This window comes from Lampetra planeri, chromosome 15, assembly GCF_965212315.1.
Source record: "Lampetra planeri chromosome 15, kcLamPlan1.2.h2, whole genome shotgun sequence".
NCBI classification, from domain to species: Eukaryota; Metazoa; Chordata; class Hyperoartia; order Petromyzontiformes; family Petromyzontidae; genus Lampetra; species Lampetra planeri.
The window spans coordinates 252,331-396,509 of NC_136121.1; the positions used below are offsets into that span (position 1 = coordinate 252,331).

The window sequence follows — 144,179 nt, forward strand, 5'->3', positions numbered from 1 at the left end:
GCATCTTCCTATAATCCACGTTTTACAGATGTAACAATATATAACGATTTTACATGTATATGCACTTGCTTGAATGCCTCAGTAACTCAAAGCACCTTGCATGCCAGCTCACATATTTGAAGGGCACTTCCAGTGGCGGCTGACCCTGCAAGTGGGCGTTAGTCTGCTAATCGGGGGCGATGATTGCTGCCCTGTGTAATCCCAGGAAAGTAATTTGCGGATACTTTTTCAAATGAGGAAAATATTTTTTTAGATTCAACTTAATTTGTGGACACATTTGCAAGACTCGTCACTGAGAGGCAGGGAAGTTAAAGCTTTTTTGACGATTGCCATTTAGCAAACTCTGTTTAAGACCAGAAGCACGAAAACTTCCTCACAATTCCGGAAAGTCGCTTGATGAAGCTGGTTCTAATCACCAGCGAAACGTCGTACTCAAATGATAAATGTTGTGGGTTTAATCTCCAATACACCGTTGTGCTGAAGTAGTTTCTAATTGGCACGTTTGTTTACTGACAAACCTTACTGATTGGCTGTGTCGGGTGGTGGCAGGTTAACGACACATTTATATTTACGCGATCTAACCCAAAAATCTGTATTATGAAGAGTTGAGTGTTGGATTGATTGCAATAGGCTTTCATTCAACACTGCACTGATACTTGGGCTGCGTTATCATCATTCGTAGCAATGAGCCCTCCTAATAAACTCTCGTCTCACTCCCACACAATTCGCTCCGTCTGAATGAACGTACACACACGTTTTTGATTTATACCGTTGAGCGCAGCTGACGTAACCTGCTGTCGAGTTACCAAAAACCCACATAAATTATTATATAAGCTCTGTGGGCGGACATGTAAATTAACCTATATTGTTAGCGAGCATCCAATGGGTGCGCGCTGCCTGGTGCTACTTATACCAACAGCAGCAGCAGCAAGTAGCAAGCAGCAGCAGTAGTAGTCGCATGCCCCTAACACAGCTATCGCCTTGGGAGCGTGCACCAAGAGGGAACAGAGGCCGCTGTTGTTTCAGTGCAACGCTTCAAAACCAAAGGTAACGCTGTTGTGCTGATTCTATCATTTTCATAAAATACAAACATTTAAATTGTTCACGAACAAAAATCACACGCTGCACCACAGAGGCACTCTACCCTCTGTATTATAATTGTAAGTTTTCTCGAATTATTCATAATTTGTTTTATCTGGAACACTTTACATCAGTTGTACCTTATATCAGAAAATGCAATATGTGGAACTACATTTTACTGATTTTCCTGGCAACTTCATTGAAATTTTTAAATCGATTTAACGAATATTGCTTCCAAATATAGCCTCAAAAAAATATATATGCCTGATGGCAGTGGGGTGTCGCCAGCGTGGCCCGTTCCGCCCATCTCATCTCACGATCTCTGGTGAGCCGTTCTCTCTCTGTATGTGAAGGCACACGCAATGTTACCGTGCTGTGTGCATCGTTTCACAGCGTTATTCATTAATTATATGTATTGGGCTGGGTGCGATAGTCACCGTGTAAATTCACGCCATACGAGTTATGGATTTAACACGTTTGCCCGCGCGTTGTAACGTGTCAATATCTCATTTTTAGGCCTAAACGGGCTAAAAATGAGATATTCCTCCATCTCCAGGTGATTTCCCAGGTGAAAGTTTGTAATTAAGATTTAATTCTTACATGAGCCAGATGTAGTCCACACAAGTGCGTGGACGTTGCTGATGATGTTGGTCGATCCACTGCCGTGCGGAAAGACGGTGCGGACGCAACACGAGCACCCGCAATTGACATCTCATTTAGATGGGTGTTTTTTAGTTTTCATTGTTTTCAAGTCTTCACATGGAACATCCTTTGAGATGGAACATCTCATTTTGCCGGGCGGCGGTGGCTACGCACACCTCTAATCCAGCACGGTGGAAGCAGTGGCGAGGATTGGTGGATTGCATAAATGTTGTGAAACTCCCTTCCCCTGGGCGACGAGGAGGCGCCCTGCCTTGGCTCCCCATGAGAAGACGGTACTGCAAAAACGTGGACTCCACCTGTTCCATCCCTATGGGATAGAGTGTTTCTCCCTCGCATGCGTGGGTTTTCTACGGGTGTTCCGGTTTCCTCCTACATGGTAACACTCATTAATTGGCCGATAACACCGTGATATGTAGAGGACCGCAGAGCTTGAGCGATTATTGGTACCGTGGGCTCACCGCTCATCTGTGGCTTCTCTCGCGCCTCTGGGTCATCCTCTCTCTCTCTGCGAGTGAACGAACACTGCGGCTTGCGCATTACGAGTTGACATGATTATTATTGGCAAGGGTGTACAGGCTGTCAATTTACACACATCGCCAACACGTAACGATGCGTGTACAACATGTTAATTACACGGTCTGAATTAACAAAGTGACGATTGCACCCAGTCAAACACACAACAAACACACAACAAACACACATCAAACACACAGAAAACACACAACAAACACAAAACAAACACAACAAACGCACAACAGACACAACAAACACACAACAAACACAACAGACACATAACTAACGAAGTGGCGCACACCACCAGTTCGTACGGCATGTGCTCCAGAGAAGGCTGCTCTATGTACAGGGTATATGCCTCTGCATTTATAGTACATATTGTGCAATACACACGCAGTATACACACGCTACCATATACAGTCTATATATACTGTATTCGTTATACTGGTAGGAACCTCTGGTTACACCAGCCCACAGGGGGTTATTGTGTCCGTCCGTCCGTCGTGCAGGGAGGGGCTGGGTGGGGAGGGTGGGGAGGGGCTGGGTGGGGAGGGGCTGGGTGGGGAGGGGAGGGTGGGGAGGGGCTGGGTGGGGAGGGTGGGGAGGGGCTGGTCACCGCGTGGTGCCCTTATAAAACTCAACGTTTAACCTACTCACGCAGGCTTGTGCCCGCCCTCACAGTCGGGCATATTTGCGGAATACACCACGCCGACGTTGACCCTGGCCATGGACCGAGCAACCCATCGTTCCTACCAGCTCCCTCCGCAGGAATGTGTTACTACAATATACATCGTCAGTGTGCCGTATGAATTGCATATAATGTACACGTATTGATACACGCCGGGCGCTGGCGGTGGTGAGCGCTGCTCTTAGACCCACCAGAGTGGTGAGCGCTGCTCTTAGACCCACCAGGGTGGTGAGGGCTGCTCTTAGACCCACCAGGGTGGTGAGCCCTGCTCTTAGACCCACCAGGGTGGTGAGGGCTGCTCTTAGACCCACCAGAGTGGTGAGCGCTGCTCTTAGACCCACCAGGGTGGTGAGGGCTGCTCTTAGACCCACCAGGGTGGTGAGCCCTGCTCTTAGACCCACCAAGGTGGTGAGCCCTGCTCTTAGACCCACCAAGGTGGTGAGCCCTGCTCTTAGACCCCCCAGGGTGGTGAGGGCTGCTCTTAGACCCACCAGGGTGGTGAGCCCTGCTCTTAGACCCACCAGGGTGGTGAGCGCTGCTCTTAGACCCACCAGGGTGGTGAGCCCTGCTCTTAGACCCACCAGGGTAGTGAGCCCTGCTCTTAGACCCACCAGGGTGGTGAGGGCTGCTCTTAGACCCACCAGAGTGGTGAGCGCTGCTCTTAGACCCACCAGGGTGGTGAGGGCTGCTCTTAGACCCACCAGGGTAGTGAGCGCTGCTCTTAGACCCACCAGAGTGGTGAGCGCTGCTCTTAGACCCACCAGGGTGGTGAGGGCTGCTCTTAGACCCACCAGGGTAGTGAGCCCTGCTCTTAGACCCACCAGAGTGGTGAGGGCTGCTCTTAGACCCACCAGGGTGGTGAGCCCTGCTCTTAGACCCACCAGGGTGGTGAGGGCTGCTCTTAGACCCACCAGGGTGGTGAGCCCTGCTCTTAGACCCACCAAGGTGGTGAGGGCTGCTCTTAGACCCACCAGGGTGGTGAGCCCTGCTCTTAGACCCACCAGGGTGGTGAGGGCTGCTCTTAGACCCACCAGGGTGGTGAGCCCTGCTCTTAGACCCACCAGGGTGGTGAGGGCTGCTCTTAGACCCACCAGGGTGGTGAGCCCTGCTCTTAGACCCACCAGGGTGGTGAGCGCTGCTCTTAGACCCACCAGGGTGGTGAGCCCTGCTCTTAGACCCACCAGGGTAGTGAGCCCTGCTCTTAGACCCACCAGGGTGGTGAGGGCTGCTCTTAGACCCAACAGAGTGGTGAGCGCTGCTCTTAGACCCACCAGGGTGGTGAGGGCTGCTCTTAGACCCACCAGGGTAGTGAGCGCTGCTCTTAGACCCACCAGAGTGGTGAGCGCTGCTCTTAGACCCACCAGGGTGGTGAGGGCTGCTCTTAGACCCACCAGAGTGGTGAGGGCTGCTCTTAGACCCACCAGAGTGGTGAGGGCTGCTCTTAGACCCACCAGGGTGGTGAGCCCTGCTCTTAGACCCACCAGGGTGGTGAGGGCTGCTCTTAGACCCACCAGGGTGGTGAGCCCTGCTCTTAGACCCACCAGGGTGGTGAGCGCTGCTCTTAGACCCACCAGGGTGGTGAGGGCTGCTCTTAGACCCACCAGGGTGGTGAGGGCTGCTCTTAGACCCACAGGGTGGTGAGCGCTGCTCTTAGACCAGGGTGGTGAGCCCTGCTCTTAGACCCACCAGGGTGGTGAGCGCTGCTCTTAGACCCACCAGGGTGGTGAGCGCTGCTCTTAGACCCACCAGGGTGGTGAGCGCTGCTCTTAGACCCACCAGAGTGGTGAGCGCTGCTCTTAGACCCACCAGGGTGGCGAGCCCTGCTCTTAGACCCACCAGGGTGGTGAGCGCTGCTCTTAGACCCACCAGGGTGGTGAGCGCTGCTCTTAGACCCACCAGGGTGGTGAGCGCTGCTCTTAGACCAGGGTGGTGAGCCCTGCTCTTAGACCCACCAGGGTGGTGAGGGCTGCTCTTAGACCCACCAGGGTGGTGAGCCCTGCTCTTAATATTTAAAATGTATAATGCGCATTCCATCCTCGGATCCCAATCCCATTGCCCTGTGCTGCGTGCAGGAGACGATGCCGGTGCAAGAGGGGCGAATGAAGAGGCTGCAGCGGAGGCTGTTCATCCGAAATAGGCTGGTCTGCGAGGCGATGGCAGAGTTTGTGGGGACGTACATTCTGGTTGTAAGTGACTTGCGAGGAGTTCAAGACCTGTCATCAATAAGAATCATGTTCGATCATCAAATCTCCGACCCAAGTTGTAATTTATGCTTAGTTGTGAGTGGAGCGCCGTGTAAGAAACGATATCAGATCAACGTATTCGACTCCCCACATGGGTGCCTTTCTGTGTGGATCCTTATGTTCTCCCCCTGTTCTACAAGGGGTTTCCTCCAGGTTCTCCACTTTAATCGTATAGCTAAGACAACTCACATTGTAACTGGTATTGGCCAAACATCCCACTGCAATACATTACTTGCAAATGACTCAATTGGGATTACACACCACATAAAACAGGGTATTGAAACTCGATGAGGCTTTCCTGGGCAAACAAGTTGTATCGTAATGAATCGTTTGGATGTTTGCTCGTGCTTTTCTGACGCCAACTCGCCGCTCCTTCTCCGCCTTCGCTGCTCGGGCAGTTGTTTGGGTGTGGCTCGGTGGCGCAGGTTGAATTGAGTGGAGGACTCAAGGGGCAGTTCCTCACGATCAACCTCGCCTTTGGATTTGCGGTCACCATGGGACTCCACGCCGCTGCAGGCGTTTCAGGTACGCGCTCGATGCGCAAGAGCTAACTGCGCCGCATGCCACTTGACACCCCCACGTCATTTCAATCGCACGCCACACGAAACCCGTCCTCCGCTTCTCCGTCATGACAAGTGTAACTACAGAATTGGACGTCTGCTCGAGTGTCGCCGGGTGAATGCGAAACGTGTGTTAATGAGAGAGAGGCAGGGGGCTGTGGCACCCGTGCCTCACAGCATGACGGGCCTGGGTTCCAATGCGACTCGAGTCCCCTTCTGGTGTGGAGTTTGTTCATCCCTGTTCTGCACGGGATGCCTCCGTTACCTAAACAAACGAAAAACGCACTCAATGTAACTGGTGTTGGCCAAACTTCCAGTGCTGAATAATTACCTGGGAATAACTCAATTGCACAGAGAAACATCGCCTCTTAATGCACATACTTTGTCGGGCGGTGCTGGTTATGCACGTGGCCTGCGAATTCGGCGCTGCCAAGGCAGCGATGGTTTGTGAATCAAGCACAAATGTTGTGAAACTACCTTCACGTGGGCGTCGAGGAGGAGCTATACCCTGGCTTGCCAGGAGAATGCAGTACACGTAGAGCAAAGGTGTGGACTCCACTCGTTCCGTCTGTATGGGATAGGGCGTTTCCCCCCTCGCACGCGTGGGTGTTGTACGGATGTTCTGGTTTCCTCCCACACGTAAACACGCATAAGTTGATAAATAGAGGACCGCAGAGCTTGGGCAGTTGTTGGTGCTGGATCACCGCTTGGCTGCCTTGCCGCTTGTCTGTTGTCCCTCGCGCCTCTGACTCACTCTCTCCGCGAGATTGAGCGACTCGTGTGCGGCGACGGGTCACAGTTGAAAGTATTACTACTTGGCAGGGCCCTTTTGAAAGAGTCTTGAGAATCGGTGAGGCTCTGCTGGGTGAATATCGGACGGAATTTTAACTGTCTTCTTTAGCACTTCACTCGCACAGCGCTTGGGTTTTTACGACACCGTTGGCCAAACAAGTGATTGTGACAATAGTGAAGTCCACTGTTAAGCCAGACGTTGAAAGACTCGCCGTGTTCTCCCCCCCCTGCCCCCGTGTGCATTGCCAGGTGGACACCTGAACCCAGCCGTTACATTTGCGTTTGCCGTTCTGGGTCGCTTCGAATGGCACAAGTTACCTCTCTACATGCTGGCTCAGCTCCTCGGAGCTTTCATGGGCGCAGGCACCGTGTTCGGACTGTATTATGGTGAGATTACACCGCATTTCTTTACTTGCGTGGCAGGGTGGCAGCGCCTCACAATCCTGCGATAAAATAACACTGGTCTACAATGTTTTAGACGTCGTCTGCTTCAGAGATTAAATGTGCTGTTTATTATGGATTTTGATGTGCTGAATTCAAATATGATCATTAAAGCAACGGATTGGCTACTGTTCCAAAGATATTTAAGTGTTTTACATTTTATGTCTATGTATATTGTTGCAATATCCTGGTGACATCACTCGCCATGCTCGTCGCTCACTGCTCCGCAGTTCGGTGAGAAACAAATCTAGATGAGAGTGCAAACAATTTATTTTTAGTGACATATTGCAACCAAGGCTTTAGTATGTCTTGAGGTTTTCCAACAACTTCCTATAGTTGTCTGCCTTTTTGTTTCCGAGAAAATGTGTTGCCACTGAGTGGAAGGCTTTCCATGCCATCTTTTCCCTAACATCACCTGCCAGGAGATTCCACTGCTGCAGCCTGGAGCCCAACAGCTCTGCCTTACTCTTGGGTAGTTCCAAATCCCTGACAAGGTCTTTCAGTTGACCTTGTGTTATGAGGTGTGTAATTCTAGATTTGAAGCTTTCGTGACTGCAAGGATTCATACTCTCAGGTTTTTTCGGTAAAGTCACGTAGGTAAAAAATACAATGAAAAGTTAATAAAAGTAATAATGGAAATAAAATAAAATAATAAATCACGACGTTTCGGAGGCAACACAAGTCTCCGTCATCAGGTGGGACCGTCACAGCTAAAATTACTGCATCAAGTGAGGAAAATTCCAAAAGACCAGCCCTTAAATACAAGTTAAGGGGGGAGTGGCTAATCTGAATGTGGTAACCAGGGAATGAAACGTGGGGGTGGTGGGCGGGGCTACAAGAGAAATTGGTCAACGTCGTGTGCAAGAAAACGGAGCTACAAGAGAAATTGGTCAACGTCGTCATGTGCAAGAAAACAATCAGTGTACCTCAACCTAAACCGATGTTGGTTGAGAATCCAAATACAAAAAAGCAGTACTGTTAAATGCTGGGGATGTCAACACTCGGTAAAGTAGAAAGTACCTGTCAAATAAGATGGTACAGATATGTGTAGTTAAATATTTTTTACATTGTTAATAACATCTTTCCAATGATTACTCAGTTTGTACCCATCATCACGGTTGAAGTTATGTCTATGTGTGTATATCTGAATGGCTTCGTGTACAAACCTTTGATGGTAGCCAGAGGGTTTGCAGAGCACCTTGGTCTCAGAAAAAACAATATCATGAAGGCCCACAGCGTTGTAGCAATGATCGGCAACGGCGGAAGACTCAATTTTGCCGTGTTTCAGATCTGACTTGTGCTCGCGGACACGATCAGAGACATGACGTTTTGTTTCACCAATGTAACAATCACCACAGCTGCAACTCAGTTTATAGACTCCAGGGTATTGCAAGTCAGGGATGACATCCTTCACAGATGGAATTAGATCACGGATTTTATGTACTGTACTGAATCGGACTTGGATCTTATGTTTGTTTAGAATTTTGGAGATCTTTTTGGTCACACCTGCTATGTATGGCAACGTGATAGTTTTGATCGGAGTTTCAAGTGGCTGTTTCTGTATGGTGGGAGAAACAGCTTGGCGGATGGTACGGTCAGAGTATCCGTTCATCCTGAGGGCCCGATGTACATGTCTTAATTCACTGGCCAGGTGGTGTTGGTCAGAAATGCCATGAGCTCTGTGGTATAGCGTTTTGATGAGAGAATTATTTTGAGATGGGTGGTGGTGGGAATCAGGTTTCAAGTAGGAATCTGTGTGGGTGGCTTTTCTGTAGACAGAATGTCCCAAGGATCCGTCAGGTCTCCTCTCAAACAGAATATCTAAGAATGGTAGTTTGCCATCTTTCTCCACTTCCATGGTGAATCTGATGGATGGGTGTTTGGAATTGATTGAATTCGGATGTACCTGCGCTGGTTAGGCATTGCCTCACCAACACTTATTTTACCTGGAATGGCACCTTCTACAAACAGAATGAGGATACCCCTATGGGCTCCCCCTTGTCACCAGTGATAGCCAATATGTTCATGGAAAAGTTTGAATCAGACGCCATCCAGACATCCACCCTGCGTCCTTCCCTGTGGAAGAGGTATGTGGATGACACTTTCGTCATTTGGCCACATGGCCTCCCAACATTGAACCACTTCTTGGACCACATCAATTCCAGACACCCATCCATCAGATCCACCATGTAAGTGGAGAAAAATGGCAAACTAGCATATAAACTTCCATATGATTTATAGATCTGATATAGGACAATTTGTTCATCAGAGGGATGTAAGCCTAGTTATGATTACATTATCCATGACTTCTAGGAATAACATGATGCAATTCATGTCATGTATGATGCAATACCAGGTTCAGATTGCATCATTCATTGTTTTGCTAAAAAATCAAGCACTGTCCAAACTCAGCCAGAGATTTATTCATAGATCCAGTCAAAGATGTATTTTAGTCATTTCTGGTTGAAATTGAGATCCCTTCCCTTTATAACTCACTTATCCTCCACCATTCCCAAGTCAAGGGTCGTATATACTGACCCGTTAGCATATCTTGAAAACTAGAGCCAATCAACAATTTTAAGCATCATTTTCATTCTCAGTGACCCAGGATTAGTAGAGTTGGACTACATTTATTTCCGAAGCATTTTGGCTGTAGACCAGTGTAATCCACCGTGCACCCTCACACGAACTTATCTCATCACTCAATCTCCTCGGTAGTCATCCTCCTGAACGTGTTCCATTCCTTGGCTGCCACTCCATTATTATTCTTGACCATTGATCATCATCGCATGTGTGTCCTGGCAAATTCCAATCTTCACATTTTTGATGATGGCATTAACCTTCATATCTTAATTTTAGAACTTTCGTGACTGCAGGAATTATTATTTGGTTCTTTCGGTTAAATCACGTCTAAAGATAAAATAATACATTAAATTAAATAATAGAATACGACGTTTCGATTGCAACACAAGCAATCATCATCAGGTATAATGAAATAGCGACATAAAATCTAACCAGAAAACTATAGACAGACATATTAGCAGACAGGTATTACCAAGATACATAGCGAGAGCAACACAAGTAACAGAGAGGGGTGATCGTCTCTGTGTGGTGGCCTTAAATAGACAGAGGGGGGGCGGAGGCAGAGAGGGAGGGGGGTTAGAGAAAAAATTTGCATATCAATTGGTGCTGCTGATTTTCAGGCTTGCTTGCCGTGTAATCGTTCTTGCAGCACCAATTGATATGCAAATTTTTTCTCTAACCCCCCTCCCTCTCTGCCTCCGCCCCCCCTCTGTCTATTTAAGGCCACCACACAGAGACGATCACCCCTCTCTGTTACTTGTGTTGCTCTCGCTATGTATCTTGGTAATACCTGTCTGCTAATATGTCTGTCTATAGTTTTCTGGTTAGATTTTATGTCGCTATTTCATTATACCTGATGATGATTGCTTGTCTTGCAATCGAAACGTCGTATTCTATTATTTAATTTAATTTATTATTTTATCTTTAGACGTGACTTAACCGAAAGAACCAAATAATAACCTTCATATGTTCTCTAATTCACGTGCTCCTATCTGTCTGTCCACGTAATTCCAAACATGTATCTCCCCAGGCTTCTTTGTGCACTGTTTAGATTTTATTCCATTTTAGTCAATTACATTTTTTCTCAGCCATGTCACAGCAAGTAATATGCAATGATAGAAAGCTCCCTTCCCTAGCCGCATCGCTGTGTTGCTTTTCATTGTCAAGTTCAACTTCCAAAAGCATCTCACCATGCCCTCGTCCGCCTCTTTGTTTCATCGTTTCGATTTAATTCCGCCCGCAGTAACTGTCCCTGGTACACGCATTTTCTGTGTTGAATTTACGAAAAATATAGGAAAGTGAAAAGTGCGCAAATAAGCATGGAGAGATGCATGCTTGAAATTACATGGACAGATGCAAAGAGCAACACGTGAATTCTAGAGCATACACTGGTTAATGAAATCATCGGAACCGTTAAGAAAAGGGAGTAGGCTTGGGCTGGGCATGTTGATAGAAGGGACGATAACCGGTGGTCAAGAATAGTGATGGAGTGGCAGTCAAGGAATGGAAAACATCCCAAAACACGGTCCACTGGAGAGATGGAGCAAATAAATCAGTTCGTGTGCAGGCGCTGGGTTGTTACATTTGTAATAAAAGACTCGGACGCTTCTCTCTGTCCTGTGTCCTTTATTTGGGTTCGATCTCTTTCCCTCACGGTACTCCCCTATCTACTCTCCACCCTGCAGCCCCAGGCTGCTGTCACTCCCGTAGCCCACACCCTGCAGCCCCAGGCTGCTGTCGCTCCCGTAGCCCACGCTCTGCAGCCCCAGGCTGCTGTCACTCCCGTAGCCCACACTCTGCAGCCCCAGGCTGCTGTCGCGCCGTGCAGACCCCTGCTGCCGACTCCTCCCTTGCAGACCCGCTGCTCTCTGCAGCCTCCTCGCTGCTCCTCCTGCCCCAGGGTCGGTCACCGTTGGCCGACGGTGCCGATCCTCCTGGCTTGGGTGTGTGGCGACCTCGCCACTCTCTCTCACCCTTCGCCCTGCGTGGCCTCTCACTTCTCCCAGTTCCCGATCACTCCCGACTGCTTCTGGTTACCCCCCTTATAGACCGTTACCCTCTCCCCCACGTGACGTAACTCCTCCCCCCATGACGTCACTTCTGGAAGGTCGTTTACGCCCGCATTACACATTGCTGGATCCAGGAGATGGTGGCAGCTTGGGGAGGTATTCATCCAGCAGTGGATTGACCATGGCTGATGATGACCAAAATGATGATAAAGATATTCAATAGCTTTAACACATTTATTATTCGTGTAATTTGAAAAGGTCCAGAATGTATCAATAATTTCTAATATTTTACTTTCTGAATGCTTCCTGTAATCGGTGGAAATTTCCATCACACGAATATCGGGCCCCTATTGTTTAAAGGTTATTTAACAATAAACATATAATCAGTAGTGTCTGTCTAATAATCTTCTTCCTTATTCTAATCGATACCAATGAGCAACATTGGCTGTTAACATTGTCATTGTATTGCAGATGCCTTCCTGTACGCCGGCAATGGGAACTACACAATTCAGCTGGCTGGAGTTTTTGCCACTTACCCGTCAGAGCACCTGTCTCTGGGAAATGGATTTGTGGATCAGGTTTATTAATACATTTCAGCACACACACACACACACGTGCGTTTTGTTACTTCACTTCCAAACAGGCCATTCTACTTTCTGGGTTTTTCGGTAAAGTCACGTAGATAGAAAAATAAATAAATAAATAAAATCACGACGTTTTATCGCAACACGAGCAATCGCCTTCAGGCGAACTGCTGAGGCAGGAGACATGTAGCGAGATAACTACTGCAGCAAGAGGTTATAGGTTTGAGATGAGTACAAGCCAAGGGTAAGTGGGCGGGGCTAGAGATGGAATTTACAAGTAATATACCTAGGCCATTGTATTGCTCGAGATTAGAGATTAGCATGCCAATGTGAGACGGCTCCCGCAGCAGCAGCTGTGTTAATGAAACACATTCAACCTATTAAACAACGAGAGCCACCGCCACATCGAGGAAAATGGAAGCAGCGGCTATGTTAGTGAGACATTTAGCCTCTTAATGTCAAGACATGTACCAAGGTAATGTAACTCAGAGAGTCGGAAATAACTGTTAACATCGGCAGGTAGGAATGAAGTATCACAGTCAGTTATGACTTTACCTGGTTAATAACATCCTTCCAATGATTGCTCAGTTTGTACTCATCTTCTCAGTTGAAATTGTGTCTGTGTTAATAGATCTGGATGGCTTCATGGCCAAATCTTTGTTGATAGCCAGTGGGTTTGCAAAGTACCTTCGTCTTGGAGAAATCAATTTCATGTGTGCCCACAGTGTTAAAACAATGATCAGCCACGGCAGAGGTGTTGGTCCTACCGTGTTTCAGATCAACCTTGTGTTCACGAACACGGTCTGAGACATAGTTTCCCCAATGTAACTACTGCCGCAGGCACAGCTGAGTTTGTAGACGCCGGGGTTTTGCATGTCAGGGATCACATCCTTCACAGATGGGATCAGATCACGAATTGTATGTACTGTGTTAAATAGGACCTGGATCTTGTGTTTGCTCATTATTTCGGAAATCTTTTTGGTGACCCCTGCTATGTATGGCAAGGTGATGGTTTTGATTGAGTCCTCAGGTGGTTCTCTCCCAACGGTTGGGGTGATAGCTTTAAGGATTGTGTAGTCCGAATATTCATTCATCTTGAGGACTTGATGTACGTACTCCAGTTCACTGGCTAGGTGGTGGTGGTCGGAAATGGCATTCTATTCTAGTCTTGCACACGGCAGCAATACGTTCAGGAGCTAACTGTGAATGTCGAGGTCTGCTATCCACACGAAAGGGCCTCAGAAGAGAGTTTGTATAGTATCGCTCTTCCTCCATTGAAGAAGCGTAGACTACAGTTATTTACCACATGATCCATCGTGGTGGTTGCATGGCCACAATTGCACTATGGCTTTTCTCAAATTGTCCATGTATGAAGGAGATGTGCGCATCGGGCCATTGATGTTCAGTATCTTCGAGGAACGTCAAAGCCAGGAGGTGCGATGTTTTTGTCTCAGTTAGGGTGTTTATTCTGGATGGCCGCGTTGTTCCACTCAGTTAGCCAGCGTGCTTCCGGATCTGGGTTAAGATTATCGGATGGCGACAGCGCGATTCCAGAAGGGGGGCGTCGAGACACAGGGCACTGACAAGCAACCAAGTCAATCCACTGAGGGAGACTCGTTTTGGTTATGGGATTTCCAGGAGATATCCTCACCTCTCAAACATTTTTCGCTATTTGCATACTCTGCCTGAAACAATATTCTGAGCCTTTCCCAAGAATGTCAATCAAATTGGAGTTTAATATACGGATAAATGCACACATGAGTTTTTCCTGTACACACACACACACCAACCAACAGCAGGCATTAGCCACTAAATTACAGTGTTGTCACCAGAGTACTTGTGCCAGGCTAGATGCACTTTGCGGCTGTCACACGCAGTGTTGAAGGCTTGCTGACAGGAGGTTAAGGGACGGATCCAGGTGCTATGGGTCGACTGAGCAAATTGTCAGATGCACTCTGTGCCTGTGCCAATTTGCTGCGTTTTAGCCGCCTGGTGCTCCACTCGTTCATTGTTGTGAGCGTCCTGTACATATACACACGTGTATGCCTAATATAACGACAAAGATCCCCCTGTAGCCTTAACAGACTGTTGGGGTAAGTGCTGACAGCGATCACCTATTAAGGCCAATCCGAAACACGAAGGGGTGGTGTGGGCAACGCCACACTCGACTGCCTTTGTCTCCTCCGTGCTGATATTTAATCTCCACACAAGGATACTAATTTAAGGCCAAGTCGACCTAGAAGAGACTCAAGACTTGTTTCAGATTTGGCCGTGAGTGGGAATCGAACACAGGTCCCCAAATCATCCATCACCTTGCAACTGTTCAACTCCACATTTTCTCCTGGAATCCTCGTCGAAATTCGTGGACTTAAAAGCAACGTTCACACTCAGAGTTCACACCTCCTGCTCCTACTCAACCCACTCTTTTTACAAGCATGCCCCTTGTGTTTGCATTCCTACTTGTGTTTGATTCATATAAGCCAAAGATGTTTTGACATTATTCGTATCTTTAATATCCCATGCCTTGCTGGCCATCACATCGGCATATGTTCTTTACGTTTGTATATTTATTCGAAAAACGTCGTTCTCTGATTTTATTGTATTTAGAAAAATCTCCAAAAAAAGTCAGAGTGGTTTGCTACACAAACAACCGATAAGGCATTGGTACTTATCTCATGTGTACTGCCCTGAGCAAGGAGTGTAAGATCCATGTTGCTCTGGCAGGGGCGAGTCTATCCATTGGACAACCGCTGTTGACTTTCCCAGTGGATCTAATTGTATCGACCCTAGGAGGGATGATGAGTTCAAGTTAACCCCCAGCCAGGATTTGAAGTCGAGTCCTGCTGATTTTGAGCCACTCCCTCTACCACTGAGCCACCTGGCTGGGTAATCATTAAAACAAATTGTGAATATTCATATTTATCCAGGTGGCTAGACTCATTCAAGAGGGCTTCGCATTGGAATATTTGGCAAAAATGTGTTTTGTGGAGTAGTTAATGGGGAAATATTTCTAAATGTCCACAAACAAGAGAAACCACTGAATACTATGCAAATTTTATGTTCTGCCATCCCCCAGCCATCTCGTAGCCCTGTTGGAATTTCATGGCAATCTCTCCTCTGACGTGCTAGGTTACACGGCTGCACTCTTACATCTGTGTGTCAAGTCCCATAACAGAACCTTTCCATGTTACCGCTGTATAAAACCGACGAGTGCCGTTGCTTAACAGGAAACATTGTGTGTATTGTGTGAGCACAGCTGATTGGCACTGCAGCCCTGCTGGTGTGCATCATGGCGGTGATAGACAAGCGAAACAACCCAGCTCCAAAGGGCATGCAGCCCTACATAATAGGCCTCGTCGTCGTGCTCATTGGGCTCTCCATGGGCTTCAACGCGGGGTACGCCGTGAACCCGGCCCGTGACCTCGGCCCGCGTCTCTTCACGTCCATTGCTGGATGGGGTTGGAAAGTCTTTTCGTGAGTATATGAGGACGAGCACTTGCGTGATCTGTAACCAGAATGCTGGCTCAGGTTGCGATTGGAAGGGTTGCGAGTTCAAATCCTGATGGAGGTATGACTCAACTCATCACCCCTTAAGGGTTGATACATTAAGTACCGCTTTGTGGCGAAGTCAAATTGTAATCCACTGTCAGACTGACCCCCGCCATAGGAATGGGGAATTTTATAAATTGGGTGAGGACTGTAAACGGAAAATGAGCATAATAAAGGTGTTTTGGGTTAGATCGCGTAAATATAAATGTGTCATTAAACCCGGCACCACCCGACACAGCCAACACAGCCAATTAATTAGTAATGCTTGTCACGTAAGCAAAACATGGCAATTAGTTGCGTGTTCAGAACACCATTGTGTTGGAGAGTAAACCCACAACATTTACAAGTGTACTCTGCTCATGTGCCTAACTCGTAATGTGCTCCTGTGTGTGTTGCTGCAGGTCCGGTGGCTACTGGAGCTGGGTGCCTGTGGTGGCACCCATGATTGGTGGGGTGTTGGGTGCGTTTGTTTACGAGCTGTTCGTTGGATTTCATCTTGTGGAGGCGTCACTCCCGCCGGCGGTGGAGCCCCCACCGTCTCCACGAGAAAAAAAGGGGCTCCTCAAGCTCCAGCCAGAAAGCATGGCTGACGTCATGTGCTGAGTCGGCACACGATGGTCTGGGATTGAGCTGCGGGGCCAGTGATTCTCGATGCATTTGAATGAGGCTTATCCAGCTGCGTTTGTGTAACACATCCAACTAAGGGTTTAACATGCTATGTCTGCTAGAACTTTTAGTTTTACTCAAGCTTAATTTCCATGTTTTGGTACTAATGGCGTCAATCACGTCGATTTTAATAAAATATTTTCAAACCTGTGCTGGTTTTTTGTTTGTTTCAGTTTGACACCAAACCTCTTAAATGTCCAACATTTGCTCCCAATAGCAATGCACATACTTTTCACAAAAATAGTCTCTTATGTTTTATGAAGTGCCTCTCAAGATCAATACGTCATCATGGTCAAAGGTGTTGATGCCACCACCGCACCGAACCAACACGTTCTCCCCTCCACAGCAGATCCCGCATCTGCTGCGGGGTAGACATGCGGCGACTTCCCAGATGCGCCTTCACAGTCTCCCGCCGTCTGCTCTGAGGGCTTCTTACTCTCTTACTCTTGGTTGTCTGACTCTTGGTTGTCTGACTCGCAGAGTCGACACCAAGGCCCGTCTCGGGAATCGGCCCTCCCCCATCCTGCACAAGTCCCAGCGTCGCCCCCGTTTTAGGGGCCGTCCATAAATGACGTCACGCACCTAAGGGGGGGGGGGGAATCAGACATTTGTGACGATGTGTGACGAGGGGGGGGGGGGTTTGAGAAATGCGACGTCACGTAAAAATGTGCAAATTTAAATGAATATAGACAACACGTTCTACTTGATTAAATATACTTAAAAAATATTCTACAACATCAGAATGCAGCGCCACATTAAATACGCACTACAATAACAATAGTTTAAAGCGATTTGAAGCATGTTTTATTTTGGGGGGGGCGGGGGCAGAGCTTTGTGACGTCATTTGAGGGTGGGTCTGACTTTTTGTGACGTCGTGTGACGAATGGGGGGGGGTGTCAAAAATCGTCCAAAATCGCGTGACGTCATTTATGGACGGCCCCATAGCCGAATATATAGACACAGCTACCATATTCCCTTGCGGAATTCTGTCTTGCCATGAAATTCCTCGCACCGTAATTGCGTCACAGTTTAACATCATCATCAGCCATGGTAACTTCACTGTCGGATGAGGACCTTGACACCTCTGCCATTCCACATGGCTCCTTGACAGAGGTGTGGACTCGAGTCATGTGACTTGGACTCGAGTCAGACTCGAGTCATGAATTTGATGACTTGCGACTCGACTTGGACTTGCATAACAATGACTTTGTCCCACCTATGAGATGTGGACTCGAGTCATGTGACTTGGACTCGAGTCAGACTCGAGTCATGAATTTGATGACTTGCGACTCGACTTGGACTTGCATAACAATGACTTTGTCCCACCTCTGCTCCTTGATATCGCTCTTGCACGTACAACTAATCTCGTTGCCGGAATGTGGCATACAATGGTAAAGACAACATTCCCATGAAGCCTTCACCGACTGTTGGTGCAAGTGCCGCTAAAGTACTGTGCCGATGAAGGTCGGGACGGCACACGGAGCACATCTGGTCGATCTGCATCTCCCTTTGTCTCTCTGGGGCCGTCCATAAATGACGTCACTCACCCGGGGGGGGGGGGGTCAGACATTTGTGACGATGTGTGACATGGGGGGGGGGGGGGGGTTGAGAAATGTGACGTCACATCAAAATGCGAAACTTTCAATAAATATAGACAACACGTTCTACTTAATTAAATATACTTTTTAATAAATGTTTTCTCCAACATCAGAGTGCAGCGCCACATTGAATACGCACTACAATGACAATAGTTTAAAGCGATTTGAAGCATGGTTTATTTGGGGGCGGGGGCAGAGCTTTGTGATGTTATATTTGGGGGGGGGGGAGTCTGAATTTTTGTGACGCTGTCTGACGATGGGTGGGGGGGTCAAAAATCGTCCAAAATCGCGTGACGTCATTTATGGACGCCCCCTCTGCGTAGACATGTTTATGTTTGAATCTCTGTCTCTCTGAAATATTGTGAAGCCAGATACAGAGATGCGTGTTTGTCTGGCTTCATAAGAACGTCATCCCCGCCGCTGCACTTAAATATATATGACCATTTCCATCGTGGCGTCTCTGGAATTTTAGGAGCTACACAATTTCCAAAAGGTGAATATTTATCAATACCACGCACGACTGACTCTCAGGCGCTAGAACGTTAGGGGCCGTCCATAAATGACGTCACGCGATTTTGGACGATTTTTGACCCCCCCCCCCCATCGTCACACGATGTCACAAAAATTCAGACCCCCCCCCCCCCCAAATATGACGTCACAAAGCTCTGCCCCCCCCCAAATAAAACATGCTTCAAATCGCTTTAAACTATTGTCATTGTAGTGCGTATTCAATGTGGCGCTGCACTCTGATGTTGTAGGAGAAAACATGTATTGAAAAGTCTATTTAATTAAGTAGAACGTGTTGTCTATATTTATTTAAAGTTGCGTATTTTGATGTGACGTCACATTTCTCAACCCCCCCCCCTCGTCACACATTGTCACAAATGTCTGACCCCCCCCCCCCCAGGTGCGTTACGTCATTTATGAACGGCCCCTTAGGGGGGGGGGTGCCACAACCCGAATAATGTGTCCTCTAAAATTAATTCATCGCTCGTTAAGCGAGACGCGCCTGGAACTCCCACCACCACCACCAACCACGGAGTTCTGGGTCGTCCCCGGCCCAGTGCCCTCCCCTGGTGATGAGACGGCGGTGGGCGAGGGGCCCTTGCAGCGGCAGCAGAAGCAGCAGCAGCGCCCCGTAGCGGCGGCAGCAGCAGCAGGGCCGCTGTGTCCGTGGTGGGGCAGCATTGACAACTCGTCTCCTGCACAGGGCCTGGACCCGCTCGCGTGTTGGCAGCGAAGGCGCCGCTGTGGGGTGGCCCGTGGACTCGTCTCAGGTGACGTCCGTGGATAGGGGCCCTATGTGGTGTATGGGATAGGGGCCCTATGTGGTGTATGGGATAGGGGCCCTATGTGGTGTATGGGATAGGGGCCCTATGTGATGTATGGGATAGGGAGGGGCCCGTGTGTGATCTCTCAGGGTTATACCTAATAAATGAAACTGAAAATGAAATCTATGGGATAGGAGCCCTATGTGGTGTATAGCATAGGGGCCCGTGTGTGTTCTATGGGATAGGAGCCCTATGTGGTGTATAGCATAGGGGCCCGTGTGTGTTCTATGGGATAGGAGCCCGTGAGTGGTGTATGGGATAGGAGCCCGTGAGTGGTGTATGGGATAGGAGCCCGTGTGTGGTGTATGGGATAGGAGCCCGTGAGTGGTGTATGGGATAGGAGCCCGTGAGTGGTGTATGGGATAGGAGCCCGTGAGTGGTGTATGGGATAGGAGCCCGTGAGTGGTGTATGGGATAGGGGCCTGTGAGTGGTGTATGGGATAGGAGCCCGTGTGTGGTGTATGGGATAGGAGCCCGTGAGTGGTGTATGGGATAGGAGCCCGTGAGTGGTGTATGGGATAGGAGCCCGTGTGTGGTGTATGGGATAGGAGCCCGTGAGTGGTGTATGGGATAGGAGCCCGTGAGTGGTGTATGGGATAGGAGCCCGTGAGTGGTGTATGGGATAGGAGCCCGTGAGTGGTGTATGGGATAGGGGCCTGTGAGTGGTGTATGGGATAGGAGCCCGTGTGTGGTGTATGGGATAGGAGCCCGTGAGTGGTGTATGGGATAGGGGCCTGTGAGTGGTGTATGGGATAGGAGCCCGTGAGTGGTGTATGGGATAGGAGCCCGTGAGTGGTGTATGGGATAGGAGCCCGTGAGTGGTGTATGGGATAGGAGCCCGTGAGTGGTGTATGGGATAGGAGCCCGTGAGTGGTGTATGGGATAGGAGCCCGTGAGTGGTGTATGGGATAGGAGCCCGTGTGTGGTGTATGGGATAGGAGCCCGTGAGTGGTGTATGGGATAGGAGCCCGTGAGTGGTGTATGGGATAGGAGCCCGTGAGTGGTGTATGGGATAGGGGCCTGTGAGTGGTGTATGGGATAGGAGCCCGTGTGTGGTGTATGGGATAGGAGCCCGTGAGTGGTGTATGGGATAGGAGCCCGTGAGTGGTGTATGGGATAGGAGCCCGTGTGTGGTGTATGGGATAGGAGCCCGTGAGTGGTGTATGGGATAGGAGCCCGTGTGTGGTGTATGGGATAGGAGCCCGTGAGTGGTGTATGGGATAGGAGCCCGTGTGTGGTGTATGGGATAGGAGCCCGTGAGTGGTGTATGGGATAGGAGCCCGTGAGTGGTGTATGGGATAAGAGCCCGTGAGTGGTGTATGGGATAGGAGCCCGTGAGTGGTGTATGGGATAGGAGCCCGTGAGTGGTGTATGGGATAGGAGCCCGTGAGTGGTGTATGGGATAGGAGCCCGTGAGTGGTGTATGGGATAGGAGCCCGTGAGTGATGTATGGGATAGGAGCCCGTGAGTGGTGTATGGGATAGGAGCCCGTGAGTGGTGTATGGGATAGGAGCCCGTGAGTGGTGTATGGGATAGGAGCCCGTGAGTGGTGTATGGGATAGGAGCCCGTGTGTGGTGTATGGGATAGGAGCCCGTGAGTGGTGTATGGGATAGGAGCCCGTGAGTGGTGTATGGGATAGGAGCCCGTGTGTGGTGTATGGGATAGGAGCCCGTGAGTGGTGTATGGGATAGGAGCCCGTGAGTGGTGTATGGGATAGGAGCCCGTGTGTGGTGTATGGGATAGGAGCCCGTGAGTGGTGTATGGGATAGGAGCCCGTGTGTGGTGTATGGGATAGGAGCCCGTGAGTGGTGTATGGGATAGGAGCCCGTGTGTGGTGTATGGGATAGGAGCCCGTGAGTGGTGTATGGGATAGGAGCCCGTGAGTGGTGTATGGGATAGGAGCCCGTGAGTGGTGTATGGGATAGGAGCCCGTGAGTGGTGTATGGGATAGGAGCCCGTGTGTGGTGTATGGGATAGGAGCCCGTGTGTGGTGTATGGGATAGGAGCCCGTGAGTGGTGTATGGGATAGGAGCCCGTGAGTGATGTATGGGATAGGAGCCCGTGAGTGGTGTATGGGATAGGAGCCCGTGAGTGATGTATGGGATAGGAGCCCGTGTGTGGTGTATGGGATAGGAGCCCGTGAGTGGTGTATGGGATAGGAGCCAGTGAGTGGTGTATGGGATAGGAGCCCGTGAGTGATGTATGGGATAGGAGCCCGTGAGTGGTGTATGGGATAGGAGCCCGTGAGTGATGTATGGGATAGGAGCCCGTGAGTGATGTATGGGATAGGAGCCCGTGAGTGGTGTATGGGATAGGAGCCCGTGAGTGGTGTATGGGATAAGAGCCCGTGTGTGGTGTATGGGATAGGAGCCCGTGAGTGGTGTATGGGATAAGAGCCCGTGAGTGATGTATGGGATAGGAGCCCGTGAGTGGTGTATGGGATAGGAGCCCGTGAGTGGTGTATGGGATAGGAGCCCGTGTGTGGTGTATGGGATAGGAGCCCGTGAGTGGTGTATGGGATAGGAGCCCGTGAGTGGTGTATGGGATAGGAGCCCGTGAGTGGTGTATGGGATAGGAGCCCGTGTGTGGTGTATGGGATAGGAGCCCGTGAGTGGTGTATGGGATAGGAGCCCGTGAGTGGTGTATGGGATAGGAGCCCGTGTGTGGTGTATGGGATAGGAGCCCGTGAGTGGTGTATGGGATAGGAGCCCGTGAGTGGTGTATGGGATAGGAGCCCGTGTGTGGTGTATGGGATAGGAGCCCGTGTGTGTTCTATGGGATAGGAGCCCGTGAGTGGTGTATGGGATAGGAGCCCGTGAGTGGTGTATGGGATAGGAGCCCGTGTGTGGTGTATGGGATAGGAGCCCGTGTGTGGTGTATGGGATAGGGGCCCATGAGTGGTGTATGGGATAGGAGCCCGTGAGTGGTGTATGGGATAGGAGCCCGTGAGTGGTGTATGGGATAGGAGCCCGTGTGTGGTGTATGGGATAGGAGCCCTGTGTGGTGTATAGTATAGGGGCCCGTGTGTGTTCTATGGGATAGGAGCCCGTGAGTGGTGTATGGGATAGGAGCCCGTGAGTGGTGTATGGGATAGCCCGTGTGTGGTGTATGGGATAGGAGCCCGTGTGTGGTGTATGGGATAGGAGCCCGTGAGTGGTGTATGGGATAGGAGCCCGTGAGTGGTGTATGGGATAGGAGCCCGTGTGTGGTGTATGGGATAGGAGCCCTGTGTGGTGTATAGTATAGGGGCCCGTGTGTGTTCTATGGGATAGGAGCCCGTGAGTGGTGTATGGGATAGGGGCCCGTGAGTGGTGTATGGGATAGCCCGTGTGTGGTGTATGGGATAGGAGCCCGTGAGTGGTGTATGGGATAGGAGCCCGTGTGTGGTGTATGGGATAGGAGCCCGTGTGTGGTGTATGGGATAGGAGCCCGTGAGTGGTGTATGGGATAGGAGCCCGTGAGTGGTGTATGGGATAGGGGCCCATGAGTGGTGTATGGGATAGGAGCCCGTGTGTGGTGTATGGGATAGGAGCCCGTGAGTGGTGTATGGGATAGGGGCCCATGAGTGGTGTATGGGATAGCAGCCCGTGTGTGGTGTATGGGATAGGAGCCCGTGAGTGGTGTATGGGATAGGGGCCCATGAGTGGTGTATGGGATAGCAGCCCGTGTGTGGTGTATGGGATAGGGGCCCGTGAGTGGTGTATGGGATAGGAGCCCGTGAGTGGTGTATGGGATAGGAGCCCGTGAGTGGTGTATGGGATAGGAGCCCTGTGTGGTGTATAGTATAGGGGCCCGTGTGTGTTCTATGGGATAGGAGCCAGTGAGTGGTGTATGGGATAGGAGCCCGTGTGTGGTGTATGGGATAGGAGCCCGTGTGTGGTGTATAGTATAGGGGCCCGTGTGTGTTCTATGGGATAGGAGCCAGTGAGTGGTGTATGGGATAGGAGCCCGTGTGTGGTGTATGGGATAGGAGCCCGTGTGTGGTGTATGGGATAGGAGCCCGTGTGTGGTGTATGGGATAGGAGCCAGTGAGTGGTGTATGGGATAGGAGCCCGTGTGTGGTGTATGGGATAGGGGCCCGTGAGTGGTGTATGGGATAGGAGCCCGTGAGTGGTGTATGGGATAGGAGCCCGTGTGTGGTGTATGGGATAGGAGCCCTGTGTGGTGTATAGTATAGGGGCCCGTGTGTGTTCTATGGGATAGGAGCCAGTGAGTGGTGTATGGGATAGGAGCCCGTGTGTGGTGTATGGGATAGGAGCCCGTGTGTGGTGTATAGTATAGGGGCCCGTGTGTGTTCTATGGGATAGGAGCCCGTGAGTGGTGTATGGGATAGGAGCCCGTGAGTGGTGTATGGGATAGGAGCCCGTGAGTGGTGTATGGGATAGGAGCCCGTGAGTGGTGTATGGGATAGGAGCCCGTGTGTGGTGTATGGGTCCGCCTATCCCCGGGATGGGATGGGAGCACACAAAAGCGCAAGGTCTTCTCAGGCACAGTCATGCCCTCTCCCTTCTCTAGGCTTGCTAAAAGTGAACCTCTCTGAAGCAACATCTGCACCGGTTTTAAAAGTTCAGGCTGGCCTGCCTACGATTTAACCAGGCTGAAAATTGAGTTCACAGCTCCTTGAAGAATCTGGACACGGTCCTATCAGTGAGCTCCTCCGGCAGGAGAGGATGCATCGGCTGGGTCACGGAGCCCGCATGCCCAGCCAACGCGTGTCCACGCAGCTTTTGTTTGGCCAGATGGAGGGGGATAAACGGGCGCGGCACGGGCTGGTGAAGATATGGTCCGATGCGGTATCGGCGCCTGTGGAACTCAGTGGATTTGCCGAAGACCGGTACGAGCGGTGGAGAAGGATCGTGAAGGATGCTGCTTGGCAGTTGGAGGCATTTGCCCTCCCTCAACAACGGAGGGCAGGAGGAGCGATATTCACAACGAGTTGGAAGAGCCTGGTGGATAAAACGCAGCAAGTTGGTATAGCAGGGACTACCGGTGGAACCACTGGCAGAGCCAGTGGGGGGGGTGGCACGTGCCCCTCCAATGATCCGATCGAAATCCATAATTTCGATCGGATCATTGGGGTTTATTAGTAATAAATTGCCATTTTGCAACCCCCACTGCCACTGTGTAGCATATTATTACGTGCCAGGGACTCTATGAGATGATAGGACAATAGTCTGAGTCCATAATTGGCAATAAGTTACGGCAAAGCGGTTATAAGTGACTCAGAATTGTGCGCAGTTACGTAAAGAAAGTACACGACTTCCCTGAAGGCATTCACCTTCAGCGAGCGCGATGCCGATCACACAACGCGGTTCGAATTCGATCCTCGATCGATGGCTGCGCCTTCGCCGCACACGCGTCGAATAAAATGCAAGGGACAAGTCCTTACTTACTAACAACTCCTCTATCATTTTTCATTGCTGGAGGGGTTGCCCCCCCCTACCGGAAAATCCTGGCTCCACCATTGGGTGGGACATCTGTCAAATCATTTTGATCAATCAACCCATGCCACCTGGGTTTGTTCTGTAACCTGCCAGCGAGCCTTCAACACTTCACGTAACCTCCAAGTGAACCTAGCCTGGCACAAGCGCTGTGGTAATGCCACTGCTACTTCGTGGCGAATGGCAGCTGGTGTGTGTGTGTAGAGTTTATGCTCCCCTTGTTCTGCAGTGTGTGTGGAGTTTTTTCTCTCCCTGTCCTACATGGGTTTCCTCAGGATTCTCCGGGTTCCTTCCATAGCTAAACCCCATACAGAATGTTACTGATTATGACCAAAACATCCCAATGCTGAAAAAATTACCTGCTAACTACTGAATTGTGATTACAAAGCAGCTGCAACATCGCCCCCTACTGACAAAACCTGGCAGACCACTCCTGGAAAAGTTTTGATACTCAGTTGAGGCTCTCTCTCCTCGGTGAACAAGCAGAGTAATAATGATAATCTCATGACAAATCTCCACCGCTGTCGTAAACACGCCCTGTGTGCGTCAACAGGGCAGAGTCTGACCTGCAAGTCCACCACGATCAGCAACACGATCACCCGACACCACTGCTGCCCCAGTGCCAAGGTGACTGCTCCCCGAGCCGCTGCTGCTCCACACGGTGGGTAGGAGCCATGTCTACCGCACCTCTGCACCTACATTACAGAGACCACCGTGTCCACGCACAGCAATCATGATCGTGTTTCTACAGACTGTACTGAACACGATGCTCCAGCCACGGGTAAATCTTGGCACACGAGACATACCAGACAGATTTGCTTCATCTCATCTGTCCTGTTTCCAACCAATCGACACACTGCAGGTCACAACACGCTTGTTCACTCGCTTGCACACCTACCCACCAAATCACACACCCACCTACTCATTCCTACTTGCGACACTGCAGGTCACAACACGCTTGTTCACTCGCTTGCACACCTACCCACCAAATCACACACCCACCTACTCATTCCTACTTGCGACACTGCAGGTCACAACACGCTTGTTCACTCGCTTGCACACCTACCCACCAAATCACACACCCACCTACTCATTCCTACTTGCGACACTGCAGGTCACAACACGCTTGTTCACTCGCTTGCACACCTACCCACCAAATCACACACCCACCTACTCATTCCTACTTGCGACACTGCAGGTCACAACACGCTTGTTCACTCGCTTGCACACCTACCCACCAAATCACACACCCACCTACTCATTCCTACTTGCGACACTGCAGGTCACAACACGCTTGTTCACTCGCTTGCACACCTACCCACCAAATCACACACCCACCTACTCATTCCTACTTGCGACACTGCAGGTCACAACACGCTTGTTCACTCGCTTGCACACCTACCCACCAAATCACACACCCACCTACTCATTCCTACTTGCGACACTGCAGGTCACAACACGCTTGTTCACTCGCTTGCACACCTACCCACCAAATCACACACCCACCTACTCATTCCTACTTGCGACACTGCAGGTCACAACACGCTTGTTCACTCGCTTGCACACCTACCCACCAAATCACACACCCACCTACTCATTCCTACTTGCGACACTGCAGGTCACAACACGCTTGTTCACTCGCTTGCACACCTACCCACCAAATCACACACCCACCTACTCATTCCTACTTGCGACACTGCAGGTCACAACACTTCTCTTGCTGATTCTTCCCTCCACTGCTGCACGTCGGAATTACCTCCCACCGTCTCTTTTCTCATACTCTTGTAATATATTGCACAATTAAAGAAATGTGTTAAACTAATACAACGATCATAGTGCTGTTTATTGCTGGCCACTTGACGACGTAGACCGTTTGGTCCTGTGTTTGGCATTGAACCAGCTGTGTTTAACAATATAGTGTGTGTTAGGGTAGCGAGCAGGTTACTGGGACAGGCTACAAGGTAGGCCTCAACCGTGGGGTCTAGCAGCGTTGACCGTGCTGACCTCGTAGCTGCGAGTCCTGTTCGAGATGCCCCATGCTCTCACTGTTGCATTCATGCAATCAGACTCTGGCTCTGCTGCCACAGGAAGTGATGCTGTGTTCACATGCTCGGCTTTCATACGAAACATAATGGAACATTTTGAATGCCGGTGTCGGAGTCTTCTCCTACATTAACATTAGCTGCCCTGCCCATCTCTAAACCTTTATAAACAGCTCTTTGATTATATACTCTTTGATTCTTTCGGTAAAGTCACGTACGTATGACATAAAATAAATCACGACGTTTTGGGTGCAACACAAGCGTCCATCATCAGGTGGTAAAACATGGTTTGCTGCTGATGGAGACTGTTTTAAAAGGTTTGAAATGGGTGTAGCCCAAGAGTCATAAAGAAGTGGCCGGGGCTAGTGATGTTAATGTGAGAAATTAGCATGTAACTACTCTACAATCTTTGGTTCTTTCGGTAAAGTCACGTAGGTATGAAATAAAATAAATCACGACGTTTCGATTGCAACACAAGCAATCATCATCAGGTGGGAAAACCACAGCAAGAATTTTTTTTCTGAGGTGGGAGAGACAGCTGCTGTGGTAAGAGGTTATATAGATAAAAAAGGGGGAGGGGCAAGGGGGGAGAGAGGGGGGAGAGTGTGGGGTAGGGGGAGGGGAGCGCTGCGTGGACGCTAGGAGAGGGACGTGAGGCTAGGGGGGGGGGGAAGTGGGCGGGGCTGTAAGTGAGAGGCCGAGAGAGCTGGGGATGCGGAAAAAATTGACTAGTACCTGGTAGATATGAAAGACAACAAGCATAAAGCAGTTAGGGTTTTACCTGGTTAATAACATCCTTCCAACGATTGCTCAATTTGTATCCATCTTCTCGGTTGAAGTGATGTCTATGTTTATATATCTGGATGGCTTCATGAACAAACCTTTGATAGTAGCCCGAAGGTTTTCAGAGTAACTTGGTCTCGGAAAAAAACAATATCATGCGAGCCCACAGCATTATAACAATGGTCAGCTACGGCAGAGGTATTGGTTCTGCCGTGTTTCAGATCTGCCTTGTGTTCGCAGGTACAACTCAGTTTGTAAACTCCAGGATATTGCATGTCAGGAATGACACCCTTCACAGATGGGATTAGATTTTGATTTAAAGCTTTCATGACTGCAGAGATTCATATTCTTGGTTCTTTCGGTAAACTCACGTATAAGGGAAATAATAATAACATTCTCACGACGTTTCGACTGCAACACAAGCAATCATTATTTTATTATTTCCCTTCTACGTGACTTTACCGAAAGAATCAAGAATATAGATGGGATTAGATCACGGATTTTGTGTACTGTATTGAATCGGACCTGGATCTTGTGTTTGCTTAAGATTTTGGAAATATTTTTGGTAACGCCTGCTATGTATGGTAACATGATGGTTTTGATTGGCTTCTCAGGGGGTTGTTTCTCCATGGTTGGAGAAACAGCGTTGCGAATAATGCGGTCCGAGTACCCATTTATCTTGAGGGCCTGGTGTACGTGTTCCAGTTCACTGGCGAGGTGGTGTTGGTCAGAAATGCACTGGGCCCTATGGTGTAGTGTTTTGATAAGGGAATTCTCTTGTGCCGGATGGTGGTGGGAATCAGGTTTCAGATAGGAATCTGTGTGGGGATGATTACTCAGTTTGTACCCATCATCACGTTTGAAGTTATGTCTGTGTTTGTATATCTGGATGGCCTAACCAGGTACATCAGGATTCAGTCCATGTTGGACTAAGTCTTCACTTATTGCTAAGGTGTCAGGTACAGGAACTTTGGTGAACAGAGAAACTACATCAAAGCTGACGAGCAAATCATCCGGGACAGTGAAATGCCCTTGATTAGAGATGCCCTTGATTGGATTCCTGCAGTCACAAAAGCTTCAAATCTAGATTAGCATGTAACTGTAAGATAGGAAAGCGGCCTCCTCGATGAGGGCATGGACGTGGCTATGTTAATGTGAGAGATTAGCGTGATGTTAATGTGATAAATTAGAATGTAACTGTAAGATAGGAGGAGAGCGGCCTCCTCGACTAGGGAGTGCAACCCAACGGTTGCAATCCAAAGGGCATGTGAGTATGAGAGTACAATCCAAAGGCATGAGAGTGCAATGCAAAGGACATGTGAGTATGAGAGTGCAATCCAAAGGCATGAGAGTGCAATGCAAAGGACATGTGAGTATGAGAGTGCAATCCAAAGGCATGAGAGTGCAATGCAAAGGGCATGTGAGTATGAGAGTGCAATCCAAAGGCATGAGAGTGCAATGCAAAGGACATGTGAGCATGAGAGATCTAAGAGAGAGGCATAGAGAGAGACACACAGAGAGTCAGAAATAACAGCTCACATAGGCAGGTAGGATGGAAACATCACAGTCAGTTAAGACTTTACCTGGTTAATAACGTCCTTCCATTGATTGTTCAGTTTGTACCCATCCTCTCGGTTGAAGTTGTGTCTGTGTTTATATATCTGGATGGCTTGATGAACAAATCTCTGAAGGTAGCCGGTAGGTTTGCAGAGTACCTCAGTCTTGGAAAAATCCTTGATTGGTGTAGAGCTACTGCCAGTGTCGGAGCTTTCTTCTACAATAACATTAGCTGCCCCGCCCATCTCTAAACCTTTATAAACAGCCTGCCCTCAGAGGCTAACCTCCCTGTTCCTGATGACGACCGCTTGTGTTGCCACCGAAACTTCGTGATATTTTAATTCACTTTATTTTTATTATTTTATCGTAATTTTTTCTATCTACGTGACTTTACCGAAAGAACCATAGAATACGTTTAGTGAATCAATAAGAATGCAACGCAAATTTAAGGATCTAAATGTCTGGTTCTGTGGTCTTCATGCCATTTTCTGTAACGTTTCATACATTTTCAGATCTGTGTTATACATTTTATCGTTTTAATATAAACCCAAACTCTTGATCTGCCATTGTATCTTCCATCCAGCTGAAGCAGTCAAGATGCAAGGAAGATTTGAATATCTACTTTTGCTGTGGTCTCCCTGGCTGCTATCTTCTGGACAAGCGGCTACCCATTTAATGACAATCCCTACCGCAATCCCCACCACCACGGGGCCTCCACTTCCACGCTTCACTGTCAACTTGGATCTGCCTCCGTCGGAGCGTTGGAAGGATGTCGTTGCACATTTTGACCTTGAAATGATTCGGTCTCATTCTGCCAAGATAATTGCGTGAGTATGCAAGTTGATGATGTTATTTTGAGTGTGGCATCGTGAGATGATGCTGCTACGCGTGACATCATCTCCTCGTGCGGCTTGGATCGTAACATTAATATCGGTAAGGAATCACTTTGGAGGACAAAAGGCGAGTTATAAAGTGTTGCGGAATCTATGCATGGGTTAGAGTTTTCTTCCCCGTGTTTTAGCATTGTACAATACACAACAAAAACATAGACTGCTGTTAAAGAATAGTAAGGTTAATTACTTTTACCAAAAGAACCAAAGAGTTTATTGCTTTATTCACTTATTTCTTAATGTTTTGTATTTGTTTAAATGCACAAAATATTTATTGGTAATGATTTGATTATTAGTTCTGAATAATAAGTGATAGACTTGTAAAGACACTTTGGAAGGGAGAGGATTGTTAGTCACACTTTGTTATAAGGCAGTCTGAGTTGCATTTGTTGGCTTCCTGAATGTAAGAAGTTGCAGCTTGATTAAAATGTGGATTTTTTAAAGCCAATAACATCTGCTCTCGTTGTTAATTAGAAATTAGTATTTGTGAAAAAGAAATGTATTGCTAAAAGCAAAACATTTGGGTTTTAAAAAGACAATATAGTTTAACCACCCTCGTGATATCATCGGTCTGGACTGTAGTTTTACAATGCTTTGCTTTTATATGGTACTAATAATTCATATATATGTGTGTGTGTCACTTGCTTGCTGTGCGTGGTCCAGGGACAATGTTCCTGCATGGGTGAGACCAGTTGTCAGGAAAGTGGCTCGGGAATTGGACCGTTTTTTCCCAAATCCCTTTGCCGAGGAAATTCGAGGTTTATCTTCTCTCTTGTCGATCGACCTAGGTGACATGGTCATACTTAATATCTTCAATGAATTCAAAATGTAAGTCCTATTTGCTTTAAACATATACACTTGGTTTGCTAATGAAAAGCATTGAACTGCTAGTTTGTTCACAATATTTTAAAATAATACCCATTGCAAAAACAGTTTTTTTTTTTAAAAGATGCACGCTGTTTGTACAAAAGCTCTCAAACTTATATAGACCCCCAGCTCGACAAGGACCGAATGTATGGATATTTTGTTGTCGAGACCATACATTCTAGAGTCAGCCGTCAGGATAAGCTCGCACGTGGTTGTGCGTTGTTTCAGGACATCTATTTGTTTCCCAGCCTGCACCAATATTTTCTGTTGTGATGTGTTTTCACATTATTTACAAAATGGAAAACTTATCTTGTTTAAGCATAAATGTCGAGAACCCTTGCTGTGTGAATGTGTCTCTATCGCTCTTTTAGCACTCAAATTGTGGTTTGTTTAAGCCAGGTTCTGCACGAGTATAGTGGCTCAGGACACTGCTGGGAATATTTACCACGCACGTAACCTCGACTACCTCTACACAGATTTCCTGCGGAATATCAGCGTGGACATCGACTTCACTCGTGACGGAAAGGCAAGGACCACGCGCTTTCATAGCGTTCATTTCAACTATTTTAGAAGAGTAATCTAAATGTGTGTTGGAGTTGGCAGCTGAAGCCACGTGGGCTGTTTGGCACACATGCATACGATGAACCAACTTGATCTTGTCTCGACCACACAAACACGAGTTGATCAAATGTTTGCGCACTTGTCCGTTGCGTGTTGCTATGCTTATGCCAGTTGACACGCTGGACACCCTTGTTAGCGAGATGTTTCACCTTAAGGGATATTCGAGGTAAAAAAATGTTAATGGAATAAAATGAACTAAAAGTGTTTTTCAAGTAGATTTGAAGCTTTCGTGACTGCAGGAAGCCATACTCTTTGGTTCTTTCGGTAAAGTCACGTATGTATAAAATAAAATAAATCACGTTTCGATTGCAACATAAGCAATCATCATCAGGTGGGAAAACCACAGCAAGAAAAAAAAATGTTGCTGTGCCTTTCCCACCTGATGATGATTGCTTGTGTTGCAATCGAAACGTCGCGATTTATTTTATTTTATACCTACGTGACTTTACCGAAAAAACCAAAGAGTGTGGATTCCAAGTGCACGGTTTTGGGGAAGAGAAATTAAATCACGAGCTTTCAAATGACACCTAATCCATTTAAACTGGTGTAGCAGTCTCAGAGGAGTTCTCTAGACAACTATCGTTACATACGGAAGAATGCTTTCCAATAGACGCTGTGCTGCATTTAAAACTTATCTTGCCATGTGACCCTATCATTACAGTGCTCAACTCACAATAGGAAAGGTTGTGAGTTAAAATCCCGGTCAAGGGTTGCCTCGGTGAATCACTTCTCTAAAGTCGGTAAAATGGGTACCGCTTTATGAGAATTCATCGGTGTTTGGGATAGGAATGTTCATAAACGGCTGAGGGTGTGAACATGAATCGACTGTGAGAAGGGAGAAAAAATGTACTTAAATGTAATATGTATGCTCACAATGTACATACTGTACTAGGGGTGCACCGAATACTAGTGTTTCTATACTGCCGAATACCAAATTAGATGTCTGACTGTACCCTAACTGAAACTTAGATGGTGAATTTTTATAGATGTGGTAAACTCCTAAGTTAAAAGTGAACTCCACTTACTTCCCCTGTAAGGTCGTGTGTATTTCTATTGGTGAAACAAGGATAACTTTCGATCTCACCTCGACATTGCGCCAACACATGGGGCCCCGCAGTGGTGAGATGTTAACTCTCTCGCCTAGTGTACAGGGGGTCATGAGTTTCATCCCAACCCTGACACCTGCATGTATGGAGTTCTCCCTGTGGTCACGTGGATTTTTCTCTGGGTCCTCGAGTTTTTTCCCTCCACATTTATAAACATGCATTTAGAGTATTTGACTGCTTTAAATTTCCACATGATAAGCCGCCACTTCATTGAGCTATCATTTGTGTCCAAGTCGCTTCTAACACAGAGCTAGTAGCTCAGTGGACATTACCTGGTAAGAAAGTAAAAATATGAAATGGACCCAGATTCCCTTTTACAAGAGTGAGCTGACAAAGATGCAAAGCAAGAAGACAGGACAGATAAACATCGCAAGGCTTTTTCATTTGAGTGAAGTGCTTGGTATCACTGTGGCATCACTGTAAGCTCGCTGATGTTATTGGATTTAACCTTTTGCACTTTTGTCAAGAAGTGACTCACGGCTGAAGAATGAATGCCAAGCCACTGTCCAGCAACATCAGCGGCAACACTTTGCGGTTGTACCCGAGATGGCACAGAGAGCTGCACAGCAGGACAACCATGACAGCCTACCCAGAGTTTTGTTGTGATTTCACCTTGGCGTTTGTTAATTTCCTTTAAAAAAAATACTATCCACGCATATTATGATTCAGGTTCAACATAATTGGTTATCGAAGAAGAATTACTGTCGCGTAACCTAACATTATTTTTTGCAGGTTTCGTTTACAGGGACGACATTTGTTGGCAACGTTGGAGTGGCAAATGGCCAGCGACCTGACAAGTTCACACTGTCTATCGATGCAAGAGGTCAGTGCATTGGGCTTTCACATCAAAGACCATAGATGACAGTTTCCCATATCGAATTGGGTGTAGTAGTGCACACTTTAATACTTGTCGAGTCTCAGGGAATGCAGCATTACATATTTTAAAAAATGCTCATTCTCATCCTGACCACCAGCTTAAAATAACAGAATGTATGGCCATGTTGTCGTTGAGACCACCAACTCAAAGAATTAAACAAATGTGGCCATCCCAGTAGATAGGAGTGAAACAAAGACACAAGCGGAGACTGGTTTTGTAAAGTCTGCCTCTGGGAACAATACACGTGCAGTCCCCACTTCCACACTTTGGAGTCCATTAGACATAACACGCCTGTGTAATTAATATGTAATTAAAGCAAACATTCATCCACTAAACACTAACTCTCAATATTTCTCTTTTACCGCCTTTCACCAATAAATTAATTTAGCAATTTACGTAACTTACAGACACTTTATTAATCCACTGCTGGATGAAGGCATACCCATGCCCGTGTCCTCTCCACATTTGGCTTCATGGGTGCAGGAGGTTTTCTGGGTCATCTCAAAGTTTGATTCTCGTTGTCTCTCTGCTGTGAAAGTCTCACAGTTCGCTTGCGTGTTCCTTCACGTTGCCTCTCACCCCACGGTGAATCTCGCTGCCGTGGGAACACGTGCGTTGGTTGTGAAGACGGCGGTTCATGGTGGGAGAGTGCGATCGAGGCTCTGCTGGGACGTGGCCACGTCGTCACCTGGCTCGTGCGCAGCGTGAGTACCACCAACCCGCACGCTCGTTGTGCGGCGTTGACGTGCTGTTGCCCTGAGTGGCGCTGCTCCTCCTGCCTGTGTGCAGACCAGGCTGTCGCCTCATCTGTCACCATCAATGGTCTTTGGCAGCTTGGCCTTGTTTGTTCGAAGGAAGAGGTCTCCTATCATTCTCTGCATGACTTGAGGCCACTTTTTTCCTCTCTAGGATCTGGAATTGCCTTTCCCCCATCATCTCTCTCTCTCCTCCTTAATTACAGGGACAATACTGATTTAATGCATAGCCTTTCGCGACCAACATTATGATTCGTAATACATTTTTGGATCCGATCGCCACATGAGTAAAATGTATATCGTAGACCCTCCTCCACCCAACACAGCTAATTAATAAAGTTGTCACGTGATGAACAAATGTGCCAGTGTATCACTGCTTCATCAGCACCACCACTGTGTTGGACAGCGATCCACACACACTATTGGGGTCGCCCGACGTTTTGCTGATAGGAGGGTTTACGACACACATTTTACAAACACAATCTGACCCAAAAATTGATTATGAATCATGAATACTGAATTATTCACATTTGCTCAGTTTGGTAAAAACTTAGTTATTTGCGACCATCTTTGTGCTTGTATGGTTTGGTTATGAGTCTGATTTGTTAAAGGGTGCTATGTTGAACTTCTTTCACACCGTACATAACCGGAGGTGTGGGGGAAGGGCAGCAAATTAAACACAAAGCAGTTTTAAAGAATCGAGTTTGTCAATCTAGATGATGATTTAAAAGTGCGTAGCTCCAGTGGCTTCCTAATATCGGAAGGAAGAGCGTTCCAGATGGCTGCAGAAGCGTATCTGAAAGCGCGCGATGCAGTGACTGTCTTTGTTTGATGGCTAGCCAAAAAGCCGCTGCGAGGATGACCAGAGTTCGCGTGATGGTTTACGCCTCCCTGCGACGCGCGATGACAGCCCCCTCGTGTGTGTGTGTGTGTTGTGTGTGTGTGTTGTGTGTGTGTTGTGTGTGTGTTGTGTTGTGGGGAGCGGTGGTGTAGCGGTTAGCGCGCTGTGCTAAGACCCCGGCGACCCGGGTTCAATTCCCGCTCAATGCCAACACCAGTGACGAATATCTGAACCGGTCCCGGGCCTCCCCTAGGTCGACTCAGCCTCAAATGAGTACCTGATGTGATGTGTAAACATCGCCACTAGGGAGACAAAGGCGGCCGGGCGTGGTGTTGGCCACCCACCCCCTCGTGTGCCGTGCCGGCCTTTATAGGTGCTCACTAACAGCACTTGCCCCTACAGTCTGTTAAGGCTATACGGGGGATCTTTGTCTTTGTTGTTGTGTGTGTGTGCACGCATGTAGACTCTGTCCACAGCCACAGACTTCAAGTCTGCTGTGGTGGCTCTCTCCCACCCCCCTCTCATCTCAAACACGTACTTCATCGTGGGGGGTGTGAATCCCGGTGAGGGGGCTGTCATCACTCGTCGCAGAGAGGCTGCCGTGGATACTTGGTTCCTGCAGCCCCACCAGGGCATGTCAGTAACACATGTAACATGCGTGTCACCGATGCTGCCATGCAAAGTTGTCTCTTAAAGATGTATCGGAGGCTTTCCTGGGTAAACAAACAATTATAATAATAACTTATAATGCTTCATAATTGATAAGTGGCTTTAGCCGCATGTTGATGGGGCCGAATCGGTCTCGTTAATAACCCTCCACCACCTTACACAGTCAAACTAATATTTGCGTGTGCAAGCGTTATTTCAGCTCACTGGTGAGTTCACGGACAATCCTCACAGACTTATTTAGCAGTTAAATACGACGTTCACTTGAAACTGCGCCAAGCATCGTCAGGATAAGATCCGGGAAGTCAGAGCAACCAAGCACTTTAAAATGAGACGTTAACCATTGCGAATTCATGTATTCAAATGTTATTGTAATTTATCTTGGGCCAATGATTAACATTACATCTGCAATGTGTTTCACCTTACAAAGCATGAGACCAATAAACAGGGTTGCATATGATGTTCATCAGCATAGCATTGTTTGCTGGTCTATGCAGTATGTTAAATTGTTTCAGCCCAACATCTATATTACGCTCTCATAGTATGAGTTTCAAATTGAATTACATTTTCTCTCAATGTTTATTTTGTGTGCACCTATATTTCTGTGGCAATATTGCACCAAGTTCCCCTTCACCTGTATCACTCCGAGATTTGTTGCTGGCCTCGTTTGACATATCCCAACAATTTAGTTTTCATTTATTTAATTAAATGTTTTACCTACGTGACTTTACCAAAAAAAACAAAGAGTATCTCCCAACATATTCATGCACTGCCCTTTTACCAGTGCGCGGCTGGGTCAGGGCCTTCCCACGCCATGCGGGTCCTGAGGGCATAGCAATAAATGTTTCTGCACGCTGCCCTCTGCATGCCATGTCCGTGTCACAGATGGTACCTCGTGGAGACGAACTACGATCACTGGAAGGCTCCTCCCGCACGCGATGATCGACGGTGAGCACACACAGAGCACAATCTCGCGATGTTCTCGGATATTTGTTTTGCACATCGGTTATCAGTTTGCTGCACAAAGAGACATTGCTCAGAGTAACACGTGTCACATCTTTAGCATCATAATGGTGAAATGAAGGCAGCAGCCACGGTGGTGTCACGGTTAGCTCACTGGCCTTGTAATTGAGAGGTCGCTGGTTTTATTCCATCGTCTGGTGAGGCAGTTTGAACCATTGGGAAAAGTTTCTTAAATCTGCCACATTTCACCCAGCAGTCTAAATAGTAACACCACAAAGCTTGTGGGGTGGGGGTAAAGTGTGGGTACACACACCTCTTCCAAGACGTCTCGTCAGCAAAGAGTAGACTAAGTACCATTCAGTGGGTATATACTATACGAGTGAACCTTTATTGGGCAAACAATACAAACTTTACCTGATATCTATTTACAGTGTAGTAGTGAGTTTACAAGGTTTTGGGGAAACTTAAGTTTATCCTAGAGGGCAGTCCGTCCTTACAGATGGGATTATCTTCCCCAATAATGATAGCAATAATAATCACATTTTATAACGCTGTACAAAAATTATATATATGGGCTAAATCCTAGTTATTACAACGATTTAGTTAATGAAAACCCGAAGGAAAAACAACTTGAATAACAAATCAAGAAATGGCATGGGGACCCCCTCCCCCACCCTATGAAACAAGGGGGGCACGCAGCACAGCACAGCTGGTAAACAAACAGCTGCGGGCCACCATGTGCCCCTGCCACGAGACGCATATTTAACAATCAGTAAGCGAACATTTTGCTCGTTTTGCGAACAAATTGGTCGAAATTCAAATTGCTCATAATAGCGAATTCTTGTAGAAAGAACGTTCGTTAAGCGAGACTTCTGAATACAGATACTGTATAGGAACCCCCCGCTATAAGTTGCTGCATTATGCGTTGTTTCGCAAATAAACATTGCTTATTAATTTGGGAACATATTTCCTTATAAGTGTAATGTTTTGCATACGTGTTCTTTTTCAAAATTAGGCAAAAAAGGAATGTAAATGGTGAGAACAGACTGTTTTGGTATGTAATGCAGTACTCTACGCGCCGTAGTACGTACCGCTGAAATGCCTCCATGTGCTCTGCCTCGGTCTGCCATTCCGCCATTGTGTGTGTTCGGTCATTGAGCAACGTTTTAGAAAGAACTACAGCATAAGGTGAAAGTTTTTTCAAAAGTACAAAGGGCTTAGAAATACGAGTGCAAAATACACAGCGAATGATGATCGTGGCTCTGGCAATAAAAGGAAAATTATTAATCTAGAGATAAAATTAGAAGTTTTAAAGCGTTTTTTAAGCTGGTGAATCAGGTGATTTAAGCATTCGAGTTAATGCTAGAATGTACTCAAAATGTGGCACCTTTAACTGCCACTAAAATAACTTTTTTAGCAGCTGTGGAATTCTAGAAAATATGTCTGGATTAAAGATCAAAATCAGGGTAACTCTTCAACCATTTATGATAAGTTTTAACTAATTCTTTGTATTATTAGTTAAAATGTGTTTACTTAATCACGTGCATTTTTGTACATTTCATGACACTCAGTCATAATTTTGTTTCTAGAAATGTCAGGAATGCAACCCCTGATTTTAACATGTCTAACGGAAATGAAGAGTTTGCTTTAAGTAATGAGTTCAGTAGCATTTCCCAGGAACACATTCCTTACATATTGCGGGAGATTCCTGTACGATTGTTCACCCAGGAAAGCCTCGCTGAGTCTCAAGATCCCTTTGTAGCAGGGTCCTGCCAAGCTTTTGCGACAAATGCTTTGTGATTCCCCGTCAAGTAAATTGAGAGTATCTTTTTAAAATTTGGCAAATTGTCACCAGGACACAGGAGCACTGGCCGGATGACGTTATTAAATCTTCAACGTCCAGCTGGGCTGGACGGTGCGTATTTTAATAGTTTGTTTTTCATTGAAACCGCAACACAAACACAATGGAGGTCATACAAATTCGCATGCGGGAAACATGTGCACGGAAGCTGCACTCTCTGGGCGATTCTCCCCTGAGTGGGCGCCGGTTAGAGTTCACCGAGTTCTCTTCCCTCCAGCGGTTGGGTCAATGATTGCGAGTTGGAGATTCAGAATCAGAATCTTTGTACTGGAGGAATCCAATGAGCTATGAAGCTCTTTTTCGCAAGATGTACAGTAAGATTAACAAGGGGAGGGAGGGGGAGGGGAGAATGAGGGTGGGGGGTGTATAACCAAATAAAGAAAAATAACATCATTAAAAATAATAACATCTGATTCTGCGTTTTTCCTTCCTGGGAACAACAGTCCCTCAGAATGTGATAGAGTAGCTTGGTGTCTACGGCCCAGTCCGCCTCTCCAACGCCCGCTCACTGATCGTTATCTTTCCTCATGTCGTTCAGGTACTGCGTGTTATACAGGCTTCTCAAGGAATGGGGTCCATATTGCCTCGTATGCCCGTTCCCTGCAGCTTTGAGCTAAGGTGCTCCATCAGTGCCAAGGCATTTAGCAATCTGTGCCAAGCTTATTTAAATTGTTACTCTACCCGCACCGATAACCGGGGCGGCCCATTGGAGTTGACTGCAAACCTCTGCAAATAAGCGGCAAATGTACCCCTGCTGGGTTACGTCAACGCCCCGATATATAAAATTAAACGTTAATACTTTGCGCTCTTTTACACATATACATAAAACTTACCGATCGGGTTTATAAATCAACATTCGGCACTAATCTTGCACAAATCCACGCTCTTGCAGGACTCCTGCCATGAAAGCTCTCAACAGTACCGGCCAAACCAACATCAACCTCCACTCACTCCTCAAGGTAGCGCACGGCACGTTTGCACATTATTATTGTTGTTGTATCTCGGCCTCGCTGTCACCCCCATCCTTGCTTGAGTGTGCGTGTGTGCGCTGCTTGCGATCGCCAGAGATAGTGAGGAGCGTCTGCCATCAACCACCGCCGCCGCTGCCCGAAGTCGCATGCAGCGCGTGGAGTTTAGAGGCCAACCGAAACTGAATTTCTGGCTTCGGCCGAAAAAGAAACCAGACCGAAAGTAAAAAAAATACTTTCGGCCGAAACCGAAACTATGCCGAAAGAAGCGATTTGCCAACTTTCGGCACCGACACCGAATTTCGGTCGGCTTCTCGTGTAGATTGTGTTGTGTTACGTGTTAATGCGAAATAAATAGTGTTGCTCCCAAGGTAACGTCTGCGACTCAGTTGGACTCACATGCGCTACCCACTGCTGGCCTAGACTACCTCTAGTACACCATCGCTCCATTTTTGACACTCTTCGATGCTCACCCGTTTTTTAACCCCTCTTACAACCTTCTCCACTCATTCCGCCTGCAACTTCTGGGGAGAGAGCTGAGGTAAGGAGTCCCGCTCTGTCCACTGCTGGCCTAGACTTCCTCTAGAAATAGTATACTTTATCCGCTGCTGGGCTAGACTTCCTCTAGTCCACCATGCCTATTGCATGCACTATCCACTGCTGGCCTAGACTCCATCTCTATAGGATGCTCTGTCCACTCCTGGCCTAGACTCTTGTGCCCCACACCGGCAGCGTTAGTGAGTAAGTCCCACTCACGCTGCTGGAGTGTGTGCGCATTGCGCTCACCACAAGCGCACAGACACACACCCCGGCAACGTGAGCGGGACTTACTCGCTCTTGCCCTAACAGGCGATAGAACTGTCATGGAGGGAGTTGAGTTTTCACATGCTTTCATTTCTATTTCAGGTGCTGTCTGTGAAACCAATTCTCAATAAGTAAGTACATGCAATGGTACTTTTAAAATAATCTCACAATGATGCACCACTACGAGATGTATGTCTTTGAAGTTGTGGCTTTCTTAATGTCTAACCATCCGTCCTTAGACACTTTGGATGTGTTAATGAAACGTACAAAACCACACAGATTACCAATAGCAGCATGAAAGTTTCTGCAAATATTGGTAACAAAATACGTTAAAAAGTTCGATATTTTAATTATAAATTAATGGTGCATGCTGAGTGGAAGTGGGGTGTTGGAAGGTTTTAAAAATGAATTCAAGTCTTGTAAATTACAAGGAAACCTATGACAACAGATTAGCACGGTTGGCTACGTACAATGCGAACGAAGTTCAACATACATACAATCTTTATTTTAAGTGCCAATATCGCCCTCAATAAAGGAGTGCATCGGTGCACATTACAACAGAATGGGAATGGAACAGGCAGCACAGAGCAACAGGGATGAAGATAGAAACCCGTCACCTCCTTAGCGGCTAACACTGACTGAGAAAAGTAAATTTCAACCGCCCAACGAGTAGCATGAGAAAGATAAGTAGTACATAAAATAAATAATAAGTAAAGAAACAGAAAGAGTTCAGGCCGGAAAACGAAATTAACAAAAAAAAAAATTAACAACGCATTGCACACATCAAAGGTTTGGAGGGGTGTTTAGATAGAAAGGGTCCATTGCCAGAAATGTCGCCTATTATACATTTATATGGCCACAGTATTACTGATGAATGTGTCGAGTTCGTGTTGTTACTGGTGCTTGTGCACCACTGCCAAGGCGGCATCGCCAAACCTGCCCTCGTTGACCCAGCATGATGCCCCGCAGCTTGACGGTGTACACGACGCTGATGTCCGCTGCCCAGCCCCAGCGGTACCGCTCGCTAAAGCAGATGGCCCCCTGAAGTCTCCGGCAGCCGCTGCACGAGACGGCCACGGCGAAATGCGGCGCGGTGATGGTGGAGAAGAGAGGCTCCGCTACTGCAGGGACGGCGAAGGAAGGAACGTATCAAATGAGAGATGCTTTTCGTGTCGCAGGAGACGCGTGGTGACGATGGCATTGTTGGTGGAGGCTTGAGCAGAGTAATTGAGGGTTGGGGTTCTGGGTGGATGGTTAAAAACACTCAATTTATAACAATAAGCGACAGCGGAGAGTATGACATTTACTAATGTTCCCATGAGTGCGTGTTCCAGAGTCTGCGCGCAGCTTCTTGGTGACAGGGAATTACGAATTGCCTCTCAGCGATATCGTAGTAATAATCACGTTTACACAATGTGACAGTTAAAGCATACAACTGGCTAATTCTTTTATAATTCTGTTAGGGTTGACAAATCTAAAACATTGCACTGGTTTTATTAAACTGTGAACTGATTATGATCGCTTTTTAATAAATTTGAATTATTTTCTCTCTATCAGCATTTTCCCTCTGCAAATTGCGACAGCTCCCCCCCTCCGCCTCCTCGGATTATCCGACACGCACCCCTCTCTGCCGTTACATTTACTTACAAATTCCATCCCTAGCCCCGCCCACTTACCCTTGGCTGTACCCACCACAAACGGCTGTAACCCTTGGTTGTAGTCGCCCTCTCGCTACATTTCCTCCTCAGCAGTCCGCCTGCTGTATATATTTTTTTCACCCGAAGACGATGGCTTGTGTTGCTATCGAAGCGTCGTGATCTACGTGACTTTACCGAAAGAACCAAAGAGTACGAATTCCTGCAGTCATGAAAGCTTCGAATCAAGAAGAAATATAATTTTCAAATGTTTTCATATAACCAGTTTTTAAACTGGCATATGAATAGTTACCCATTAGTAGCTACTGAGTAACAGACACACCCTTAAAAATCCAAACTGTGTTATGAAACAAATTTGTATGAAGAGTAAAATGATACAGCTGGCACGTTGCGTTATGGGTAGGACTGTTGTAAGAAGGACAATGAAGTTATGCTCAGCATTATCACTTAGGGATGCGTTGTTGGACCCAATTCACATTTCAATAGGGTTAGAGAAGCTGTAAAGAAATGCCACAATCAAAGTTATCAAAGGGACTGAAAAGCGGCTCAGACCTTCCAGATGTACCAGTGCGTCGTGGACAACCCGGAGCGACCGATCCCACGAGCAGCTCTCAATCCCAAACCCAAAGTCGCACCTCATGCGGGGGCCGGCCAAAGCCCTCAATGTGAGCTCCTTTCTACGCCGACAGTGGCGGGAATCATGGGACACCACCACCGTCTCGAACAAGGAACTCGCTACCGACTCCACACTCTCTCTCTCCCCAGTAGAGAGTGGTCAACCATAAACTGTCATTTACAGGTGTAAATTGTTTCCTTGAGGCAGGTGCTAGCCAGTGACCCAAGAGTGTAAAGGAATACGAGTCCTCTCCATATATGCAGCTCCGAGAGGCACGATGAGTCCTAAGGAAGATGAAACCGGTCGATAGTTGTCCGTTTCAATGGTGCCTGTTGGTACGGCCACATTTTCCCAATGTTTTTTAGTCGGTGGACTAAACGTCCAAATGGCCATTCGTTATTTTTTTGAGCTGGTGGTCTGGACGAAGAGGCTGAGAGCGACTCTTGCACTTGCTCGCACTCTCTAACAGGCGCGTTGTTGCGCCTGTTGGAGTGGGCGCACGGAGATGCAAAGCGACGGCTGGGAGAGTCCCGGCGCCGTACCGGGAAGCAGCGCTCAGCCTCCGGGGGCTGAGGGGCAATCCGACGTGCCCACGCGAAGCGACCGGGAAACAATTGGCAGGGCAATTCACGTTTACAATATCCTCCTGCCGCACGTTTAGATTGTTCGCAGTGGCACATTGTAGTTTATTGTTTGAGTTTTACTGGAAGGTGCTAAACCGTTGTACTCTACAGGAATCTAACCTGTACACAATACCTCTAAAATCACTATGGCCTTGCTAAATGACAGTGTTGTGCAACGGTTGCGAACGTGACATTCATAAATAGGTCGCCTACATTTGCGCTGAGGAAACTGGGAGCCGGGTAATGTGAAGGCTGCCCGGCTGCCGTGCCCCATCTCGTGAGTGAATCCATCTGTATGGAGCCCAGCCGGCCGGTGCGTTCTGCCCAAGGCCACGATTTTCCTCGTGGTTTGGACGATGCCATCAACCAGCGTGCGTTCTCTAATCCACGTGCTCCTATTTCTGACTATCTGCGTAATTCCAAGCATTCGTCTCCATTCTTCTTTACACAACTATCCAGCCTGTGTTCGATAAGTCGTCTTTCGTTGATGAGCGTGTTTCTGAACCAAATGTTATGGCGGCTTGTAAACACTGATTAAAACGTTATTTGGGTAAATCGCTACGTTACCCTTCATAGCAATGCTCTTCTTTCTGGTCTTCCGAAGAAATTAATAAGTAAACTGCAACCAATTCAGAATGCAGCGGCACGTGTTCTGACGAAAACCAGAAAGAGCACCCACGTGACACCCATTTTACCATCCCTGCACTGGCTGCCAGTCAGTCAAAACATTTATTTAAAAATTATTCTATTGGTTTTTAAGTCGTTGAATGGTCTGCCACCTGTTTTCAAATCTTCCATGCTTTTTAGATATGAACCAACAAGATCCATCAGATACTCTGGTATTGGTCTATTAGTCATCCCAAAGGCCAGGACCAAACCCTAGGGAGAAGCAGCTTTTAGTGTTTACACTCCTCGCCTGTGAAGCAGCCTGCCAGGGGATCTGAGGGCTTCAGAATCATTAAGCACTTTTAAAATAAATCTAAAAACTTACTTTTTTAAACTTGTTTTTAATTAGGATGTTCTTAATGTGTTCGTTTTATTATGTCTTTTCTAGAAATTTGTTACAACGGGAATTTATTTTGCCTACAATTTCACTTTTATTGTTCATGCCTATAAAGGACTATGTATTGCAATTTTTTTGCACGATTAGTGCTAAGAAATACAGTTTGATTGATTGTCAAGTGCAGTGTTCCAAACGTACTCCGGCCAGGAAAAGGGGGTCTCGAAAGGTGGCTGTTTATTGTGGAGCAGTTTGCGAGATCGGCAGAAAGAGGAAATGAGGATGTAAAGCTGAAAATTATACACAAGCGACAGTTTCTCAGTAACAAAAAAAAGTGTTCCAATATATTGCAGGAAATACATTTCCTGAGGAGACAAAAGCATCTGATCACTGCTGAATACGATATTCTATTTTTCATAACTTCAGTTACAATTAATTTCCCGTCAGCGGAGTATGCCTTAATTCTGCATGATCTTCCCACTATCACCCCACGTTTATGCCAACCTGTGGCCATGCTGATCTGGAAGTTCCCTGCTATGACCTGTTGGCATGTGGCCCGGACAATCCTTGAATTGGCGTATGTGTTCGGGTGGCGATAATTGTTTCGTCCACGAGGTCTGGTACCTATGTTATGCTGAATTATATTACAGTAAACTGCACGGTTTTTGTATATCTATTCTCACCGACGAATATGTCTGGGTTTGGTTTATGGGAAAGGTGGCATTTCTACGTGAACGCTAATCGCGTAAATACGCGATCGGCACGATGTGTGTCCTTGTTTTGTCTGTCATCTGTTTTTTTCACCATGTTTTGCAGAGGAAATATTACACCGTTTTATTTACAAGATGTATCTTCCAATACATACGTGGACAACGCCTACCAACAAAACTGACTTCGGTTGGATGTGGGATGTTAACCCGCGCGTAGCCAGGCAAGAGGGCTGTGTCCCCTCGGCTGCTCTTTGTGAGTGGTGCCTGGCCGTGTTACTCCATTACAGTCTCATGCCTCTCTACACCCTACCGTTCTCCTGTCACTAATTTATTAGCTGAAACATACATTGGCAAAAGTTTCACATTTTGCAGCAAGCTTTTAAAGCATGTTTTTTTAATAGCAAATTAAACGTAAACTCGTGGTTGTTATCCTTGTATGGTGGCCTCCCAATCACGATCAGTGGACACTGCGTCCCAGGCCCCATTTGTGGCACCTACACGACACGAACAAAATCGATCCAACTGCGTTGGCCGTCCTCTTGGGCGCGTTCTCTCCTTGGCCTTGCACTCCGCCGTAAGTCTCGACCACCTCCTAACCGTGATGCGTCCTGCCCTAAATACTCGCTTTCCTACCCGGCTTCACCCGGGACTTGGATTCACCACACCCGGCCGCCTTTGTCTCCCCAGTGGCGATGTTCACACCACAGCAGTTACTGGTTTGAGGCTGAATCGACTTAGGGGAGGCCCAGGACCGGTTCAAATAATCGTCACTGGTGGTGGCCGTGAGCGGGAATCGAACTCGGGTCGCCGGGTTCGTAGCGCAGCGCGCTAACCACTACACCACAATGCGTTACCCTTCCACACACGCGGGTCACGTGAAAGATGTGACGTCACAGCTCATTATTGAGCTCCCCCCAAAAAAATGTACAGTCTGGAAAGTACCCACATGGCAAATTTAAAGTTTGTTGCATGTCGGGAAGTACAATAAACATTTTGAACAGACACATTCACAACTTTGCCTTTTCTATATTTGGAGATTAAACATCCCTTGATGCCCGCGATCACAGCAAGAACATATCAAACGGCTCTTGAAAAGTAGCTGTTGACGTTTGCAAGGAGGCACCTCTGTGCCAGTTATTGTTCTGGAGAAAGTTTTGGCCGAAAACCAAAAACCATCGCGGGTTACAAACTGGAAATAGTGGCAGCGAGGTCACGAGAACGCCTCGATACAATACCACGCGCCATGCAACAGCGGCATGGGTCGCAGCGCAGAAATACACGCGGTGGTGAAGTCCCTGCGATCAGCTTCCACCACAAGTGTCGAATGATGGCAATGTCCAAATGACCCTGCAAGGAGGCTGCCGAGCCCTTTCTCGGTACTTTATCCTGCACGCACGGGTGCGCGACCCAGGGGCAAAGCAGCGGCGATGAGAGGAGTGTCCTTCCCGAGCTGAGAGGCTCCTTTTCTTGTCAAGGGCTACTCGGAAACCAAAAGCGTGTGATGGCGAGGAAGGATGCCACTTAATTAGCAGAGGCACTGCAAAGGTATTGTCTTGATTTCTGAGAATTGCTTTGTGTTGCCGTGACTGTTGATCGCAGTGTGTACGAGAATAATAACGATTTCATGAATATATGGGTGACGAGAATACGCGTGCGGGATACACACACAATATGCTAACGCGAAAAGGAAGCCTGCGGGTTAAACAACAATTGCATTTTAAAAGTGCGTCGACACAATTCCAAGTAGGCAAATGAGTGCCAATTGCAAAGAGTGACCTGGCCACCGAAATGAAAACGAGTACCGTCGTGAAGCCAATAATAAATTACGACTTGCATCGCGGAATGCAGCAGCGTGGCAGCAGTGCGGGTGGCTGTGCAGGGTGGCGACACGCGGGTGAACACTGAACAACTGCCCTGGCCGGTTCGGGCTGCCACAACCTGGCGCGCTGCTCGGTGGTTTCCAGCTGCTGCTGCTGCCGCTGCTGCTGCCGCAGCCGTGTGTTACAATCTGAATATTTATACATTTACTGGATGGATCCGATGAGCTATAAAGCTCTTTTTCACAGATGTCCAGTAAAGTGTTGTCCTAACAGTCGGGCTGTATGGGGGGTGGTGTGTCACTGTGTGTGTCACTGTGTGTGTGTCAGTGTATGTGTGTCACTGTGTGCGTGTGTCACTGTGTGTGTCGCTGTGTGTGTCACTGTGTGTGTCTCACTGTATGTGTGTCACTGTGTATGTGTCAGTGTATGTGTGTCACTGTGTGTATCACTGTATGTGTGTTTGTGTCAGTGTATGTGTGTCACTGTGTGTGTGTCAGTGTGTGTCACTGTATGTGTGTCAGTGTATGTGTGTCACTGTGTGTCACTGTGTGTTGTGTCAGTGTATGTGTGTCATTGTGTGACACTGTGTGTCACTGTGTGTGTACGTGTGTCACTGTGTGTGTGTGTCACTGTGTGTGTCAGTGTATGTGTGTCACTGTGTGTGTGTCACTGTGTGTGTGTCAGTGTATGTGTGTCACTGTGTGTTTGTGTCACTGTGTGTGTGTCACTGTGTGTTTGTGTCACTGTGTGTGTCACTGTGTGTGTGTCACCGTGTGTTTGTGTCACTGTGTGTGTGTCAGTGTTTTGTGTCACTGTGTGTGTGTCAGTGTTTTGTGTCACTGTGTGTGTGTCAGTGTTTTGTGTCACTGTGTGTGTGTCAGTGTTTTGTGTCACTGTGTGTTTGTGTCAGTGTGTTTGTGTCACTGTGTGTTTGTGTCACCGTGTGTTTGTGTCACTGTGTGTTTGTGTCAGTGTGTTTGTGTCACTGTGTGTTTGTGTCACTGTGTGTGTCACTGTGTGTTTGTGTCACTGTGTGTGTCACTGTGTGTGTGTCACCGTGTGTTTGTGTCACTGTGTGTGTGTCAGTGTTTTGTGTCACTGTGTGTGTGTCAGTGTTTTGTGTCACTGTGTGTTTGTGTCACTGTGTGTTTGTGTCAGTGTGTGTCTGTGTGTGTGTGTCACTGTGTGGGGAGCGGTAGTGTAGCGGTTAGCACGCTGCGCTACGAACCTGGCGACCCGGATTCGATTCCCGCTCACGGCCAACACCGGTGACGATTATCTGAACCGGTCCTGGGCCTCCCCTAGGTCGACTCAGCCTGAAATGAGTACCTGGTGCGGTGTGTAAACATCGCCACAGGGGAGACAAAGGCGACCAGGCGTGGTGCTGGCCACCCACCCCTCGTGTGCCGTGCCGGCCTTCATTGGAGCTCGCTAACAGCACTTGCCCCACCAGTATGTTACAGACTACACGGGAGATCTTTGTCTTTGTTTAATGTCGTGGTGAGTCGTAGTGATCAGTGGTGAGTGATGGTGAGTAGCGGTTGGTAGGTAGTAGTGAATCGTGCTGAGTAGTGGTGAGTAGTGGTGAGTGATGGTGGTGAGTGGATAGTGGTGAGTGAGTAGTGGTGAGTAGTAGTTGTGAGTGGTGGTAAGTAGTAGTAGTAGTGAGTGGTGGTGAGTAGTAGTAGAGAGTAGTAGTAGTGTAGTATCGTGGTGTAGTGGTAGTCGAGAGTGACTAGTGTAGTAGTAGTGGTGTAGTAGTAGTAGTAGTGAGTGTAGTAGTAGTACTAGTACAGTACTAGTAGTGTACTAGTGGTTGTCGTGGTGGTGGTAGAGTCCAGGTCACGACTGACTTCGCAGTCTCCACCCCATGCGCGTGACGTCCCGAGCTGGCAGCGTCTCTTCTCGGGGATTCCCAGAGACGGCGGAAACAGACGCGGGGCACACGCAGAGAGGGAGACACACACAGGGAGAGACACACACAGGGGGACACACAGCGACACAGAGACACACACAGGGGGACAGAGACACACACAGGGGGACACAGAGAGACAGAGACACACAGAGAGACAGAGACACACACAGAGACACACACAGACACAGAGACACACACACAGACAGAGACACACAGAGACAGAGACACACACAGGGGGACATAGAGACAGAGACACACAGGGGGACACAGGGAGACAGAGACACACACAGGGGGACAGAGAGACAGAGACACACACAGGGGGGCAGAGAGACAGAGACACACAGGGGGACACAGAGAGACACAGAGAGACACAGAGACACAGGGAGACAGACACACACAGGGGGACAGAGAGACAGAGACACACACAGGGGGACAGAGACAGAGACACACAGGGGGACACAGAGAGACACAGGGAGACAGACACAGAGACACAGGGGGACAGAGAGACAGAGACACACAGGGGGACAGAGAGACACAGAGACACACACAGGGGGACACAGAGAGACACAGAGAGACACAGAGACACAGGGAGACAGATACACACAGGGGGACACAGAGACAGAGTGAGAGACACACACAAAGAGGGTCACAGAGAGGGGGACACAGGAGGCGGCGGCATGGAGTTTGTGCGTGGCTTGATGAGCGGCGCCGAGAGGCTGCAAGAGGAGGGCAACGAGGTGCTGGTGGAGGAGCAGCACGAGGAGGAGGAGGAGCGGCAGCAGCGGGAGGAGGAGGAGGAGGACGGGGAGCAGGAGGAGGAGGGCTCCGCGGAGACGCGGAGGGGGCCCCGCGCGCGGCACAGAGAGGAGGAGGACGTGGAGCAGGGAGACGTGCAGGTGAGCAGGCGATGGGAGACGTGGTGCTGAGATGGGGGCGACGTAGACGCCGCGGAGACCCGCGCCTCCGACTTGGCACGGTGCGAAAGTTGAACGAGCACATTGGTAGTCCCCGACTTACGAACACAATTCATGTGGCCCGTTCGTAAGTCGGAACGCGGCAATGCGTTCTATTTAAATGCCCGTACGGTCAGTGTTATGAAATTGTGTTACGGTTCAATAAAAATAAGAAATATTGTACATTTGCATGTAACACTGAACGTATACTGTATCTTCTATATAAATAAAGACCTGAGTCTGTATATCTCAAACACCTTCTGGGAACTTCCCGACAAGGCAGAAAGCTGCAATTTGTAACTCAGGTAGCCTTTAGGACACAAAGAACAAGACACATCTGGAAATCCGATATTTTTCATTTTAAGGCCCCCAAATCTCGATTTGAAGTGTCCCATTAGCATGCTTGTGCCTGGTGTCATTCAGAAGCCGTTCACAATATAAGATTGCGGTTTTTTTTATTTGATAGAACCTTAAACAGCAAATAACATTAAAGCGATAACCATTGTTCTATCTGTTAATGTTTTTGAGATGTGTCGGATTGAAGCAGGGGAAAACGCAATTTATGATGTTCAAATATCAATAATTCAAAAACGATAAAAGATGGGAGAGCTTCCCATCAGGGAATATTACGTTCATAAATGTTTATTCTTTCTAATCAAAAAAGAACGCAATCTTTCAATTGATCGGTTTCCGTCTTTAAATTTAAGAAGTTGAATCAAATCGTCAACAATTTTGTATTTTTTTGCGCAAAAATAATTATTTTTGGAGTAGTTCGTGTCAGATCGTAAATACAAATTGTAAAAAAACACATGAGGTAATTTACATTTATTGAATACCTTTGCCCGATGAAGACAGGCTTCATGAGCTAGTAGTAAATAAAAGTAACAAAAATGTGTATTTTATTTCCACTTTATTTTAATCCTGACGCTGGCTTTGTTGGTCGGAAGACGCACAAAGAGTTACCACTCGGGAGTTACCACTCGGGAGTTACCACTCGGGAGTTACCACTCGGGAGTTACCACTCGGGAGTTACCACTCGGGAGTTACCACTCGGGAGTTACCACTCGGGAGTTACCACTCGGGAGTTACCACTCGGGAGTTACCACTCGGGAGTTACCACTCGGGAGTTACCACTCAGATTCCCCAGGCTGCTGCTGTAACAGGCTGCTGCTGCTGTAACAGGCTGCTGCTGCTGTAACAGGCTGCTGCTGCTGTAACAGGCTGCTGCTGCTGTAACAGGCTGCTGCTGCTGTAACAGGCTGCTGCTGCTGTAACAGGCTGCTGCTGCTGTAACAGGCTGCTGCTGCTGTAACAGGCTGCTGCTGCTGTAACAGGCTGCTGCTGCTGTAACAGGCTGCTGCTGCTGTAACAGGCTGCTGCTGCTGCTGTAACAGGCTGCTGCTGCTGTAACAGGCTGCTGCTGCTGCTGTAACAGGCTGCTGCTGCTGCTGCTGTAACAGGCTGCTGCTGCTGTAACAGGCTGCTGCTGCTGCTGCTGTAACAGGCTGCTGCTGCTGCTGCTGTAACAGGCAGCTGCTGCTGCTGCTGCTGTAACAGGCAGCTGCTGCTGCTGTAACAGGCAGCTGCTGCTGCTGCTGCTGTAACAGGCAGCTGCTGCTGCTGTAACAGGCTGCTGCTGCTGTAATAGGCTGCTGCTGCTGTAACAGGCTGCTGCTGTTGCTGTTGTAACAGGCTGCTGCTGCTGCTGTAACAGGCTGCTGCTGCTGTAACAGGCTGCTGCTGCTGCTGTAACAGGCTGCTGCTGCTGCTGTAACAGGCTGCTGCTGCTGCTGTAACAGGCTGCTGCTGCTGCTGTAACAGGCTGCTGCTGCTGCTGCTGCTGTAACAGGCTGCTGCTGCTGCTGCTGTAACAGGCTGCTGCTGCTGTAACAGGCTGCTGCTGCTGCTGCTGCTGTAACAGGCTGCTGCTGCTGTAACAGGCTGCTGCTGCTGCTGTAACAGGCTGCTGCTGCTGCTGTAACAGGCTGCTGCTGCTGCTGCTGTAACAGGCTGCTGCTGGGGCACGTGCTGTGAGCCAGCAGCAGCTATGAAGGCCGGCACTGCACACTCGGGGGGTGGCCAGCACCACTCCCAGCCACCTTTGTCTCCCCAGTGGCAATGTTTACACACCACGCCAGGTGCTAATTTGAGGCTGAGTCGACCTCGGGGAGGCCCAGGACCTGTTCCGATAATCGTCACTGGTGCTGTCCGTGAGTGGGAATCGAACTTTCAGCGCGAGGGTGACTTGTTACATCTCGCCGTTCAGCTTGCAAGCAAGCGTGAGTTCGCGTGTTTAGTCAATGTGTTTAAAAATAAATGTAACACTGTGCAGTATCTTCTTGGTTCTTTCGGTAAAGTCACGTAGAAGGGAAATAATAAAATAATAAAAATAAAACGTTATTAAATTATTCTCACGACGTTTCGGCCACAACGCAAGCAGCCGTCCTCAGGTGAAGAACAGGTCTGTCGGGAAGACAGCGTCTGAATGGGCACCACCAGGCTTGGCAGCGTATATTTAAGCTGGGTTGGAGGGGGGAAGGGGCGCCTTGACACATGAATTTGCATATCAAGAGGAATTTAGCATATTTATGGGAAAGGCAGATATGGGCAGTATTACATAGAAGCATAGAAGCTGATTGGTAAGTGCGACTGTTCGTAAGTCGAGGACTGTGCATGTATCAAGCGGCTTTGAGATGTCGCATGTCATACGCGCCACGTGTCAGGCAGTTTTTATTATTCTCCGAAGCCCAGTGACTTACCGCAAGTGTTTTTTTTACACGATATTTACCACACTGCTGTTTCTGAGCAACCCAATTTAAATATAAATGGTATAATATACCAATCAGGTATTCGTATTTTCTATTTTCATACACTAATAGATAATTGAACACATTCACAGATTGTTAAATTAATACGAATGAAAAAACGGGTAAAAAATATATTTAAAATGTTCAACCTCTTACCGCACGTATTTTATGCATCATTGTTCACTAAGATTTAGGAAAGGTTTCTGTACCATCGACTATATTCTGTACATAGCATCAATCATTTTGTGGAATAGACTAATACAGATAAAATGTAACACGTAGGCTTTCGCGACAAATATTATTCATAATAAACGTTTTTGGGTTAGATCGTGCTATTTATAAATGTGTCGTAACCCTCAACCACCCGACACGGCCAATCAGCAAAAAAGTGTCACGTTGACAAAAGACAAAATAGTTCACTACTTTAGCCCACGGGTGTGTCGAAGAGTGAATCCACACATTTACAGTTTTTGAGTACGGCGTTTCACTGGTAATTACATCCAGCATCATCGGCCAATTCGCCAGAATTGTAATTACCAGCGAAACCAAGTGCCTGCTTCCCCTCCGTACGAGGATGGTGCGAGTCACTCACTCCGCGGCATTGTGAGCTGCATTTTTGCATGAATCGCGATGCTGTACAAAATACCATCACATTCTATATGAACCGGCGGTGTGCACTTTCATTACTTAGCACTGGGTGTGCGATAGTCACCCCGTGTCAGTTTACATCCTGCAAATTAGATGTTGCTCAATCTCCAGAAATTTCCAAGGTGACATTCAAAATATAAAAATGTCACGTGCAGTCTTGCAGATTAGGACATTGCTTAAGAAGATGAGCAGCAGAATTATTCACCTTTATTTGTCATCAATACTGACAACTTCCCGAACCAGCCAAGACACAAGAATGGGAGCTTCATCTGTCATGGCAAGCTCCAGTCTGATACCTGTCCATCTATATAAGACCCCTTCCATTTTCAAACCAGTTGCCTCTCTTTAGACATTAAAACAAAAGTTTCGATTTCATTAGATTGACTAGACTATAGTTCCATTTGCAACTGCAACTCGAGGTATGATTTGTATTGGCATCTCTCACTTCACATTGCTATGAGGAAGTGGGTAGTCATGGGACCAGGTGGTCATGCGGTACACACGGGTAGGGTCCGGAATGTACAACAGCAGCAGCAGCTCGTGTGTGTGTGTCAAATGCCCACAGTCATCAAGAGATGGCGCGTTTCCTCAACAACCAGGGACCTGGTCTACTACTGTAATAAATCATCTGGCATGGTGTGTTATTCTATAGTGAGGCATGGTATGGTATCCTTTAACGAGGTATGTTATCTTATAGTGAGGCGCGGTATGTTAGGTTATAATGAGTTTCTGTATAATAGTCACATCTTCTCCAAGCCGGACTCATTGGGAGGAGATCATTTCTACGTTAAGGGGAGGTCTGGCCTCCTGTTAAATAATTGAATAACGCGTAAATATTAATGTTTCATTGCACTTACGTAATTAACACTTAACACAATGAACACGTACATCGCTAAAATAATAACAGATAATAACAATTGCTTTAATTTCTCACAATTTAACATTTACTAAAGAGGCAACGAGAGTAGGCAGCGGTGTTTCGGGAACTAAATTCAGTCATTAAAAGCACCGTACCAATGAGCTTAAAAAAAGTTTGCAGTCGGTATCAGTGCGTAAAGACGCACGCTTGGAATTACGCGGATGGCCTAAACTGGTGATGGAATGTCAGCGGGAGAAGAGAAAGCACCCGAGGGATGACCACCGTGGAGATGGAGCAACGGGGGTGGGTCACGTGCAGGAGTGAGGTGGCATGCAAGATGGTGAGGGACAGTAATGGCATGGGGAGGCCTTTCAGGTTTTCTGGTTTCCTGCCAGTGCTAAACCCACACACAGTGGGGGATTATTTCAAACATCCGAAAGCAACAACAAAACATTACTCAATCGGAGATTACACACAGTAGCAGCAACATCGCCCTCCACTGCGAAAACTTTGCAGGACCCCCCTCGAGAAAGAGTCTTGAGACTCTGTGAGGCTTTCCTGGTTAATAGTGTAATACTAGCGATAATTATTACGATCTCGATTCATATTGTCATGTAACCTATACAAAATGAAACAACTTATTTGGTCGAGACTGCACTGACAGTGGTGCACAAGCACAAATAACAAAAACTCAACACATTTGTGGCATGAAAAGTAACACATTCCTGCGGAGGGAGCTGGTAGGAACGTTGGGTTGCTCGGTCAATGGCCAGGGTCAACGGCGGCGTGGTGTATTCCGCAAATATGCCCGACTGTGAGGGCGGGCACAAGCCGGCGTGAGTAGGTTAAACGTTGAGTTTTTTAAGGGCACCACGGGGTGACCAGCCCTTACCCACTTAGCCCCACCCCTCCCACCCCCCACCCAGCCCCACCCTCCCCAACCAGCCCCTCCCCACCCTCCCCATCCAGCCCCTCCCCACCCTCCCCACCCACCCAGCCCCTCCCCACCCTCCTCACCCCACCCAGCCCCACCCATCCCACCCAGCCCCTCCCCACCCTCCCCACCCAGCCCCTCCCCACCCTCCCCTTTCCACCCAGCCCCACCCCTCCCATTTTTAGATGCACGACAGATGGATGGACACAATCCCCTGTGGGCTGGTGGAACCAGGAGGTTCCTACTAGTAAAAAGAAATATATAAAATAGGCAATGTTTTCAGCCAGTGTCCTTTCTCCATGTGCAATGACATTTTGGGAGATGGCCCTCCTCCCTGACGCTCCGTGTGGGTGTCGAGGTCGCCGTACGCTGCCTTTCCAAGAGATGTCACTTCCGCAAGTGGAGTCCTCTCCATCTGTACGAGGGATAGAGTGTTGCGCTCTCACACATGTGTTTTCTCTGGGTGCTCCAATGCTCTCCCGCATGTATGAACTCTCGTGACATCTGAATATGTAGAGGGCCGCAGAGCTTGGGCAATTAGTTCACCTCATAGCTGCTGCTGCTTTTCCACTTGTCTGCGTCGGTCTCCGTGCTCGTTATGTGTATATGTGTTTAATAACTTCCATACAAACGGTTCCTTTCACAGTTGAACTGAATGTGTGGCAGAGGTTGGGCATTGTCTACGCGAGAGCGACGCCGCTTGAATGAAATGACTGATATTTCCTCTTTCAGCTGCGGAACACTGAGCGGTGGAGCAGCCACCAATGCTTTCAGTTCAAGCGAGAATACTGCTACGTGTTCCTCATCGCCGTCCTGTTTGTTTCCGTCATCGTCTTGGGCGCAAACTACTCCCGCAAAGGTAAACCCTGCGATAGTCATTACAACGTTTACCTTTGCATCGCGTCGTTCGTGCGAATTGCATCTCGCAAGTGTTTTGATGATGTTTTGCAACGTTTTGGTGATGGCGACGCCGGAAACACCGGCAGGAAGGCGACCGGGAACCGGTGCCGACGATTGCCCAAGTTCTGTGGTCCTATATTGGGATGTTTGGTCAACTTCATGAAGCCGGAGTACCTGGAGAAAACCGATGCGTGCCATGGGGAGAGGGGGTGGGTAACATTCATACCCTGTACAGATGGACATTAACCCACTTGCTGTACTGTCATACCCTGACAAGCCAGGAGATTGTACCTCACCCTTGAGTCGAGAGGCAGTTTCACGCGGTGTTGTGATCCACCAAACCTCGCCCCCTAGTGCTGGATTAGAAGCATGCTCCCTGGGCAGGGTCACTCGGGAAGAGATTCACCAGATCCTGCAAAACCAAGCCTCACCTCGAACATTGTAGGTGTTACCTGATTTCAGGTGTACGCCAATGGTTACTCTATAGCTACAGCGAGACTCCTCTTGTCGTCTGTGAAAATGGAGGCACTCTTGGCGGATGCTATTTATCATGACCACCATCAACATCATCATAACCATCACCACCATCAACATCATCATTAAACATCATAACCATCATGACCACCACCATCAACATCATAACCATCACCACCATTATTATAAACATCACCATAATAATAACCATCACATAACAATAATAATTATTGGCATCCACTGGATGAAGATTTCCCTGAAACATCACACGCTTCCTGTGATGCCCAATTCATCTCACTGCTGCGCATGAACAGACGTTATCGCTCCCGTTACCATGGCGATCGTCCTTGGTTTGCTATCTTCATCACACATTGCAGTGCTAATACGGCACTAATTGCTGCAGGACAACGGGCGAGTTGAATCTGCATGATATCCATGCAGCTGCCACCGAGCCATCATCCAAACGGTATGGAGTCATGGGACGCATGCAACATCACGAGCCCAACGCCTCACCACCGACCGAACAGCAGACGCCCTGGTCTTCGACAAGTGGACGACGAGGGGTGGCCCAAAGTAAACTATGAAAAAACTAAACTTTTTTTTATTTTGCCAGGTAAGGCCCCACTGAGCTGTGTAGCTCTTTTTTCAGAAGCGACCTGGCCATCACAAATGATGGCTCAACGAAGTGGCTTATCATCACCACATGGAAATGTATAGCAGCAGCCAAATACTCTAAACGTGACGTTGTTTCTAAATGTAAAGGGAAAAACCGGAGGACTCGGAGAAAAATCCATGCGACCACGGAGTGAACACGCCAACTCCAAATATACAGCAGGCAGCGTCAGGGTCGGGATCGAAGTGCGGCCGTGGTCACGAGTCCCAGACTGAAATGCGTCGCATTGTCCTGCCCTGCATTTACATCTGTTGCAGGAGGTGCTTCATTTCTCCATTTAGCATCTCAGTCTTGCTTCTGTTGTCGAGGGTGATTGTGTACCGTGTGCTGGTGGTTGCAGCTGTACTTATGTAACGGGTTCCGGAGACACTTGTAGAGGTAACTTCTTTATTACAATCCAACACTCCAACTCTCCAACTCTCCAACTCTCCAACACTCCTGATACTCTGTTACAGCCTAGGTACACAGCCTAGGTACACAGCCTAGATACTCTACTCTGGCTACGCTCTGGAACTCGCCCTCACAAGATCGTAGAGTCGGGAGTTCCAGAGTCCCACCACTCGCTCTCACAACATCGTAGAGTCGGGAGTTCCAGAGTCCCACCACTCGCTCTCACAACATCCCAGGGTCTTCAGATGGCTGGTCGTGGGTCTTGGGTCTTGAGTTACAACTGGCCCTGATCGTCCAGGGAGCTCCCCTTTTATGCCTAGTCCAACGAGGGGTGGGGCCGTGTGCGCCACCAGACATCCCACAGAGCACACACAGCCCCCCACCCCGTTGGCGGCGCCAAGAGGCTTAAGCGCCTGGGAACCCAACGCCTGGCGCCAAGAGGCTTAAGCATCTGGACCCGCCTGGGAACCCAGCGCCTGGTGCCAAAAGGCTTAAGCGCCTGGCCCGCCCAGGGTCCCAGAGCCCCCAGCAGCCCCTCCCTTCTTATGTCACTACACTTATGTAACAATGCTTATTGTGTTTAGTTCCAACAATTTATTATTCATTACTGCGTGTTATGATTTTTGTGGTGATATTGCTTGTAAAGCTGCATTTTTCATTCATGATTTGTTACAAAGTATGGGTCAGATTTACATATTGAAAAAATGGCTGAAACAGATTTCCGTGGCGATTGAGTGGAACCATTGGTGATGGGGACACTGGCCTGCTCCCACGCTTGTGTACCCTGAGGATCCTCACAAGTTCTTTGCAATAGGGAGTGATGTTGCTGCTGTGTGTGATCCCAGCTGAGTAATTTGTTGGTAGTTTTTCAGCATTGATATATTGCCCTATACCAATTACATTGTGTGTTTTTTTTTCTCATGGAAGGAAACCCGTGCAGAACAGGGGGAGATCATACAAACACTGCGCAGAAATGCGCCCGATGCCCTGTACGTTTTGAAAAAAGTTCGTCTGATCGACTAACGAAGCCTCGGTGATAATTGTGAAATGTGTCCACAGAGCCCAAGAAGGAGGAGCTCAAGACTTGCATGAGCGAGGTGTGCGTCAGTGCGGCGACACAGATGCTCACCTACATGGACCCAAGCGTGCCTCCCTGTGGCGACTTCTACCGCTATGCGTGCGGGCGCTGGGGTGCGCGCTACCCGCCTCCGGGAGGGAAGAAGCGCTGGAGCGTCTGGGACATCAGCTTCCATCACAATCTGGAGCTCATCAAAAACAGGCTCGGTACTTTTCCCACTCGAATGCAGAACACTGCTGCCACTCACGTGGGTTTCGTCTTCGGATATCACTGAGAGTCAAGGGCGCCGATGTCATGTAGACAATGCAAACTTAACCATGAGCGAGGTTGTCAAAAATATAAGCAGATGACTCTCCTCCATTCCATACCTGTCCCTCCACATAAACAACTACAAGTATTGCGTTTACACATCCCATCAGCCAAACAGGCCTCTGGGAGTGCGTTATTTCAGCAGCATTGGTTAAACACAAGCAAACTCTGGACCAGTTTCGACAGTCATTATCTCACCAGCAGAGTCAGACTTGCTTAAAACAATGCTTGTGAACTGCCAGATTGTTTGAATAAGAACTGGTTTTGGCATTTAGCGTCTCATCAGCAGAGCCAGGATTGAAGAACTGCCAGAAGTTGTTTATTGGCAAGGACCTAGATCTCTGTCAGATGTGGGTCCCAGTTTAGCTCAAAATGCACATTTGTGCCTTCAATTTGCCGCAGAGTCAAGCGCAAGACAGTGCCGCTCTGCATTTGTCACGGAAATGTGGGGAAGAATATTTGGAGGCAGTAGCGAGCCCTCGAATCTGCGCAAGCCAAACACCAGATTTGGTTTCACATGACAATGCCTTTCATAGGCCAATGAAGAGCAACTATTGGACGTTAATGTATACGTGATCGAGTTGTTCAGTTTATTTCCCTGAAAGTTGGTGAATTGAAGATACAGCGCCTTCAAATTTAAGCAGTGCAACATTTTTCTGTCAATTTGGTGTTTGCATCCGCAGTCCTATCTTTTAGCTTCCACTAATGCATTAGGTGTCCGCATCTTCCGTGGTTTGTGCAGATCCAGTTTAGCGCCGCCCATTGCTGCGGTGTGGTGGTAGGCTGACTGATGAGCTGCGTGTTGTGGAAGTTATGCGGTGTGGTGGTGGGGTCACTGATGAGCTGCGTGTTGTGAAAGTTATGCGGTGTGGTGGTGGGGTCACTGATGAGCTGCGTGTTGTTGAAGCCACGCAGCGTGGTGGTGGCTCCCCGATAACGTGTTCATTTGGCGCTCGCCACTTGAAGCCTCCAAGTTGGTTCGCGTCGTTTTGCGACGAGCGTTAAGGAGCTGATTTGTGCCTGGTGCGTAGAGAACGGCACGTTCGTCAAACGTGAGAATCTGGCCGCGTACGACGCCCAGGCGTTCTACTTGGCCTGCATGGACGAAGAAAGAGTCGAGGACGTTGGGGCTACTCCCCTGCTGGAGCTTCTCAAGGAGGTGCCGTCCCCGCTCGTCGCCCCACTCAGCGGCGGTGCTGTCGGGGAGCGTGGTCTCGTTGATGCCTGGTGGGCGGGTGTCTGGTGGGCGGGTGTCTGGTGGGTGTCTGGTGGGCGGGTGTCTGGTGGGTGTCTGGTGGGCGGGTGTCTGGTGGGTGTCTGGTGGGCGGGTGTCTGGTGGGCGGGTGTCTGGTGGGCGGGTGTCTGGTGGGTGGGTGTCTGGTGGGCGGGTGTCTGGTGGGCGGGTGTCTGGTGGGTGTCTGGTGTGCGGGTGTCTGGTGGGTGGATGTCTGGTGGGCGGGTGTCTGGTGGGCGGGTGTCTGGCGGGTGTCTGGTGGGCGGGTGTCTGGTGGGCGGGTGTCTGGTGGGCGGGTGTCTGGTGGGCGGGTGTCTGGTGGGCGGGTGTCTGGTGGGTGTCTGGTGGGCGGGTGTCTGGCGGGTGTCTGGTGGGCGGGTGTCTGGTGGGCGGGTGTCTGGTGGTTGTCTGGTGGGCGGGTGTCTGGTGGGTGGGTGTCTGGTGGGCGGGTGTCTGGTTGGCGGGTGTCTGGTGGGTGTCTGGTGGGCGGGTGTCTGGTGGGCGGGTGTCTGGTGGGCGGGTGTCTGGTGGGCGGGTGTCTGGCGGGTGTCTGGTGGGCGGGTGTCTGGTGGGCGGGTGTCTGGTGGGCGGGTGTCTGGTGGGCGGGTGTCTGGTGGGCGGGTGTCTGGCGGGTGTCTGGTGGGCGGGTGTCTGGTGGGCGGGTGTCTGGTGGGTGTCTGGTGGGCGGGTGTCTGGTGGGCGGGTGTCTGGTGGGCGGGTGTCTGGTGGGTGTTTGGTGGGCGGGTGTATGGTGGGCGGGTGTCTGGTGGGCGGGTGTCTGGTGGGCGGGTGTCTGGTGGGCGGGTGTCTGGTGGGCGGGTGTCTGGTGGGCGGGTGTCTGGTGGGCGGGTGTCTGGGGGGTGTCTGGTTGGCGGGTGTCTGGTGGGTGTTTGGTGGGTGGGTGTCTGGTGGGCGGGTGTCTGGTGGGCGGGTGTCTGGTGGGCGGGTGTCTGGTGGGTGTCTGGTGGGCGGGTGTCTGGTGGGTGTCTGGTGGGCGGGTGTCTGGTGGGCGGGTGTCTAGTGGGCGGGTGTCTGGTGGCGCGAAGGGAGGCTGCGAACGCTCCTCTTGTCCATCACGATATAGGGGACCGATATTGCGGGTCTTTTTTTCCGCGGGGTTATCCACACATTTACTCCACTTACCCGCGAGGAAAGATCGATGACAATTGGAGCCATTAAGTAAAGACTTAGGGGAAGAGTTGCAGATGACAGCGGATAATTGGGATCTTCGGGCTGCGGGTCAATAGGAGATTTCACGGACACTACATAAGCGCCTGTGGATAATTGGAGTCGTGGATAATAGGAGTCGTACGTAATAGGGTCGTGGATAAGAGGAGTTCTGGGTTGTGAATCTGCTGCCACACTGTTCACGTCGGCTGGTTGCGAATCTCCTGCCACACTGTTCATGTCGGCTGGTTGTGAATCTGCTGCCACACTGTTCATGTCGGCTGGTTGTGAATCTGCTGCCACACTGTTCACGTCGGCTGGTTGTGAATCTCCTGCCACACTGTTCATGTCGGCTGGTTGTGAATCTGCTGCCACACTGTTCATGTCGGCTGGTTGTGAATCTCCTGCCACACTGTTCACGTCGGCTGGTTGTGAATCTGCTGCCACACTGTTCATGTCGGCTGGTTGTGAATCTCCTGCCACACTGTTCACGTCGGCTGGTTGTGAATCTGCTGCCACACTGTTCATGTCGGCTGGTTGTGAATCTGCTGCCACACTGTTCATGTCGGCTGGTTGTGAATCTCCTGCCACACTGTTCACGTCGGCTGGTTGTGAATCTGCTGCCACACTGTTCATGTCGGCTGGTTGTGAATCTCCTGCCACACTGTTCATGTCGGCTGGTTGTGAATCTCCTGCCACACTGTTCACGTCGGCTGGTTGTGAATCTGCTGCCACACTGTTCATGTCGGCTGGTTGTGAATCTGCTGCCACACTGTTCATGTCGGCTGGTTGTGAATCTCCTACCACACTGTTCACGTCGGCTGGTTGTGAATCTGCTGCCACACTGTTCATGTCGGCTGGTTGTGAATCTCCTGCCACACTGTCCATGTCGGCTGGTTGTGAATCTGCTGCCACACTGTTCACGTCGGCTGGTTGTGAATCTCCTGCCACACTGTTCACGTCGGCTGGTTGTGAATCTGCTGCCACACTGTTCACGTCAGCTGGTTGTGAATCTCCTGCCACACTGTTCACGTCGGCTGGTTGTGAATCTCCTGCCACACTGTTCACGTCGGCTGGTTGTGAATCTCCTGCCACACTGTTCACGTCGGCTGGTTGTGAATCTCCTGCCACACTGTTCACGTCGGCTGGTTGTGAATCTCCTGCCACACTGTTCACGTCGGCTGGTTGTGAATCTCCTGCCACACTGTTCACGTCGGCTGGTTGTGAATCTGCTGCCACACTGTTCATGTCGGCTGGTTGTGAATCTCCTGCCACACTGTTCATGTCGGCTGGTTGTGAATCTCCTGCCACACTGTTCATGTCGGCTGGTTGTGAATCTCCTGCCACACTATTCATGTCGGCTGGTTGTGAATCTCCTGCCACACTGTTCACGTCGGCTGGTTGTGAATCTCCTGCCACACTGTTCACGTCGGCTGGTTGTGAATCTCCTGCCACACTGTTCATGTCGGCTGGTTGTGAATCTCCTGCCACACTGTTCATGTCGGCTGGTTGTGAATCTGCTGCCACACTGTTCATGTCGGCTGGTTGTGAATCTGCTGCCACACTGTTCATGTCGGCTGGTTGTGAATCTGCTGCCACACTGTTCATGTCGGCTGGTTGTGAATCTGCTGCCACACTGTTCATGTCGGCTGGTTGTGAATCTCCTGCCACACTGTTCATGTCGGCTGGTTGTGAATCTCCTGCCACACTGTTCATGTCGGCTGGTTGTGAATCTGCTGCCACACTGTTCATGTCGGCTGGTTGTGAATCTCCTGCCACACTGTTCATGTCGGCTGGTTGTGAATCTGCTGCCACACTGTTCATGTCGGCTGGTTGTGAATCTGCTGCCACACTGTTCACGTCGGCTGGTTGTGAATCTCCTGCCACACTGATCACGTCGGCTGGTTGTGAATCTCCTGCCACACTGTTCATGTCGGCTGGTTGTGAATCTGCTGCCACACTGTTCATGTCGGCTGGTTGTGAATCTCCTGCCACACTGTTCATGTCGGCTGGTTGTGAATCTGCTGCCACACTGTTCATGTCGGCTGGTTGTGAATCTGCTGCCACACTGTTCACGTCGGCTGGTTGTGAATCTCCTGCCACACTGATCACGTCGGCTGGTTGTGAATCTCCTGCCACACTGTTCATGTCGGCTGGTTGTGAATCTCCTGCCACACTGTTCACGTCGGCTGGTTGTGAATCTCCTGCCACACTGTTCACGTCGGCTGGTTGTGAATCTCCTGCCACACTGTTCACGTCGGCTGGTTGTGAATCTCCTGCCACACTGTTCACGTCGGCTGGTTGTGAATCTGCTGCCACACTGTTCACGTCGGCTGGTTGTGAATCTGCTGCCACACTGTTCATGTCAGCTGGTTGTGAATCTCTTGCCACACTGTTCACATCGGCTGGTTGTGAATCTCCTGCCACACTGTTCATGTCGGCTGGTTGTGAATCTCCTGCCACACTGTTCACGTCGGCTGGTTGTGAATCTGCTGCCACACTGTTCACGTCGGCTGGTTGTGAATCTCCTGCCACACTGTTCATGTCGGCTGGTTGTGAATCTCCTGCCACACTGTTCACGTCGGCTGGTTGTGAATCTCCTGCCACACTGTTCACGTCGGCTGGTTGTGAATCTGCTGCCACACTGTTCATGTCGGCTGGTTGTGAATCTCCTGCCACACTGTTCATGTTGGCTGGTTGTGAATCTGCTGCCACACTGTTCATGTCGGCTGGTTGTGAATCTCCTGCCACACTGTTCACGTCGGCTGGTTGTGAATCTCCTGCCACACTGTTCATGTCGGCTGGTTGTGAATCTGCTGCCACACTGTTCATGTCGGCTGGTTGTGAATCTGCTGCCACACTGTTCATGTCGGCTGGTTGTGAATCTCCTGCCACACTGTTCACGTCGGCTGGTTGTGAATCTGCTGCCACACTGTTCATGTCGGCTGGTTGTGAATCTGCTGCCACACTGTTCATGTCGGCTGGTTGTGAATCTGCTGCCACACTGTTCATGTCGGCTGGTTGTGAATCTCCTGCCACACTGTTCATGTCGGCTGGTTGTGAATCTCCTGCCACACTGTTCATGTCGGCTGGTTGTGAATCTCCTGCCACACTATTCATGTCGGCTGGTTGTGAATCTCCTGCCACACTGTTCACGTCGGCTGGTTGTGAATCTCCTGCCACACTGTTCATGTCGGCTGGTTGTGAATCTGCTGCCACACTGTTCATGTCGGCTGGTTGTGAATCTGCTGCCACACTGTTCACGTCGGCTGGTTGTGAATCTCCTGCCACACTGTTCACGTCGGCTGGTTGTGAATCTGCTGCCACACTGTTCATGTCGGCTGGTTGTGAATCTGCTGCCACACTGTTCATGTCGGCTGGTTGTGAATCTGCTGCCACACTGTTCATGTCGGCTGGTTGTGAATCTCCTGCCACACTGTTCATGTCGGCTGGTTGTGAATCTCCTGCCACACTGTTCATGTCGGCTGGTTGTGAATCTGCTGCCACACTGTTCATGTCGGCTGGTTGTGAATCTGCTGCCACACTGTTCACGTCGGCTGGTTGTGAATCTCCTGCCACACTGTTCACGTCGGCTGGTTGTGAATCTGCTGCCACACTGTTCATGTCGGCTGGTTGTGAATCTGCTGCCACACTGTTCATGTCGGCTGGTTGTGAATCTGCTGCCACACTGTTCATGTCGGCTGGTTGTGAATCTCCTGCCACACTGTTCATGTCGGCTGGTTGTGAATCTCCTGCCACACTGTTCATGTCGGCTGGTTGTGAATCTGCTGCCACACTGTTCATGTCGGCTGGTTGTGAATCTCCTGCCACACTGTTCATGTCGGCTGGTTGTGAATCTCCTGCCACACTGATCACGTCGGCTGGTTGTGAATCTCCTGCCACACTGTTCATGTCGGCTGGTTGTGAATCTCCTGCCACACTGTTCACGTCGGCTGGTTGTGAATCTCCTGCCACACTGTTCACGTCGGCTGGTTGTGAATCTGCTGCCACACTGTTCATGTCGGCTGGTTGTGAATCTCCTGCCACACTGTTCATGTTGGCTGGTTGTGAATCTGCTGCCACACTGTTCATGTCGGCTGGTTGTGAATCTCCTGCCACACTGTTCATGTCGGCTGGTTGTGAATCTGCTGCCACACTGTTCATGTCGGCTGGTTGTGAATCTCCTGCCACACTGTTCATGTCGGCTGGTTGTGAATCTCCTGCCACACTGTTCACGTCGGCTGGTTGTGAATCTGCTGCCACACTGTTCACGTCGGCTGGTTGTGAATCTGCTGCCACACTGTTCATGTCGGCTGGTTGTGAATCTGCTGCCACACTGTTCACGTCGGCTGGTTGTGAATCTGCTGCCACACTGTTCATGTCGGCTGGTTGTGAATCTCCTGCCACACTGTTCATGTCGGCTGGTTGTGAATCTCCTGCCACACTGTTCATGTCGGCTGGTTGTGAATCTCCTGCCACACTATTCATGTCGGCTGGTTGTGAATCTGCTGCCACACTGTTCATGTCGGCTGGTTGTGAATCTGCTGCCACACTGTTCATGTCGGCTGGTTGTGAATCTGCTGCCACACTGTTCATGTCGGCTGGTTGTGTGCGGTTGCAGTTTGGTGGCTGGGGTGTTCTGGGCAACTCGAGTCACCTGCATCTGACGGAGCTGATGACACATTTGTCGCGCAAGTTCTTGTCTCCAGCCCTCTTCGACATTGATGTTGTTCCTGGGATTGACAGCCCAGAAATGTTTTACATCAAGGTAGGTCTGTCAGCTGCGATGAGATTTTTGTTCAAAATATCACCATTATGTATGAGAGCCAACCCAATATTCATATGCCGACAACTTTTTTTAACTCAGTCTGAGCATGAAAGACGAAACGTCAAGCACCCAGCTGTAAACAGTGGGTGGGTGAGTGAGTGTGTGAGTGAGTGTGTCTTCTCGGCCACGATCATGCCCTCCCTTCTCTATGTTTGCGAAACATGGACTCCCCCCCTATTGGAACATTTTCACCGATTATAAACATTTAGGCTGGCCTGCTACTGGGCAGTTGGAGGCAGTCACGGGCGGAGCAGCGATGCTCACAACAACGAGCCGAGCACCGGGTGGCTAAAACACAGCAAGTTGGCACAATAGGGGGTACAGGTGATGCATCGGCCAGTCATCTCAGTCAATGGAACCTGGGTCTGCCCCGTGACCTGCCAGCGGGTGTTCGACACTTCACGTGGCCTTAACGTGCACATAGCCTGGCACAGGCGCCGTGGTGATGTCACCGCCACTTAGTGGAAAATGCCGGTTGTTGTTGTTGAGTGTGTGAGTTGTTGTGAGCTGTAGCATGGTGGTTGGGATCAGTGTGGATAAGAGCAAAGAGTCAGTCTTGTGAATGATGGCAGCAAGATGTTCAGGAGCTCGATGGCAATGTCAACGTGTGCTGGCCACGAAGGCTTTTCAGGAGAGAGTTTGTGTAGTTTTGTTGTTCTCCGTTGAAGGAGTATCGACCACAACGGTTTATTATATGGTCCATTGTTTGGGCTGCATGGCCACAATCACACTACTGTGGCTTGCCCTTAATTCTCCAATTATGAAGAAGATGTGCACATCGGCCTCTTGATGTTCTGATACGGATGATGGTTCCACCAGTGTCTTTGAAGAGGAATGTCAAAGCCAGAAGTTGTGCGTTATTTTGTGTCTCAAATGAGGTGCTTATTCTGGGTGGCTTCACCTGTTACGTGGTTTTGTGTCACCTTAAACACAACTAACACTGCCATGTGGGAGAAATTGTCGTCTTTCATTTAAATTCACGTGATCAGGAGAGGAATAGATGAATGCATTTCATGAGCACAAATACCATGGTAGTTACCAATATGTCCATTAAATTAATACGTTAATTATCATGTCACTTGTTACAAGATGATGTCACACACGATAACGTGATATTATTTTTAAATGTATTTTAAGCATGAACGCAGTTGAGGTAGAATACCTCCAGAGAACAGGCCTGCCTTGCCTGCGCAAGAGAATCTGGGCAAGATCGGGTTAAGCTTCAGTCACCCATCAACATCAGACTAAGCCCGATGATGATGGGTGATTAGTGATTAATTATTAGATTTATTTATTTTATCTGGTAACTCCTTAATAGCAACACAACTTATTTACATACTTAACTAGATTTATCGTGTCCCTCAGCCTCAGATGGATGGACAGACAGACAAAGAGGGCTAATGTCTAAATGCTTTCAGGCTGAGTTGAAATTTGTTAAATTATTTATTAGGATGTTTTAACTTTGCAAAATATGAGCAAACTGTAACATTTCACTCACGTGAATGTGTTCTCTTACCGGCTTTCAGCTTTCTCCACCCAAGTTGAGTCTGCCATCACTTTATTACTCCAATAATCCCGTGAAAACGAACAAGGTAAGCTATGGTGAAATGCTGATTCAAGATACCCCACGGACTCTCCCCCTTATCTCACTGTACTCCCCTCCACGCACTCCCTTGCCTCTTATCTCACTCTACTCCCCTCCACGCACTCCCCTACCTCTCATCTGACTCTACTTCCCTCCCTACACTCCCCTACCTCTCATATCACTCTACTCCCCTCCATGCACTCCCCTACCTCTTATCTCACTCTACTCCCCTCCACACACTTCCCTACCTCTCATCTCACTCTACTCCCCTCCATACACTCCCCTACCTCTCATCTCACTCTACTCCCCTCCATGCACTCCCCTACCTCTCATCTCACTCTACTCCCCTCCACACACTCCCCTACCTCTCATCTCACTCTACTCCCCTCCATACACTCCCCTACCTCTCATCTCACTCTACTCCCCTCCACGCACTCCCCTACCTCTCATCTCACTCTACTTCCCTCCATACACTCCCCTACCTCTCATCTCACTCTACTCCCCTCCACACACTCCCCTACCTCTCATCTCACTCTACTCCCCTCCATGCACTCCCCTACCTCTTATCTCACTCTACTCCCCTCCACACACTTCCCTACCTCTCATCTCACTCTACTCCCCTCCACACACTCCCCTACCTCTCATCTCACTCTACTCCCCTCCACACACTCCCCTACCTCTCATCTGACTCTACTTCCCTCCACACACTCCCCTACCTCTCATCTCACACTACTCCCCTCCTTACACTCCCCTACCTCTCATCTCACTCTACTCCCCTCCTTACACTCCCCTACCTCTCATCTCACTCTACTTCCCTCCACGCATTCCCCTACCTCTCATCTCACTCTACTCCCCACCTTACACTCCCCTACCTCTCATCTGACTACTCCCCTCCACACACTCCCCTACCTCTCATCTGACTCTACTCCCCTCCTTACACTCCCCTACCTCTCATCTCACTTTACTCCCCTCCTTACACTCCCCTACCTCTCATCTCACTCTACTTCCCTCCACGCATTCCCCTACCTCTCATCTCACTCTACTCCCCTCATTACACTCCCCTACCGCTCATCTCACTCTACTCCCCTCCACGCACTCCCCTACCTCTCATCTGACTTTACTTCCCTCCATGCACTCCCCTACCTCTCATCTGACTCTACTCCCCACCTTACACTCCCCTACCTCTCATCTGACTACTCCCCACCTTACACTCCCCTACCTCTCATCTGACTCTACTTCCCTCCTTACACTCCCCTACCTCTCATCTCACTCTACTCCCCTCCTTACACTCCCCTACCTCTCATCTCACTCTACTCCCCTCCTTACACTCCCCTACCTCTCATCTCACTCTACTTCCCTCCTTACACTCCCCTACCTCTCATCTGACTCTACTTCCCTCCTTACACTCCCCTACCTCTCATCTCACTCTACTCCCCTCCTTACACTCCCCTACCTCTCATCTCACTCTACACCCCTCCTTACACTCCCCTACCTCTCATCTGACTCTACTCCCATCCACGCACTCCCCTACCTCTCATCTGACTCTACTTCCCTCCTTACACTCCCCTACCTCTCATCTGACTACTCCCCACCTTACACTCCCCTACCTCTCATCTGACTACTCCCCTCCACACACTCCCCTACCTCTCATCTCACTCTACTCCCCTCCACACACTCCCCTACCTCTCATCTCACTCTACTCCCCTCCATACACTCCCCTACCTCTCATCTCACTCTACTCTCCTCCACACACTCCCCTACCTCTCATCTGACTCTACTCCCCTCCATACACTCCCCTACCTCTCATCTGACTCTACTTCCCTCCACACACTCCCCTACCTCTCATCTCACTCTACTCCCCTCCACACACTCCCCTACCTCTCATCTGCCTCTACTCCCCTCCTTACACTCCCCTACCTCTCATCTCACTCTACTCCCCTCCTTACACTCCCCTACCTCTCATCTCACTCTACTCCCCTCCTTACACTCCCCTACCTCTCATCTCACTCTACTTCCCTCCACGCATTCCCCTACCTCTCATCTCACTCTACTCCCCTCCTTACACTTCCCTACCTCTCATTTGACTCTACTCCCCTCCTTACACTCCCCTACCTCTCATCTCACTCTACTCCCCTCCTTACACTCCCCTACCTCTCATCTGACTACTCCACTCCTTACACTCCCCTACCTCTCATCTGACACTACTCCCCTCCTTACACTCCCCTACCTCTCATCTCACTCTACTCCCCTCCATACACTCCCCTACCTCTCATCTCACTCTACTCCCCTCCTTACACTCCCCTACCTCTCATCTCACTCTACTCCCCTCCTTACACTCCCCTACCTCTCATCTCACTCTACTTCCCTCCATACACTCCCCTACCTCTCATCTGACTCTACTCCCCTCCTTACACTCCCCTACCTCTCATCTCACTCTACTCCCCTCCTTACACTCCCCTACCTCTCATCTGACTCTTCTCCCCTCCACGCACTCCCCTACCTCTCATCTGACTCTACTCCCCACCTTACACTCCCCTACCTCTCATCTGACTACTCCCCTCCACACACTCCCCTACCTCTCATCTCACTCTACTACCCTCCACACACTCCCCTACCTCTCATCTGACTCTACTTCCCTCCTTACACTCCCCTACCTCTCATCTGAATCTACTCCCCTCCTTACACTCCCCTACCTCTCATCTCACTCTACTCCCCTCCTTACACTCCCCTACCTCTCATCTCACTCTACTCCCCTCCTTACACTCCCCTACCTCTCATCTCACTCTACTTCCCTCCACGCATTCCCCTACCTCTCATCTCACTCTACTCCCCTCCTTACACTCCCCTACCTCTCATCTGACTCTACTTCCCTCCATGCACTCCCCTACCTCTCATCTGACTCTACTCCCCACCTTACACTCCCCTACCTCTCATCTGACTACTCCCCACCTTACACTCCCCTACCTCTCATCTGACTACTCCCCTCCACACACTCCCCTACCTCTCATCTCACTCTACTCCCCTCCTTACACTCCCCTACCTCTCATCTCACTCTACTCCCCTCCACACACTCCCCTACCTCTCATCTGGCTCTACTTCCCTCCTTACACTCCCCTACCTCTCATCTGACTCTACTCCCCTCCTTACACTCCCCTACCTCTCATCTCACTCTACTCCCCTCCTTACACTCCCCTACCTCTCATCTGACTCTACTTCCCTCCACACACTCCCCTCCCTCTCATCTGACTCTACTTCCCTCCTTACACTCCCCTACCTCTCATCTGACTCTACTTCCCTCCTTACACTCCCCTACCTCTCATCTCACTCTACTCCCCTCCTTACACTCCCCTACCTCTCATCTCACTCTACACCCCTCCTTACACTCCCCTACCTCTCATCTGACTCTACTCCCATCCACGCACTCCCCTACCTCTCATCTCACTCTACTTCCCTCCACGCATTCCCCTACCTCTCATCTCACTCTACTCCCCTCCTTACACTCCCCTACCTCTCATCTGACTCTACTCCCCACCTTACACTCCCCTACCTCTCATCTGACTACTCCCCTCCACACACTCCCCTACCTCTCATCTGACTCTACTCCCCTTCTTACACTCCCCTACCTCTCATCTGACTCTACTTCCCTCCACACACTCCCCTACCTCTCATCTCACTCTACTCCCCTCCTTACACTCCCCTACCTCTCATCTGACTCTACTCCCCTCCTTACACTCCCCTACCTCTCATCTCACTCTACTCCCCTCCTTACACTCCCCTACCTCTCATCTCACTCTACTCCCCTCCTTACACTCCCCTACCTCTCATCTGACTCTACTCCCCTCCATACACTCCCCTACCTCTCATCTCACTCTACTCCCCTCCTTACACTCCCCTACCTCTCATCTCACTCTACACCCTCCTTACACTCCCCTACCTCTCATCTCACTCTACTCCCCTCCATACACTCCCCTACCTCTCATCTCACTCTACTCCCCTCCTTACACTCCCCTACCTCTCATCTCACTCTACTCCCCTCCTTACACTCCCCTACCTCTCATCTCACTCTACTCCCCTCCATACACTCCCCTACCTCTCATCTGACTCTACTCCCCTCCTTACACTCCCCTACCTCTCATCTCACTCTACTCCCCTCCTTACACTCCCCTACCTCTCATCTCACTCTACTCCCCTCCTTACACTCCCCTACCTCTCATCTCACTCTACTTCCCTCCACGCATTCCCCTACCTCTCATCTCACTCTACTCCCCTCCTTACACTCCCCTACCTCTCATCTGACTCTTCTCCCCTCCACGCACTCCCCTACCTCTCATCTGACTCTACTCCCCTCCTTACACTCCCCTACCTCTCATCTCACTCTACTCCCCTCCTTACACTCCCCTACCTCTCATCTCACTCTACTCCCCTCCTTACACTCCCCTACCTCTCATCTCACTCTACTTCCCTCCACGCATTCCCCTACCTCTCATCTCACTCTACTCCCCTCCTTACACTCCCCTACCTCTCATCTGACTCTACTCCCCACCTTACACTCCCCTACCTCTCATCTGACTACTCCCCACCTTACACTCCCCTACCTCTCATCTGACTACTCCCCTCCACACACTCCCCTACCTCTCATCTCACTCTACTCCCCTCCACACACTCCCCTACCTCTCATCTGACTCTACTTCCCTCCTTACACTCCCCTACCTCTCATCTGACTCTACTTCCCTCCTTACGCTCCCCTACCTCTCATCTGACTCTACTCCCCTCCTTACACTCCCCTACCTCTCATCTCACTCTACTCCCCTCCTTACACTCCCCTACCTCTCATCTCACTCTACTCCCCTCCTTACACTCCCCTACCTCTCATCTCACTCTACTTCCCTCCACGCATTCCCCTACCTCTCATCTCACTCTACTCCCCTCCTTACACTCCCCTACCTCTCATCTGACTCTACTTCCCTCCATGCACTCCCCTACCTCTCATCTGACTCTACTCCCCACCTTACACTCCCCTACCTCTCATCTGACTACTCCCCACCTTACACTCCCCTACCTCTCATCTGACTACTCCCCACCTTACACTCCCCTACCTCTCATCTGACTACTCCCCTCCACACACTCCCCTACCTCTCATCTCACTCTACTCCCCTCCTTACACTCCCCTACCTCTCATCTCACTCTACTCCCCTCCACACACTCCCCTACCTCTCATCTGACTCTACTTCCCTCTGTAGTAAGACCGAATTAGGTGCACACACACGCAGCTTGGAGGCAACACTATTTATTAAACGGCAAGTAATATAACACTGTACATAAGGTGGTGACCACCTTCCTCAACTCACTAACACTCTGGAACACGACACAGACTGGACCAGGCAGGCAACGGCCTGCCTGGCCCAGGACGACGACTCGGGACTTGACGACCGATGATGTCTTCACTTTGGAGTACAGTACAACAGCAGCCTCGCTCTGCGTTCACACCACGCTTATATTTGGTTTTGCGTCGCTGGCTCCGCCCCGGCGTGGCTGGCTCTCTTCAGGCCACGCCTCCCTTCCCAGGACACGCCTCACTTCCCCCACCTCTGGGAGGGTCCGGATCCCTCCACCACGTGACCCCCCAGGCACCCCCTTGGGGCCCCCAGCCTTCGTACGGGCCGACACAGTAGTGACCTTTCTCTGTCACTACATCACCCCCCCCTGTATAAACACACAGCCGTCCCGGGCTGTAACACAACTGTGAAACATCGAAAAGGTGTGCCTCCGAACCAACAACATCAATAAATGACCGGCGACCGATAAGAAATACAATCACGTAATATATACAGAATCGACGAGGGTAAAAGGGAACCGCATAGAAAACGGGGAATTAACAACAATTATACATGAAAACTGGCTAACCCACTTACGCTCCAGCACAGCCCCCCCCCCCCCCCCCCGTTAGAATCACGCATGCAATGACAGTCACCCGTTAGCACCCCCCCGCCTTTCCGACGTGGCGTCACAACCAGTAGCACGCGTCGGCCATATCGGGGGGATTTTAACCCAGTCTCTCTCCAAGACTCGCATCGCAGCATATAGCTGTACCGACCGAGCTGAGACGACCCAGTCTCTCTCCAAGACTCGCATCGCAGCATATAGCTGTACCGACCGAGCTGAGACGAGCCAGTCTCTCTCGAAGACTCGCATCGCAGCATATAGCTGTACCGACCGAGCTGAGACGACCCATCGTTCACTCATTGCACAACATGCACCCTAACAACTGTGGGATACAGTCCCAACATAACAGGACAACTCCACCTGAACCTTACGAATCTCCAGCCCACTGTTTCAACGCACCTCCGAGTGTCTCACTCTCCGGGCCGTCAGGTCAAGCCATCAGACACAGCATGATGGGACCACACTCTCTGAGCCATGTGAGCGCACAGCCCACTTGGCTAGACAAGCCACGGAGTGTCTCGATCTCCGGGCTGTCAGGTCAAGCTGTCAAGACAGCATGACGGGACCACACTCTCTGAGCCATGTGAGCGCACAGCCCACTAGGCTAGACAAGCCACGGAGTGTCTCGATCTCCGGGCTGTCAGGTCAAGCCATCAGCCATTGCATGACGGGACCACACTCTCTGAGCCATGTGAGCGCACAGCCCACTAGGCTAGACAAGCCACGGAGTGTCTCGATCTCCGGGCTGTCAGGTCAAGCCGTCAGCCATTGCATGACGGGACCACACTCTCCGAGCCATGTGAGCGCACAGCCCACTAGGCTAGACATACCACGGAGTGTTTCAATCTCCGGGCTGTCAGGTCAAGCCGTCAGCCATTGCATGACGGGACCACACTCTCCGAGCCCTGTGAGCGCACAGCCCACTAGGCTAGACATACCACGGAGTGTTTCAATCTCCGGGCTGTCAGGTCAAGCCGTCAGCCATAGCATGACGGGACCACAACGTTCATGTTAGACACGCAACACTCACTGGGCCATCCTGGTCAGGACCTGCGCCCCAAGATAGGTGACAACCAGCAGCACAATTCCAAATTCCTGGCAGCATGTCACCATCGCAATTTAACACCATCACAACACATACAATTTGAATTATGATCCCCCACAGAACTGATCCAATGCCGAACAGGTACGCACAATTTGTGACGATCCCGAATATTCAATGGTCACAACAATACACCTCACATCCCGTATCCGTACACATCATCTCCGAGACTCGCATTGCAGCATGCAGCTGTACCAACCGAGTGGAGAGAGCAACGCAATTTGACGGCAATTAACGGAAACGCACCCCTGATCCATATAGAACACAAGGAGCATTCCCGCACAAAAGACATCATCTGTACAACAACGGACAGGAACCAACCAGCGAGTTTGAAACAAACCGAACCTGTCATTTCTAAATCCCCTTCAACATTAACCATGGGACTCAGGGCATTCGAATTTTGAGAGCAAAAAACTATACACAAACCCCAAGAATCGCCGAATTGATTAATACAGTATATGCAGTATACGAAATTCGTACAGTAAATCGTTTGGCGCAATGCTCCATCCAGTCCCCACATGGCAACACACACAATCACTACTCCAGACAATCCGTACATAGTAAATAATCACAAGCAAGTACCCAACAGTCCCTACACTGTTAACAATTCCAAGCAAAGCTCCATACGGTCTGTACCTTGGCAACAATGACGATCAAAGTTTCCTACAGTTACACGTGACAATCACGAGCGAAACTCCATACAGTATACACAATAACAATGGCGATTTCGCAACAAAACGATGTAACAACACGAGTCATTATCACGGCAACATACAGGATATCAACGGAGCTCGGGACACTAACAACGAATTAATCATTAACTACACCCAGAAGATACCGATCTCGACGCCGTATTTAACCGTCCGCGAGGAACACAAAACCGGAGAGTCAAACTGAAAAAGTCCCTCCCAGCAGTGTCTCCAACGTCGAAACCCTCTCTTCAATCACGGGCCCCTCTCGCTCTCACCACCGATGCCCTCCCCCGCTCTTCTTACTTCAATGTGGGGAGGGAGGCCCGTAATCACAGGGCTGCAGCAACGCGCCGCCAGGCCGGCGCAGCACACAAGGCGCAAAAGGCGGGAACGCCGCCATCGCGAAAACACTGCCGCGGTGAAAATGGCGGGAACGCCGCTGTGGGAAGTGTGGGAACGCCCACACGTTGAAATGGCGGGAACGCCGTCGCCGCGGGAACGCTGGCACGTAAAAAAATGGCGGGAACCGCCGGCATGGTGCAAATGGCGGGAACGCCGGCGCTGTGAAACTGGCGAGAACGCCGCCGCAGTGAAATGGCAGGAACGCCGGCACCGCCGAAATGGCGCGAACGCCACAGCTGCGTCATCTTGCAATTTCGCCATCACTCACCAACACCCGGCCACTCCCTTGCCACCAGCAGCTGGTCGAGTTGACGAGCGACGTCGCTCCAACTCGCCGTCGATGGCGACCAGCCCGGGCTCGCAGCCTCCTCCCATGCAGGCTGCAGTCGCCCATCCCCCGGGGCACATCCCCGGGGCCCCAGACTCCGTGGTCGTCGCAGGGAGAGGCCAGGTGCAACCCACACCGTCCATCCGCACCTCCGGTTGGGTCTTGCACTCCGCTGCCAGCTTTTACACCATGGCAGCGAAGGGTACAGCTTCTTCAAATTAATCAGCGAAAGTTCGATGACCACTTCTACACCAAATGTAGTAGGTTCAAATTAGGTGCACACACACGCAGCTTGGAGGCAACACTATTTATTAAACGGCAAGTAATATAACACTGTACATAAGGTGGTGACCACCTTCCTCAACTCACTAACACTCTGGAACACGACACAGACTGGACCAGGCAGGCAACGGCCTGCCTGGCCCAGGACGACGACTCGGGACTTGACGACCGATGATGTCTTCACTTTGGAGTACAGTACAACAGCAGCCTCGCTCTGCGTTCACACCACGCTTATATTTGGTTTTGCGTCGCTGGCTCCGCCCCGGCGTGGCTGGCTCTCTTCAGGCCACGCCTCCCTTCCCAGGACACGCCTCACTTCCCCCACCTCTGGGAGGGTCCGGATCCCTCCACCACGTGACCCCCCAGGCACCCCCTTGGGGCCCCCAGCCTTCGTACGGGCCGACACAGTAGTGACCTTTCTCTGTCACTACACCTCCTTACACTCCCCTACCTCTCATCTGACTCTACTCCCCTCCTTACACTCCCCTACCTCTCATTTGACTCTACTCCCCTCCTTACACTCCCCTACCTCTCATCTCACTCTACTCCCCTCCTTACACTCCCCTACCTCTCATCTGACTCTACTTCCCTCCACACACTCCCCTACCTCTCATCTGACTCTACTTCCCTCCACACACTCCCCTCCCTCTCATCTGACTCTACTTCCCTCCTTACGCTCCCCTACCTCTCATCTGACTCTACTCCCCTCCTTACACTCGCCTACCTCTCATCTCACTCTACTTTCCTCCTTACACTCCCCTACCTCTCATCTCACTCTACTCCCCTCCTTACACTCCCCTACCTCTCATCTCACTCTACTCCCCTCCTTACACTCCCCTACCTCTCATCTCACTCTACTCCCCTCCTTACACTCCCCTACCTCTCATCTGACTCTACTCCCCTCCACACACTCCCCTACCTCTCATCTGACTCTACTTCCCTCAATGCACTCCCCTACCTCTCATCTGACTCTACTCCCCTCCTTACACTCCCCTACCTCTCATCTAACTACTCCCCTCCACACACTCCCCTACCTCTCATCTGACTCTACTCCCCTCCTTACACTCCCCTACCTCTCATCTTACTACTCCCCTCCACACACTCCCCTACCTCTCATCTGACTCTACTCCCCACCTTACACTCCCCTACCTCTCATCTGACTACTCCCCTCCACACACTCCCCTACCTCTCATCTGACTCTACTCCCCTCCTTACACTCCCCTACCTTTCATCTGACTACTCCCCTCCACACACTCCCCTACCTCTCATCTGATTCTACTCCCCTCCTTACACTCCCCTACCTCTCATCTGACTCTACTCTCCTCCTTACACTCCCCTACCTCTGCCATCTCATCTCGCTCTCCTCTCTATTACTGTAGCTCTCTTCTCCAGCAGCCAAAGCTCTCTGTCTCAACCTTCACTCAAGTGGGAGGTCGCTCATTTCCCCTGCTCCAGTTCAAGTCCAGGAGTTGTGTCCCATTGCCTGTCACTGGCAGCCTCTCTCCCTGAGATGAATAGGCACACTACTCTCTGTACAGAGTCGAGAGGTGTTCTCTCATTAGGGACTATATGAAATTTGAATACTGGGTGTGTAGACTCGTGCATTCTTCTCATTAAGAGCTGCCGTTGGAATGCATAATCGTGATTAACCTTTGGCACATTATTTCCTTTGCAAGATACTGCCTGCATACAAAGAGTACATGATGCGTGTGACAAGGCTGCTGGGTGGAGGAAATTCATCATGCGCAGAAATGGAGAAGGTGCTGGCATTTGAACAGGATTTGGCCGAGATAATACCTGACTCCAAGGTTGAAGGCTCCGTGAACAGGACCATTAATGAATTACAGGTATGTTGCACACTCTCGACTAGGAACAGAGACACCGCGATCCCCCACTGTTCTTTTTATTGCAACGTGGAAACCTCTCCATTGGCAGTGTGATTGTCTCCTAGGTGACCGGGTCCAGAGAACTCAGCCCCCCTCTCTGCCCCACGGGCCCCTGCAGAACCCCGATTAATGCCGTTGCCCACAAATCTCCCATCGTCTCAATTCCCAAGCTCGTATAACCTTGCTCAATTCAAAGAGAGCGATATCTCTTCTCGAGTACAACTTTGGCTGTGCTGTTTGTTGCTGGCTCGTGTGTCCTTGCCGTTACTGCAAAATTATGGATAACGACAAGAGCAGGGACGAACAGGGTAAACGTATACACGGGTCGTGGAGGTTTGTAACGATGTTTAACTCAGCTTGGACAGTGGAAGTTCAACACACATACGTATATTGGAGGATACGAAGATTTGCACACGAGATGTTATCCAGTTATCGGTCATTTTCCACGATAACGAGAGTTTGGCTTGGCTTGATTTAGGGATCTAACACGACAAACGCTCGCGGGATCGCGCGCACCCCAACCCGCGTGCACGTTCTGCGCTGAGCACCGCCCGTGATCGCGTCTTTGTCTTCATGGTAACCTCAGGCCGTTCCTGCGAGCGAGGCTCCTAACCTGCTCCCTTCTTGGGTCATCGCCTGGTTACACAAACTTCACTTTGAAAACTTGACATGCAAACTGTAGACTGACACCAGGGTAACGAAGTTGACAGAGTGCTAAGAATAAGTTGTCTACTTACAGGATGATTACGTCCTTTGAAGAATAAATTTGCCCTTAACAAATTAAATTTAAAACTTTAATCCCCTCATGGTTCAATCAGTAAGGGGAGACAACTTGTCAACATAGGCCAAAACTCAGTCATGCGGCCCGACACGGACACTGTCCCGCTATCGCAGAGGGGGGCAGAACCTAGACCAGCACAAGCCACGCGGAGCGGGTGAAAGGCACGCGGAGTGAGTGAGAGGCACGTGGGGTGGGTGAGAGGCACGCGGAGCGGGTGAGAGGCATGCGGAGTGAGTGAGAGGCACGTGGGGTGAGTGAGAGGCACGCGGAGCGGGTGAGAGGCATGCGGAGTGAGTGAGAGGCACGTGGGGTGGGTGAGAGGCACGTGGAGTGAGTGAGAGGCACGTGGGGTGAGTGAGAGGCACGTGGGGTGGGTGAGAGGCACGTGGAGTGAGTGAGAGGCACGTGGAGTGAGTGAGAGGCACGTGGGGTGAGTGAGAGGCACGTGGGGTGGGTGAGAGGCACGTGGGGTGAGTGAGAGGCACGTGGAGTGAGTGAGAGGCACGTGGAGTGAGTGAGAGGCACGTGGAGTGAGTGAGAGGCACGTGGGGTGAGTGAGAGGCACGTGGAGTGAGTGAGAGGCACGTGGGGTGAGTGAGAGGCACGTGGGGTGGGTGAGAGGCACGTGGGGTGAGTGAGAGGCACGTGGAGTGAGTGAGAGGCACGTGGAGTGAGTGAGAGGCACGCGGAGTGAGTGAGAGGCACGTGGAGTGAGTGAGAGGCACGTGGGGTGAGTGAGAGGCACGTGGAGTGAGTGAGAGGCACGTGGAGTGGGTGAGAGGCACGTGGGGTGAGTGAGAGGCACGTGGAGTGGGTGAGAGGCACGTGGAGTGAGTGAGAGGCACGTGGAGTGGGTGAGAGGCACGTGGAGTGGGTGAGAGGCACGTGGAGTGAGTGAGAGGCACGTGGGGTGAGTGAGAGGCACGTGGAGTGGGTGAGAGGCACGTGGAGTGGATGAGAGGCACGTGGAGTGAGTGAGAGGCACGTGGAGTGAGTGAGAGGCACGTGGAGTGGGTGAGAGGCACGTGGAGTGGGTGAGAGGCACGTGGAGGGAGTGAGAGGCACGTGGAGTGGGTGAGAGGCACGTGGGGTGAGTGAGAGGCACGTGGAGTGAGTGAGAGGCACGTGGGGTGAGTGAGAGGCACGTGGGGTGAGTGAGAGGCACGTGGAGTGGGAGAGAGGCACGTGGAGTGAGTGAGAGGCACGTGGGGTGAGTGAGAGGCACGTGGGGTGAGTGAGAGGCACGTGGAGTGGGTGAGAGGCACGTGGAGTGGGTGAGAGGCACGTGGAGTGAGTGAGAGGCACGTGGAGTGAGAGGCACGTGGAGTGAGTGAGAGGCACGTGGAGTAGGTGAGAGGCACGTGGAGTGGGTGAGAGGCACGTGGGGTGAGTGAGAGGCACGTGGAGTGGGTGAGAGGCACGTGGAGTGAGTGAGAGGCACGTGGAGTGAGTGAGAGGCACGTGGAGTGAGAGGCACGTGGAGTGAGTGAGAGGCACGTGGAGTGGGTGAGAGGTACGTGGGGTGAGTGAGAGGCACGTGGGGTGAGTAAGAGGCACGCGGAGTGAGTGAGAGGCACGCGGAGTGAGTGAGAGGCACGTGGAGTGGGTGAGAGGCACGTGGGGTGAGTGAGAAGCACGTGGAGTGGGTGAGAGGCACGTGGAGTGGGTGAGAGGCACGTGGAGTGGGTGAGAGGCACGTGGGGTGAGTGAGAGGCACGTGGAGTGGGTGAGAGGCACGTGGGGTGAGTGAGAAGCACGTGGAGTGGGTGAGAGGCACGTGGAGTGGGTGAGAGGCACGTGGAGTGGGTGAGAGGCACGTGGGGTGAGTGAGAGGCACGTGGAGTGAGTGAGAGGCACGTGGAGTGAGTGAGAGGCACGTGGAGTGAGTGAGAGGCACGTGGAGTGGGTGAGAGGCACGTGGAGTCAGTGAGTGAGAGGCACGTGGAGTGAGTGAGAGGCACGTGGAGTGGGTGAGAGGCACGTGGAGTGAGTGAGAGGCACGTGGAGTGAGTGAGAGGCACGTGGAGTGGGTGAGAGGCACGTGGAGTGAGTGAGAGGCACGTGGAGTGAGTGAGAGGCACGTGGAGTGAGTGAGAGGCACGTGGAGTGGGTGAGAGGCACCTGGAGTGAGTAAGAGGCACGTGGAGTGGGTGAGAGGCACGTGGAGTGGGTGAGAGGCATGTGGAGTGGGTGAGAGGCATGTGGAGTGAGTGAGAGGCACGGGGAGTGAGTGAGAGGCACGCGGAGTGGGTGAGAGGCACGCGGGGTGAGTGAGAGGCACGCGGAGTGGGTGAGAGGCACGTGGAGCGAGTGAGAGGCACGTGGAGCGGGCGAGAGGCACGTGGGGTGAGTGAGAGGCACGTGGAGTGGGTGAGAGGTACGTGGAGTGGGTGAGAGCCAGGGGGAGTGAGTGAGAGGGACGTGGAGTGGGTGAGAGCCACGTGGAGTGAGTGAGAGGCACGTGGAGTGGGTGAGAGGCACGTGGAGTGAGTGAGAGGCACGTGGAGTGGGTGAGAGGCACGTGGAGTGGGTGAGAGGCACGGGGAGTGGGTGAGAGGCATGTGGAGTGAGTGAGAGGCACGTGGGGTGAGTGAGAGGCACGTGGAGTGAGTGAGAGGCACGTGGGGTGAGTGAGAGGCACGTGGGGTGAGTGAGAGGCACGTGGGGTGGGTGAGAGGCACGTGGGGTGAGTGAGAGGCACGTGGAGTGAGTGAGAGGCACGTGGAGTGAGTGAGAGGCACGCGGAGTGAGTGAGAGGCACGTGGAGTGAGTGAGAGGCACGTGGGGTGAGTGAGAGGCACGTGGAGTGAGTGAGAGGCACGTGGAGTGGGTGAGAGGCACGTGGGGTGAGTGAGAGGCACGTGGAGTGGGTGAGAGGCACGTGGAGTGAGTGAGAGGCACGTGGAGTGGGTGAGAGGCACGTGGAGTGGGTGAGAGGCACGTGGAGTGAGTGAGAGGCACGTGGGGTGAGTGAGAGGCACGTGGAGTGGGTGAGAGGCACGTGGAGTGGATGAGAGGCACGTGGAGTGAGTGAGAGGCACGTGGAGTGAGTGAGAGGCACGTGGAGTGGGTGAGAGGCACGTGGAGTGGGTGAGAGGCACGTGGAGGGAGTGAGAGGCACGTGGAGTGGGTGAGAGGCACGTGGGGTGAGTGAGAGGCACGTGGAGTGAGTGAGAGGCACGTGGGGTGAGTGAGAGGCACGTGGGGTGAGTGAGAGGCACGTGGAGTGGGAGAGAGGCACGTGGAGTGAGTGAGAGGCACGTGGGGTGAGTGAGAGGCACGTGGGGTGAGTGAGAGGCACGTGGAGTGGGTGAGAGGCACGTGGAGTGGGTGAGAGGCACGTGGAGTGAGTGAGAGGCACGTGGAGTGAGAGGCACGTGGAGTGAGTGAGAGGCACGTGGAGTAGGTGAGAGGCACGTGGAGTGGGTGAGAGGCACGTGGGGTGAGTGAGAGGCACGTGGAGTGGGTGAGAGGCACGTGGAGTGAGTGAGAGGCACGTGGAGTGAGTGAGAGGCACGTGGAGTGAGAGGCACGTGGAGTGAGTGAGAGGCACGTGGAGTGGGTGAGAGGTACGTGGGGTGAGTGAGAGGCACGTGGGGTGAGTAAGAGGCACGCGGAGTGAGTGAGAGGCACGCGGAGTGAGTGAGAGGCACGCGGAGTGGGTGAGAGGCACGTGGGGTGAGTGAGAAGCACGTGGAGTGGGTGAGAGGCACGTGGAGTGGGTGAGAGGCACGTGGAGTGGGTGAGAGGCACGTGGGGTGAGTGAGAGGCACGTGGAGTGGGTGAGAGGCACGTGGGGTGAGTGAGAAGCACGTGGAGTGGGTGAGAGGCACGTGGAGTGGGTGAGAGGCACGTGGAGTGGGTGAGAGGCACGTGGGGTGAGTGAGAGGCACGTGGAGTGAGTGAGAGGCACGTGGAGTGAGTGAGAGGCACGTGGAGTGAGTGAGAGGCACGTGGAGTGGGTGAGAGGCACGTGGAGTCAGTGAGTGAGAGGCACGTGGAGTGAGTGAGAGGCACGTGGAGTGGGTGAGAGGCACGTGGAGTGAGTGAGAGGCACGTGGAGTGAGTGAGAGGCACGTGGAGTGGGTGAGAGGCACGTGGAGTGAGTGAGAGGCACGTGGAGTGAGTGAGAGGCACGTGGAGTGAGTGAGAGGCACGTGGAGTGGGTGAGAGGCACCTGGAGTGAGTAAGAGGCACGTGGAGTGGGTGAGAGGCACGTGGAGTGGGTGAGAGGCATGTGGAGTGGGTGAGAGGCATGTGGAGTGAGTGAGAGGCACGGGGAGTGAGTGAGAGGCACGCGGAGTGGGTGAGAGGCACGCGGGGTGAGTGAGAGGCACGCGGAGTGGGTGAGAGGCACGTGGAGCGAGTGAGAGGCACGTGGAGCGGGCGAGAGGCACGTGGGGTGAGTGAGAGGCACGTGGAGTGGGTGAGAGGTACGTGGAGTGGGTGAGAGCCAGGGGGAGTGAGTGAGAGGGACGTGGAGTGGGTGAGAGCCACGTGGAGTGAGTGAGAGCCACGTGGAGTGAGTGAGAGGCACGTGGAGTGGGTGAGAGGCACGTGGAGTGAGTGAGAGGCACGTGGAGTGGGTGAGAGGCACGTGGAGTGGGTGAGAGGCACGGGGAGTGGGTGAGAGGCATGTGGAGTGAGTGAGAGGCACGTGGGGTGAGTGAGAGGCACGGGGAGTGAGTGAGAGGCACGCGGAGTGGGTGAGAGGCACGTGGGGTGAGTGAGAGGCACGTGGAGTGGATGAGAGGCACGTGGAGCGAGTGAGAGGCACGTGGAGCGGGTGAGAGGCACGTGGGGTGAGTGAGAGGCACGTGGAGTGGGTGAGAGGTACGTGGAGTGGGTGAGAGCCACGGGGAGTGAGTGAGAGGGACGTGGAGTGGGTGAGAGCCACGTGGAGTGAGTGAGAGGCATGTGGAGTGAGTGAGAGGCACGCGGAGTGAGTGAGAGCCACGTGGAGCGGGTGAGAGCTACGTGGAGCGAGTGAGAGGCACGTGGAGCGAGTGAAAGCCACGTGGAGCGGGTGAGAGCAACGTGGAGCGGGTGAGAGCCACGTGGAGCGGGTGAGAGCCACGTGGAGCGGGTGAGCGCCACGTGGAGCGGGTGAGAGCCACGTGGAGCGAGTGAGAGCCACGTGGAGCGGGTGAGAGCCACGTGGAGCGAGTGAGAGCCACCTGGAGCGGGTGAGAGCCACGTGGAGCGAGTGAGAGCCACGTGGAGCGGGTGAGAGCCACGTGGAGCGGGTGAGAGCCACGTGGAGCGGGTGAGAGCCACGTTCAGTGAGTCAGAGCCACGAGTCCGCGGAGTGTCCAAGGCACGGTTTTTGGGCGCATGGGAGCAGGGTGGGCTCGTTGTGACGCTGTGCGTTTCCGTTCCTGCAGAAGGAGTTTCCCTTCCTCAACTGGACCCTGTACCTGAGTGGACTGTTCTCCAATGGGACGTACGAAACCCAGCCCCTCATCATTGACTCGATTCCCTACTTCCAGAAACTGTCCGATTACGTGAAAAAATCTGACCCCAAGTAAGTTAACCGTATGCCGCGTTGCAGGAGTCACTGTTTGCACGCGCTTGTGTTTGGTACAGTTATTGTCACAACCCAGCTTGTTTAAAAGTCTCGAGACACGGCATTTGTACGTGGTGATAATCTTTGCGATGAGCGGGTTTTCAACAGCTCGCGGTATTGATTGCGAAACCCATGGTTGTGTGGCCATCTGCTGGCTCTGCAACAGGCCCCCACGCGTCTGGCACCATTCTGGCCACCATCAGTCCGGCCAACAAGACAAAGGCAGAGTTCCCCCCCCCCGTGTGCCCTTTACTGGCTGCCGCGTCAAATGTCGCAAGACCACCACGACGCACACAGCGGGGCCAGCAGCCCCCGTGTGTCTCTCAAGTGCTCACATTTATAACGACGCAGCTCGTCACACTCATTTGAGGCTGAGTCGAACTGAGGGGAAGCCACGGGACCGGTTCAGACATTTGACACCAATGTTGACCGTGAGCGGGAATCGAACTAGCGGCCGCTGACTTCCATGGCAAAGTATGCCAACCACTACACTGCTGCTTCTGGTGCACACACACACAAAGACAAAGATCCCCCGTATAGCCTTAACAGGCTATATTCTTAGGTTTTTTCGGTAAAGTCTCGTAGGTAAAAAATTAAAATTAATAAAAGTAAAATAAAAGATTAAATTAAATTAAAAATCCTTAACAGGCTGTTGGTGCAAGTGCTGTTAGCGAGCACCTATGAAGGCCGGCACGGTACAAGAGGAGGTGGGTGCCCAGCACCACACCCGACCGCATTTTTGTCTTTCCATTGGCAATGCTTTTACACACCGCACCAGGTACTCATTTAAGGCTGAGACGACCTAGGGGAGGCCCAGGACCGGTTCAGATAATCGTCACTGGTGTTGGGCGTTAGCGGGAATCGAACTCGGGTGGCCAGGTTTGTAGCGCAGCGCGCTAACCGCGACGCCACCGCTCCCCACGCACAATACACGTTGCCACGCTCGCACCCGTCTGCATCGTGTGTTTGCGAGTCGGATCGGCCCGATGCTGCTGCTGTCCAGAAAAGCGTTGTCGATGTCACTGCCGGACAGAACCTGCAGGGGGCACCAGGGGACCGTGGTGCCTTCGTGCTTTTGATGGACAGCAGAAGGGGACCACCCTCTAATGACATATAAACTTGTAAATCGCAGTTGCTGAGCACATGTCAAATTGACAAAACGCTCAGCGGCCAGCCACAAGTGGCACGAATCAAAGTTTTAATAGGCAAGAGTGTAACACGGGAGGGAGGGAATTCCAAAGTGGAGGGGTCCGGGGGGAAGAGCTGAGAGAGCAGTGGAAGAGGCCGTGATGTTTTACAGAATGTCGGTGCTTCACTCATCTCTTCACTACGTGTGGTTCTTGTGCCATGCACCAATTACATTTCTGCAAGTTAACGCCGTTAAACCGACAGCTGTAGCGTTTAATGTCACTTGCTGCCGCTTGAGATGGTCGTGGTTGGTGCATGTCGTTATTAATGTTCTCGAATTCCCCATGGTGACAGAACACTGACCAACTACGCGCTGTGGATGCTCATCCAGAAGATGATCCCCAGCTTGGATTACAGATTTAGGAAGGCCGCCCTCATCATGGCCGAAGCGATTGATGAGACCACGGAGGTGAATAAAGACAAAACACGTTTGGACGTGTTCAGGTGGACACCTGCCGCGGTTAGACCCAGACAAGCCGGGAAATTGGCGCCTGTGTTCGGGTGGCAGGAATTGATTGTACCGAGATCTGGTAGCATCGCGTTGAACTTCACTGCAAAGTTCGAGCTCGGCTGACTTAGAACTGTGTCTGGGTTTGTTCTGTGAATAAGGTGGCGACCCAAAGTTAGACAGTGTTTAAGACTTCATGTTTAATGCTCGTTCGCCCTCCACGTGTACAGAAATTGTGGCGTCCCTCCAATTGAAGACTCGTTGAGGAAAGCGTTTGATTGACACGAGCAGAGATGAGAAATAAAATAATACATTTGTTGGATCGTCAGGACGGTAGAGGATTACGATGAGCGTGGCCCTTTATCTAGCGGAGTGACGAGGCAACGTGACTCTCTGCTCAGCGTGAGCATGGAGGCAGTGCTCATCTCCTGTTTTTACAGCCCTCAGCCAGTGGTGGAAATTGTGCATTCCTATAAAAGGTGCAAGTCTATTCACAGGACAACCACTGTTGACTTTCCCACAACGTGGTAGCTATTTTACAGGCCCCATAAGGATGATGGGCCGAGTCAACTCCCAACCAGGATTTGAGCTCGCAACCTCCCGATTGTGAGCCGCTCGCTCTGCCGCTGAGCCATTTGATGGGTTCAAGTATTCAGTCTCTGACGATGAGATGCAGCCATCCAGAATATTACTGAGAAGCTGGACGATAGCCATAGGATTGTAGACCGAGATTGGTTTTACTGCAGGGTCTTCATGTGGAGGAGGGAACGGCAATCGTTAAACATTTCTCACACCTGCGATTAGCACGGTTGGCTCCGTACGTGCGAAAGAAGTTCAACATACTTACATACATTTAGGATGTGTAATGAAGCCGCGGTAATGCTGCGTGCTGCACCAGACGCGATGAATGTTATGTAGATCCCGCGGATTGATTCTTGTCTCGTGGGCTGCAAACAGTGAGCATGGACTGAGCAACCCTTCCAATTAAACTCTCCGAACGTGCAATGTTTGGCACAATGATGGTCGCGCATGACAACGACTCAAGACACATTTGGCCGGAAATGCTGGGTGACGCTTTGGTGCGATGATTGTGATGTTGTCAGCCTGTGCGCCGCTGGGAGTTCTGCATGGATCTGGCAGACAAGTCCTTGACCTACGCCCTGGGGGAAATTTTTGCGATGAAAGAAATCACGGCGAAAAGAAAAGATGACGTAAGTGCTCTCCTTTTGTTCTGCGGTTCAGATCTCCCATTGTCAATTGCAGTTCCATTCTTAACTCCAGCGCGTGCCATACTCCGGATGTCATAACATTGGAACTACGGCACATGTAGGAACAGGGGCGGTTTCTTCATTAGGGCGATTGGGCGACGCACCACCAATGTCATTCAACCACAGAGTCACGCTAGCCGTCACTGTGCCGCTGGATATAGTCCAATCAGCGTCATGCTACGTTCTGTGGAGTACCACCTCTTTTTGGGCGATTTCCCTCCAGCTGAGAATCGCCCCGAGTGGTCCCATAGACTTACATTCAAAGATGTTTTTTTTCGAACGGGGGCGCTGCAATGCATTCTCTATGGGTTCCGGGAGGGCTCGCCCTAACGTGCTTACGTCATCATACGTGCTTACGTCATCATACGTAAGCACGTTTCATCCAACAATATAATTTGTCGCCACCTAGTGGAATCTTTAATAAAATAAACCTGAGTGGTTTGTTTTAATAGTGAGTATAGAAACAACCAAGATGTATTGTAAGAGTCACTTTATTTTTCATTAATATTAAAGAAGTGAAGTTGCCTTTACATGCTTAAGCTGTTAATTTATCCATTGCATGGGTGGACCTTATCCTTATCAATCATCCAGACATTTGCCCCCCCTGAGAGATTTTGCAGGAGCCGCCACTGTGTAGGAAGGATGTCATAGCGCTGTGAGAAAATTCAGTTGTGGTTGAAGGAGCTTACTCTTATTTTTCAGTCGAAATTGATTAAAATTTTAACTTTAGACTTTATCAATGATCGAGCCCTCTGCCACCATTGTTGCACGGAGCAAATCGTGTGCTTACGTTTTCCTTGCTTGATCATACAGTTGCAGAAATGTTAAATATGGCATGGATACAGGTCCTGTTGAAATACGTCTCCAAAGATTCCAGAGCGATTATTTATTCAAAGGACGTGGTCATCTGATAAGTGGACCTGCGGTGACTTTGCCTTATCTTTGGCATTTTCTGCAACTGCGTTACTCCCAGTTTCAGTCTCCAGCTTTGCATGTCGCCTCTCAAGTAGATTTTTGTTGAGCCAGATGGGAACTCAAGAGAACAGGAAAGGAGTTCCATTTGCAAGCGCAACCTGGGGCACCAAAATTACAAAAACGAAATGGATAAAATATAAAATGCAGCAATCAAGCAAAGAGGAATCAGGGCAAAAACAACTCTCTATTAAAAATATTGTAAATCCAAAACAGTGCAAACACAATGATAAATTACATGTATTTTTTTTTTATCCTGTAAAAAGTTGTCTTGGGCAAATTACTTTTAATCGCTATTCATAGCAAAATGAAAATGATGTTACAGAAACATCGATGTATTAATAGTGATGATTGTACTCGTATGTAAACATACAAGGGCGTAGGGTATGGAGGAGGTCGTGGGTTCGATCCCGACCCTGATGCCTTTATATTTGGAATGTGCATGTTCTCCCTGTGGTCGCATGGATTTTTCTCTGAGTCCTCTGGTTTTTCCTTCCACATTTAGAATCAACGTGTCTTCATAGTATTTGACTGCTATACATTTCCACGTGACTTCGTTGAGCTATCATTTGTGAGCAGGTCGCTTCTGACAAAAGAGCTACACCACTAACTGGGCCTTACCTGGTAAAGTAAAACATGGTTTACTTTAGTTTACAATTATAGCTGTAAAACACATGTCAGTCCATATGAGAAGGTGAGTTGAGCTATGTTTTACACCAGCAGTAAACCGTGACATGGTGGCAAGGTGTAATTGTGACGCAAACGTGTAAAACATTCACGAATCATTATCGGAGAACAATCCTGCCCTGAACACTGACACAGCCACATGTACAGACCTCACAACCGCACACGAGCAGCGAGGCTATACATTAATGCATTAAATTATCACATTGTTTTAAATACATTCCCGTGAAAAAAACTGAAGCTCATGTGAGCTCAAAGGTGGTGGCTCTGCACGTGGCCTGTAACCCAGCTCTGGAGGTAGAGAGGGCTGGTGGACCATTGCACAAATGTTTGTGAATCTAGTAGATGCTGTACCCTGCCTGTTCTAGGAACACCTGGGACAGCAAGTGTCAACTAATCTCTGTCCACATCTGTGTTGTTTCCGAGCACGCGTGGGTTATCTCTGGGTGATTTGGTTTCCTCCCACACGTAGACACTCATTAATTGGCTGAAAACACGTTCGTATAAAGGGGACCGCAGAGCTTGGGCACTTGTTGGTAACATCGGCTCACTGCGTGGCTGCTGCTGCTGCTGTTGCCCTCTCCCGTTGAGAGGGAGCGACTCCTGTGCAGCGCTGGCGCCGTATAAAAAGTTGAGATGACTCATCATCATCATCAGGTGCAATGTTCATCACAATTCTCCCCGCACGTTGAATAGGATCCACGTTATCTCCGTGGCCTTTGACATATAATTTAAAATGTTACTTGAACATTTATTCATAAGGAGTAACTTTATAAGTTGTCAATAAACGTTTCTGAAAAGTTTAATACAAAACGTAGAATATATACGGAAAGCCTTTGAAACGTGTGATTGTTCATTTTTGTCTTCTTGGTTCTTTCGGTAAAGTCACGTAGAATGGAAATAATAAAATAATAAAAATAAAACATAATTAAATAATGTTTTTTTTATTATTTCCATTCTACGTGACTTTACCGAAATAACCAAGAAGATGAATCCCTCCAGTCACGAAAGCTTTAAATCGAAATGTTCATTTTTGATTAAAGGTAAAGGTAATGACCTCCCAACAGTCCAATTAAGCATCATTGTCTAAGAGAGACGTCGGTACCATCTCTGCTATGGACGTTTGTATTTTGTACCATTTAATATACGGTGTCTTGCGTGGCTTAGGTGAAGAACATGATCAAGAATATGAAGGACGCCTTTAAAGATAATCTGGATCACCTACCCTGGATGGACAACAAGACTCGGCTTGCCGCGAAGGAGAAGGTAGTTTGTGTGATCCTCGGTGTTTGTGTCGGAGCTTGGACGACGCAACTCCCCCACTACCCCCAGGCCGCAGTGGAGTGGCGATTCCGTGCGTTATCTGTGAGTCTAAGGAGAGTTCGGCAAAGAGCTTGTCTAACGCCTACGAGTAGCTCTCTTTCTCTCTTTGCGTGGCTATGAGTGACGTGACCACACTGCGAATAATGCGGCCCCACTCGCCGTTGCAACGGGCGTAGATGTCGTAGCAGGGTGCGCTTTGAGTCGTGACGCTTAACGCGGCACCCGTGTTAAAACGACGGCGTGTGACGTCGCTCGCCGTCAGCCGTGGCCGTTGTCTCTAAGCCGGAGGTCGCAGTGAGCTACTAAACTCGTTCTCCTCCCGGCCACGCTGGCTTGTTACGTTTCATTCTCGAGTTCCTCCTTCCTTTTTCCAATCCCACTGTCAGAAAACGTCTTCTAATTTCACCTTGAAAAGTGTCATGGAGCCGCACCGCCCGGTCCGACTCCCCTTGTTTATACGTATCCCACTACTTTGAGTAAACTTGGTGCGACCATTCTTGGGGGCGGTGTTGTCGTTTCTACGTGTTTCATTTAGGCATTGCTCTGTAAGAGGCCCGGCACGATGTCAATGGAGCTGTGTTGGTAGTTCCAGTATACGTTGGGCACTTTTAGCAAGAAAAGTTCTGAAGAATTGTCTTTTTACGTGCTGTGGAAACATATCCAACATATTGCCATGGTCACCAATGTTATCCAATCAAATTCCTTGATTCGTAGCAGTGACTCCTACATTATGAAGTTTGTTAAACCAATCTGGTCTGTTCAACAGCAATTACATTGTACGTATGTATGCTGAACTTATTTCATACCGTACGTAGCCAATTGTGCTAATTGGCCCTGAGGAAAACCACATTTCAAATTGCTCTAAAATGTTCGCCTTCAAATTTGTTTAAGTGGCTAAACGTTCAAGGTGAACAGCCCAGAATAAACGTTGTTCTGTAGACGTGGCTTGCCACCACCACCACCAAAGAGTGGAATGATATCTATGCATTTTGCATGTGTCCGTTTTGTTTCAGGCAAAAAACATCCAGTCTGCGGTTGGTGAGGATGACTACATGGAAGATGTCTCGAATGTGGATGATATCTACCAAGATGTGCGTATGGGGGAAGCTCCTGGCAGTTGTGATCTTCACATCGTACTATTGATTGCTTTGAAAGTCATTTGTTCTATAGTCCAGTAAAACCTCTCAAAGCCAGACTCGAGTTAGCCAGAAGTTAGGGTAAGCCAGAAGGCTTTGCTAAATAAATAAGCAAATGCGTAAATAAATCAATAACTCCGGGCTCCGGTTGGTGTGCCGTTTGTACACTGATGAAGCTGGGTGCGCGACGACTGCCCAGCCGTGGTCACGCGCCGTGGTCACACAACCGTAGTCAAGCGCCGTGGTCACGCGCCGTGGTCACACAACTGTGGTCACGATCCGTGGTCACGATCCGTGGTCACGATCCGTGGTCACGATCCGTGGTCACACAACCGTAGTCACGCGCCGTGGTCACGATCCGTGGTCACGATCCGTGGTCACGAGCCGTGGTCACGATCCGTGGTCACGATCCGTGGTCACACAACCGTAGTCACGATCCGTGGTCACGATCCGTGGTCATGAGCCGTGGTCACACAACCGTAGTCACGATCCGTGGTCACGATCCGTGGTCACGATCCGTGGTCACACAACCGTAGTCACGATCCGTGGTCACGATCCGTGGTCACGAGCCGTGGTCACACAACCGTAGTCACGATCCGTGGTCACGATCCGTGGTCACGATCCGTGGTCACACAACCGTAGTCACGATCCGTGGTCACGAGCCGTGGTCACACAACCGTAGTCACGCGCCGTGGTCACGATCCGTGGTCACGAGCCGTGGTCACGAGCCGTGGTCACGCGCCCTGGTCACGCGCTATAGTCAAACAGGTGAGAGTCGGGCCGCTTGGCAGTTACTTTACAAAGGGAATCATTTTGGAGGCCTGACACAAAATCGATTTAGCCTCGGCCTTCTCCCTCTACCTGACGGTGATGGTGACTTAAATTGTACTCTCGCGATGCTTTTGCATTATTAAATTGTAACTGTCAAATTGTAATTCTTTAGTTTATTATTAGATGTACTTGGCTTCTAAATGTCACCAGAATGTAATAATTAAGCATTATTACATTCTGATGATTAACGTTAGCTCCCCTACAGTTCATCTTCAATAGGTTTCACTGCCAATGCGTTTTAGCTGTTCATAATTAACGATTTGTTTGTGCACGTTAAACCTTCGAGTTGTTGTGGGTTTTTGTCATGCGGTCTACCTACCACTAAAACATTGTGTGTGCAACCCCTGCTCATTGCACTGGGGCGCAGAAAACCTCATCTTCCTGCGACTCCACAGCTTGTGCGCTCCCTGAGTCGTCCTCGCACAGGAAAACTGTCCCCTCTTCATTTTAATTATGATGGCCACCATCATCATCATGCTCGTTTTACCCAATGAAAGCCTCAATGGGTCTCATGACTCGTTTTCAGGAGGGCCCGGCCAAGTTGTCGCAGCAGGAGGACGATGGTTGCTGAGTGTCCCAATAGAGCGATTTGCGGCCGTCATTTTTCAAACATTGCAAAGTTTGAGCCGTGACCGCCACACACGAGGGCTTGCTCTTGGGAATGACATCATGGGATCTTAACTGTCTACTGTGAGTGAATAATGTAACGGGATCTTAACTGTCTACTGTGAGTGAATAATGTCACGGGATCTTAACTGTCTACTGTGAGTGAATAACGTCACGGGATCTTAACTGTCTACTGTGAGTGAATAATGTCACGGGATCTTAACTGTCTACTGTGAGTGAATAATGTCACGGGATCTTAGCTGTCTACTGTGAGTGAATAATGTCACGGGATCTTAACTGTCTACTGTGAGTGAATAACGTCAAGGGATCTTAACTGTCTACTGTGAGTGAATAATGTCACGGGATCTTAACTGTCTACTGTGAGTGAATAACGTCAAGGGATCTTAACTGTCTACTGTGAGTGAATAATGTCACGGGATCTTAACTGTCTACTGTGAGTGAATAATGTCACGGGATCTTAACTGTCTACTGTGAGTGAATAATGTCACGGGATCTTAGCTGTCTACTGTGAGTGAATAATGTCACGGGATCTTAACTGTCTACTGTGAGTGAATAACGTCAAGGGATCTTAACTGTCTACTGTGAGTGAATAATGTCACGGGATCTTAACTGTCTACTGTGAGTGAATAACGTCAAGGGATCTTAACTGTCTACTGTAAGTGAAATACTTCACGGGATCTTAACCATCCACTGTGGGTGAAGAAGATGGTGCGTAGTATTTTCACGGTCAATGCCACACCACAGCAATAACCAGGACAACCGCCGGGCTCCAACCGTGAACCTCTGCAACGAGCGGTGAAGGCGCTGCCACTGGGCCACCTAAATGCCACTCACCGCTGCCGGCCCTGATGCACAGTGCGCGTGTTTCCTTTCTGAAAACAGTTCAAGGTTGTTGAAGGCAGATTCTTTGAAACCATGGTCAATTTCTACAATTACACATCCATAAGGACCATACGAACCATGTGGACCGACAAGATGAAATGGAGGTATGTACAGATTTTGACAATTATTCTTAATGTTCTGCATATGCATGACTAAAATATGTTTTGGTGCACCTAAGATGGTAGCTACTTGTGTTATTGAGGAGTGAACTCACTGGTTCACTCCAGTCACTTGCTCACCGGTGGTGAGTCGCGTCCTCATCACTACTACACACCCACCCACTCATCCACCCACTCATCCACCCACTCATCCACCCACTCACCCACCCACCACACCGCAGGTCACAACTACACACTCATCCAGATGAGACAAGCAGGCTCATTTGATCGAGTCGCTCACATTCCTGACTATTTGCCATTAACATGATAAACCGACCACCATCGGGTTGGCTGCCCACCACTCGCATTGTCATTGGCTACTGACATTTGGGCTATGCCCATTTCAAACCCTTATAAACAGTTTGCCTTTGGAAGCTAACCCCCCTTTTCCTGAAGATGCGATGGAAATGTCGTAGTTTTTTGTTATTTTCTTTGAACCTATCTACGTGACTTTACCGAAAGACCCAAAGAATATGAATTCCTGCAATCACGAAAGCTTTAAGTCAAGATTTATTATGGTGCTGTACATTGCTGGCCTTGGTGCCTGTGCTTAGCAACTGTGAGACACTCACAAATCATAACAGCAGAATATTAAATGTGTTTTAGTAACATGTTTCAAAGCATTACAAAATGGATAAGCATTACAGATGGGTAATAAAAGTACTATTAACATTCTCAACAGGGCTTTAATTATCAATGTCATGAGTTTTATGTCTAAAAATGTGAAAGATGGCATTTTAATGATCGGTATTGGTGCTTGGGTTTGGCCACGTGGTGGTAGTTTAATGCCATCATTCTTGTCATCAACTCTCCACCGCCCGACAAGATCGTCACGTTGACACAGATGTCTTGTTCGCACGTTGCCAACGCGTTGATCACATTCTGACCGACAAAGCTGCTCCTCACCGGTGGCTCGGGATGTTCCATGACTGAATTCAGCATCGACACACGGCGACGTTTTGTTAGAAAGTTACATTCTGCTCTTAATTTTGGTGGAAAAAAAAGTAATGAATAATTCAGAAGCATTTATATAAACTAATGTCGGCTTACGTTTGGCGGCAGACTGCCTTACCGCACACAATTTTCTTAATCTCATAAGATGTTGCAAATGTTGTTTTCATTTAAACATGCCATTAGCATCCCTCTTGTCCTCAATCTTTCAGAATATGTGTGTGTTTAGTTGTGGTGACGTAAGATCAGAATCATTTGAATTATAAAATAAATGGGCTCGCCCAATATTTTGGGATCCAAACTAAAACGGAACCAACAATGCTTGCATGAAAGTAGATATCCTGGTTTTCAATTCCATGCCAACTAATTCAGTACGAATGTTTCGTTGCGCAGTTCCACAGCTGTGGAATGTGAGAAGGGTTTAACGACCTGCCACTACCCCGCCAGGGGGTAATGACAGAGACGTAGCTGCGAATCGCGTCGCGTGTATTGCCAGGGGGGGTTGAAATGGAAACGTAGGAGTCCTGGCCTGCAACATAATCGAGCCACAATGGGCGTACGTCCTCCTCTCTCTCGCTCGTGAACAACAATTTGGGAAATGGCCGCGAGGAAAGCCGCCAAGCAGCGGCTGTCTCATTATGAGGCCTCCTTTGCCAGTACCAAAATATACTAATAGGGGTTTTCCCCTTTTTTCTGGCAACAAAACTGACACCTTTTACAAGGAACCATGTTTACATTAACCACAATACTTGAAGTCAAAATGCAAACAAAAAACAATACTTTGATAATTTATGCATTGTCCTTGAAACTTTTGGCGTCATCTGGTCGAACACCATATGAGACTAGGCTCTAAGGAAAGCTGTCTCTGGTGTGGACCAATGAGTTTCAAGGACAATTCATAAATTATCAGAGTATTGTTTTTTGTTTGCATTTTGACTGCAAGTATTGTGGTTGATGTAAACATGATTCCTTGTAAAAGGTGTCAGTTTTGTTGCCAGAAAAAAGGGGAAAACCCCTATTAGTTAGCGGGTGTCTCGTGAGGTCGCGTTGCTGATGGCTGTGTTTGTTTCACACAGGGCCCCACCGCAGACCGTGGATGCCTTCTACTACTATGAGAGCCTCAACACGATGTACATTCCAGCCGGCATCATGCAGGAGCCCTTTTACCAAGATGTCTACCCCACGTACGGCCGCTGTTGCACGTCCACTGCTGTCCATTAAACGAAGCCTAGAGAGCTTTGAGTGTAACGAGGTGGGATCTCAAGAGACCAGGATGAATGAGTCTCGTTTGTAATAGTGACTTGGGGCATCAGTCTGCCAGTGGGGGCGATGATTGCTGCTGTGTGCCATGGTGGCGAGATGTTAACCACCTCACCTGGTATACAGGAGGTCGTGGGTTTGATCCCTATCCTGACCTGACACCTGTATATTTGTATTTTGCATGTTGTACCTGCTGGTTGCATGGATTTTTATCCAGGTCCCTTGACGTTTAGAAACATGCGTTTAGAGTATTTAGCTGCTATAGATTCCCACAAGGTGGTAAGCCACTTTGTTGTGGCCAGGTCGCTTCTGAAAAAGAGCTCTCTATAGTTCAGTGGGCCTTACCTTCTAAAATATTTTTTAGATAGTTTTAGTTTAATCGTTTTTAATCGTGTGTCATCTCAATTGAGTAATTTGCAGGGTCATTTTCAAATGTACCAAATTTAGACCTGAACGCGGGCACACAAATGGCCTACTCTTGCGAATGATGTAGCGGGATCTTTAACGTCCACCATAAAGCAGACGGCGCGTTGCATTGTTACGGTCAACACACACCGCAATGTTGACCGGGGTGGCCGCTGGATTCGAACCGTGAACGTCTATAACAAGCGGCAAACGTGCTACCCACCGCTGGGCAGCGTCACCGCCCAAGAGAAGTGAAAATGTTCATTGTGGAATGAACCCTCAATGGAAAAAAAATCGTGAAGCGTTGTTGTGCAGACTGTTAATAACAAGAGGGCAAAAGCTTTGTTATCTGGCACTTAACCATCCGGAGTGCTCCGTTAGCCGGCATCTGTCATAGATGGCAATGAAAGTTGATGGTCGATGGACGAGACTGGTGACAGAATAGCAACAACACGAGGGAACGAGCTCAAGAAGATAACCACGCAGAGTAGCTCATCTGCACAGCGAGACGATTTGAGGCACCGCAACATCGCAGGTAGTTTGGTCATGGCTCCTGATGACGGCGATGAGCGTGAGATTTAACGTGAAGATGAAGAGAAGCTCGGCATAGAGAGGGGTACGAGAGATGCCGTCGAGGATCAGACGGAGAAGAGCAGCGAGGAAATAGAAAAATGTGGAGATTAATGGAAAGCAACGCACGTTGACGTCGTCCCAGAAACCCGAGCAGTGGCGATGCACACACAGGCTAAACGCACGGAGGTTTAAAAGCACGGAGGGTAAACGCCAAGGAGAGGGGCATCGCAGTTAAACATAGACGTGGAGAAGTTAATCATAGAGCGAGAAACAGACATAAACAAGTCACACAGAGACGAAGGTAAGAAACACAAGGGCACAATTAAACAGGCTGGAGTAAATCCAGACAGAGCCACGCAGAGACAGAAATACGACGGCCGCCATTCACCACAAAGGTGATGTCACCGCCGGCTGACGTCACCTTGGAAGTGTCAGAGGCTCTGGCTGGAGGCCAGGGTCAGGTGTGCGGGAGTTTTTGGGTCAAGTGAGATGGCAGGGGCCCTCCCGGCGATCCATTAGTGCCAGTTGGCACATTTGGCACGGGGAAATACAAACACTTCACCGCAGCACGGGAAAGAGTTGAACAGGCACACACACACGCGACTTCAGCAATGGGAAACTCAACAGAAACACGCGCAGTTGCTGAGTACAGGCCCCTAACATCCATCAGCCAGTAACAAACAGCACCGTCAAAGTTATAATAGGAGAGGAGGCAAGTACGGTGGTTGGTGTACAGTACCTCTTGCACCAACACAGCTTCGGAGAATATCCTATCATCTCTTGATAGACTTTTATTATTGAGTCATAGTTTTTTTCAATCATTTTTACTATATGCAAACAAAAGCATGCCTCTCGTATTGAAGCACATTTATTGCAGTGATTGCATCACAGTGAAGAGTTCCCTGTGAGTGCTGTGAACGAGTGTCTATACGGGCAGCAAAGCAGAACCCTGGGCCCTCTCTACGGCAGTAAAGCCGTCGTAAAGCGGTCTTTCTTGTGGCATCCTGCCCAAAGCTCGTGGAGAGTGCCGAGTCAGCATAGTGGGTGATGGAATGAGGCCGTTTCTGCCTGGGTCCAAAGGTCACCAGCACCTGCGGTTGTCTGTGTGGCGTTTGAAGTTGCAGTCGTTTTGCTGCGTTCTCAAATTTACTTTCGCAGCACTCATTGGCAGCAACGTCAGTATCGCTAACTCTCAATCTAACGAGTAGTTTTGTCATGCAGTTGTCAACGCCCGTTATTTCCTGGTTTGAGTTTGCGGTAGAGGTGTCCGTGACATCCTCCTCCGAAGTTTTCGACCGAAAAATCTTAAATGGATTTTTTTTGTTCTGTAGAAAGCAACAGATCCATTTTAAATTATGGGAAATATCCGAGACTCCGAAATCCGGATGCCAATGCCACAGCCGGTATGCGGAGGACAAGAGGGACGAGGCGTAGGGCGTGCACGTGAGAGTGGTTTATCGCACAGTGGTGGGGGGACGGTGGGCAGCGCAGTGTTTAGCATGCTGCGCTAGGAACTCGGCGACCCCGGCTTTGATTCCGGCTCACGACGAATAACCGTGAAACGACCCTGGGCCTCCCGTAGGTCATGTCAGCAATAAATGAATGCCCTGGTACTGTATGTACCCATCAGCACTGGGGACACGAAGGCAACCGGATGTGGTTCTGACCACCCAACCCCCCTCGTGTGCTGTGCTGGCCTTCATAGGTGCTTACAAGCAGCACCTGATCCAACAGTCTGCGAAAGGCTATACAGGGGGATCTCTGTATTTGTGGTTTTATCAACACAACTAAAACAGCAGAGGGAATTTGCCCCATGTCCATTGACCATGAAATAAGTTACTTGAGAGCTATTGTGGGGATTCCAGGGCCTTGGTGAGCGAGCGTGACGTGGCGCCACGGGACGCGGTCGGTTCGCTGGGTTGAAGGCTGCTGGCCAGTGGATTGTTTTACATGTGCGATGCCGATATATCCCGTCATTTGGGTAATCAGGGGAGCGAGCCTCGTGAAACCCCGGTACATCCCGTCATTCGGGTAATCAGGGGAGCGAGCCTCGTGAAACCCCGGTACATCCCGTCATTCGGGTAATCAGGGGAGCGAGCCTGCTGGGGGGTGCCCGAAGGAGAGCGTAGCCAGAGGGCGGGGGGAAGGCCCCGCTCGGGGGATAAAAGGGCAGCGTGCATACGGTCAAGGGTCGTCATTGTGGGTAACACTCGGTGGGTCGGGTCAAGTCGTCGGGTTGGGATCTTCAATAGCCTCGTGTGTAAGGGGGTTACACAGTGTGACACGGTGTTACACAGTGTTACACAATGCTACACAGTGTTACACAGTGCTACACAGTGCTACACGGTGTTACATAGTGTTACACGGTGTTACATAGTGTTACACGGTGTTACATAGTGTTACACGGTGTTACATAGGGGTAGTTACGTTTACACCAATTACAGAACCTGTCCCGTACGGGACCAGCAGCAGCTGGTACCCATAGCTGCCTTGTGTCCATGACACTGTTCTTACCCTCTTCACGGAGTTTTTAACACCACCGTTGCAGAGCACAGGTCCAGAGATTCAAAACGTCAAGTGGCCACACCAACAAAATGGCACGGTCACATTTGAAGTGGATAAGGGTGCAACGGGTGTCTTGATTTGAGCCAGGTTTTTAGGAGGGCTGGAGAAACGGAGACAACGATGGGAGGAGGGAATTCCAAAGTGGCCAAGTGCGAGGGAGGCATCAGGAAGAGAAGAAGGTGTTGTGACTTGAGTACACCCACTGCACGAAAACTAACGGATCTCTTTATTTGACTACGTTTACTTTTTTAAAGTAGCCTTGATAAACTCTACTCAATAGGATCGGGGCCTTGGTCAGATCAAGTACAAACCCCACACCGCCCCGCTCTTCAGCAGTTCACCTGCATCCTGAGTGGCACCGCTGGATGCACATTGCCAGCGCTCTCGTGTCTCTGTTCCGCATAGCGAGGGACTCCACGTTCTCTCTCCGTCGTTATTCTCTGCACGTCTTCTTCCATGGAGGTGCAAAGGGTCCACGGTTCGAATCCAGCAGCCACCCTCATTCAACTAAAACGATTTCGCCACGTAACGCCCACTGAGCTATATAGCTCCTTCTTTAGGAAGCGACCTGGCCCACAAATGAGAGCTCACAATGAAGTGGCTGATCATCGTGTGGAAATTTACAGCAGCGATGTACTCTAAACGCATATTGATTATTAATGTAGAGGGGAAAAAACAGGACCCGGAAGAAAATCCACACGACCACAGGGAGAACATGCAAACTCTAAATATACAGGCGTCAGGGTCGGGATCAAACCCACAACCTCCTCCATACCCGGTGACGGAATTAGCAATTTGCCACCGTGGCATTAATACCGCGGTGTGGTATTAACGCGGCGTCTGCCTCACAGTGGATATTAAAGATCCTGCGACATCATTTGCACAAGTAGGCCATTGTGTGTCAGTGTCACAGGCCAAACGATGTGCCAAATTTTAAATATTACACCACAAATTTCTCAATAGGAATACGCAGACCAATAATTGTCCCCAACTGCATGAATTTGGCAGGACCCTCCTAAACACGAGTCATAAAACTCAGCGAGGCTATTCTGCGTAAACAAGCTTAATAACAAATTATAATCTGTAACACTTTCCTGCACGTGGAAATATACAAGCACTAGTAACTACGGTAACAAATGTGTGGCGTTACAAAATATGGAATGGTGCGGAGTTACGTTGGCTCTCCCAGGAGGGTGGCTATGGGTTCATATGGGTTGTCACTCCCGCGTGCTCGTGTTTCCCCTTCAGGTTCCTGAAATACGCTGGGATTGGAACGGTCATCGGACATGAGCTGTGTCACGGATTTGACAACAAAGGTAAGGCCCCGGCGCTCTGCTAGGTACGGGCAGGGCCCAGCAATCCCGACGGTCACCGTGCCACCGCTGGGCCCCCACCCCCCCGTCACCCCCTTGCATTGCCTGGATAAGCGTGGGAATGTGATTGCTGGCCACGGTAAACTCTGTTTATGACTGCTCGTATATGGCTTCTCTCAGCCCCGTTGTAAACTTAGGAATATATTCTAGCCTTGACCTACAACCTTTTAAGAAACTCAGGCAGACTCCACGTGGCTTAACACTGGGTGCTTTTATTTAGGATCAGGAGAACCAATTTAATCAAGAACATTGCTTATTAAAAGAAAATCCTCCAAACTAAATCCGTGCTAGTGCCATGTGACTCATGGTTAGTGCGCTCCGCTATGAACCCGATCGTACCAGTTTGATCCCTGCTCACAGCCAACACCAGTTAAGATTGTCGGAATTAGTCCTGGGCCTCTCCTTGGTCAAATCAGCCTCAAAATGAGTACCTGGTACGATGTGTGAACATCGCATCACTGGGAGGGGGAGAGAGAGATAGAGACAAAGGCGGTCGGGCGTGGTAGTGGCCACCCATCGCGCTGGCCTTCATAGGTGCTCGCTAACAGCACTTGACCCAACAGTCTGTTAATGCTATACAGGGGATCTTTGTCTTATGCCACTTCCCACACCATGACCCGGGTGTGTTTCCCTGTGATCGACGCAGGGAGCGAGTACAACGTGGAAGGCAAACAGGAAAACTGGTGGGAGAACGCGACGCACAATGAGTTTAAATTGCGAACGCACTGCATGGAGGTGCAGTACAGCAACTACACGTGGAAGGAGAGGCGCATCAACGGAACGCAGACCCTGGGGGAAAACATCGCGGACAACGGCGGCCTGCACACTGCACTTCTCGTGAGCCAGAGAGCTTCTCTTCCACATGCACGCACACATGCACACGTACGCACACATACAAAACAGCAACACAACAGCCACTATTCACCACAAAGTGGCGGTGACGGTACCACGGCACTTGATGCCAGGCTATGTGCTAACTTGCTGTGTTTTAGCCTCCCAGCACTCCGCTCATTGTTGTGAACGTCGCTTCTCTGCCCTCCGTTGTTGCTGGAGGGCGACTGCCTCTAACTGCCCAGTAGCAGCGTCCTTCATGAGCTTCCTCCAAAGAGGCTGATATTGACACCGCTGGTGCCGGTCATCGGCAAGTACACTCAGCTCCATACCCTCTCGTACCACTTCAGTACATCTCTTCTCTAGCCCATGCCCCGCACATTTAACCCCCCCCCTATTCCAGCCAAACAAAAGCTGTTTGGGGATGTGGTGGCTGTGCATGTGGGTTACATGCCCCAGCCAATGCAGCCTTGCCGACCTTAGGAGCTCGCCGATGGGAAGGCACCCAGATCTTTCAAGGATTTGTGAGTTCCTCACAGAATCTAGCCTAGTTAAACCCAGGCTTGATTGTAGGCAGGCCAGTCTGAATGTTTCTAACTAGCACAGATGTTCCATCAGGGGGGGTCCACGTTTTGCAAGCATAGAGAAGGGAGGGCATAACCATGGCCGAGAAGACCTGGGGTTTCATGTGGAGTGACATACCAGGTAGTTTCCACATAGCGTTAGGCAGTTTATGAAAATATAATGTCGTTCAACTGATTTGGGGTGAGACCTCTGTCAAACCTGAGCTCGTCATAAGGACACTGCCCAGGTATGGAAACCTCTCCAATCTCCACAACTGCTCCATTACCAATAGGATGTTGAGGGGGTGGAGTGTTTGATGACACAAAATACCCAGGTAGGTGCTTAGTTTTGGTGGGGCTGATGGTGGCACACTCCAGGTTCAGCAGTAGTGCCTCCAACTCTTCTGAGTGAACAGCAATTAACAGCATACATACCATGGTTAACCAATAGGGAGCCATCCCTTGACCGCACCCAGGTATCAGTCGGCTTCCCATTGTGTCTGTTAAATGGAAATTCCTTCGGTACAGTTATGGAAGGCTTTTCGAAATATGTAGTCGAAAAATATGTTGAATGATGTAGGAGCCAGCAGAAACCCCTGTCGCACCCAAAGGTGAACAGGGAATGGCTCTGACTTTTGGCCGTGTAGCTTTACCTGGACCTGCCCACCATCATATGAAGGTCCTTAATTATTGTGAGCAGAGAGTCAGGGACTCCAAAAGCATGAAGAACAACCCAGAGTCGTGCCCTTTTGATGGTATCATAGGCCTTGACCACGTCAATAAAGTAGATATGTAGGTCCTAGTGGAAATCCCTACACCTGTGCTGTAGCATATGGACAGAGAATATGGTGTCTGTGCAGGACCGCACTTACCTGAAACCACATTTGGGATCCGCAAGCCTCTCCTCAGTGTGCTTGACAAGACGATGTTTGTATAATCTTTTCCTTGCTTTGGAGTAAACGTACAGCGATGTGTGAATGTGACTGTATCAAGAAAAATGGAGTTCCACTGCTGTGTAGAGTGAGCTCCTCCAGGGAAAAGTGGAGGTCTCCACGCGGCGCAGCGGCGGCATTTGCTCGGCAGAGCAAATCCCAAAGCTGGTTTGGTTTACAAAGCCTCTTGTCACGGCGAAAGAAAAAAAAAATCACGACAGTAATCTACAAAGTGGGTGTATTTCAGTGAGACAAATCAGGCGTGTCAAGTATTTAATAGCCAGCTGATATTTTTGGAGGTCAAAGATGTTAATTTACCTCCAATGTATGGGAGGGTGCCGGCACAGTGGTAACACTCTTACCTCGCAACGACAAGAAGTGCTTGGGTTCGATTCCCGACTCTGGCGCTTTTCTGTGTGGCACTTTTATGTCGTTCCCCCCCCCCTCCTCGTAGTACGTGGGTTTCCTCTGGGTTCTCTGGGGTCCCTGGAGACCACACAATGTCACCAGTATTGAACAATCATCCCAATACTGCGATCCATGCAATTTACTAAATTGGGATGGCACGTAGCAACGTCGCTGCCCGCCCCCCCCCGTACCCCCCCCCCCCTAATGTGAAAAGCTGGCAGGATCCTCTTGAAAAGGAGTCTTGAGACTCAATGAGACTTTCCTGGGTAAACGAGCAGAATAAATACATATGTGTAGTTTCAAGTTTGAATGTAAGGCAATAACTATTTGCTACGATCTTCTTTACGTCACTGTTAACAGCTATGTTCAATCCACTGCTGGATGAACGCGTCCTCGTGGTCTCGTGCGATAACCCTGCTCCTCTGTCCACGGTGGCCTTCCACTTCGGGGCACGAGTCCTCCTTGGGCTGCCATTCTGTCTCCAGTCTCATCCAGCAGCCCACGGCCCTCAAGTGATGCTTCCTGCCCAAGTTCATCCCATGTTCCAACAGTCGATTTGACGTTCTCCGATCTGTGACTGTGCCCCGCCCGTCGTGTTCCCGTTTATCTCGGAGTCATTGCTGGCGTGCATCTCTCTACACTTATTATCCAAACAATGTTTTTCTGTCACGCGCCGCAGTTGCGAGATGTTAACTCCCTCGCCTGGTATGCAGGAGTTCGTGGGTTCCATCCCGACCATGAAGCCTGTTCTATATTTGGAATTTGTATGTTTTCTCTCCCCGTGGTCGCGTAGATTTTTCTCCGTGTCCTCTGGTTTATTCCTCCACATTTTGAATCGACATGCATTTACATTATTTGGCTGCTATACATTTCCACACGATAAGCCACTTTATTGAGCGATCATTTGTGATAGCCATGTCGCTTCTGAAAAAGAGCTACATAGCTCAGTGGGCATTACCTGGTAAAATAAATAAAAATGGTTTGATAGTTTGTTTCATCATGGTCGCTCCACCACGATTGCAATATCTATGTTAGGTCTCACTGTTGTTATCTTCCTGCGCTTTGCATCTGTGCTGTGTCAGGCCTATGCACGCTGGGAAGAGCAGCATGGCAAGGAAGAGCCCCTCCCCTACCTAAACCTCACCAACAAGCAGGCGTTCTTCGTTTGGTTTGCTCAGGTGAGTGACAGAGAACCCACATCGTCAACCGTCCCTAACGTGTTCACTACGATCACCGCTGAACCTAAGTGTCTAAATAAGCCGACAATCCACCTTCCCCACATCTGTATCTCCACATCAAACAGCCGAGTATTGTTGTACCCCTATTTACAGAGAGGGTCCTTGCCTTTAAACATCTGGCAATTCAGCATTGGTTTAAGCAAGTCTGCTGCTGAGACACAATGACGGAGAGCAGTTCGATATTAGCTAACCTGCACGGTCCCTGTCGGCACGACTTACATCCTCAGCTCTGGTGCTCGATGGAAAAGGAATCGGCGGAAGTGGAGATCGAGGACGCGCTAAGCGATTCGCACAGCCCAGCGGCTGTGCGTGTCCGTGGCATGGTCTCCAACTCGCCGGCATTTGCCGAGGCCTTCACCTGCCCCATGGGAGCTGCCATGAACCCCGAAGAGAAGTGCCGCATATGGTGACGAGGAGCCGGGGATGGTGGGACCCACCTCGCCCCGCAGGCCCAACACGAACGAGTGCACAGCATCCGTGGGCTGTGGCTTGACACGTGGCGGGGAGAGGGTCACTTCAGCGAGGTCCAGACACACCGGCGGCCTCGTGGGGGGTCTCGTGGGGGCACGCTCGGCAGTTTTCATAATAAACGGGAAGTGTTTTTTATTTGGCGCCCTGTACATCAAGGTCTCAGAGCGCTTTATGCCTCGTCTCAACGCGCTTGTGGGCATAAACGCAGAAGGGGGCGATGGTCGCCACGCGCAATCCCGATTTGGGTGATTTTAGAATCCCAATCTGTTGCCACGTTTGTTGTGGCTGCCCGTGGTGTTTTTCTTTCCGGGTCTTTGTGTTCATGAACTCGCATGGTTGTCACGTGCGTGCGCTCCCGCAGCCTCCCGTAATTCCGGCGTCTACCCGGCAGTCGTTAATTCTGTGCTTTGCAGATATTTTAACGCTTCCGATGTGTGCGGGCATCCAAAGCGTTTCCTGAACGAGGTACTAATGCTCTACCTGTCTTGGGGTCGCATTAGAGAGTCTTCCTGCTCTCGCGATCGGTGGCCCTTGAGCCAGTGGAGCTGTCGTACAGCGGAGTCCCTTATCTCCACAGTGCGACCATTGCTGGGTCTTCCCACAAAGTGGTACTCGATTTCAGAGCCCCGGGCGAAAGATGGGCTGAGTTAATTTGACCGAGTCAGGGATCTAACAGGGTCAGTTTTCATGTCCAGTATGTTTTACTGACATTTGAGCAGAGTTAAATACTGTAATCGCTCGCCAAACACGGTGGTTAGGTTCCTGGAAAAGGCTACGGTAGGCAAATCCGCGGCTGGTGAAGTACAGGGGCAGGCAATGTGGCGCTTTGATACAATGAGAATGGACTGACGGAATCACCGATCATGCAGATATTAGCCAATCAAAAAAGGGGGCATGTCACGTGACTTTACACTCATCAATAGAATTACTCGGTACATGGATCGAATGGCAATGAATCAACACAGCGATTAACCTTCAAATTATGAACCGATCGTGATTAACCTATCTTTTTATCTTTATTTCTTATATTTTATATGTTTATCTTGGTGCTATTGGCGGGATTAGTAATGCTGTGGTTCTTTTCTTTAACAAGGCAAATCAATGTGAATAACAAGCAACTTATGCGGTTGCGATGCGACGCGGTCTATGCTCTGCGAGAATTACAGTTCCTCGGTTAACAGTGACATCGGTTAACGGTTTTTCGGGTAACGTTTCGCCTCCGATAGGACCCCATGGTTTCGACTGATGTTAACATTTCGATTAGCGGCACATTAACGTTATGCACGCGTGTGCCAATTTCGGCCAATCTGAGCGCTTAAAAAAAAAAGAGGCTGAGCCATGCCCTCAGCCAATCAACGCCGCCTATTTATGTGCGTTAAGTCCTCGACTGGCTTTGTTTACATTATACGATTTCTGTTTTGGCAGTAGAAACAGCTCTCTTGCGGACTCATGTAATTTCCATATTCGATTCACAGTTATTTCGGTGAGCAGTTTTCGTGGAACGGATTAAGAACGTTAACCGAGGAACTACTGTAGTGTCCTGTGTAACAAAAGAGAGGGACAGCTCTGATCAAGCTACGCAGCGCCACGGGTGGCGCTGTGGCGCGGAGAACCGCGACCGCGTGACATTTGTAAATGTGTCGTGAGTTCAACTGAGTCGCAGACGTACTCTTGGAGGCAACACATTTATTTGAAACCAACACGCGGGGTAACTGCCCCTTCACAGAATAACAACCTATGGTGGTGACCACCAGGCTAACTACACTAATTACAACGTAACTGCTGCTATGGACCGGACCACAGCTCGGAGACTCTGTATAACGTTGGCGTAGATTTCTTCAGGATGAACAGCGCCGGTCCCCCTGGGGGACCCGGCTTCTATTCTCTGCGTCGTGGCTGCCTCCGCCCTTGGCCACGACCACCTTCCAGAATCCTCGAGCAGGATCTGGACTCCGATCACGTGACCACCCCTAGCCCCCACTTGGGGCCCCTTTGTAGACTTCACCGGTCACGTGTCCTCTCGGGTCAGCCAGAGTGCCATGGCCTTTAGTAACCCCTTTCCTACGGCTGGCACTCCCACACCCTGTCCTGTAGGGGTGGCACTGCACGCCAAGCGTGATGCCATCCAGAGCTATCAACCAGTACTCACCGAGCCCCTTCCAGAGCCGATATTACACCCACACCATCGTGGCGTCCGCGATGTCGTTACATCGCACGCCGTGCCTCTCTCGGGCCGGCACTGTACAGTGACATCCCGTGATGTCACTGCAAATGCGTGTGGCGGGACCCCGTGCTTACCCGTGGATACTCACATTTCCAGGCCGCGGTTGGTCAATTGGTATACACTTAATAATAAAACATGTGTACGCGAATTCCGTGATTGGCAAGTCTGCGGTTGGTGAGGGATTGCTGTGCTATTTTTGTCTTGTTGAAGGCTTCAGGCTGATATAAGTGTTTTTCTTTATTTGCGGTGTATAAGGGATAATAGGTGTGTCCCATTCTCTGAACTTTTTTTTACAATCCCCGTAGCCATAACACAGGCCGATGAGAATCTACACGTGTTACAATTGACAGTGAAAAGTGATGGAGTCAATCCTGGAGCAGGGTTGGTTGGGCAGTGTACAAGACAGTTGTGTTGGCACTTCTCGACGAGGTGCGTTAACCAATTGCACATTTGCAGTAGGGGTGACCCAACACGCCACTATAATAAGTTCGCAAATACCACACTGTATATTCTGCATGTGTATTGTATTTTCCTCTAGAAACGTTAGATTTGTCCTGTATTTAGTTTCGAGTGGAGAAACTTACAACATTGCGGTTGTGTATTTCATTGCTATTCATGTATAATTGGTTTTTCACAGCTGTCACGAAGCCAGAGCCTGCAGTCAAATGTCTTGGCAACAATTAAAAAATCTGGAAAAGTGGCATCGGCTCGGCAGCGCCAGCGTTTGGGTGATCCCACGAGGCCCCGTGATGCGTGCCGCCGGCCGGGGAGTTGCTCCCGCACCACTGCGCTCGTCTGCACTCCACGTTTTTCGCAGATTTTTGTGGAATTGCGTGGCCAATTGATCCTAGAATTTGCGAAATATAACGGTTTTTTAAGTTGTGGTAAAAAATGTCTTATTAGACGGCAACGATAATTGTAAACCGTCAATTGCACTATTTACAAGATGTTTTGGAAGTGTGGAAGAGAAGGTCAAACCACCACGTTGCCACTGGGCCTGGATGCCCAGCAGTAGGGATGGCCCCAACACATCGCATGATTACAAAATGCATATCAGGGGTTGGCAGGGCGGGTGCGTTAACCTTATCCGTGGGCTTCTGCAGCCAATAATCGGATTCGTAAGCATCCTCAGGTCACGAAATCAGGAAGGCAATGATATTGAGGATGCTTGCGAAACGTGTCTAATTGCTGCTAGATTTTGTCGTGAGAATTGTTCAACTTACCGGTGAGCTGAAACAGTTGTGGCGCACTAAAACTTTTGCACTCATAGCATTTAAATGTTGTTCTCTACGTCGTGCGGTGGAGGGCTTCGCAACAAAATATTGGCCGGATCATTACGTGGCCTAAATCAAATTATGAATCGCAATAGGTGTTTGGAAGGTGAAGTTTCCTAATAATAATAATGTAACAGATAGGGTGCCACCTTTTCTGGGTTCGACCCAGAGTCAAAAATGTGCATGTGTTCGGGTGGCAACAACAAATTTGTCAGGGTTTGGTTTGTGGAAACCGGCACTCCTTTGTACACTCCGATGCCTTCCAATTATGGGGGTTGTGCGTTCTTGATTCAATATCCTGTGCCTGCGATTCATCCCAAAATATGATTTGCATTCAATTGTAAATAATTATCACTTAATTTGATCGTTTTAAGTGTAAAGTAACTATGTGATATTGGGCTGATGGTATGTGGTTGTAAAAGTAAGAGGTATTACGTATTTTTTTCTCATATACTGTGTAGATTGGTGATGAGCTCTGCCAGATGAGATGGTTTGGTTGAATTTTGTTGGTCTTTTGGAGATTGTGAAAACGTATGTAATGTATGCTGCGCAGAATCGTGATTAATGGTAACCCACAAATAAAGGTGATTGCTTACGGAACGAAGCCTGGCTGGCGAGAATGGTTGCGAGTCGGAGCGTGGTAGTGTGCACCGTTCATACTGCTCCTCGTCACGGTTCCGTATCGACCTTGAGTTGGGGAGTCGACGGGGGGTTATTTAGTTGCTGGTTCTCGTCTCGTACAACCTGCCGGGTGCTGCCCCAGTGGCCGAATGCTCTTGCCCACCGTACAACCCAGCCGCCAGCCCAGCGGCCTCCCAAGGCCTCCACAGTGTCCCCAACCTCACAGAAGAAGCAGAATCGTCGCACATCGTCGGGCCTGGCCATGATGTGTGTGCAGGTTATTATGACGGCTTCGGCATTGCGGTTATGTCATTACGATAATTGTAAACTGAACTTTATGACTGGATGGCTTTCCAAAGCCATTTCCAACTTAACAGTCAATGTAATACAAAAATGATATTCTTACGTATGACAGCAACATGTTCGGGAGATAAATCCCAATGCCAATTTTTGCTCGCCACAAGAGGGCTTCATGGGAGAGTTCGTGTCGTGTTTCCATGCCTCCTCCGTTGCAGGAGGACAGACCACAGTTGGTTTTACTGTATGGGCCATAGTTTGGGTTGCATTGCTGTAATCGCATTGTGATTGTGGTTTGTCTTTTAATATTCCGCTCATGAAACAATAAGAATCTTTATTTGGAGATGTGTGCAGCGGCCTGTTGATGTTCTAATGCGGTTGATGGTTCCACCGGTGTCTTTGAGGAATATCACAAACCAAGAGGTCTTGAAAGTTGGGTTTATTCCGGACGTCCACCTTGTTCCACTCTGGAGATGTTGAATGATAAGAAAGGGCTTTACCCTGAAGCCTTTTTACCCTGAAGCCTTTTTTTTTTTTAATAATTCAGTATTGTTCCACTCTGCTGGCCAGCAGCGTTCCTCCCGGATCTTGGTGTTGTCGTCGGATGGTGGCAGCGCGATCCCCAAAGGGATGGGTTTGGGACTTGAGTTGACGAGGGACTCGATCTGTTGGCGACGATGATCGGTGGAGGCGGTGTCATTGGCATAGAAAAAGTCGTGTGAACTCCCCTTCAAAAATCAAGTGTAGTACGTTTGTAGTAAGTATTCAGGAGGCTTGACGACGGGATCGGAGGCACACTTATTTATTAACACCAACTTGTGTACAGTAGCGGGTACACACAGTACTTAAGGGGTTAACGTCCCCTTTACTCAGCTAACAGGGAGACACAACATCTAACCCCGCTAACCTAAGCCCAAGTCCTCCACTACGGAGCTAAGGGAGGCTACCTATCCCAGCCCTGGTCAAGCTGGGATCCCGGCACCCTGAGTCTGGGCTCTCGGGGCCACGCCACCGGCTTGCCCTGGTCGGCCCTGACAAGGACAGCGAGCCAGGGGAGCTCCGGGGCCTATGCTAGCTGGTCTTCAGTCTTCGCTGGTTAAAGCTGATACTCCGACCTCGAGCACTCCGGCTCACCACCTTTTATAGTACTCGGCCCCCGGGAGGGGCCCATGGGGGATGCAGGTGCGGACGTCGGTGTGAGCACCTCCTCTGTGTACGGCCCTAACCACGCCCCTTGTGTTTGTTAGCCATCCGCGCCCATACACAATTACACCTCTACATCACCCCCCCTGTACAGCTCGCAGCCGTCCCCGGCTGCAACAAAATCAGAATAAAGGTGCATCCCTCCCCAAAACCGTGTGTGCCTCGTGTAATTTTAACAAGAACAATGACAACCATAACAACAACAACAACAGGAAACAGGTAGAAGAAGAAAGAGAAGGAAAAAAAAATAACCCGGCGCACCCCCCCGAATAAATACCCCATTCCGCAAACCCAACATATATATACACGCTCTCCGGACGCCTCCCCCCCTCGTCCGCAAAGGCCCCCCAACGGCCGACCTCACAATAGTCTGCGCGTTTTGGCGCGCGTTCTCGCGGCGGGCCCGTCACAAGGGCCCGTCCCGGCATGCTCAGTGGCGGTTGTTGACGGTCCGGGTGCGAGAGAGTCTGGTTTCGCTGCCGAGTGACCCCCGACCCCCCCGGGGGGGGTTGGCGGTCGTGGACCCGTCACTCCAGTTGCACCTGGAGATGGAACAGTTGATGTCAGGTCAGGCGAGAGCAGCGACGTCGGGGAGTCGGCGGACCCCTCACATGTTTGGCCATGCGTGTGTGTGTGCGAACCACGGGGCGGCGCAATGAACGGTTTCAACCTTGAGGGGTGCACGTACCACCGACGCCTCCCCCATTTGACGCGTACACATTGCGGCCGCAAGACCTGTACGACCTCCACGGGCCCCCGCCACGGCCGTACCAACTTTGACGAGGTCGCCAGCGGCACCTGGGGGCAGTGCAACCATGCCCTGTCCCCTGGTTTCCATTTGAACACATGTGCCCGCCCCAGCCGAAGCCTCTCGTTCGCCTTCTGGCGGAGTTCAGAATTTTGCACGGCCGCTTCCCGCGCCTCAGATAATTTGCCGATGTTAAATTTAACGTGTTCGGACAATGTAGACTTCGCCCGAGGCGCCGAGAGCTTCAGCTGGGTCGTCACAGGGGGGTTAGCCTCGCGGCCATACATTAAAAAGAAAGGGGAAAATCCGGTGGCCGCATGGGGAGCCAATCCTGTAGGCTTGCAACACACCGGCAATGCGAAGGTCCCAATCTGTCTGGAATTCCGATACCTGCTGGGACAGCATAGACGTGATGGTCCGATGCAGCCGTTCCACCATCCCGTTAGTTTGTGGGTGATACGGGGAGGTCCGAATTTTCTCCGTACCCAAGAGGTCGCACACCTCGCGGAGGAGTTTCCCCGAAAAATTCTTACCCTGATCAGTCAGCAGCCGTTCCGGAGCACCCTTGTCGAGGACATAGCCCTGGACAAAGGCCTCCGCGACGGCTGCTGCTGACTGGTTGGCCAGGGGCCAGGCCATAGGCCATCTCGTGAAGTATTCGACCCCTGTCAATAAATACCTATTTCCCCTGGGTGTAGCGGGAAATGGCCCGAGAATATCTAGAGCAACGAGCTCGTTAACCCGGGAAACCTTTATGGACTGCAGCGGAGGGTTGGACCCCCTTGCTGGTGGCTTCCGCTGCGCGCATTGCGTGCACGACCCCAGGAGATCCCCCACGTCCTTTGCCATGCCCGGCCAGAAGAAATCGAGCTGGAGCGTGGCAAAGGTCTTGTGAACCCCCAAGTGCAGGAGCCGCTCATGAGCAGCCCATACCACCTTACCCCTTAATGCTGCAGGCACCACGAGCCGTTGGCGACGGGATTTTCCGTCCCAGTGCATTAAAAGACCCTGGAACAACCCCCACGAGTCAACGTTCGCCACCCCCTGACCAACCCCCCCGGTGCGACGGCGCAGAGCGAGGAGGGAGGTGTCCTCCATTTGGAGGCGTCCCCACTCCGCGACCGACAACCCCAGCAACGAATCCCTCCCTTCTTGCTCGATAGGACCCGAAGCCGAAGGCGCATCGGCGGCGGCCACGAGGACCGAATCGGTGGTGACGTTCGGGGGCTTACAACGCCCCGAACCCAAGAGGCAAGCGCACTCCGAAGTGGGTGGCAACCGCGACAGGGCGTCAGCGTTCGTGTGGCGGACGCCCTTACGATATGTGGTGACAAAGTCGTAGTCTTGGAGAATCTCCAACCATCGAGACAACTGGCCCGATGGTTGTTGAACCCGTAGGGCGTACTGTAGAGCCGCATGATCTGTACGGACAGTGAAACGCCGACCGTACAAATACGGGCGGTACTGCTGAATGAAATAAACAATTGCCAATAATTCCCGACGGGTAACGCAGTACCGTTGTTCCACTGGAGACAGTACCCGACTACTGTAAGCCACCACATGCTCTACGCCCCCAATGAGCTGGGACAGCACGCCCCCAATGCCCGTGTTACTTGCGTCTGTATCGAGCAAGAAGGGTTGTGAGAAATCGGGGTAATTCAATGGCGGAGCCCCCACCAGGGCATTCCGGAGGGCGCGAAAAGCAGCCTCCTCCTCCGGCCCCCAATGAAACCTGACTCCCTTGGACGTCAAGGCATGCAATGGTTTCGCGATCGTAGCGAAGTCAGCCACAAACCGTCGGTAGTACGACGCGAATCCAATGAAACTCCTGACCTCTCCCACCGAGGTGGGAGTCGGCCAGGAGCTGACGCATTCCGTTTTGGCGGGATCAGTGGATATCCCCGAGCGCCCAACAATGTGACCCAAATACCGCACCGATTCGCGGAGCAAATGGCACTTCTGCGGTTTAAATTTCAAATTGGCAGCCCGCATTTTGAGAAAAACAGCACGCAACCTCTGGAGGTGTTCCTCGAAGGATTTGCTAAAGACGATGACATCGTCCAAGTAAATTAAACACGAATCCCATTGCAAGCCTGCCAAGACCAGTTCCATTAACCGCTGAAAAGTTGCCGGCGCAGAATGTAAGCCCATCGGCAAGCGGTTAAATTGGAAGAGACCTTGCGGTGTACGAAAAGCAGTCTTAGGTTTTGATTCGTCATCCAGAGGAAGCTGCCAGAATCCAGAAAGTAAATCGAGGGTGGAAAAGAATCGCGCCCCCGCCAAGGCATCGAGCGACTCATCCATTCGAGGAAGCGGGTACGCATCTGCCACAGAAATTTTGTTCAATCGCCGAAAGTCGACACAAAACCGCAGTGAGCCGTCGTGTTTTTTCACCAAAACTATCGGCGCGCCCCACGGGCTGTTGGAAGGGGAAATGATATCGGCGGCTAGCATGTCATCAACGGCCGATTTGACATGATCCTTTTCGGCGGGACTCAGCCGAAAGGTATTTTGGCGGATTGGCGCGCTGTCACCCGTGTCAATATGGTGTCGCAGCAATTTAGTACAACCAATATCAAATTTGTGTTGACTAAAAACGTCGGCAAATTCTTTCAGGAGAACACTGCGCACGCTGCGAGTCGGACAGGTCCACTGATCCCGCGCAAAGTGCATCCAGCCATCCGTCATCACAGTCCGAATGCGGTCGCGACGGAGGATCGGTGGTTACCTGACCCACGAGTGGTTCCTCATAGGGTGCCGGCGTTGCGTGTGCAAGCACGGTCCCTTGAGGAACCACGGCCGTTCGCGATCCTACATTAAGGACTGCAATGAAGGGGTCCCCATCCCCTTTCACCATGGTCTGAGCCGCTAGCAAATCGGGGCCATTGACCCCGGCCCGAGATGGTCCCAACAAGACCCCCCGATCCGCAACCCCCTCAGCAAACGGCCGACGCAACCTAAGAGGGACGAGCATCTGAGCCCCCGGGGGTACGCGCACAGTTTTTGCCACGAGCGCCTGCACGGTTGCAAACGCCCGACGCCCCGTGGCGGGGGAAGACAAAAACGTTACGCGCCGACCCGACGGGAGCTCGATGCACCCCTGGTCAATCAAGATACGAATGGGCATTTTGGCCAAGAAATCCGTCCCCAACAGGCACGGAACCGCCAGTGAGGAGGAAACCAAAACAGGGCCGGATAATTTAATGTCTCCAATGCAAATTTTGGCGCGGATTTGGCCAATGATGCCTAGCGAGCCCCCGTTAGCAGCATAGCATGGCACGTCAACGGGGAGCAAGGGACGACTTTCAACGGGAAGAATGTTATAGATCAAATCAGATATAATGGTCGCCGACGCTCCTGTGTCAATTAAAATCCGCACCTCTACCCCATCAATATGACCGACCACAACCGACGATCCCGCCGACGCTGCAACGACACGATGGGCGAGCTCCGACCACTGACCCGGTTGGAGTGCTCGCCGCATTTCAGAACAATCGGGCGCAACGGCCGTCGATTTGCGAGCCCTGTTCGGTTGAGCGCGTGAGTGTGTGTCGGATGTGTGCATGGGCCAAACGTGTGAGGTGCCACGACTCGCTGTATTTCTCTGCTGGAGCTTGGGTGGAGACGGCGCGGCGTCCTGACGAGGTGTCGCCCCGCGCTGGCGGGGAGCCCGGCACCCTGAAGCAACGTGGCCTTGAAGGCCACAGTTGTAGCAGCGTTAGAGCGCCCGAGATGGCCTGGGCTGCTCCTGGCGGCTCGGTCCATTCCGAGCCTGTGGTGCCGCCGATCTCCATTCCCCCCGCCACTCCACCCCGCAGACCTCCTCCGATGGGAGGGTGGTGGCCGCCATGGCATGGCCGGCCACCCCCTTGGCGGCCTTGCGACGCAGGGACCGCAAGCCCCCGTGGATGTGGCGCGCGACCAGCAAGGACAACATCTCTGCGTCGTCTTGAGCCAAGACGGCGACGTCCAGCTCATCCGCGAGTAGCAGCAGCTTTTCAGCCACCATAGCGTCCACTCCCTCCTCGTCCATCCGCGGGAAAGCTGCCTTCGCCAGGGCCAGGAGAGCCGTCCGGAAGGCCAGGGGCGATTCGTTGGCGCCCCGATGCCAATCGTGGAATAGCTGCCTGCAGTCCGAAGGCGGGCCATAGACAGCTGACAGCAGCTGCAGCGCCAAGTGCAGCGTGGCGCGCTTTTCCTTAGGCGCCGAGGTGAGAGTAGCCAGGGCGTCGTTGTCCAGCATCGCCGGCAGCGCGCGTAGTGCTTCGGCGTCCATCCAGTTCGCCATCTCTTGATGAGCGATGAACCGCCTTTTGAAGCCGCCCCAGTCTCCGTCCGCGCCCACGAATTCTTTGAGAGGCGGTAGTCGCTGCTGTAACGCGACGTCCGTGGCTGCGGATCGCGCTCCGTCGTTCCCAGCAGACGTTACAGTGTGGGCGGGCTGCGAGCATGGCATCGCCGGTCGCTCTGTTGTTGACGCGCTGGCCGGTGTTGATGATGTCACGGCTCGTGCTTGGCCCTCAGCAGTCACCTGACGCGGGCCGGCCCCGCCCTCTGCTCGCACTGTAGTGACGGCGGGAAATTTAACCGCGAGCCGCGTTGGGGTGGCGGGAACTGTCGCCGCGCGTCGGCTGCTGTCGTCGTCCCGCGCAGCCCCTCCAGCCCCCAGCCGCGTGATCTCTTCCAACGCGGCGGCCGCAGCGTAGAGCAGCTCCGCCAGGCGGGAGTGAGCCAGCCGAAGTCCCTCGGCCGACGCATCCCCCCTTTCCTGTCGTAGCAGCGCGGGTGTACTCGGCCCCGGCTGCTCCGATCCGACCTCGGCCATCTCTGGTGGCGATTCGGCCGCGGTGTCCTCCATCTCCGACTCCCTGGTACGTGTTGTCCCTCGTGTGTCCATCGTTGAACGTTTTACTTCTGACACCAGATGTAGTAAGTATTCAGGAGGCTTGACGACGGGATCGGAGGCACACTTATTTATTAACACCAACTTGTGTACAGTAGCGGGTACACACAGTACTTAAGGGGTTAACGTCCCCTTTACTCAGCTAACAGGGAGACACAACATCTAACCCCGCTAACCTAAGCCCAAGTCCTCCACTACGGAGCTAAGGGAGGCTACCTATCCCAGCCCTGGTCAAGCTGGGATCCCGGCACCCTGAGTCTGGGCTCTCGGGGCCACGCCACCGGCTTGCCCTGGTCGGCCCTGACAAGGACAGCGAGCCAGGGGAGCTCCGGGGCCTATGCTAGCTGGTCTTCAGTCTTCGCTGGTTAAAGCTGATACTCCGACCTCGAGCACTCCGGCTCACCACCTTTTATAGTACTCGGCCCCCGGGAGGGGCCCGTGGGGGATGCAGGTGCGGACGTCGGTGTGAGCACCTCCTCTGTGTACGGCCCTAACCACGCCCCTTGTGTTTGTTAGCCATCCGCGCCCATACACAATTACACCTCTACACGTTCAATAACGAAGCAGACAATATGCGTCTACTGTCCCTCCAAGTAAAAAGCATATTTTACACATACTGTACATAACGTAAGCACCATTAGTTCACCGCAAGCAAACTCTAGACCGGTTTCGACATTCAGTATCTCTCATCAGCAGCCATAACTTGCTTGAAACGATCCCAGACGTTTATAGGCAAAAGGACCTGGGTGCTACGCAAACCCCATTCGACACTGCCAGAGGCGCACGGATGATCTGTGTGGTGGCCCAGTGGTTAGCGCGGCACCACGATACAAACTCGACGGACCGAGTTTTTGATTCCTGCTCACGACCCTTGACTTAGGTGGACTCAGCCTCAAGCGGGTACGATGTGTGATACATCAGCACTGGGGAGACAAAAGCGGCCGGGTGTGGTGTTGGCCACCCACCCCTCCCCCTCTCTATGGCATGATCGATAGTATAGTTTGATCCCAAAAGTTAGTTTAATTTGCACCAATATACTCACATATATACAGTACATGTAGCATGTTTCATTATTGGCAATGTATTACAAAATCGTTACGCAATTGAACGATTGTGCAATATGTTGCTCGAAATTAAACATGCATGTTAAACGCACGTGTCACGTATTGGTTTAAAATGAAACAAACATTAGAGCAGTACATATTCTTGGGTCTTTCGGTAAAGTCACGTAGATAGGTTCAAATAAAATAACAAAAAATTACAAAAAACTACGACGTTTCGATCGCAACACAAGCGGTCGTCTTCAGGAAAAGGGGGGTTCGCTTCCAAGGCAAACTGTTTAAGGGGTTGAAATGCGCGTAGCCCAAATGTCAGCAGCCAATGACAATGTGAGTGGTGGGCAGCCAACTCGACGGTGGTTGGTTTTCCACCAATCAGAGGGCTGCCAGGGTGAAAATTATCATATTAAACAGAGATTATCATGTTAATGGCAGAACGCAGAGCCGCAGCCAAGGGGTCGGCACGCGAAGTGACTGTGGAAGTGCAAGGTTTGAAATGGGCATGAAGCACAACTAACATCGGAAGGTGGTAGGATGGGAACATCATAGCCAATTATGACTTAAACTGGTTGATAACGTCCTTCCAATGATTGCTCAGTTTGTACCGATATTATTCTCTCTGAGATCAGGGCTAGGCGAGCCCTGAACATGATCCGTTTAGCATTGGGAGAAGTGACAGCAGCAGATGTCAGTGTAAAGGCGATGTATTTCCGACCGTCATCACCTAGCCAGTGAACTGGAGCACGTACACCAAGCCCTCAAGAAGAATGGATATTCAGACTACACGATCCGTAAAGCTATCGCCCCAACCGTTGGGAAATAACCATCTGAGGCCTCAATCAATACCATCACCTTGCCATACATAGCAGGGGTCATAAAAAATATTTCCAAAATCATGAGCAAACAAGACTTAGGTTCGATTTAACACAGTACATAACATTCGTGATGTGATCCCATCTGTGAAGGATGTGATCCCTGACATGAAATACCCCGGCATCTACAAACTAAGCTGTGTCTGCGGCAGTAGTTACATTGGGGAAACAAAGCGACATGTCTCGGACCGTGTTCGTGAACATAAGGCAGATCTGAAACATGGTAGGACTAATACCTCGGCCGTAGCTGATCATTGTTTTAACGTGGTGGGCTCACACGAAATTGATTTCCCTAAGACGCAGGTACTTTGCAAGCCCACTGGCTATCAACAAAGATTCGTTCATGAAGCCATCCATATACATAAAAAGACACAATTTCAACCGAGAGGATGGGTACAAATTGAGCAATCATTGGAAGGACGTTATTAACCAGTTTAAGTCATAATTGGCTATGATGTTCCCATCCTACTACCTTCCGATGTTAGTTGTGCTTTACGCCCATTTCAAACCTTGCACTTCCACAGTCACTTCGCGTGCCGACCCCTTGGCTGCGGCTCTGCGTTCTGCCATTAACATGCTCATTTCTCTTTAACATGATAATTTTCACCTGGCAGCCCTCTGATTGGTGGAAAACCAACCACCGTCGGGTTGGTTACCCACCACTGACATTATCATTGGCTGCTGACATTTAGGCTACGCCCATTTCAAACCTTTATAAACAGTTTGCCTTGGAAGCGAACCCCTCTTTTCCTGAAGACGACCGCTTGTGTTGCGATAGAAACGTCGTAGTTTTTTGTTATTTTCTTTCAACCTATCTACGTGACTTTACCGAAAGACCCAAGAATATGAATTCCCCCAGTCACGAAAGCTTTCAGTCAAGATTAGAGCAGTAGTTTCTTAACCTTTACTGCAGCCTTGCACCACTTTGGTTCTCAAAGTACAATGTTAATAAATACGTAGGGTATGATGAAACAAAGTAGTTGTACTTACGTGCCCGTGCTTAATTTGTGTTTCGATAATTTTTTCCTTCGTAAACAATCTGGCCATGCCCCGCACACCCCAGGGGATGCACGCACCCCAGGTTACGAACCACAACTGCCTGAAAGGATCGAACGCAGCAAACAAACACCGTGCCCAGTCCCCGTGGCGTGAGTCCACTCCACGTCCCCCCCCCCCTCGTGGCGTCAGTCCACTCCATGTCCCCCCCCCCCCCCCTAGGTGTGAGTCCACTCCGGGTCCCCCCTCTAGGCGTGAGTCCACTCCCGGTCCCCCCCCCCCTCTAGGCGTGATTCCACTCCGGGTCCCCCCCCCCCTCTTGGCGTGAGTCCACTCCGGGTTCCCCCTCCTCTGGCCCCCGGCCCGCGCCCCCAACGCGGGGTCACAAAACTGCACCGCCGCTGCTGCTTCTGCCGCTCTCTGTGACAGCAGCAGCAGTCAGCTGTAGCAGCAGCTCTCTGTGACAGCAGCAGTCAGCTGTAGCAGCAGCTCTCTGTGACAGCAGCAGTCAGCTGTAGCAGCAGCTCTCTGTGACAGCAGCAGCAGCAGTCGCCTCGCGATTCCTGGAGGCGCAGAAGCAGCACAGAGCGCAGCACCCAGAGACACGAGTCGGGGGATACGGGGCAGCCGCACGCACAGATACAAGACAGAGACACACACAAAAACAGACAGACAAGACACAGAGAGACAAGACAGAGACACACAAAAACAGACAGACAAGGCACAGAGAGACAAGACAGAGAGACACACAGAGAGAGAGACAAGACACAGAGACACAAGACACACACGCACAGAGACAGACAGAGAGAGACAGACGCAGAGAGACACAGACAGACAAGACACACAGAGACACACAGAGAGACAGACAAATCACAGAGAGAGACAAGACAGAGAGACAAACAAGACGCACACACAGACACACACAGAGAGACAGAGAGAGACAAGACAGAGACAAGGCGCACGCAGACACAAAGAGGCAGCGCGCCATGGATCCGTTCCGCAGGGCAGCCCACGAGGAGTTGGATGAGAGGCCCCTCACGATGGACGACGACGACGAGGAGGGGGAGGAGGGGGACGAGGAGGAGGAGGAGAGGCGAAGCGACCTGGCGGGGCCTGCGGTGAGAGGCCCGTATTCTCGGGTACGAGCATCCGCAACAACAACACAGATCAACACACACATACAGCAACACATACACACACAACACACACAGCAACACACACAGCAACACCACACACAGTAACAGACACAGCAACACAGATCTACACACACACAGCAACACACATCAACACAGATCTACACACAACACACAGCAACACACACAGCAATAGACACAGCAACACAGATCTACACACACACACAACACACAGCAACACACACAGCAACAGATCTACACACACACAACACACACAGCAACACAGATCTACACACACAGCAACACATACAGAGCAATACACAGCAACACACACACAGCAACACAGATCTACACACACAGCAATCCATGCAGAACAACAAAGACATCCCCGATATAAATATTCTCACCAGACTGTTGGGGCGAGCGCTGTGAGTGAGTAGCACCGATAGAGGTAGAGGCCGGCACGGCGCACGAGGGGTGGGTGGTTGGCCGGCACCAACACAATAAACAACACACACCAACACACACCAACAAAATAACACGCGCATCAACACACACCAACACACATCAACACAACAATAACAACACACACCAACACAATAACAACACACATGAACACACCAACACAATAACAACACACATGAACACACCAACACAATAACAACACACACCAACACAATAACACACACATCAACACACACACCAACACAATAACACAATATCAACACACATAACAACACACACACCAACGCATTAACAACACACATCAAGACAATAACAACACACACACCAACACAATAACAACACACACCAACACAACACACATCAACACAATAACAACATAACAACACACAACAACAACAACCGCCATTCGCCACTAAGTGGCGGTGACGTCACCACGACGCTTGTGCCACACCAACACAACACACACATCAACACAATAACACAATACCAACACACACACCAACACAATAACACCACACATCAACACACATCAACACAATAACAAGACACACTAACACAATAACACCACACACATCAACACAAAAACAACACACAGCACACAAAGACAAGAATCCGTCCGACTGTTGAGACGGGGACTGTTCACGACACAGATCAACAACAACAACACAGACACAGAGACGACACACACACAGATCAACAACACAGAGAGACGACACACACACAGATCAACAACAACAACACAGACACAGAGATGACAGACACACAGATCAACAACACAGACACACACACAGATCAACAACAACACAGATACACACACAGATCAACAACAACACAGACACAGAGACGACAGACACACAGATCAACAACAACAACACAGACACAGAGACGACAGACACACAGATCAACATCAACAACACAGACACAGAGACGACACACACACAGATCAACAACACAGACACACACATATCAACAACAACATAGACACACACACAGATCAACAACAACACAGATACACACACAGATCAACAACAACACAGACACACACAGATCAACAACACAGACACACACAGATCAACAACAACAACACAGACACACACAGATCAACAACAACACAGACACACACAGATCAACAACAACACAGACACACACAGATCAACAACAACACAGACACACACAGATCAACAACAACAACACAGACACACACAGATCAACAACAACAACACAGACACACACAGATCAACAACAACAACAACACAGACACACACAGATCAACAACAACAACACAGACACACACAGATCAACAACAACACAGACACACACAGATCAACAACAACACAGACATACACAGATCAACAACAACAACACAGACACACACAGATCAACAACACAGACACACACAGATCAACAACAACAACACAGACACACACAGATCAACAACAACACAGACACACAGATCAACAACAACACAGACACACACAGATCAACAACACAGACACACAGATCAACAACAACAACAAGACAGTGCCTGTGTGTCTGTGTGTGTGTTTTAATCGTGCCTTGTGTGCACCCACGGAGGGCCTCACTGAGTCTCGCGACTCTCGTGTCTCAGGAGGGGAGGGTCCTGCCCGAGTTAATTGGCGCTGCCGCTGCTGCAGGAGGCGGCGTGGACACTGTGGGGGTGTGGGGGGCAGTGTGGACCCGTACAGTAGCAGAGGGACCCGTACAGTAGCAGAGGGACCCGTACAGTAGCAGAGGGACCCGTACAGTAGCAGAGGGACCCGTACAGTAGCAGAGGGACCCGTACAATAGCAGAGGGACCCGTACAGTAGCAGAGGGGCCCGTACAGTAGCAGAGGGACCCGTACAGTAGCAGAGGGGCCCGTACAGTAGCAGAGGGACCCGTACAGTAGCAGAGGGACCTGTACAGTAGCAGAGGGACCCGTACAGTAGGAGAGGGACCCGGCACGTACCCCCTCGTCACCCAGAGAGGGAGCTGTGTGTGGGTCGTGTGCCCGGGTCGTGTTCAGCATGGGGGGCTACTTGGGAAGTGAACTTGTTGGGGGGGGGGGGTCCCTGATCGGGCTCAAGTGGGGGTCCCAGCAGCAAACCACGCACCCCACAGACAAAGCTGCCCCGTGTAACCTGTAACAGACTTGGGGCAAGTGCTGTCAGCGAGCAGCACCTATGAAGGCCGGCACTGTGGCACACGAGGGGGGTGGGTGGCCAGCACCACGCCCGGCGGCCTTTGTCTCCCCAGTGGCGATGTTTACACACCGCGCCAGGTACTCATTTGAGGCCGGGTCGACATAGGGGAGGCCCATGACCGGTTCAGATACTCATCACTGGCGCTGGCCGTGAGTGGGAATCGAACTCGGGTCGCCGGGTTCGTAGAGAGCGGCGCGCTAACCGTTGCACCACCGCTCCCACGGACCCCAAACGCACGGGGACCCTCCTCACATCACATCGACAATCTCTTAAACCACGGGTGCGGAACGCAGGTACAGTGGCCCAACACGTCAAGTGTCCAGCAACAAACAGCACAATTAAAGCTGTAATAGATAAGAGCTGACACGTGTCTTGCATTGAGCGAGGTCTTAGGAACTTGGGAAAAGAGACACTGCGGGGGAATTCTAAAGTTGAGCAGTGCAGGGGAAGAGGCAGACAAGCGAGGTGACCTGCAGTGAGTGAGTTGCTGTGACCTGCAGTGTGGTGAGTGTAGGGGTGAGTGTGTTGTTGTGACCTGCAGTGTGGTGAGTGGGTGAGTGAGTTGCTGTGACCTGCAGTGTGGTGAGTGTAGGGGTGAGTGTGTTGTTGTGACCTGCAGTGTGGTGTGTGTAGGGGTGAGTGTGTTGTTGTGACCTGCAGTGTGGTGAGTGTAGGGGTGAGTGTGTTGTTGTGACCTGCGGTGTGGTGAGTGGGTGAGTGTGTTGTTGTGACCTGCAGTGTGGTGAGTGGGTGAGTGTGTTGTTGTGACCTGCAGTGTGGTGAGTGTAGGGGTGAGTGTGTTGTTGTGACCTGCGGTGTGGTGAGTGGGTGAGTGTGTTGTTGTGACTTGCAGTGTGGTGAGTGGGTGAGTGAGTTGTTGTGACCTGCAGTGTGGTGAGTGGGTGAGTGAGTTGTTGTGACCTGCAGTGTGGTGAGTGGGTGAGAGTGTTGTGACCTGCAGTGTGGTGAGTGGGTGAGTGTGTTGTTGTGACCTGCAGTGTGGTGAGTGTAGGGGTGAGTGTGTTGTTGTGACCTGCAGTGTGGTGAGTGGGTGAGTGTGTTGTTGTGACCTGCAGTGTGGTGAGTGGGTGAGTGTGTTGTTGTGAACTGCAGTGTGGTGAGTGGGTGTGTTGTTGTTGTGATCTGCAGTGTGGTGAGTGGGTGAGTGTGTTGTTGTGACCTGCAGTGTGGTGAGTAGGTGTGTTGTTGCGACCTGCTGTGTGGTGAGTGGGTGTGTTGTTGTTGTGATCTGAGTGGGTGTGTTGTTGTTGTGATCTGCAGTGTGGTGAGTGGGTGTGTTGTTGTTGTTGTGACCTGCAGTGTGGTGAGTGGGTGTGTTGTTGTTGTGACCCTCACATCTTCATCTAAGCTCTTCATGGTAATTTACAAAACTCGCCCTACTTCCCCCCTGACCCCATTCCTGCGTTCCTTCTACCTTGCCTCCTCCCTCTTATCTTCCCCTACCTTGTGTCCATTTTTCAATCCTACCTCTCCAAACGTGTCTTCAGAGAAGTAGGAGAAACCCAAACTGGAAGAAATCCTCCCCAAGCCTTCGCCATAATTTCGTGATAAGTTGATAACTCATAGAGCTCCTGCACACGACATGATTTCGTCCCACCATTCCCGCCGCATTGCCCGTGCTTCTTCACACGCTTTTCAGATTGTGGTCCATGGTCTATGTTCATGTCCACATTCTGATCCGCGTGAGTCGTAGTTTGCACCGATCGATCGCGTTCTTCTATCAGGCGCATTGCTGCGTCACTTCTCGTGGCCGGGTTGAGGTTGACATCGGCACCAAAGACGAAGTTCCCCCGTATAGCCTTAACAGGCTGTAGGGGCAAGTGCTGTTAGTGAACACCTATGAAGGCCAGAACGGTATACGAGGAGGTGGGTGGCCAGCACCACGCCCGACCGCCTTTGTCTCCCCAGTGGCGATGTTTACACACTGCACCATCTACTCATTTGAGGCTGAGTCGACCTAGGCGAGGCCCAGGACCGGTTCAGATCAACGTCACCGGGGTTGGCCGTGAGCGAGAATCGAACACGGGTCGCTGGGTTCATAGCGCAGCGCGCTAACCGCTACACCACCGCTCCCCACACGTTGTTTGTGCACTCAGGTGACATCAGCACCACACCCCTGCTCTCATCCACCTCTGCATTCCATCTCTGTGGTTCCGGTCTGTTGGCAGTGGTTGTTCTCGGTACACTCACTCTCCTCTTCATTTCAGCCGTGCCCCTCTGAAAGACAACTCCAATCGTTCAGTGCACTGGTTGCACTGTTTAGCCTTCCACAAAATGGGTAACACATTAACAATTTCATATTTGCTGATGTGGTTACGATGACATCCAATGGAAATGAACGACAGAACATAATCAAATAATTGAAAGAAAACGGCAAAGTGGGGCTCAAAGCAAATAGGAGCAAAGTTGGTTTGTTGAACAATGCCTTTGTTATCATCCAAGAGTTTTCGGCATCACATGTTAAGACTACACACGATGCATTTGGAGGAGAAAGGTACAGTATTGTCAAATAGAGGAAGTGCAATTAAACTTTTTTTTACGATCAGTAAACCTGTTGTATTCATAATAGCTTGTGACAGAACCTCGACAAGGGATATGCATGAGTTGATAGGTGAGGGGTGGGTGGATGAGTGAGCGGAGGCTCGTGAAGGACGCTGCTGCTGGGCAGTTGGAGGCAGTCGCCCTCCAACAACAACTGAGGGCAGAGGAGCGACGCTCACAACAACGAGCGGAGCTCCGGGCTGATAAAACGCAGCAAGTTGGTGGTGCATCTGCCAGTCACCTCAGTCATTCTGACTGAGGTGACTGGCCTGCAGCGGGCCTTCCACACCTCTTCGTCCCTCGTGGTGCAGATCGTCTGTCCCAAGCTCCGTGGTGATGTCACTGCCACTTGGTGGCGAATGGCGGTTGTTGTTGGGGTGGTTGAGGTTTGGGTTCGTGGGTGGGAGAGGAGTCACCTGCCAGGTCTCAGACACCAGGGCCAGGAGAGAGACGGGATATTTCCTCGCTTTTTGCGGGTTCGGTTTGTGCAGTTTTGCGTGTATGCGGCTAACCTATTTCTACCCCAAATTCACTACATTATGCGATTTGAGTTAACTCGCATGCGGCTACGCGGTCGAACGTGGGCAAGATTGCGTGTGTACTGTGTGCGCTGCTCGGCAGGCAGCTATATCTGGTGCGTTGTGGATTGTGTGACTGATGGTCCATGCTGCACGATTTCGCTTTGTGTGCACAAGGCGAGGGAAACTGGTGTCAGCTGAACGTTGTGCGCTCAGGTGTGCTCAGACCTGGAACCCGAACAGGCGCTTGTACAAATAACACGAAGTTTTATTTGGGGCACTACCCTGTTTTTTTTAGCAAATGATGTAACGACCTCGTGCTCGGGACGGTGAGACGCGTGCCTGAACTTGCTGAGGAACTCTTTTGACTTCTGCGGGGAAGGGACAGGGGCTGTCTCGCAGACAGAAAACAGTGACCTGGCGGGGCCGGAGGCCCAGCGAGTGGGTGGAGGATAACGTGCCCGTCGTCGGAAGAGTGAAGGGTGAGCGTGGGAGGAGGCAGGCGGGGGGTGGGGGCAGCCGTCTGCGTGGAGAGAGCCGGGAGGATGGAGGGAAAAGGAGAGGGCCGCTTGGGAAGGGCAGTACAGCTTCGTGCAGACTTCTTGTTTTTCCACACGGCTGCTGATTTAGATGCAGATCAACGACTGCAATGTCACAGTCAAGTGGTCAAGCCCAGATAACTGCGTCAGGAGCGGTGGAGTTGTATCGCATTGCTTCGTTCTACGTTGATCGGTCTGTTCTGGGTGACCACAGTCGTGCACTGCGTGGCTTGTGTTGTTGCTCTGGAGACCGGGAGATTGATGACACTTTGTAACACATTTTTGTTCCTGGGTAGTAAGTGTTATTTCCTAATTGCTTATGCCTCAAAAGTATAGAAAATGGCTATTATTCCCCACAAACTTTGCTTTTGTGACCAGGACAGTGATGTTTTGAAATGTACCTTTTGATCTCCGACAGGCATGCCGAAATATGCCTTGTAGGCCTCACACATATTCGCAGATGCTTAAACAGAGTACTTTTTTCGCTTTTGTTTTGATAAATTGCCCGCAGACATAGCAAAATGCGTCCACCGGATGCTTGCAGCCTCTTGATGCCATCTCAGAAAAATACTGATATGTAGCCACTTAGGCAGCTGGAACTAAAGTGAACTGGTGGGCTTAAGGCCCCTGTATTTATACTACTATTTATATTACTGGAAAGTTCTAGAATGTTCTAGAAGTTACTCCAAGTTTACTCAGCACTGAATCTATCTGGAATGTTCTGGAAAATAGGTAAATTTCAAAATATCACTGTTCTGGTCACAAAAGCAAAGTTTGTGGGGAATAATAGCTATTTTCTGTACTTTTGAGGCATAAGCAATTAGGAATTAACACTACCCGGGAACAAAAAATAAATAAATAACTGTTACACCGTGTGATCGATGTTCGGTCACCGTGTTGACGGCATTAGTCGTGATTTCTCACCTAACAGTGTGCGCCGCGTGAAAGCTGCCATCTTCCGCTCCAAATGTGTGGACTAATCTCCGCCTGTATGGGATAGCGTGTTTCCCCCTCACACTCGTGGGGTTTCTCCCACATGTTATAAACGCTCATTAATTTTGCGGAAAATGTTTGAATGCACTGAAGACCGCAGAGCTTGTGCCTGGCTCCTGCCTTCCCACTCGCCTGTGGCTCCTCGCTCCTCCACGCATTACCACTTGCTCAGCGCCGTGATGAGGTGCATTCTGCAGGAACGACTCGATAATCTACGCAAGACAAAAGCATCGTTTATTATTACGAACGTTGGGATGAGTGGAGTCGCGCCCGGTCGGGTGGAACCCAATGGGAGGGAGGGGGGGGGCACGTGTTTACCCCACTGCCACCAACGTGGGTGGTGGTGTATGTATGTTTGCTGAACTTCCACAATCGAGGTTTTTGGGTTAGATCACGTGAGTATGAATGTGTCATTAAACCCGCCACCTCCCGACACGGCCAATAGTAAGGTTCGTCACGTAAACAAAACGTGACAATTCGTTACTAGTGCAGCACTAACCGGTGTGTTGGACACATTCATATTTATTCCATCTAACTCAAAAACCGCTATTATGGATAATATTCGTCGCGAAAGCCTACGTGCTAAACTTTGTTGAACTTCTTTCGCACCGTACGTAGCCAACCATGATTATTATCATGGTAATTATCATGGTTGGCTATTATTCAGTGGTGCAAAGGCCTTAGTGTTTAAGTGCACAGTGGATCTCTCCCCGTGTGCTTGGTCCTCTCGCCACGATCCCTGTAATTTGCGGGAACAGATTCTTCTGTGAATCGTCTTAACATGCGCAGGTCGGGTCTTCCCATTACCTGGGTTAATTCCACCAATCCCAGTGTCTACAACTTGTGTGGCTAACAGGCGTGGCGCATGATTCCCCAAGGCCTCTGTCTAAACCGCAGAAGGTTGTCACGTGTCTGCGGTTCTGCATGCGCTGAGACGACCTTCATCCCACGGTGGATTTGCCGGAGGGTTGTAACTTCATTTTATTATTCTTTCGCTGTCAAAATGTTTCATTATAATTTTACCGCTCGCTTGGAAATAGAGCAATTAAAGCAAACTAGCCTGGACCCCAGGATTCTAAGAATCGATGGTGGAATTCCCACCACCGGATTCGGGCTGTGGACAGAAGATGAGCACCAACGCCTCTTTCGGACCTTTTGACATTTAGAAAACAAAGCAACAAGCACGTGCCTGCCGTGGAGGCGGAGCAGGTGCCTGCTGCCAGCCTGGTGAAGTCAGCAGTCACATGAGTGGTGGTGTGGGAGGGGGTGTCACAGGGTGTGCGGCTGCAGCAGTTGCTAAGCTTCGTGATGGGGCAAGTAAGTGGGTTGTTGTTTTTGTGCTCAACTGGTGCCGTGAGCTTCCGGCAGCAGCTCCAGCTACCCCCCCCGAGGGCAATCCACTCTTTTTGAATGGGATATTGTATTATACCATTTCAATTGTACGACTTACGCAGGTTTATGCAGTTTGAGGGTGAGAAAACATTTACTGGCAAAAACCCCCACCCGGTTTTGTAATTCCCAAAGATAAACACCCTTGGATTTGTTTTCCTCCAGAAATTTGAATGTACATGCCGAGTTCCATCTCCATGAGCTTGGTCGTAGCTGAGCCTGCCGGCTTGGTGTGAGACTCTGCGTGAGTCTCTGAGTGAGTGAGTCTCTGAGTGAGACTCTTGTGTGAGTCTCTGTGTGAGACTCTGAGTGAGTCTCTGAGTGAGTCTCTGTGTGAGACTCTGAGTGAGTCTCTGTGTGAGACTCTGTGTGAGACTCTGAGTGAGTCTCTGAGTGAGTCTCTGTGTGAGACTGAGTGAGTCTCTGTGTGAGTCTCTGAGTGAGTCTCTGCACACAGAGAGACTCTGTGTGAGTCTCTGCGTGAGGTTCTGCGTAGGGCTCGTTTCAGCGTTCGCAACGCGACGGGCGGCTCGGTGGGATCTGTGCCTCCACCTTTGCGGGTTCCAGTCCCGTCAGAGGCCGGATTGGGGCACCTGCCGCCATTCTCTACTCCGTGGCTTCTGCTCAAGAACGTGCAACATACAAACAAACCTGGATGGAAAGGGTGCCGTGGGGGTAATTCGATGAGAACTGTAAAACAGCAGTGTTGCTGTGGCGCGTGACGGTGAGTGGCCCGCACCGAGTCGTGAGTGCTGCTCCGTCAGCAGTCGCGGCGGCAGCAGCAGCAGAAGGCCACATGCAGCTCTCGGGGTGTGCTGAGCAAGCGCGTTTGCACAAAGCACGTGTTCCTGGAATGTGTTGAAAGAACACCGCATACATTTACTCCACTTTCTTTAAAGTAAGTGGCTTGGTTATCAATTTGTGGAATAAACTGCAATTGATGATGCCGACTGCTGCTGTCGTAAGAAACCTTGGGTTTCTTAATCGTATGCTTGCTTTGTTCAAACTGGCGTGGGGTTTTTTTTTTGGTAATTTCCCTTCTAGACTTATATATTTATTTTCCTCAACTCGTGACCAAAGAGGAAGACGCTTTCAAAACACGACACAAAATCATTTTTCGCGTTGTGGTTGTTGTGGCGTTGAAAATAAATAGATCAGCAGACAATGACTCTTTATATTTATCTCTAAAACGTTAAAGTATTTTTACACAAACCATCGGCGCCACAGTTGATTCAGTACAAGCAAATCCCAAGCTTGGCTTGTGATCTAGGCCGCACGATGCGTGACCCGATGAGATGTCACACACGGAACCCGTGGCAGTGGAAAGGCATCATGATATCATCATCATCGTTGTCATCACTTTCTGACTGCGGAAAATATCTCCAGCATCTTCACTCTTTCAGCCTCCATTGTCAGCTCGAGATTTGGCCACCGTGAAAGTGGTTTTACTTACTGTAGATTCCAGCAGAGTGGCCTAGGGGTAACGCTCGTCAGCGCCCTTGTAATGCTGTGCCACGTTACGGCGCTTTAGCAGCTGTCAACATTATTATTAGAAGAAGAAGGGCCTGGCTAGATGCCCGACTCGGGTACCTCTCTGCAGTTTGTATGTTTTCTATCTCCCTGTTCTGCGTGGGATTCCTCCAGGTTCTGCAGTTTCCTCCCAGAGCTAAACAAACATACATCGTAACTTACTGGTATTGGCCAAAACATCCCAGTGCCGAAAAAAGTCACCTGCAAATGACTCGATGGGAATTACACAGCGACATCACTGCGGCGGCATAGCTTGCCGCGGTGGTGGCGGTGGTGGTGGAAACGCGGTTTGTCTTTGCCTGCGTGGCACGTGCCTCCATGTCCGAGGGCCCCACCCGCGCCCGAACGGGGCCACGCGTTAGCCCAGCGGCACCTCGTGGACACTGCGTGCTTCCGTGCATCCAGAAACAAGAGAAGCGTCTCCCCGCAGGAGACCCGGGTTCCACGTGGAGCGACAAGCGCGTTTATTAAGCCTGCAGAACATTGCCTCCCATCGAGATTCGATGAGTCGAGTTCAATGGGCGGTGACGCGGCCCAGCGGGAGCGTGCTCACCGCTTGTTGTTGAGGTTTGCGGTTCGAATCCAGTGGCCACCCTGGTTATTACTGTGGTTGTGTATTGACCGCGATACTTTACACCGTCCGCTTCACAGCCGACGTTAAATAAACCCGTGATGTAATTTCGTAAGAGTAGGCCATTGTGTGCTGGCATTTGGCCAAATTTGATAATCACCCTCAAATTACTCAATTGGGACATGTACACACCAATCGTCGCCCCTTGGCAGAACACTCGTGGTAAAGGGTAATGAGACTCAGGCTCTTCCGGGTAAAGAAGCAGAATACTGTAGTAGTAGTAGTAATAATAATAATACAATGAAAAACATTTGACCAGGACAGACTGTCAGCGTGAGTCGTGTTTGCAGATTCTGTTACTTGACATTTATGGAAACCTGATTCGCCACGTGTTGCCGAGGCTCCAAGTTGTAACGCCCGCACGGAATTATTTTGTAACAATGGAAAACAAGGCCACTGCGTTAGCTACAGTACTGTAGTTGTGCACCCACTCCAAAAAAAATATTTTATACAACGAACCCGATTTTTTTCCCAACGCTGCATTGCCATTCCTCATTTCCGTACAGAAATATCGTGCGGCGTACAGAGACTGTGCACAGTGGATGCCTGCTTACGCCGCGGTTACAAAACAAAACACGGTTTGGAGAAGTCTGCTCATCATGCCCAAAGGTGCCGTGTTGATTGAGAAGGTACGCTCTGCTGAAAACCCCGCAGACGACGGTGCGGCTATGTCAGTGAAAAAATTGAAAGCATCATCCAGTCGGCCTTTCTTGATGCCGGTGGTGACGGTGGGGGCCGTGTTCGGGGGTGCAGCCGCCTACTCCGTAGCGTGTCCACCCATATATTTTGCACACAACGGAAGCAGGCTGCGTGGGATTGCAGCGTCTCACGCAGAGAAAAGCGGATCTGAAGGAGAGCCAAGTTGTGGCAATAGGCAGCAAAGGTCAGCGAGGAAGAGCAAGCGCAAAGAGGAAGGAGAGACGGGCGAAGGGAAGCACGTGACGGGCAGAGAATAGACGAGAGGGGTTAGCTGACAACATCAGTAGTCGGCCAGCAAATGGGGCACGCACTTTCCTGTGGACAGCTGTGCAAGAGGGCCCAGAGATAAACATAAATCTATATATATAACGAGAAAATCCATCGCAACATTCAAATAGTGCATGCCAGAACATAGGAAGTTTCAAGGCCTATATGCATTCTACAACAATCAACAGGTCATCTTCGGTAAAGTCACGTAGAAGGGAAATAATAAAATAATAAAAATTAAACATAATAAAATAATTCTCACGACGTTTCGGCCACAACGCAAGCAGCCGTCCATGCGTTGTGGCCGAAACGTCTCACGACGTTTCGGCCACACGTGCCTTTACCGAAATAACCAAGAAGATGAATCCCTGCAGTCACGAAAGCTTTAAATCGAAAAATCAACAGGTCCTGAAGAACTGCAACAGCACTGAGACACAGAGATAGACAACGATGGACCTGTTTTGTTCTTAGTCGGACTCATCAGCACAGTATCGTCACACATGCTCACTGCTGCAGACTGTCAGTTGGTCACATTTGTGAAATGTATTAAGGCAAGAGGAGCATTCTGCAGTACTTTGGGAACTGCCGATGATTCTTACATAAGGCACAGGGGTGGAGTGCTTTTGTCGGCATGTTTGTGTTGTTTGAAACTGAAGAGCCCAGGGGTCTGAGCACAGGCAGACTCGTGATGGTCGGACTCAACTAATGCCATGACAGGGAGTTGTTTACATTTCATTATTCAGTAAGTACTGTCGCTTCGAAATCCTGTTGTGTGAATGTGATATATTCACTCAGAGTACAGTATAAGTTCATAATCTGTTCAGATCAGATGCTGTCCCTTCATCTCATAGCTAACTTAAATTTTTGTTGATTTTTAAACCATAGTGTTTTTGTTACCGTTATAAGGACCCTAAGGGTTGGTGCACTAAACGTTCATAATTTCTCAGGTGCAATGAAAGTTTTAGTCCCCGCTATGAAACCTTCGGTGCGTTGATTATTGCCCCCAATGGCCATCGCCGCTGTAAACGGAATTCGCCCCCAGGATCGAGGCCGGGGAGGAGCACCTCCACTCGAACGCCAGCACGGGACGCCCGGGGCAGCTCCAACGTACAGTTGCGGTGTAGGGGGTGAGCACCCTAGCCCAGGGCTTCACAACCGGTGCGCCGCCAATTGGGCACGCCGCTGCGCCGCCAATGGGCACGCCGGTGCGCCGCCAATGGGCACGGCGGTGTGCCGCCAATGGGCACGCCGGTGCGCCGCCACCGAGCATGGCGGTGCGCCGCCAATGGGCACGCCGGTGCGCAGCCAGTGTGCCGCCAATGGGCACGCCGGTGTGCCGCCGGTGTGCCGCCAATGGGCACGCCGGTGCGCCGCCGGTGTGCTGCCAATGGGCACGCCGGTGCGCCGCCGGTGTGCTGCCAATGGGCACGCCGGTGCGCCGCCGGTGTGCTGCCAATGGGCACGCCGGTGTGCCGCCGGTGTGTCGCCAATGGGCACGCCGGTGTGCCGCCGGTGTGCTGCCAATGGGCACGCCGGTGCGCCGCCGGTGTGCTGCCAATGGGCACGCCGGTGCGCCGCCGGTGCGCCGCCAATGGGCACGCCGGTGCGCCGCCACCGCTGTGCCGCCACCGAGCACGGCGGAGCACCACCGCAGCAAATTCCAGTGAGCTGCGGTATTTTGAGAATGACAGTAAAGGAAAGAACCTGACTATTCCCAGGGCAGGAGAGACGAACTCTCCATGTCCGTGCCGTTGAGTGGCCGATGCAGCCTCCACCCTCATCCCCCCCACTCGCCGCTCTCTCCTCTCTGTCCGTCGGTCGCACGTGCGGAGTATGGCGGACGGCCGTCAACCCTCACCCCCAGGCCTCTAGACTCTCGGTCGCGATTGCAGAGTTGGGCAGTCTTGTGCGACGTTTGAGTCAGCTCGATAGTGAGTGCTGTGGAATGAACAAGGTTGAAAAGCACTGCCTTGCACGAACATTGAAATTGCATCGAATAATCACTTCGAGCATATTTACCACACCTTCCGATTAGCACGGTTGGCTACGTACGGTGCGAAAGAAGTTAAAAATACATACAAGAAACCATGGACAGAGTTATGATCTCATCAGCACGATTCGACTCAACAATTTAATGAATTGTTACTGTCTGTGGTCACAACTCATTTTGATGGCTTGTGTTTTGACAATTGTAGAGCCTGTGGAATCTACTGCAGTTGCTGGTTTCCAGTTCTATTCAATTCTTACCTCCGGCAATATGTTCTGGATTCAAATGCCAACGTAGAGGTCTGCTAGCCACGAGAGGGCTTTAGGAGAAAGTTTGTGTAGTTTTTATTTTCCTCCATTGAGGAAGTGCAGACTACAGCGGTTCACTGTATGGTCCATAGTTTGGGTTGCATGCCTACAATTGCACTACTGTGGCTTGTCTTTAATTTTCCTTTCATGAAGGAGATGTGCCCATCAGCTTGTTGATGTTTTCACTGAGTGAAGTTCTCTCGCACGCACACAAACACGAAGACATCCAATCCTCAAAGCACAGCGCGATACATGGGCCCTGAGCATATGTGTCATGTCTCCGGTTCAACGGTGAAGGTCGATCATTGTGCTCAACGTGCGTGCGGCCCACGACGTCGAGCCTGGCGGACAGCAACTCGCAGCCGTCCGTGTAAACAGAGACACGGTAGCCGTGTATGTATTGGTGTAGAACTTATTTCACGCCGTACGTAGCCAACCGCGGTAATTTGAGGTTCAGATGTGGGGTGGGGTTGGTGACGCGAGCGGGTCGGTACAGGTGAGCGGTTGCCGCAGGCGAGACGGCCGAGGTGAGACGGGACCCATGGAGTTGTTTTGCCGAGTCATGGTGCTGTGGTGCGGCGGCGCCTCCTCGAGGCGTGACCGACGGGGTAGACTCGCCGACTCGCACTGCGTGCCCCCGACCTGGTGTTCAGTTTCTCGGCGCCATCCCGGGTGGTGACACAGGTGCGTCCAGTTGGTAATAACATTGAACAGTAATACTCACAACCTGCCTTTGTGAAAAGAAAAGGTCAGATTCATCGACTAAAGTTGTAAGTGTTTGATGTCATCCCCGCATGAAAGGCCCACAACCTCGGTGGATTTGAATTGCGATCATTTTGCATTCACATCTGTTCACGCAAATGTAAGCTAAATTTGCACGCCCCGTAGCTTCTGCTGCAGTTGCTCTAGATTCACGCTCCCGTGTGTGTGCAGGAGTTCCAGGCGGGTAAGTCTCGGAATCGTTCTCTCGTTCTCTTCAGCACGTGCAACCCGCAGCACGTTGCAGACTTCCGGCAATTGCTCCGATCAGGGCCCCGGAACTCCCCTCACCAGCTTCTTTTAACCTTAAAAGAGTTTTTTTTCCGGTTAGATTGCATAAATATAAATGTGTTGTTGTTAAACCTGCCACCACCCGACACATTAATCGGTAAGGTTTGTCACGTGAACAAAACCTGCCAAATCGTTACGACTTCAGCACACGCCGGTTGTGTGTGTTGGAGAGTAAACCTCACTACAACATTGACAATTCGAGTGCCGTGACGTTTCGCCGGTAATTGCAACCAGCTTCATCAGGCGACAGCCAGAATTTGTGGAGAAATCCTCATCGTCACTATGAGCTAATCGGGTGCGAAGACCAGAATGGAGGTTGGGTTAATGTAGTCATATGAATTACAATGGATATATTATTATTAGTTGGGTTATTCACAGTTAATCGACATACATAATGTACATTTATACATTATGTATGTCACATTAACAATTTTTGGGTCCAAAAATCTTTCCTCCAACCGACCCCTCCTTTATATTTAACTTTGCCCGGGCTTTTACAAATTAACCTCTCCGCCAATCAGATTTTAGTGTTTCACGCGTGGGAATTGAGCACCTTATTTCAACTCGCAAGTCCAAGTACAGATTGTATAGATTCTCACCACTATATGTTGACGTCACTATCTATATAAAATCGCAAATCTGTCTGTCTGTCTGTGTGTGTGTCTGTCTGTCTGTGTGTCGCCGGACCATACGCAGTTTCATTGGACGAAATGTGAGGGATTTGCGAGACACGATTGGTCTGTTTGGTTTTCCTAGCGCTGCGATTGGCCCGTTCATCGAGGCCGTGGCGGAGTAGCGCAGTTAGTAGCGCCCTCGCTTCCCATGCCAAAGGTCGCGGGATCGATCCCCGCGTCCTTCACAGGCGAATATATTTTTAAATCCTTTATATTAAGTTCGCTGCCACGCATATAAAGAATTTATAGTGAAAAACTTTCTTTTTACGGGTTATACTTATTATTTATTACTGCAGAGCGGCCGAGGAGATCGTGGCTGGGGGGGTGGGCAGGGGTAGCAGCCCAACCCCAGCCTGCCAAGGTGACACCTTGGCCGGCTGGGTAATCTAGGTGAGGCCGGAGGCTCTGCACGGGACTAGGCCTCACCACGCCACTCTGACAGGTGAGTACTTTGTGCTATACAGTCCATAAATACTGCTATAGAGTCAGCATGTACTGCTGTAATCATAGCAGGTACCACCACACTATGCACTGCTGCAGTGAAAGCAGGTACCACCACAGTCAGTACGCACTGCAGTTACATTATTAAGAGTAGTTTTGAAATATTTTTTTACCCCGGGCAACGCCGGGTACTTCCTGCTAGTCAATCTATAGATTCACTCCACTACTGATTCTATAGATCCACACCACTGAGTCTCTATGCGCCTCAATAGCAGTACAAAGAGAAAGGATCTGTGAATCTAATAGTGCATCAATTTCATTGTGGAAGCGTCATGGCGGCGAGATGTTAACTACCTCGCCTCATATACATGAGGTAGTGGGTTTGATCCCCAGCCTGACTCCTTCATATATGGAGTTTGTATGTTCTTCCCATGGTCGTGTAGATTTTTCTCCAGGTCCTCCGGTTTTTCCCTCCACATTTAAAAACACGCATTTAGAGTATGTGTCTGATATAAATGTCCACGTGATAAGCCACTTCGTTGAGCTGTCATTTGTGGCCAGGTCGCTTCTGAAAAAGTGAAAAAGAGCTGTGTAGCTCAGTGGGCGTTACCTGGTAAAGAATATTCCCATTATACGCAGTAATATGTTCGCGAGCTCGACGCCAATGTCGGGGTCTCCTGGCCACGAGGTGAGGGCTTCAAGATGGAGAGTTCGTGTCGTTTGGCTGCTCCTCTTCCGTTGTAGGAGCTCAGACTACGGTGGTTTACTGCATGGTCAGTGGCTTGGCTTACATGGCCACACTCGCTCTCCCGTGACCTGTCTTTGATTGTTTTACATTCATTAAGGAGATTTGCACGTAAGCTCGTGGATGTTCCCACGTGGTCGATGGTACGTCAAAAAACGTGAAAGCCGGGACGTGCGATGCATTGTCAGTGAAATAGCAAAAGGACTTTTAAGATAAAGGGTTGGTCAGGCACAGGTCGAACAACTATGTGAGGGTGTGAGCTCGCCATGGTCACGAGGGGAGGAGAATGATTAATGGTGCAGATTCCCGTGTTGTGTCAAGGTGGGGGCAGTGGGGGGGTTCAACGAAGTGGGTTCGAGGGTAGGGCACCTGGGTTCAGAGCTGTGGACAGGTGGGGCACAGCGAATGTTGCACTCAGGGGCATCGGAGTTCACAGATGGCGGGCGGTGGGGGTGTTTGAGGCGTGAGAAGGGGCGCTTAGACTACAAGGTGGCTAGAACGCGCTGACAGATGGAAAAAGAGAACGAAGAAGATTCTATATGACGGAGATGACCGCGAGTTGAGTCAAGCGATAGGGGAGGGCAAAGCGACGGCTAGACACTGCTTGTGGAGGTTTATTGAGTGACCGTTGAATGCATCCACATAATCCAAGTGGAGTTGTTGTTCCACGTAATGCTTTTGCTTGACTGAGCGACCGTGTTTTGCCGTCACAGTGTTATCACAAACGACTCCAGAAAGTCCGATCTCGACATCCGCGTGGATATTTAGTTCGCCTTCTTAGTCCCCATCGCATAGAACCAAAGACAAAGAAGACCCTATAGTCTTAACAGACTATTGGGACAAGTGCTGTTAGCGAGGCCCATGACCGGTTCAAATAATCGTCACTGATGGTGCTGGTGGCCGTGAGCTGGAATTGAACTCGGGTCGCCGGGTTCATATCGCAGAGCTCAAACCACTACACTACTGCTCCCCATCGCCACAGACAGTGACACACATAGACACACGTGCATTTCTGTTGTCATTGAGGTATCACAGTGTTCCATAAGCAATGCCACGGTGGCGAGACGTTAACTCCCTCGCCCGGTATGCAGAAGGTCATGGCGTTTGCATGTTCTCCCCGTGGTCGTGTTGATTTTTCTCCGGTTCCCCCCCCCCCCCCCCACATTTAGAATCAACATCACGCGTTTTAGAGAATTTGGCTGCGATACATTTCCACATAAAGCCACTTCGTTGAGGTGTCGTTTGTGGCCAGGTCGCTTCTGGTGTAAAAATAATAATTATTGTCCAATAATTAAAACCTGGTTCCGGACCAGTTGGTCTGGATCCACTGATTTAGATGTGGATGGAATGTGCGCAGTGTCTCGGATCTCCTCGACAGAAATCTCGGGGGTTGAAATAAAAACTCGTTTCTCCAACTTATGCAACACTCTAACAATTACTGTATCTCACATGCTGGTTTTAACGATGAGATTATGCAATAGCTTTGATATGTTGTGCTTCGTTCCGCACACACGTTTTGTGTCGCGATTGCGCTATGTACGTGTGTATGTTGAACTTCTTTCGCACCGTACGTAGCCAACCGTGCTTATCGGAGGTGCCGTGTACAATACAAGCAACATAGGCGGGGAGAGAGGGAGACCTTCCTGAGCTGTGCTGCGCAGTTTGTAACACAAGTGTTATCTCAATAGGAACAGCAATCCAACACCTTCCATGAACTCCGTGACACATCATTGCTGTCGTGTGCCTGAATTAACATAGCAACATCACGTCGTTCAATCGCATCATTGCATCGAACCCTTATTTAATATCCTGCCGTACTATGGCAGTCACCGTCTCAAAGCACCTCGCGAGTTTACGGCAAACCCGAGGATGAAGGGCGCAACAATTGGGTGACGGTAAAACAAAACGTCAAAACCACATGTCTGTTGCCTTTTCCATTAAACAAAACTAAATCTGTATTGAGCGCGCGCACTGGGCGGCATTTCGGGTCCTTTGCAGCTGAAGTGGCCCTCGGACACGGCGGTGATGGGGAGTGCGGTGGGGGGTAGGGGAGCCCTCAGCGCTACGAACCTGACGACCCGGGTTCGATTCCCGCCGCGATCAACACCAGTCGTGACGATTATCTGAATCGGTCGTGGGCCTCACCTAGGTCGACTCAGCCTCAAATGAGTACCTGGTGCGATGTGTAAACATCGCCACTGGGGAGACAAAGGCGGCCGGGCGTGGTGCTGGCCACCCACCCCCTTCGTGTGCCGTGTGGGTCTTCATAGGTGCTGCTCGCTAACAGCACTTGCGCCTACAGTCTGTTACAGGCTACACGGGGCGGGGGGGGGAGTCTTTGTCTTTGGTGAGGCGTGGGAGCCTCGCGGGTGGAGAGATGCGGAAATGCTCGGCCCGTTGACCCGGCTCGTTGGCCCCGTGGCCCGGCCCGGCCCGGCCGTGCCCGCCGGCCCGCTCGGCCTACGTGACCGTGGCGGTCTGGCGACGGCTCCACCCTCCACTACCCCCGGGGCCCGAGTCCCGTGACCGACGCGGCCCACGTGATGGCAGCAGCGCGTGTCTGTGTGTGCGCACACGTGACTTTGTGTGCGCTCACGTGACTTACCCGCATTGTTCTTCACGGCAAAACCTGCAATGCAGCATTCTTAGCTGCTGGCTCACACAGAAAGAAAACTGTAAACGGTGATAGACGTTTCACTATCTAACACCCTTAAATGGCGACATTGTCAAATTATTCTCTTTACAGGACCATAAACTCATTTCAGGGGGATTGGCTTTAAAATGCCCTGACATCAACACTTTGTGTTCTTCCGAGGGAGAGTTTTCTCTGACACAAAACCTTGGGCAATGAACAAACGACGAGGAGTATTTATAGGCTTATTCTCCAACTTTGTGTTCTTGAGATTTTAACAACAGCTTGATAAGGAAAGAGAAAGCGCCCTACTGAGAGACAAAGATCCCCCGTGTAGCCTTCACAGACTGTTGGGGAAAGTGCTCCTCGGGGAGCACCTATGAAGGCCAGCACGGCACACGAGGGGGTGGGTGGTCATCACCACACCCAGCCACCTTTGTCTCCCTCTTGTCCATGTTTACATGCCGCACCAGGTACTCATTTGAAGGCGAGTCAGATAATCGTCATTGGTGTTGGCCGTGAGCGTGAATCGAAATGAGGTAGTCGCGTTCGTAACGCAACGTGCTAACTGCTGCACTACCGCTCCCCACTACAGAGAGACACAGAGCCAGAGACTGATTTGTGGAAATACAGACACGGAGAGACACAGATATTCGTGAGCAGAGAGAGGTGAGTGCGGATAGAGGACTCGTATGTTCATTAATTGCGTTTATGAACTTCAGTCCGTTATTGCTATGGGGCAGTGCCCACGATAACAAAAACAAGGGTGGAGAGTGCTCACCTGGGCTGGAGTATCGACTCTGCCACCTGTGTGGGAGCGTCTGGGGTAGACACTGAGCTTCAGCGGAAACAGGCTCACAACAGCTGACACGTTCAGCGGTGAGTGACGTGAGCTAGAGGCTAGAGACAGCCAGGCCGTTGCCGAGAGGCTATCAATATTGACTCGGCTCAGCGTCGCTTTGCTGTAGAAGTTGACGGTTCGAATCCATCAGTCGCCCTGATTAGTACTGCGGCTGTGTTCACAGTACTACACGCCGTCTACTTCACATAGAAACTTGCGGATCCCGGGGTCCCTCCGCTTTGCTTGGTGCTCTCTACTTTCTACCATGAGCAAGATAACTGTCAGATGTTGGCGCTCCTGTGAGACTCCTCTCTCTCCCGCTTGCGCCTGACCTGTTCCTCGCAGGTCGAGCCACAGCTGAGCCTCTCTCGTCCGCAAGACAGGCCAGAAGAGGGGGACGACGCCGCGAGAGTGGTGGACGGCACACGGAGCGTGCTGAGCCTCAAGGCCGTGCGCGCCCTGCTGGGCCTGGTGGCCGTTCTCGCCATCGCGTTTGCCGGTGTGCTCGCCGCTCTCATCGTCAACATCAAGGGTACGCCACGCATGCGGCCTCTCGCACGCTCGATACAGGTCTCCTATACGCAGAGTGCTCGTTAGAGGTCTCCTACACGCTACGACCTCGTTAGAGGTCTCCTACACGCTACGACCTCGTTAGAGGTCTCCTACACGCAGTGACCTCGTTAGAGGTCTCTTACACGCTGTGACCCCGTTAGAGGTCTCCTACACGCAGTGACCTCGTTAGAGGTCTCCTACACGCTGTGACCTCGTTAGAGGTCTCCTACACGCTGTGACCTCGTTAGAGGTCTCCTACACGCTGTGACCTCGTTAGAGGTCTCCTACACGCTGTGACCTCGTTAGAGGTCTCCTACACGCTGTGACCCCGTTAGAGGTCTCCTACACGCAGTGACCTCGTTAGAGGTCTCCTACACGCAGTGACCTCGTTAGAGGTCTCCTACACGCTGTGACCTCGTTAGAGGTCTCCTACACGCTGTGACCCCGTTAGAGGTCTCCTACACGCAGTGACCTCGTTAGAGGTCTCCTACACGCAGTGACCTCGTTAGAGGTCTCCTACACGCAGTGACCTCGTTAGAGGTCTCCTACACGCTGTGACCTCGTTAGAGGTCTCCTACACGCTGTGACCCCGTTAGAGGTCTCCTACACGCAGTGACCTCGTTAGAGGTCTCCTACACGCAGTGACCTCGTTAGAGGTCTCCTACACGCTGTGACCTCGTTAGAGGTCTCCTACACGCTGTGACCTCGTTAGAGGTCTCCTACACGCTGTGACTTCGTTAGAGGTCTCCTACACGCTGTGACCTCGTTAGAGGTCTCCTACACACAGTGACCCCGTTAGAGGTCTCCTACACACAGCGACCTCGTTAGAGGTCTCCTACACACAGTGACCTCGTTAGAGGTCTCCTACACGCAGTGATCCCGTTAGAGGTCTCCTACACACAGTGACCCCGTTAGAGGTCTCCTACACGCAGTGACCTCGTTAGAGGTCTCCTACACGCAGTGACCCCGTTAGAGGTCTCCTACACGCAGTGACCTCGTTAGAGGTCTCCTACACACAGTGACCCCGTTAGAGGTCTCCTACACGCAGTGACCTCGTTAGAGGTCTCCTACACGCAGTGACCTCGTTAGAGGTCTCCTACACTCAGTGACCTCGTTAGAGGTCTCCTACACACAGTGACCCCGTTAGAGGTCTCCTACACGCAGTGACCCCGTTAGAGGTCTCCTACACGCAGTGACCTCGTTAGAGGTCTCCTACACACAGTGACCTCGTTAGAGGTCTCCTACACGTAGTGACCCCGTTAGAGGTCTCCTACACGCAGTGACCTCGTTGGTGGTCTCCTGCACGCAGTGACCTCGTTAGAGGTCTCCTGCACGCAGTGACCCCGTTAGAGGTCTCCTGCACGCAGTGACCTCGTTAGAGGTCTCCTACACGCAGTGACCTCGTTAGAGGTCTCCTACACTCAGTGACCTCGTTAGAGGTCTCCTACACGCAGTGACCCCGTTAGAGGTCTCCTGCACGCAGTGACCCCGTTAGAGGTCTCCTGCACGCAGTGACCTCGTTAGAGGTCTCCTACACGCAGTGACCCCGTTAGAGGTCTCCTGCACTCAGTGACCCCGTTAGAGGTCTCCTGCACGCAGTGACCCCGTTAGAGGTCTCCTACACGCAGTGACCTCGTTAGAGGTCTCCTACACGCAGTGACCTCGTTAGAGGTCTCCTACACGCTGTGACCCCGTTAGAGGTCTCCTACACGCTGTGACCCCGTTAGAGGTCTCCTACACGCTGTGACCTCGTTAGAGGTCTCCTACACGCTGTGACCCCGTTAGAGGTTTCCTACACGCTGTGACCCCGTTAGAGGTCTCCTACACGCAGTGACCCCGTTAGAGGTCTCCTACACGCAGTGACCTCGTTAGAGGTCTCCTACACGCAGTGACCTCGTTAGAGGTCTCCTACACGCTGTGACCCCGTTAGAGGTCTCCTACACGCTGTGACCCCGTTAGAGGTCTCCTACACGCAGTGACCCCGTTAGAGGTCTCCTACACGCAGTGACCTCGTTAGAGGTCTCCTACACACAGTGACCCCGTTAGAGGTCTCCTACACGCAGTGACCTCGTTAGAGGTCTCCTACACGCAGTGACCTCGTTAGAGGTCTCCTACATGCAGTGACCCCGTTAGAGGTCTCCTGCACGCAGTGACCTCGTTAGAGGTCTCCTACACGCAGTGACCTCGTTGGAGGTCTCCTGCACGCAGTGACCTCGTTAGAGGTCTCCTACAC

General features: G+C 50.5%; 4 protein-coding genes across 6 annotated transcripts in view; all 4 read left to right on the top strand.

The window, feature by feature from the left end:
- The first annotated feature begins 5,022 nt into the window (after window positions 1–5,022).
- On the top strand, window positions 5,023–16,521 carry LOC144722566 (aquaporin-3-like). Its single transcript, XM_078600746.1, has 6 exons — window positions 5,023–5,130; window positions 5,586–5,712; window positions 6,789–6,926; window positions 12,044–12,150; window positions 15,413–15,630; window positions 16,107–16,521. Exons 1-6 carry the CDS (start codon window positions 5,023–5,025, stop codon window positions 16,306–16,308), a joined length of 900 nt encoding a protein of 299 aa, XP_078456872.1. The 3' UTR covers window positions 16,309–16,521.
- A 2,412-nt stretch (window positions 16,522–18,933) lies between these two features.
- On the top strand, window positions 18,934–41,896 carry LOC144722825 (N-acylethanolamine-hydrolyzing acid amidase-like). The gene is made up of 12 exons (XM_078601272.1): window positions 18,934–19,246; window positions 25,296–25,403; window positions 29,708–29,951; window positions 30,678–30,842; window positions 31,281–31,407; window positions 33,341–33,431; window positions 34,113–34,189; window positions 35,545–35,717; window positions 36,633–36,695; window positions 39,464–39,530; window positions 40,446–40,474; window positions 41,313–41,896. The coding sequence occupies exons 1-12, from the start codon at window positions 18,934–18,936 to the stop codon at window positions 41,386–41,388; spliced, it is 1,533 nt and encodes a 510-aa protein (XP_078457398.1). The 3' UTR covers window positions 41,389–41,896.
- Window positions 41,897–48,654: 6,758 nt separating this feature from the next.
- LOC144722567 (endothelin-converting enzyme 2-like) lies at window positions 48,655–109,692 on the top strand. The gene is made up of 18 exons (XM_078600747.1): window positions 48,655–49,578; window positions 55,616–55,742; window positions 58,380–58,604; window positions 59,739–59,866; window positions 65,730–65,876; window positions 67,463–67,528; window positions 77,947–78,117; window positions 84,322–84,461; window positions 85,986–86,100; window positions 87,243–87,350; window positions 90,231–90,329; window positions 91,400–91,477; window positions 93,863–93,966; window positions 96,048–96,155; window positions 101,023–101,090; window positions 101,794–101,984; window positions 104,964–105,059; window positions 105,347–109,692. The coding sequence occupies exons 1-18, from the start codon at window positions 49,360–49,362 to the stop codon at window positions 105,527–105,529; spliced, it is 2,373 nt and encodes a 790-aa protein (XP_078456873.1). The 5' UTR covers window positions 48,655–49,359; the 3' UTR covers window positions 105,530–109,692.
- Window positions 109,693–120,118: 10,426 nt separating this feature from the next.
- The window catches only part of LOC144722568 (endothelin-converting enzyme 1-like), a 55,985-nt gene continuing 31,924 nt past the window's right edge, over window positions 120,119–144,179 (top strand). For 2 of the 3 annotated variants that reach the window (XM_078600749.1, XM_078600751.1), the window contains exons 1-2: window positions 120,119–120,925; window positions 141,740–141,926. In XM_078600749.1, the coding sequence (XP_078456875.1) occupies window positions 120,773–120,925; window positions 141,740–141,926 (340 nt within the window). In that variant the 5' untranslated portion in view covers window positions 120,119–120,772. The remainder of the gene's footprint in view (window positions 120,926–141,739; window positions 141,927–144,179) is intronic. The other variant, XM_078600750.1, reaches the window with a different exon arrangement.

Bases quoted from the DNA above. Each gene is read 5' to 3' on its own strand.
- LOC144722566 (XM_078600746.1), top strand. From the start codon at position 5,023: ATGCCGGTGCAAGAGGGGCGAATGAAGAGGCTGCAGCGGAGGCTGTTC. The intron at 6,927-12,043 runs GTGAGATTACAC...ATTGTATTGCAG, and splicing joins CGTGTTCGGACTGTATTATG to ATGCCTTCCTGTACGCCGGC. The intron at 15,631-16,106 runs GTGAGTATATGA...GTGTTGCTGCAG, and splicing joins TGGGGTTGGAAAGTCTTTTC to GTCCGGTGGCTACTGGAGCT.
- LOC144722567 (XM_078600747.1), top strand. From the start codon at position 49,360: ATGGAGTTTGTGCGTGGCTTGATGAGCGGCGCCGAGAGGCTGCAAGAG. The intron at 67,529-77,946 runs GTAAGCTATGGT...TTCCTTTGCAAG, and splicing joins ATCCCGTGAAAACGAACAAG to ATACTGCCTGCATACAAAGA. The intron at 86,101-87,242 runs GTGAATAAAGAC...TGATGTTGTCAG, and splicing joins CGATTGATGAGACCACGGAG to CCTGTGCGCCGCTGGGAGTT.
- LOC144722825 (XM_078601272.1), top strand. From the start codon at position 18,934: ATGTGTCCTCTAAAATTAATTCATCGCTCGTTAAGCGAGACGCGCCTG. The intron at 31,408-33,340 runs GCAAGGACCACG...TATTTTTTGCAG, and splicing joins ACTTCACTCGTGACGGAAAG to GTTTCGTTTACAGGGACGAC. The intron at 33,432-34,112 runs GTCAGTGCATTG...TTGGTTGTGAAG, and splicing joins ACTGTCTATCGATGCAAGAG to ACGGCGGTTCATGGTGGGAG.